Below are 144,179 nucleotides of genomic sequence, written 5' to 3' on the forward strand. Positions count from 1 at the left end.
GATGGCATGTGTATGAAGGTGCGGTGAGGGGATGGGCAAAGGTGGGTGAGGATGGGTTAGTGAATGGGCAAAGGTGGGTGAGGGGATGGGTGAAAGTGAAATGGGAAGAGGGGTGTAAAAAAGGGAAGAGGGGTTTGAAAAATGGGTGCTGACACTGGGCACGATGGGTGTACTTTTGATATACCTTAGATGAGTTCTGAGTGCTTTTTTGCTCGCATAGCTCCACACCCACACCTTTCCCATGCTTTTATGGCCTACACGCTGTCCACACACTGCCCACATGCTGTCCACACACCAAATCACGTGGCCACCCACCACTCTCATTACTGGCCATACCACTAACTGCACACTCACCCACCCAGTCAACCCCCCCCCTTCACACTGGGCCACTGACACAGTTACCATCAATCACCACCTCGTTGCTTCCAGCCTTCACCCCCCCCTAAATTGACCAGCATCCTCCACCTCCCAACACCAACCTCCAGCTCCTGCCCCCACCCCTCCACCACTGGGTCTCCATCTCTCAAAACGGCAGTTCCCCAATCCACACCCTCCCCAACAAACCTGCTCACCCTAACTGCTCTAACCCCTCCTATGAACAACCTAACCACTCTAACCCTCCTTTATAACCCCTATACAGTTGCAACAGATAGGACAACCAAACATTAAGGTAGCTATGCCTGCTAGCAAAAACATGATTACAAGAACTTTGACCAATGCACATCACTACATTGACCTTCAATTAGTCAGTCAGGCATCATTACCACAGGCCTTAGTGATCATTTCATTATTTACTGCACCAGGAAAATCACTAGGGATAGGATAGGCCTACACAGGATAATAAAAATGAGGTCAACTAGAAACTACAGTGGAAATAAATGGTATAAAATACCGACACAATGGAAATATAAACACAAATGCAGTATAATGTGATCCTTTATTGACAACGTTTCACCCACACAGTGGGCTTTTTCAAGTCCGTGTGTGACTTGAAAAAGCCCACTGTGTGGGTGAAACGTTGTCAATAAAGGATCACATTATACTGCATTTGTGTTTATATTTAGAAACTACAGTAAAGAACAACTGGTAAATAGGCTACACAATTGTGACTGGACAGAGATAACAAGTTGCATGGACATAAACGATGCCTAGGAAAAATTCAAAACACTGTTCACTACCATCCTTGATAATATTGCACCAGTTAAAGAGGTTAGGATTAAACGAAGAACTGAACCTTGGATAACTACTGAGATATTAGATAATATGAAATTCAGAGACCAGCTGCTAAAAAGATTTAAAGCAAACAGACAGGATATTGCAGCACTAAATGAATTCCAAAGGGTGAGGAACAGAGTACAGAGATTTATAATGTCGTAGGGGGTTCGGTAAGGAGATAACGAGGGTTGAAGGTAGACACACTTGTTGGATGGTAACGATATATATATTGTCAGACTGTGGTAAGGAAAGGATGAGCCCAGCCTGCCGTGTCACTGCCTGGATGTCTATACGCCGACTGAGAGCGAGGCAGCTTGTCTCACTGCCTCAAGCTGTACCCCATCACGTCATACAGTCACAGGCCTAAGGGATCATCTATATAAACACATGGATGGTACTATGATACTCAACTAATCTATGCATACAACACATGTAAAGGAGGATCAGCAACTATGCTGACAGCTCGGTCATGTTACGTATGTTGTCTCGACATACACTACTATGCTATAGGCTGAACAGGCAGGTGGTTCTGGGCTGATTCTATACAATAACAAATTCATATGTAACTTAGAACTAATGGATTACAGGCCCTCCGTTGCCACCAATTTGTCGTAGGGGGTTCAGTAAGGAGATAACGAGGGTTGAAGGTAGACACACTTGTTGGATGGTAAAGATATATATATTGTCAGACTGTGGTAAGGAAAGGATGAGCCCAGTCTGCCGTGTCACTGCCTGGATGTCTATATGCCAACTGAGAGCGAGGCAGCTCATCTCACTGCCTCAAGCTGTACCCCATGACGTTATACTGTCACAGGCCTAAGGGATCTTCTATATAAACATATGGATGGTACAGTGGACCCCCGCATAACGATTACCTCCGAATGCGACCAATTATGTAAGTGTATTTATGTAAGTGCGTTTGTACGTATATGTTTGGGGGTCTGAAATGGACTAATCTACTTCACAATATTCCTTATGGGAACAAATTCGGTCAGTACTGGCACCTGAACATACTTCTGGAGTGAAAAAATATCGTTAACCGGGGGTCCACTGTACTATGATACTCAACTGATCTATGCATACAACACATGTAAAGGAGGATCAGCAACTATGCTGACAATAAAAGGAGCAAAGGCAAAGCACTACTGCTCAAAAATTGAAGAGTATAAGCATAACCCCAGAAAGCTCTGGCAACACCTAAAACAGCTGGGGTATAGCCATAAGCCAGTAGATAGGTCTAACATAGTACTCACTATCGATAACAAAGTATGCCATGAAACATCTAAGTGGCAAATTGTTTCAATTCCTACTACAAATCTGTTGCATCAACACTAGTAAGTAAACTACTAGCTGCATCAAATACCTTTAAGACAGACTCTGATAAGTTCCAAACATACTATACCAATAAAGGGGTAACCCCAAACAGTTGTCAACTACAGTGGACCTGCACCTTACGATGGCATCGCGTTACGTTAAATCGGCCATACGATACATTTTAACGCAAAAATTTTGCCTCGCCTCACGCGATTCGTCCCAGTCTGGGACGCGTCCCACGTGTGGCCTGAGCGCGCCTCAGCTGCCCCGTGGGTGCCAGTGTTTACAAGCCAGCCAGTGCGGTCGCATCCTATCCATGCATACAATCGGTACATTTCATATTACCACAGCATTTTTAGTGATTGTACCTGCAAAATAAGTCACCATGGGCCCCAAGAAAGCTTCTAGTGCCAACCGTGTGGTAAAAAAGGTGAAAATTACTATCGAAATGAAGAAAGTGATAATTGCTAAGTACGAAAGTGGAGTGCGTGTCTCGGAGCTGGCCAGGTTGTATACCAAACCCCAATCAACCATCGCTACTATCGTGGCCAACAAAACGACAATCAAGGAAGCTGTTCTTGCAAAAGGTGCAACTTTGTTTTCAAAACAGAGATCGCAAGTACTCGAAGATGTTGAGAGACTGTTATTGGTGTGGATAAACAAAAAACAGATAGCAGGAGATAGCATCTCTCAAGCGATCATATGTGAAAAGGCTAGGAAGCTGCATGAGGATTTAATTAGAAAAATGCCTGCAACTAGTGGTGATGTGAGTGAATTTATGGCCAGCAATGGTTGGTTTTGAGAGATTTAAGAATAGTAGTGGCATACATAGTGTGATAAGGTATGGTGAGGCTGCCAGTTCCGACCAAAAAGCAGCTGAAAAATATGTGCAGGAATTCAAGGAGTACATAGACAGTGAAGGACTGAAACCTGAACAAGTGTTTAATTGTGACGAAACAGGCCAGTTTTGGAAGAAAATGCCAAACAGGACCTACATTACTCAGGAGGAAAAGGCACTCCCAGGACATAAGCCTATGAAAGACAGGCTTACTCTCTTGATGTGTGCCAATACTAGTGGTGATTGCAAAGTGAAGCCTTTATTGGTGTATCACTCTGAAACTCCTAGAGTGTTCAGGCACAACAATGTCCTCAAGGCTAATTTGTGTGTGCTGTGGAGGGCAAACACTAAGGCATGGGTCACTAGGGACTTTTTCTATGACTGGTTACACCATGCATTTGCCCCCAATGTGAAAAATTACCTAATGGAAAATAAATTGGACATTAAGTGCCTCCTGGTATTAAACAATGCTCCTGGTCATCCTTCAGACTTGGGAGAGCGACTTTCTGGGGACATGAGCTTCATTAAGGTCAAGTTTTTGCCTCCTAATCCCACTCCTCTCCTGCAGCCCATGGACCAGCAGATCATTTCAAACTTCAAAAAACTCTACACAAAAGCTATGTTTCAAAAGTGCTTTGAAGTGACCTCAGACACTCGATTGACTCTTAAGAGAGTTTTGGAAAGATCACTTTAACATCCTCAACTGTATAAACCTTATAGGTAAGGCTTGGGAGGAAGTGACTAAGAGGACCTTGAACTCTGCTTGGAAGAAACTGTGGCCAGAATGTGTAGACAAAAGGGATTTTGAAGGATTTGAGGCTAACTCTGAGAAGCGTATGCCAGTTGTGGAATCAATTGTGGCATTGGGGAAGTCCTTGGGGTTGGAGGTTAGTGGGGAGGATGTGGAAGAGTTGGTGGAGGAGGACAATGAAGAACTAACCACTGATGAGCTGCAAGATCATCTTCAACAGCAAGAGGCCAGACCTGAGGAAACTGTTTCGGAGGAGGGGATAGAGAAATTGAAGAAGTTGCCTACTTCAAAGATTAAGGAAATGTGTGCAAAGTGACTTGAAGTGCAAACCTTTATGGATGAAAATCACCCTCACACAGATATTGCAAGCTGTGCTGGTGACTATTACAATGACAATGTTGTGAACCACTTTAGACAAATCATAAAAGGAACGAGAGGTACAGAGCTCTATGGACAGATATGTTGTGTGACAGAGGTCCAGTGACTCTCAAGCTGGTCCTAGTGGCATTAAAAGAAGAAGGGAAGTAACCCTGGAAAAGATAGTGCTACCTAAAGTCCTAATGGAAGGGGATTCCCCTTCTAAACATTAACAACTTGCACACTCTCCCCTCCTCCCATCCCATCAATCATCACCAGATCTTCAATAAAGGTAAGTGTCAGTTTGTGTGTATTAAAATTAATATTTCATGTGGTAAAAAATTTTGTTTTTTCATACTTTGTGGTGTCTTGCATGGATTAATTTGATTTCCATTATTTCTTATGGGGAAAATTAATTCACCTTACGATAATTTCAGCATACAATGAGCTCTCTGGAACGGATTAATATTGTAAGGTGGGGGTCCACTGTATCTCATGACTTTATTCAAAAAGAACTAACCAGGTTAAACCCAACTAAGAGCACTGTCCTGGATAACATGCAGTCTAAGTTCCTAAAAGATGGTGCTTCTGAACTGTCAATCCCTACTGCTCACATAATAAATCTGTCAATCACCACTAATACCATACCAGAGGGATTCAAGGAGGCCAGAGTTACTCCTATTTTCAAGAAAAATAGTAGTAGGCCTGTTAGTATACTCAATATAATATCCAAAATTATAGAGAGAGCAGTGTACTGTCAAGTAGTTAAGTACCTTAATGATAACAACATTCTCCATAGCTACCAATCAGGATTTAGAAGATCTTACTCAACCGACACTTCCCTAATTAATCTGATGGATTACCTGAGAACTGAAATGTCAATGGGGAACCTCATAGGTATGGTAACCTTAGACCTGCAAAACGCCTTCGATACTGTCAACCACAACATATTATGTAAGAAACTTCAAGCTATTGGTATAGGTTCAGTAGACTGGTTTAAGTCCTACCTTAGCAACAGGAGACAAATTGTCAAAATCAACAAAACGGGATCAGAACCCCTGCCGATAGCATGTGGAGTTCCCCAAGGTAGTATTCTGGGCCCCTTATTATTCTTATGCTATGTCAATGACATGCCTATCAGTGTCAAGTGCAAACTCCTACTGCATGCAGATGACAGTGCTCTGTTAGTGTCAGGTAAAGACCGACGAGATATAGCTAATGTATTAACACTGGAACTGGAGTCCTGCAGCAAATGGTTAGTAGACAATAAACTATCATTACACCTCAGGAAAACTGAAGTCATTCTCTTTGGCATGAAACATAAACTGAGAAGGGTAAATAATTTTAATGTCCAATGTAATGGGGAGCCCATCACTTTGGTTTCATCAGTAAAATATCTGGGAATCCCCTTTGACCCATGCATGTCAGGAGAATTGATAGGGAACAGTGTAGTAAAGAAAGCGAATGACAAACTGAAGTTCCTCTATAGACAAACACAGTGTCTACCTACTGAGGCTCACAGGACCCTATGTCTAGCCCTTATACAGTGTCATATGGATTACGCTTGCTCTTCATGGTACTCTGCCTTGACAAAAAAACTGAAAGATAGACTGCAAATCACCCAGAACAAAATTGTAAGATTCATCCTGGGCCTGGGTCCAAGAGAACATGTAGGCCAGAATGAATTACAGCAGTTGGATATGCTGAATGTTGAAGACAAAGTAAAACAACTGAAGCTAAATCATGTTTATAAAATTGCTCACAAACAGTGTCCAGAAAATCTTGCTGTCAATTTTGTCAAGGTTGGGAACCAAAGCAATCATAGTACTAGGGGGAGAGAGCACAACTTTGTAGTACCCACAGTCAGTGGCCAGGCTTCAAACACCTTTTATTGTACAGCAATAAAGGAATGGAACAGAATGCCCACACATGTCAAAGCCAGTCATAGCATGAACCAGTTCAAGAAGAATGCCAAAAGGTGTCTGCTGATAAATGTAGCTACAGAAAGGGAGGGGAATGATTTTTTATTTTTTAGCTAACACACGTGTAATTTTACCTTATTCCTAGTAATGACCCTCGTATTGTAGTCTTAATGACCCTCGTGTAGTATAGTCTTTTTAGTATAATAATAATATGTTATCTTCATTATAGAATAATAAGAAAATATTATAACCTTTATATTATAATAATACCTAGGTAGTAGGTTGGTAGACAGCAACCGCCCAGGGAGGTACTACCGTCCTGCCAAGTGAGTGTAAAATGAAAGCCTGTAATTGTTTTACATGGTGGTAGGATTGCTGGTGTCCTTTTTTCTGTCTCATAAACATGCAAGATTTTAGGTACGTCTTGCTACTTCTGCTTACACTTAGGTCACACTACACATGCATGTACAAACATATATATATACACACCCCTCTGGGTTTTCTTCTATTTTCTTTCTAGTTCTTGTTCTTGTTTATTTCCTCTTACCTTCATGGGGAAGTGGAACAGAATTCTTCCTCCGTAAGCCATGCGTGTTGTAAGAGGCTACTAAAATGCCGGGAGCAAGGGGCTAGTAACCCCTTCTCCTGTATAAATAACTAAATTTAAAAAGAGAAACTTTTGTTTTTCTTTTTTTGGCCCACCCTGCCTCAGTGGGATACGGCCGGTTTGTTGAAAGATTATAATAATAAGGTAAAAGGACCCCAATGGAAATAAGTCAGTCTGTCTGACTTTTTTTGGTTATCCTAGGTTCTCTATACATATGCTGCTATGTATGATAATCTATGTAACTGTATTTGTGTATACCTGAATAAACTTACTTACTTATTACAGTACCTTATCATTGTTTTTTACCAATTTTGAGACCTATAAAACTGTTGGTTGGTGTAATGAACATAACCTTATTTTCCCCATATGTTCTTACGTTCAGCTGGCACACAGTTTTTATTACAAGCTGTTTTCAGGAACATAACTATTGTGTTATCCAACGGTCAACTGATTGTAAAAGTTCTCTTGAGTGAAACATCACAACAAATGTCCTAGTACAGTACTGCACATGGGGTCTTATGTTATATAACACTGGTACAATATAACAAACAAAAAAAAAAGTTACAAAGGTTATGATGTGTTTACATTTCATAATCTGATTGGTACAAAGAAAGCCACAATGATGCCAAGGCATTTCAGACAGACTTAACCTAATACTTAAAGACTACTTAAGTCTGGACAAGTAAAAAGTGGCAAATTTCAAATATTCAATATTTTACTCTATTATTAATATGAGGTAGTACAATTTATGATACAAATAGTATACATTTAAAAACTTGTGTTCAAAGAGATATTCTCATGGCAGTTTCTGTGACTCACCTCAGCAGATAAATAAAGAGTGCAGTATACAGTCACTTACCTAACCAGAGGTGATCGATCTTGACAGTAACTGAGGTACTGTTCATCTTTGCAGATATATCTAAGGTCATTTTTGCATCCTACGAGAAGTATTGGTGTATTAGGACAAAACCGTCGAATCTCCGGATACCACATCACCCGGCAATTCCGTAAAGACACTGGATTTGCCACTGAGAAGCAAAGCAGGACCACGTCCGACCTGTAATGAGAAACAATTTGGGATTTTTGCCACTCTTGAGAGCCTGTTATTTCAAGAAATATACATGCACTCATGAATGAAGCCTTAAATGAAACAACAGTGAAGATGAAGCAATAGTACTGAAGTTTATATTCAAGAGTAACAGTATTATCATAAGCTCAGGGAAAGAGATGCCCTTTCAGCTGAGAACTGACAGCATGAGCATACTCAATGATGAATCAGACACATGTGCAACATCTAGGTATCTTTACTTTATAGACAATTCCTGTGGCTTGATCGCTATGGTGTCCTGTAGCTCAATTGCTATTGCTAGCATACTCAGCTCACACACTGAAGTCTGGGGATTGATCCCTCGATATGACTGGAAAACATCAGGATGTGTTTCCATAAAACACCTGCTGTCCCTGTTCACCCATCAGTAAAATGGGTACCTGGTTGTTAGTTGACTGGTGTGGGTTGCATCCTGGGACAAAATTGACCTAATTTGCCTGAAATGCTCTGCATAACAAGGGGCTTTCTATTAGTAATAGGTCATTGATGTCAACTAGGCCTGTATACCTTGTACATGTACTTGTAGAAATATAATATTATTATTATAGATGGACATAATGTGAAGACTAGAAATATACACAGAAGGCAGTGGAAGGCAAGGTAATCAGTCCCTCACTAGGGACAGGTGATGAGTACTGTAATCTCGGGCCCCAAAATTTGGAAGTCATTACCAGTAAATACTAAAGTAACCCGGTCTGAACATCAATTTAAGACTCTTCTCAAAAACCACCTACTCCCCCTAAACTAAATACAGTACTCAATATTTAACTTTACCAAAAAATCTCCCAATTACCTAAATTTTAAAACTTCAAAACTAGATGCCCAAAGTTCATTCATTGATTAATACTTACTACATTGTAGTATAAATACCTACCCAAAACAATACTGCCTTACACCCAATTGTAGCATTCTATACTGTAAACTACTTTCAACAACTCACAATGTTATATTCCCATAATATAATTTCAATATTTATTTGTGAAACTACTGCAATTTGAGTAAAATTACTGTCTACATAAATAAAGAGAGACATACAACTTGAACAAACTATGATCAATTTCTTTAGTATTAAGTAGTCTGTAAGCCATTAAATTAAGTCTGCCCATAATGCCTAGGCATGATAGTGGCTCTCTTTGTACTGTAGGTGGCCCGGTGGCCTGGTGGCTAAAGCTCCCGCTTCACACATGGAGGGCCCGGGTTTGATTCCCGGCGGGGTGGAAACATTTCGACACGTTTCCTTACACCTGTTGTCCTGTTCACCTAGCAGCAAATAGGTACCTGGGTGTTAGTCGACTGGTGTGGGTCGCATCTTGGGGGACAAGATTAAGGACCCCAATGGAAATAAGTTAGACAGTCCTCGATGACGCACTGACTTTCTTGGGTTATCCTGGGTGGCTAACCCTCCGGGGTTAAAAATCCGAACGAAATCTTATCTTATCTTATCTTAACTCATTTCTATAATTTCATAATCTCAATGTAATCTTGCAAGGAAATAAAATTTGTTTATTAGTTTGAAGAATCTAAAGCACAGGCAGGAAAACTGATGTTTCAGATTCTTCAAGACTAAAGTGCTCATCACATGCTCCTGGGCTGAGGGACTGATTACCTCATCTTCTACTGTCTTCTGTATATATTTATAGTCTTCACATTATGTCCACATATTATACTGATTAAGCCTATGGATGACAAAACATCTATAAAGTAAAGATACCCAGATGTTGCACATGTGTCATCATCATGTTGGTACTGTATACCAGGCCAAACAATGAAACAATTATACCAAATGCAATTAGTGGCATAGTACAGGTCTCCCTCAACATTCACGTTTTCAACTTTCACGGGCTTCACACATTCGCGAATTCCCAACCGCCAAATCATATTTAAGTTTCCCGCCACCTGCGAGTCCCTACTACCCTCCCTCCAACCCCCGCAACTGGCAGCCAGCCCTCCCACCACTCAGTGTGGTGAGTGTTTTGTTTGTTCATTATTTGCTATTAAACTACAGTATAAATAATGTAAACCCATTCATGACTGCATATTGGAATGGCTATTCGGACAGGTATTAGACGGTGACATCATGTGTTTACTCTTGAACACTGCAAAGAATTAAACATTTCTGCTACAGCTAATAATAACAATAGTAATAATAATAATAATAATAATAATAATAATACGATATAATTGAAGAAGGAAATTGTACAAAAATATGAGGGAGTGGTTGACACATCACCAGTGTGACTTTGTTTATGCTGGAGTGAACATTAGTCTCCCTGCTCTTCCAAACATTTCACAATAATTCATTGTGTTTGGTGCTTGTAGATTGAGTGTGACTGGAGTGGTAGAGGCAGTGATTGAGGCAATGGCATTTAATAACATACATGTTAATAATAATACATGTTATTAATAATATGTACTATTATTATTTATAACAAATATGTTATTAAATACATACATGTTAATAATAATACATGTTATCAATAATAACATGTACTATTATTATTTATAACATATATGTTATTAAATACCACTGCCTCAACCGCTGAATTATTGTGAAATGTTTGGAAGAGCAGGGAGACTAATGTTCACTCCAGCATAAACAAAGTCACACTGACGATGTGTCAACCACTCCCTCGTATTTTTGTACAATTTCCTTCTTCAATTATATCGTATTTATTATTATTATTATTATTATTATTATTATTATTATTATTATTACTATTGTTATTATTAGCAATAGCAGAAATGTTCGATTCTTTGCTGTGTTCAAGAGTAAACACATGATGTCACCGTCTAATACCTTTCCTAATAGCCATTCCAATATGCAGTCATGGATGAGTTTACATTATTTATTCTGTAGTTTAATAGCAAATAATGAACAAACAAAACACTCACCACACTGAGTGGTGGGAGGGCTGGCTGCCAGTTGTGGGGGTCGGAGGGAGGGTAGTAGGGACTCGCAGTGGTGGAGGCAGTGGTGGAGTCTGTGGTATTTAATAACATACATGTTATTAACATACATGTTATTAAATAACATACGTTATTAAAGCATAACATGTATATATTTAGTACAATTTACGGCATTTTCATGTATTTTATGATTATTCATGGTTCAACAAGTTAAAGAAGCAGTATTTTTTTTTATTATCAAACTGGCCTATTCCCATCAAGGCAGGGTGGCAGTATTGTAATATATTTCCCTACAATATATTGGGGCACCAAACATTCACGGTTTTTCAACATTCGCGAGGCTCTTGATCCCCTAACCCTTGCGAATGTTGAGGGAGACCTGTATATTTAATACAGTAGTAGAAAAAAACATTTGCAGTACGCAGTAGCTTAAACAGTTTAAAAGTCTGTAAGATATGACACAGCATCCACTACATACAACCCACTACACATAACCGACTAAACAACCCGCTACATGTAACCCACTGCACACAACCCACTACACGTAACCCACTGCACACAACCCACTACACACAACCCACTACACACAACTCACTACACACAACTCACTACACATAACCCACTACACACAACCCACTACACATAATCTTCGTACATTTATAGGCTTACCTGCCATAGGCGAAGCGTCGATCTTTGTCATGGTCCCCAAAGGTGTCCCACAAACGGAGGGAGACATTCACACCGTCAACTACCACACATGATCTCTCCAGTACCTGAAATGCACACGTTTTTCTATTATAATTTGTTCTTAAAATACCGCTGATTCAAGGATCAATTCACGTAGCTCAGAATTCAGTGTTATTTTCTGCTTACAGAAGATATCTTTTGGCTATAAGATTTTGTTCGGATTTTTAATCCCGGAGGGTCAGTCACTCAGAGTAACCCAAGAAAGTCAGTGCGTCATTGAGGGACTGTCTGTCTATCTTATTTCCACTGTGGTCCTCAGTTTTGTCCCCCAAGATGCAACCCACACCAATCCACTTACACCCAGGTACATGCTTGCAAGGTGAACAGGACAACAAGTTTACGGAAACACAGCTGTTAAAAACAACAGACATAGCCCCACTCCACAAGGGGGCAGTAAAGCAATAGCAAAGAACTACAGACCAATAGCGCTAACATCCCATATAAAAATCTTTGAAAGGGTTCTAAGAAGCAAGATCACCACCCATCTAGATACTCATCAGTTACACAACCCAGGGAAGCATGGGTTTAGAGTAGGTTGCTCCTGTCTGTCCCAACTATTGGACCACTATGACAGGGTCCTGGATGCTCTAGAAGACAAACAAAACACAGATGTAGTATACACAGACTTTGCAAAAGCCTTTGACAAGTGTGACCATGGTGTAATAGCGCACAAAATGCGTGATAAAGGAATAACAGCAAAAGTTGGTAGATGGATCTATAATTTCCTAAAAAATAGAACACAAAGAGTAGTAGTAAACAGAGTAAAGGTGGCTATGGCAAAAAGCTGTTCCACAAGGCACAGTACTCACTCCCATTCTGTTCATCATCCTCATATCTGACACAGACAGGGATGTAAGCCACAGCCCCGTGTCTTCCTTTGCATGACAGTGTCCTCCACTGAAGATACTGCAAGACTCCAGGCAGACATCAACCAAATCTTTAAATGGGCCACAGAAAACACTATGAAGTTCAATGATGAGAAATTTCAATTACTCCGATATGGAAAACATGAGGAAATTAAAACTGTATCGGAGTATAAAACAAATTCCAACTACACAATGGAGCGAAAAACTAATGTAAAAGTGATAATGTCAAAGGATCTCACCTTCAAAGACCACAACATTGTATCAATCGCATCTGCTAGAAAAATGACAGGATGGATAATAAGAGCCTTCAAAACTAGGGAGGCCAAGCCCATGATGACACTCTTCAGGTCGCTTGTTCTATCTAGGCCGGAATATTGCTGCACACTAACAGCACCTTACAAGGAAGGTGAAATTGCTGACCTAGAAAATGTAGAGAACCTTCACGGCACACATAACTGTGATAAAACACCTCAATTACGGGGAATACTTAAAGTTCCTTAACCTGTACTCCCTAGAAGGCAGGAGAGATACATGATTATATACACTTGGAAAATCCTTGAAGGATTAACACTAAATCTGCACATGAAAATCACTCCCTATGAAAGCAAAAGATTCGGCAGATGATGCAACATCTCCCAATGAAAAGCAGGGGCACAACTAGCACGATAAGAGACAACACAATAAGTGTCAGGGGCCCAAGACTGTTCAACTGCCTCCCAACATACATAAGGGGGATTGCCAACAGACCCCTGGCTGTCTTCACGAAGGCACTGGACAGGCACCTAAATTCAGTACCTGACCAGCCGGGCTGTGGTTCGTATGTTGGGTTGCGTGTGGCCAACAGTAGCAGCATGGTTGATCAGGCCCTGATCCACCATGAGGCCTGGTCACAGACCGGGCCACGGGGGCATTGATTCCCAAAACCCTCTCCAGGTATACTCCAGGTAAACACGTCCAATGTTTCCACCCATGCCGGGGATCGAACACATGTGAAACGAGAGCTTTGCCTATCAGGCCACGGGCCTGGACAATTTTGTTCTAAATCAACAACTTTTTGACAAAAATGTTTTATTATAGTTGAATGACTGTGCAACCACATATTGATGAGTATATATAGGTACTGTAGGTGAGTACCCTACATACAGCTGAGTAAATATAGGTGGGTAAGTACCCTACATACAACTGATTACACATAGGTGGGGAAGTACCCTACATATAGCTGAGTAAATATAGGTGGGCGAATACTCTGCACATTGTCCCGTGGCCTGGTTGGCAACGCTCTTGCCTCACGCACTGAGTGTCCGTGGTTCGATCCTCGATACAGGTGGAAATGCCGGGCACGTTTCCTTACACCTGCTGTTCCTGTTCACCTAGCGGTAAGTACCTGGGTGTTAGTTGACTGGTGTGGGTGGCATCCTGTGGGCAAGATTAAAGGACCCCAATGGAAATAAGACAGTCATCGATCACGCACTGACTTTACAAAACAAGCTATAAATTAAGGAGCTACATAAGAGTTTGATGTATATAGAATTTGTGTAATATTTTATATGGAAGACAAAGAGAAAACTTGGCATTACTGTTGCGTGTTATCTCCTGACCTTTGCCAGATTCTCTTCTTGCCATGTGGACCCCTGAGGCTGTGCATGCAGTCACCCATCCAGTTACTGTTCAAACCATATGGTGCTCACTCGATCATTCCGACTTACCAAGTAACACACACACACATGATCTATGGTTGGCATTAATTACAGCCTTATTTAAAGTTCACTGTAATTCTTAGACATCGTATATACAAGAAATCAGTTAATTAATGCATTACAGTGGACCCCCGGTTCACGTTATTAATCCTTTCCTGAGAGCTCATCGTAAAGCAAAATTATCGGAAAGCGAATCAATTTTCTCCATAAGAAATAATGAAAATCAAATTAATCCGTGCAAGACACCCAAAAGTATGAAAAAAAAACTTTTACCACATGAAATATTAAGTTTAATGCAATAGAATAATTACAGTAACAATAATAACAATAGAATAATCACAATAGAATAATTGACACTTACCTTTAATGAAGATCTGGTGATGATTGAAAGGATGGGAGGAGGGGAGAATGTCGAAGTTTTTAATGTTTAGAAGGAGAATCCCCTTCCATTAGGACTTGAGGTAGCAAATCCTTTTCCAGGGTTACTTCCCTTCTTCTTTTAACCCTTAAACAGTCCAAACAGATCGACGTTCAAATTCGTAGTGCTACAAAAGTAGATCTACTTTTTTTTACATATTTTCAAATATAACAAAAAAAAATGTAGATAAAAGTTTTTTACACATTTTCACATGTAAAACAAAAAAAAACCCTACATTTTTTACATACTTTCAGATGTTGAAAAAACGTATATATATGTTTGGACCATTTAAGGGTTAATGCCACTAAGACCAGCTTGAGAGTCACTGGACTTCTGTTGCACAACATATCTGTCCATAGAGGCCTGTACCTCTCATTCCTTTATGACTTTCCTAAAGTGGTTCACAACATTGTCAGTGTAATAGTCACCATCACGGCTTGCAATAGCTGTGTTAGGGTGATTTTCATCCATAAAGGTTTGCAGTTCAACCCACTGTGCACACATTTCCTTAATTTTTGAAGTAGGCACAATGGATTCCACAACTGGCATAGGCTTCTCAGGGTTAGCCCCAAACCCTTCAAAATCTTTCTTAATTTCCATACTAATTCTCACCCTTTTTACCACAGGGTTGGCACTAGAAGCTTTCTTGGGGCCCATGGTGGTTTATTTTGCAGAAACAAGCACCAAAAACAGTGATAATATGGATAATATGGAATGTACCAAGTGTATTCTTATATGCGCGCACACTGGCTGGCTTGTAAACACTGGCACACACGGGGCAGTTCAGGCCACACATGGACACATCTCGTACGAATCGTATCGCATACCGGGTTTTGTAACGGGAACCGAGGCAAATTTTTTGCGATATACAATGCTTTTGATACTGGATTTATCGGATATCGATGACTTCGCGAACCGGGGGTCCACTGTATTAGTTTTAAGAAAGACTTAAGTTTGCCTTAAATGGCCTTCATACAAAGGGTCTTTCCGCATTGCTGTTGGGCCGTGCGGACGTGCTGCGCAGTAGCTCCTGATTGAGTTGGCTTTTGCGCAGTGTTGACATGTACTTAGCTCTGTGAAGACCTGTTTGCGCGCTCTCTACGAATTGAAGCAAGATGCCCTCCATCGAGCAACTTTACCAACAGCTTAAGGAAGAATTGAGGATAGCGAAGTTGGAGATTCGGCAACTGACCGAGGAAAACAAGAAGATTCGTAGTAGTCCTCCTGTTTTGAGTCCTCAGGTCAAGAAGGGAAACTGGTCAGTGACTAGACAGCAGGGAACGAAGTTGACGATCAAGAAGACGAATGGAAAGATAGAAATGATGAAGAAGAAAGAGACTGCCGTGGAAACTGTTGTGGAAACATCTAATACATTCTCAGTGCTACCCAACGAATGTGAGTCGACTACTGGGAACGTCACGACGAACGACATTAAGGAAGGTAAGAATGTTGTTGTTGGGGATAGCCAAGTTAGGTATATGGATAGGGCGTTCTGCTTGAAGGACAGGAGTAGGAGACAGAGAGTTTGCTTTCTTGGGGCTGGGATGGAGGATATTGTTAGTCGTCTGGATGACATCATGAGAGGTAATGGGAGCAATCCTATTATCTGTCTCAGTGCTGGAGGCAACGATGTTGGCAGACGTAGGAGTGAAGACCTGATTAGCAGGTATAGGTCAGCAATAGAAATAATTAGGAGTAAGGGTGGGAACCCTGTCATATGTGGTATTTTGCCAAGGAGAGGAGTTGGAAATGAATGGTTGTCCAGGGCAACTGGTGTCAATTGCTGGCTGGACAAATACTGTAAGGAAAATGAGGTAACATTCATTGACAACTGGGACCTCTTCTATGGCAGAAATGACATGTATGCCAGGGATGGGGATCACTTATCTAGGTCTGGGGTGGTAGCACTGGCAACTGCAGTGGAGGGAGCAGTTAGGACTTTAAACTAGGAATAGTTAGTGGTATGGGTTTTGGCAGGAAAACAGTGAAGTCCCAGTGTAGTAATATTACGAGTTCTAGGGGAACTAGTAATAAGCAGAACGAGGTAGATATTGAAAAGCCAGGGACTTTGGGTGATAAGGACAGTAATAGGTTTAGTAGAAAAACAGAAATGAGCAGGAAGGGTAAAGAGAAAGGAGAGTCTTTCAATGTTTATTATGCTAATTGCCGTAGTGCTAGGAATAAGATGGACGAGTTGAGATTAGTTGCTAGTGCAGGTAACATTGATGTATTTGCCTTAACTGAGACGTGGTTTAATTCAAAAAGTCGGGACATGCCTGCGGAATGTCATATTCAGGGTTTTAAATTGTTCCAAGTAGATAGAAGTATCGGGAAGGGGGGTGGGGTGGCATTGTATGTCCGAGATCGCTTGAACTTTTGCATAAAAACGGGTATTAAGTCTGAAGTAACACATACAGAGTCTGTTTGGATAGAATTTTCAGAGGGGCATGAAAAACTGATTTTAGGAGTGATATACCATCCCCCAAACTTAGATAGGGACCAAGGGAGACTACTATGGGAGGAAATTGTTAAGGCCACAAGGCACGATAATGTAGTAATTCTAGGAGACTTTAACTTTAGTCATATTGATTGGAATTTCTTGACTGGGAATTTAGAATCATACGACTTCTTAGAAGTAGTTCAGGATTGTTTTTTGAAGCAGTTTGTGACAGAACCTACAAGGGGAAATAACCTGCTTGACTTAGTTATGGCAAACAATGAATCCCTTGTTAATAATTTAGAAATTTCAGAGGAACTGGGTGCTAGCGACCACAAATCAACTACATTTAGCATTGAATGGAAGTACGATAGTAGCTATAACTCAGTAACAGTCCCAGATTTTCGCTTAGCAGATTACGATGGGCTTAGAGAACACTTATCATCTGTTGACTGGGGTAACGAAGTGAGATATCAATATGACAGTTTTCAGAACACTATACATGCTGCTCAAAGAACTTTTATCCCATATAAAGAAATTAGATCAAATAGAAATGACCCAAAATGGATGAATAATAGGCTCAAATATCTACTAGAGCATAAGAAAGGAATTTATAAGCGTATCAAAAGAGGTGAGGCTCATCTTATGAATCAGTATATTGACATTAAGAGGGACATTAAAAAGGGGATAAGAAAAGCTAAAAGGGACTATGAAATTAAAGTTGCTAGGGATTCTAAAACTAACCCAAAAAGTTTTTTCCAGGTCTATAGAACAAAAGTTAGAGATAAGATAGGTCCCCTTAAAAATAACTATGAGCACCTTACTGACAAAGAGAATGATATGTGCTCGATTTTTAATAATTATTTTCTCTCAGTTTTTACACAGGAAGACACTAACAATATTCCAGTAATTAATTTTTATAGTGGGCTAGAAGAAGATAAATTATGTAACATCACAGTCACTAGTGAAATGGTTGTGAAGCAGATAGACAGACTGAAGCAAAATAAGTCGCCGGGTCCTGATGAGGTTTTTTCAAGGGTTCTTAAGGAATGCAAAATGGAACTCTGTGAACCATTAACTAATATTTTTAATTTATCTCTTCAAACAGGTGTAGTGTCTGATATGTGGAAGATGGCTAATGTAATTCCTATTTTTACCGTCAAATTACCGCCCAATAAGCCTGACCTCAATTGTAGGCAAATTACTAGTCAATTATAGCTGAGATTATAAGAAGCCATCTCGATAAGCATAGCTTGATTAACGATACTCAGCATGGATTCACAAGAGGCCGGTCTTGTCTAACTAATTTATTAACTTTCTTCAGTAAAGCTTTTGAGGCTGTTGACCACGATAAAGAATTTGATATTATTTACTTAGATTTTAGTAAGGCTTTTGATAGAGTTCCGCACCATAGACTGTTAAAGAAAGTGGCAGCTCATGGCATTGGGGGAAAAGTGCTCTCGTGGATCGAGTCATGGCTCACTGACAGGAAGCAGAGAGTGTCCATAAATGGGGTTAAATCCGAGTGGGGATCTGTAACAAGTGGCGTTCCACAGGGATCAGTCTTGGGCCCGTTGTTGTTTATAATATATATCAATGATCTTGATGAGGGAATTACTAGTGATATGAGCAAATTCGCCGATGACACAAAGATAGGTAGGATAATTGATTCAAACGTAGATGTTATGGAACTTCAGGAGGATTTAAACAAACTCTATTCTTGGTCAGAAAAGTGGCAGATGCAGTTCAATGTAGATAAATGCAAGGTTCTGAAGCTTGGGAGTGCCCTTAACCCTAGTACTTATAAGTTAAATGATGTAGAACTTAGCCATACAGATTGCAAAAAGGACTTGGGGGTTATGGCGAGCAGCAACCTTAAACCAAGACAGCAATGCCTAAGCGTATGTAATAAGGCAAATAGATTACTGGGATTTATATCAAGAAGTGTAAGCAACAGAAGTCCAGAGGTCATACTGCAGCTTTATACATCATTAGTAAGGCCTCACCTAGATTATGCAGCTCAGTTCTGCTCTCCATATTACAGAATGGACATAAATTCGTTAGAAAACATTCAGTGTAGGATGACTAAATTAATACATAGCATTAGAAATCTTCCTTATGAAGAAAGATTGAAGACTCTTAAGTTACATTCACTTGTTAGACGAAGAATGAGGGGAGACCTGATCGAAGTGTATAAGTGGAAGATAGGTATTAATAAAGGGGATATTAATAAGGTCTTGAGGATGTCTCTCCAAGAGAGAACCTGCAGTAATGGATTTAAATTAGATAAGTTTAGATTTAGAAAGGACATAGGAAAGTATTGGTTTGGAAATAGGGTAGTTGATGAGTGGAACAGTCTACCTAGTTGGGTTATTGAGGCTGGGACTTTGGGTAGTTTCAAATTTAGGGTGGATAAGTACATGAGTGGGAGGGGTTGGATTTGAGTGGGACTTTCACATCAGAGCTTATTTCTTGGGTGGCATTGAAAATTGGGTTGGGCAAATGTTTTGTTAGTGGGATGAATTGTAAAGGACCTGCCTAGTATGGGCCAACAGGCCTGCTGCAGTGTTCCTCCTTTCATAAGAACATAAGAACATAAGAAAGGAGGAACACTGCAGGAGGCCTGTTGGCCCATACTAGGCAGGTCCTTTACAATTCATCCCACTAACAAAACATTTGCTCAACCCTCGGTCAGTCGCCGAATCTCCACCTTCGCCAACCTCAATTCGTCCTTAAGCTGTTGGAAAAGTTGCTCGATGGAGGGCATCTTGCTTCAATTCGTAGAGAGCGCGCAAACAGGTCTTCACAGAGCTAAGTACACGTTCTTATGTTCTTATGTCACTCACCTCTGTACAAACATTTTTATAATGCTGAAATAATGAATCTTTAATCTTTAAAAGGGGTGGAGGGGTAAGCCAGAGGAAGGCCTCGGTCAGATGACCAAAAGCTCCAGCTGCGGGTCATGATATGACTAAGTCTCGAGTCAGTAAACACTTGTCCTGTTTCCTGACCAGTCTTACCTAACCTAACTTACAGTTAGTTGGCACATAATAAGTTTTATTATTAAAAAGTAAAGTTAATACAAGTTCCAGAAAAAAGACATTATTGATATGGTTTACACAGAGTCCTGGTTATGTAGAGTCAAAGACCAGTCAAAGACCAGTCAGAGACCAGAGTCAAAGACCAGTTAAAGACCAGTTAAAGACCAGTCAGAGACCAGAATCAAAGACCAGAATTGGAGACCAGTCACATTGTAGATGAATGGTTCGAAGAACCGACACGTTGATAAATTAGACACATGTGTAACTCTTGGGTATCTTTATTGAGGAAACGTTTCGCTACACAGTGGCTTCATCAGTCCACATAAAGGAGAAACGTAAAGAACAGGAGGAGAATGAGGTAATCAGTCCCTCAACCTTGAGTCAATGTGGTCAGTCCATCAATCTTGAATAGAATACAGCATAAGTGCCGAGAAGTAACTTATAAACCGTAGGCAGGAGAGGTGCAGCAGTCGTAGGTGGTGTCACATTTGTTCAATGTGGAAGTAGGTCGTGCACAAGGGTTAGGCAAGCAAAGAATTCCCAAGTATTAAGATCCCAAGAAGTTGCAGTGTCTGACAGGATTGTAGATGAATGGCTCAGAGAACCGACATGTTGATAAATTAGACACATGTGAAGCTCTTGGGTATCTTTATTGAGGAAACGTTTCGCCACACAGTGGCTTCATCAGTCCATACAAAGGAGATGAAGCCACTGTGTGGCAAAACGTTTCCTCAATAAAGATACCCAAGAGTTGCACATGTGTCTAATTTATCAGACCAGTCAGAGACCAGAATCAAAGATCAGAGCTGGAGACCAGTCAGAAACCAGAGTCAAAGACCAGTCAAACACTAGATTCAAAGACCATGATAGAGACGGCATGTACCTCCTGACACTAGAGCACTAAGAGCTGTAGTAAGATAACTTGTCAGTGCTGTTGTAAGACAACTTGTCATTGTTGTTGTAAGATAACCTGTCAGTGTTGTTGTAAGATAACCTGTCAGTGTTGTTGTAAGATAACCTGTCATTGTTGTTGTAAGATAACATGTCAGTGTTGTTGTAAGATAACCTGTCATTGTTGTTGTAAGATAACATGTCAGTGTTGTTGTAAGATAACCTGTCAGTGTTGTGTAAGATAACCTGTCAGTGCTGCTGTAAGATAACCTGTCAGTACTGTTGTAAGATAACCTGCTAGTGTTGTTGTAAGATAACCTGTCAGTGCTGTTGTAAGATAACCTGTCAGTACTGCTGTAAGATAACCTGTCAGTGCTGCTGTAAGATAACCTGTCAGTACTGTTGTATGATAGCCTGCCAGTGTTGTTGTAAGATAACCTCTCAGTGTTGTTGTAAGATAACTTTTCAGGACTATTGTAAGATAACCTGTCAGTACTGTTGTAAGATAACCTGTCAGTAATGTTGTAAGACAACCTGTCAGTGTTCTTGTAAGATTACCTGTCACTACTGTTGTATGATAACCTGTCAGTGTTGTTGTAAGACAACCTGTCAGTGCTGTTGTAACATAACCTGTCAATACTGATGTAAGATAACCTGTCAGTACTGTTGTAAGATAAGCTGTCAGTGCTGCTGTAAGATAACCTGTCAGTGTTGTTGTAAGAAAGCCTGTCAGTACTGTTGTAAGATAACCTGTCAGTAATGGTGTAAGATAACCTGTCAGTACTGGTGTAAGATAACCTGTCAGTGTTGTTGTAAGATAACCTGTCAGTACTGCTGTAAGATAACCTGTCAGTGCTGTTGTAAAATGACCTGTCAGTACTGTAGTAAGATAACCTGTCAATGTTGTAAGATAACCTGCCAGTACTGTTGTAAGATAACCTGTCAGTAATGGTGTAAGATAACCTGTCAATGCTGTTGTAAGATAACCTGTCAGTGCTGTTGTAAGATAACCTGACAGTGCTGTTATAAGATAACCCGTTAGTACTGTTGTAAGATAACCCGTCAGTGCTGTTGTAAGATAACCCATCAGTACTTTTGTAAGATAACCTGCCAGTACTGCTGTAAGAAAACCTGTCAATGCTGCTGTAAGATAACCTCTCAGTACTGTTGTATGATAACCTGCCAGTGTTGTTGTAAGCTAACCTGCCAGTGTTGTTGTAAGATAACCTGTCAGTACTGTAGTAAGATAACCTGTCAGTACTGTTGTAAGATAACCTGTCAGTGCTGTTGTAAGATAACCTGTCAGTGCTGTTGTAAGATAACCTGTCAGTGCTGTTGTAAGATAACATGTCAGTGCTGTTGTAAGATAACCTGTCAGTGCTGTTGTAAGATAACCTGTCAGTGTTGTTGCAAGATAACCTGTCAGTGTTGTTGTAAGATAACCTGTCAGTACTGTTGTAAGATAACCTGTCAGTGTTGTTGCAAGATAACCTGTCAGTGCTGTTGTAAGATAACCTGTCAGTGTTGTTGTAAGATAACCTGTCAGTGCTGTTGTAAGATAACCTGTCAATACTGCTGTAAGATAAACTGTCATTGCAGTTGTAAGATAACCTGTCAGTGCTGTTGTAAGATAATTTGTATGTCGTTATCATGTCCCCCCTATCTCTCCTGTCCTCCAGTGTCGTCAGGTTGATTTCCCTTAACCTCTCCTCGTAGGACATACCCCTTAGCTCTGGGACTAGTCTTGTTGCAAACCTTTGCACTTTCTCTAGTTTCTTTACGTGCTTGGCTAGGTGTGGGTTCCAAACTGGTGCCGCATACTCCAATATGGGCCTAACGTACACGGTGTACAGGGTCCTGAACGATTCCTTATTAAGATGTCGGAATGCTGTTCTGAGGTTTGCCAGGCGCCTATATGCTGCAGCAGTTATTTGGTTGATGTGTGCTTCAGGAGATGTGCCTGGTGTTATACTCACCCCAAGATCTGTTAGTGCTGGTGTAAGATAACCTGTCAGTGCTGTTGTAAGATAACCTGTCAGTGCTGTTGTATGATAACCTGTCAGTGCTGTTGTATGATAACCTGTCAGTGTTGTTGTATGATAACCTGTCAGTGCTGTTGTATGATAACCTGTCAGTGCTGTTGTATGATAACCTGTCAGTGCTGTTGTATGATAACCTGTCAGTGCTGTTGTATGATAACCTGTCAGTGCTGTTGTATGATAACCTGTCAGTGCTGTTGTATGATAACCTGTCAGTGCTGTTGTATGATAACCTGTCAGTGCTGTTGTATGATAACCTGTCAGTGCTGTTGTAAGATAACATGTCAGTGCTGTTGTAAGATAACATGTCAGTGCTGTTGTAAGATAACATGTCAGTGCTGTTGTAAGATAACATGTCAGTGCTGTTGTAAGATAACATGTCAGTGCTGTTGTAAGATAACATGTCAGTGCTGTTGTAAGATAACATGTCAGTGCTGTTGTAAGATAACATGTCAGTGTTGCTGTTGTTGGGTGATTCTTCCTGATGGATAAGGTACAACAATGCCAATATGGTTATCAATAGTTATCATCGGTTGTCAGTGGTTACGATTGGTCGTCAAATGTTGTCAATAGTCGTCAATGGTCGTCAATGGTTATCAATGATCGTCAATGGTATGGTATTACCGAGAAACTGGACAAACTTTATGATGACTTAAGAAATCGTAATGACACGATTGCAAACAAACCATACCCCCGGCCAGGATTGAACCCGCGGTCAGAGAGTCTCAAAACTCCAGCCCGTCGCGTTAGCCACTAGACCAGCTAGCCACAATAAGATTCATCCAACTAGGTATATTTCTACACCATAGGAAGGTTAGCACAGGCACCTCTGTGACCACAAATGCAAGTTTTTACAGACGAATCTCCAGCTAGCGTGGCCGTGACGAACTCTAGCTCAAGTCCCTTCACTGCCGTCAACGGGCTGGACTTTTGAGACTCTATGACCGCGGGTTCAATCCCGGCCGGGGGTATGGTTTATTTGCAATCGTGTCATTACGATTTCTTAAGTCATGTTGACGGCAGTGAAGGGACTTGAGCTAGAGTTCGTCACGGCCACGCTAGCTGGAGATTCGTCTGTAAAAACTTGCATTTGTGGTCACAGAAGTGCCTGTGCTAACCTTCCTATGGTGTAGAAATATACCTAGTTGGATGAATCTTATTGTGGCTAGCTGGTCTAGTGGCTAACGCGACGGGCTGGAGTTTTGAGACTCTATGACCGCGGGTTCAATCCCGGCCGGGGGTATGGTTTAACTTTATGATGGTCGAAACGTTACGATAAAATACCATAAACTACCTAATGCGTCATTCTAATATATATACCAAGTACGTGTATCTCCAATAGTAACAACAGGATGGTGTCTGGGTCCTCAGTCAAACCAGGGAACGGGAGGGGTTTGAACCCACGGCTAACGAGTGATACTTAGAGGCCTTGCCTTCCGTAATTTGTTTATAGTGATGTTGTTAAGATTTAGTGAGTTAGGTAATGCTGAGGCAAGACTGTGTGTAAGTCAGCTCGTCCCTTCACTGACAGTGCCCCTGGGTCCTTGAGGACATCGTACAACACTGCTGTTCTGACATATATTTACTCCTAACTTCATCTTTGGAGCATCCTACGACACTGCTCACGCAGGTCACATGCTCCTGGTACTTGGTTACCTTCCCAGGTCACATGCTAATGGTATTGGGTTACCTTCCCAGGCCACATACTCCTAGTATTGGGTTACCTTCCCAGGGCACTCCTGGTATTGGGGTACCTTCCCAGGTCACGTATTCCTGGTATTGGGTTACCTTCCCAGGTCACATGCTCCTGGTATTGGGTTACCTTCTCAGGGCACATACTCCTGGTATTGGGTTACCTTCCCAGGGCACATACTCCTGGTATAATGTTACCTTCCCAGGACACGTACTCCTGGTATTGGGTTACCTTCCCAGGCCACATACTCCTAGTATTGGGTTACCTTCCCAGGGCACTCCTGGTATTGGGGTACCTTCCCAGGTCACGTATTCCTGGTATTGGGTTACCTTCCCAGGGCACATACTCCTGGTATTGGGTTACCTTCCCAGGTCACATACTCCTGGTATTGGGTTACCTTCCCAGGGCACATACTCCTGATATTGGGTTACCTTCCCAGGTCACATACTCCTGGTATTGGGTTATCTTCTCAAGGCACATACTCCTGGTATTGGGTTACCTCCCCAGGGCACATACTCCTGGTATTGGGTTACCTTCCCAGGGCACGTACTCCTGGTATTGGGTTACCTTCCCAGTGCACATACTCCTTCCCAGGGCACATACTCCTGGTATTGGGTTACCTTCCCACTGCACATACTCCTGGTATTGGGTTACCTTCCCAGGGCACATACTCCTGGTATTGGGTTACCTTCCCAGGTCACATACTCCTGGTATTGGGTTACCTTCCCAGGTCACATACTCCTGGTATTGGGTTACCTTCCCAGGGCACATACTCCTGGTATTGGGTTACCTTCCCAGGTCACATACTCCTAGTATTGGGTTACCTTCCCAGGACACGTACTCCTGGTATTGGGTTACCTTCCCAGGTCACATACTCCTTGTATTGGGTTACCTTCCCAGGTCACATACTCCTGGTATTGGGTTACCTTCCCAGGGCACGTACTCCTGGTATTGGGTTACCTTCCCAGCGCACATACTCCTGGTATTGGGTTACCTTCCCAGGTCACATACTCCTGGTATTGGGTTACCTTCCCAGGTAACATACTCCTGGTATTGGGTTACCTTCAAAGGGCACATACTCCTGGTATTGGGTTATCTTCCCAGGTCACATACTCCTGGTATTGTGTTACCTTCCCAGGTCACATGCTCCTGGTATTGGGTTACCTTCCCAGGTCACATGCTCCTGGTATTGGGTTACCTTCTCAGGGCACATACTCCTGGTATTGGGTTACCTTCCCAGGTCACATGCTCCTGGTATTGGGTTACCTTCCCAGGTCACATGCTCCTGGTATTGGGCTACCTTCTCAGGGCACATGCTCCTGGTATTGGGTTACCTTCCTAGGTCACATACTCCTGGCACTGGGCTACCTTCTTAGGTAACATACTCCTTGTATTGGGTTAACTTCCCAGGGCACATACTCCTGGTATTGGGTTACCTTCGCAGGGCACATACTCCTGGTATTGGGTTACTTTCCTAGGTCACATACTCCTGGTATTGGGTTACCTTCCCAGGCCACATACTCCTTGTATTGGGTTAGCTTCCCAGGTCACATACTCCTGGTATTGGGTTACCTTCCCAGGGAACGTACTCCTGGTATTGGGTTACCTTCCCAGGGCACATACTCCTGGTACTGGGCTACCTTCCCAGGGCACATACTCTTGGTATTGGGCTACCTTCCTAGGTCACATACACCTGGTATTGGGTTACCTTCCCAGGTCACATACTCCTGGTATTGGGTTACCTTCCCAGGGCACATACTCCTGGTATTGGGTTACCTTCCCATGTCACATACTCCTGGTATTGGGTTACCTTCCCAGGTCACATGCTCCTGGTATTGGATTACCTTCCCAGGTCACATACTCCTGGTATTGGGTTACCTTCCCAGGTCACATGCTCCTGGTATTGGATTACCTTCCCAGGTCACATGCTTCTGGTACTGGGTTACCTTCTCAGGGCACATACTCCTGGTATTGGGTTACCTTCCCAGGGCACATACTCCTGGTATTGGGTTACCTTTGCAGGGCACATACTCCTGGTATTAGGTTACTTTCCTAGGTCACATACTCCTGGTATTGGGTTACTTTAATAGGTCACATACTCCTGGTATTGAGTTAGCTTCCCAGGTCACATACTCCTGGTACTGGGCTACCTTCCTAGGTCACATACTCCTGGTATTGGGTTACCTTCCCAGGCCACATACTCCTGGTATTGGGTTACCTTCCCAGGCCACATACTCCTGGTATTGGGTTAGCTTCCCAGGTCACATACTCCTGGTATTGGGTTACCTTCCCAGGGCACATACTCCTGGTATTGGGTTACCTTCCCAGGGCACATACTCCTGGTATTGGGCTACCTTCCCAGGGCACATACTCTTGGTATTGGGCTACCTTCCTAGGTCACATACTCCTGGTATTGGGTTACCTTCCCAGGGCACATACTCCTGGTATTGGGTTACCTTCCCAGGGCACATACTCCTGGTATTGGGTTACCTTCCCAGGTCACATACTCCTGGTATTGGGTTACCTTCCCAGGGCACATACTCCTGGTATTGGGTTACCTTCCCAGGGCACATACTCCTGGTATTGGGTTACCTTCCCAGGTCACATGCTCCTGGTATTGGGTTACCTTCCCAGGGCACATACTCCTGGTATTGGGTTACCTTCCCAGGTCACATGCTCCTGGTATTGGATTACCTTCCCAGGTCACATGCTTCTGGTACTGGGTTACCTTCTCAGGGCACATACTCCTGGTATTGGGTTACCTTCCCAGGGCACATACTCCTGGTATTGGGTTACCTTTGCAGGGCACATACTCCTGGTATTAGGTTACTTTCCTAGGTCACATACTCCTGGTATTGGGTTACCTTCCCAGGGCACATACTCCTGGTATTGGGTTACCTTCCCAGGTCACATACTCCTGGTACTGGGCTACCTTCCTAGGTCACATACTCCTGGTATTGGGTTACCTTCCCAGGCCACATACTCCTGGTATTGGGTTACCTTCCCAGGCCACATACTCCTGGTATTGGGTTAGCTTCCCAGGTCACATACTCCTGGTATTGGGTTACCTTCCCAGGGCACATACTCCTGGTATTGGGTTACCTTCCCAGGGCACATACTCCTGGTATTGGGCTACCTTCCCAGGGCACATACTCTTGGTATTGGGCTACCTTCCTAGGTCACATACTCCTGGTATTGGGTTACCTTCCCAGGGCACATACTCCTGGTATTGGGTTACCTTCCCAGGGCACATACTCCTGGTATTGGGTTACCTTCCCAGGTCACATACTCCTGGTATTGGGTTACCTTCCCAGGGCACATACTCCTGGTATTGGGTTACCTTCCCAGGTCACATACTCCTGGTATTGGGTTACCTTCCCAGGCACATACTCTTGGTATTGGGCTACCTTCCTAGGTCACATACTCCTGGTATTGGGTTACCTTCCCAGGGCACATACTCCTGGTATTGGGTTACCTTCCCAGGGCACATACTCCTGGTATTGGGTTACCTTCCTAGGTCACATACTCCTGGTATTGGGTTACCTTCCCAGGTCACATACTCCTGGTATTGGGTTACCTTCCCAGGCACATACTCTTGGTATTGGGCTACCTTCCTAGGTCACATACTCCTGGTATTGGGTTACCTTCCCAGGGCACATACTCCTGGTATTGGGTTACCTTCCCAGGGCACATACTCCTGGTATTGGGCTACCTTCCTAGGTCACATACTCCTGGTATTGGGTTACCTTCCCAGGGCACATACTCCTGGTATTGGGTTACCTTCCCAGGCCACATACTCCTGGTATTGGGTTACCTTCCCAGGGCACATACTCCTGGTATTGGGTTACCTTCCCAGGTCACATACTCCTGGTATTGGGCTACCTTCTTAGGTCACATACTCCTGGTATTGGGTTACCTTCCCAGGGCACATATTCCTGGTATTGGGTTACCTTCCCAGGGCACATACTCCTGGTATTGGGTTACTTTCATAGGTCACATACTCCTGGTATTGGGTTACCTTCCCAGGGCACATACTCCTGGTATTGAGTTACCTTCCCAGGTCACATACTCCTGGTATTGGGCTACCTTCCTAGGTCACATGCTCCTGGTATTGGGTTACCTTCCCAGGGCACATACTCCTGGTATTGGGTTACCTTCCAAGGGCACATACTCCTGGTACTGGGTTACCTTCCCAGGTCACATACTCCTGGTATTGGGTTCCCTTCCCAGAGCACATACTCCTGGTATTGGGTTACCTTCCCAGGGCACATACTTCTTGAATTGGGCTACCTTCCCAGGTCAAATACTCCTGGTATTGGGCTACCTTACTAGGTCACATACTCCTGGTATTGGGTTACCTTCCCAGGGCACATACTCCTGGTATTGGGTTACCTTCCCAGGCCACATACTCCTGGTATTGGGTTACATTCCCAGGGCACATACTCCTGGTATTGGGTTACCTTCCCAGGGTACATACTCCTGGTATTGGGTTACCTTCCCAGGGCACATACTTCTGGTATTGGGTTACTTTTCTAGGTCACATACTCCTGGTATTTAGTTACCTTCCCAGGGCACATACTCCTGGTATTGAGTTACCTTCGCAGGTCACATACTCCTGGTATTGGGCTACCTTCCTAGGTCACATACTCCTGGTATTGGGTTACCTTCCCAGGTCACATACTCCTGGTATTGGGTTACCTTCCCAGGGCACATACTCCTGGTATTGAGCTACCTTCGCAGGTCATGTACTCCTGGTATTGGGCTACCTTCCTAGGTCACATACTCCTGGTATTGGGTTACCTTCCCAGGTCACATACTCCTGGTATTGGGTTACCTTCCCAGGGCACATACTCCTGGTATTGGGTTACCTTCCCAGGGCACATACTCCTGGTATTGGGTTACCTTCCCAGGGCACATACTCCTGGTATTGGGTTACCTTCCCAGGCCACATACTCCTGGTATTGGGTTACCTTCCCAGGCTGCATACTTCTGGTATTGGGTTACCTTCCCAGGCCACATACTCCTGGTATTGGGTTACCTTCCCAGGGCACATACTCCTGGTATTGTGTTACCTTCCCAGGCCACACACTCCTGGTATTGGGTTACCTTCCCAGGGCACATACTCCTGGTATTGGGTTACCTTCCCAGGTCACATACTCCTGGTATTGGGTTGCCTTCCCAGGGCACATACTCCTGGTATTGGGCTACCTTCCCAGGGCACATACTCCTGGTATTGGGCTGCCTTCCTATATCATGTGGGGTTCAAACACGTGGATAGGGTAAAGAAATACTCACGTAGGCTGGTAGTACGTATATTACGGATAGTGTGGGAAGCGCCAAACAGCCGTGACCTGCCTCCTTGCTCTCTCTCGTAAGACTGACTAACCCCAGTACCCATATGTGAGGGGGTGTTTGAAATACTGTACTGCTGTGGTCAGCAACAATATGAATACAGACAGTGATTCACGCAGAGACGGTTGGTAGTGAGTCATCTACTGGTACACTGGTTACTGGTAACTGGTTACTAGGAACTGGTACTACTACTGAGAGCTCGGTGACGCTAACGTATGTCGTCCCGACATACAACTAATACAAACTAGAGATGGCAGGTATACGGCTTGGGCTGATTCTATACAATGTCAAAGTACACAACAATTGAACATTATAACATACATAAGTAGAACATTGGAATGGAAGCTTACGTAACTGAAACTGTAATGCAATACAAGGTATAATATAGCACAACTCATCGAAGAAACTCAACGAATGAAACTCAACGTTGAGATAACACAATAGTGATAAAAAAAATTTTGATCGATCGATCTGTATTCATGTGATCTACGGATTCTGAGGAAGGAATATATACAAAGAAAGAAGTGTTTAACAGAAAGGCAGATTCGGTGCACTCAAATCTAGACTGTTAACTCTCAGAATTCGGAGAGAACGTGAACACACAAAAAAATTCTTGAATACTGATAAGTTGATACTGTAATTATTCATCTATACAGGTTATTTACATTTAACCCCAACTCTGCTAGGGTAAGATTGACATATGCAGAATGGGTGTCATCTCTGGGAGGATCAAACTCTGTTGCACTGGCTAACTCATGCTGTATTTGAGGCAAATCTGAATTGGTAGTTACAAATGATACTTGAGGATTTCTCAATACCTGTCGTGTACGTAGGGAATAACGACATTCAGGTTAATCGTCTGACTGAGTATCAGAGGAAGAGAGTACAGGATCAGGAGGAATATAGCAAATAATATTGTTGCAGTAATAACACCAGGAGGCAGCTCTGATGAAAACTCACACTCACGCGAGCTTTTAAATCTCTGCACAAAATTCAATTTAAACCAGCAAATAATAGAGCCTACTAGACTGGAGAATACACTAGACCTCATCTTCACTAACAATGATGATCTGATAAGAAATGTCACCATATCAAAAACAATATACTCAGATCACAACATAATTGAGGTTCAGTCATGTATGCGCGGAGCCCCAGACCGACATAATGAGATTAGTCACGAGGGAGCATTCACCAAATTCAACTTCAATAACAAAAACATAAAGTGGGACCAAGTAAACCAAGTCCTAACCGATATAAGCTGGGAAGATATACTAAGCAACACAGACCCCAACTTATGCCTAGAACAGATTAACTCGGTGGCACTCGATGTATGCACAAGGCTTATTCCTCTAAGAAAAAGGAGGAGTAGATGTAAAACAGAAAGAGACAGGCGCTCCCTTTACAGGCGACGGAAAAGAATAACAGAGCGGCTAAAAGAGGTTAATATATCTGAAATGCGTAGGGAGACACTGGTCAGAGAAATAGCAAGCATCGAACTTAAGCTAAAAGAATCCTTTAGGAGTCAGGAATCGCGGGAAGAACTAAAAGCCATAAATGAAATCGAAAGAAACCCAAAGTATTTCTTCTAATATGCCAAATCAAAATCGAGAACAACGTCCAGTATTGGGCCCCTACTTAAACAAGATGGGTCCTACACAGATGACAGCAAGGAAATGAGTGAGCTACTCAAGTCCCAATATGACTCAGTTTTTAGCAAGCCGCTAACCAGACTGAGAGTCGAAGATCAAAATGAATTTTTTATGAGAGAGCCACAAAATTTGATTAACACAAGCCTATCCGATGTTATCCTGACGCCAAATGACTTCGAACAGGCGATAAATGACATGCCCATGCACTCTGCCCCAGGGCCAGACTCATGGAACTCTGTGTTCATCAAGAACTGCAAGAAGCCCCTATCACGAGCCTTTTCCATCCTATGGAGAGGGAGTATGGACACGGGGGTCGTCCCACAGTTACTAAAAACAACAGACATAGCCCCACTCCACAAAGGGGGCAGTAAAGCAACAGCAAAGAACTACAGACCAATAGCACTAACATCCCATATCATAAAAATCTTTGAAAGGGTCCTAAGAAGCAAGATCACCACCCATCTAGAAACCCATCAGTTACACAACCCAGGGCAACATGGGTTTAGAACAGGTCGCTCCTGTCTGTCTCAACTATTGGATCACTACGACAAGGTCCTAAATGCACTAGAAGACAAAAAGAATGCAGATGTAATATATACAGACTTTACAAAAGCCTTCGACAAGTGTGACCATGGCGTAATAGCGCACAAAATGCGTGCTAAAGGAATAACAGGAAAAGTCGGTCGATGGATCTATAATTTCCTCACTAACAGAACACAGAGAGTAGTCGTCAACAGAGTAAAGTCCGAGGCAGCTACGGTGAAAAGCTCTGTTCCACAAGGCACAGTACTCGCTCCCATCTTGTTCCTCATCCTCATATCCGACATAGACAAGGATGTCAGCCACAGCACCGTGTCTTCCTTTGCAGATGACACCCGAATCTGCATGACAGTGTCTTCCATTGCAGACACTGCAAAGCTCCAGGCGGACATCAACCAAATCTTTCAGTGGGCTGCAGAAAACAATATGAAGTTCAACGATGAGAAATTTCAATTACTCAGATATGGTAAACATGAGGAAATTAAATCTTCATCAGAGTACAAAACAAATTCTGGCCACAAAATAGAGCGAAACACCAACGTCAAAGACCTGGGAGTGATCATGTCGGAGGATCTCACCTTCAAGGACCATAACATTGTATCAATCGCATCTGCTAGAAAAATGACAGGATGGATAATGAGAACCTTCAAAACTAGGGAGGCCAAGCCCATGATGACACTCTTCAGGTCACTTGTTCTATCTAGGCTGGAATATTGCTGCACACTAACAGCACCTTTCAAGGCAGGTGAAATTGCCGACCTAGAAAATGTACAGAGAACTTTCACGGCACGCATAATGGAGATAAAACACCTCAATTATTGGGAGCGCTTGAGGTTCCTAAACCTGTATTCCCTGGAACGCAGGAGGGAGAGATACATGATTATATACACCTGGAAAATCCTAGAGGGACTAGTACCGAACTTGCACACGAAAATCACTCGCTACGAAAGCAAAAGACTTGGCAGACGATGCTTCATCCCAATGAAAAGCAGGGGTGTCACTAGCACGTTAAGAGACCATACAATAAGTGTCAGGGGCCCGAGACTGTTCAACTGCCTCCCAGCACACATAAGGGGGATTACCAACAGACCCCTGGCAGTCTTCAAGCTGGCACTGGACAAGCACCTAAAGTAAGTTCCGGATCAGCCGGGCTGTGGCTCGTACGTTGGTTTGCGTGCAGCCAGCAGCAACAGCCTGGTTGATCAGGCTCTGATCCACCAGGAGGCCTGGTCACAGACCGGGCCGCGGGGGCGTTGACCCCCGGAACTCTCTCCAGGTAAACTCCAGGTCTTAGTCTGGGTTGGAACATCATTATCATCACATACTAACTTCATATGGCAAACATGGCAACTGTCATAGAGGAACCTATTTCTGCAGGTGACGGAAATGATGATAGCTTCCAGACCTTTAAAAGTAAACAAAAGAGAAAAAGTGAGAAAGGGCTAGAGCATCGACGTAGTCAGACTCACTTGACTCGTACACAATGTTATACTAAACGTCCTTGGTGCACAGAGGCTGCAAGAAGTCTTTCTTCAAAGGAAGAATGTGTTAAGCTGAACTTCCCTGACAACACCCCGCTGCCTGCTAAGTGTGCATGGCTAATGGAAGCTGTAAACAAGCATCCTAACTCAAGGATCCAATTTAGGAAAAACACACACAACTTTGTGTTTGTGGAACATAATAAAGAGCTGATCAATGATCTACTTAGTACACCTTATGGGGATATTAAGCTGCTCCGACCTCAATCAGACACTTGCCACTTTAAAAAATGGGTCAGTATCATAATCTTTGGATACCCTCTCTGCATGGACCCATCCCATCTGACTCTAAGTGAGCATATCATCAAGCCTAAAAGACTTAAAGGAAAATCCCAAATTATTGCCAGTTGGGTGGGTCCTGTGCCCCTCCCCCGGAATATCTGGGTGCATGGTTTACGTTTCCTAAACATCGAAGTGTACCTACCCCCTAAACGTAGGTGTTACAAATGCCAGCACTATGGCCATATTGCAGTAGACTGTGGAATACTACATTCTTGGTGTGGTAAGTGTGCTGGGAAACATTCCACTAGAGAATGCACAGTAGGCCCTGAGAGCCAAAAATTTAAGTGTATTAACTGTAAAGAAGTTGGGGTTACAGTTTCCCACAAGGACTGCAGTCAGAACCCAAACAACCTTCGAGGTAAACCTGATAACAGTCCTTTAATGGTAACTGAGGATGGGGCCATCCAGTCTACCACAGCCAGATCTGAGACCGAACCTCTGCAAAGTGTGCAAGAACCCCACCTCACTGCAAACAATTCTGGTGATACCAGAATGCCATCACACACACCAGCTGTGGAGGAGCTAGCCATCCCTGCTAGCACATATGGAACTACTGGTCTGCCACTACAGATACCTATGGCTACACCTGAATATGGGGATGAGTTTGTCATTTCTCCCAATACACACAACTACAACAGTCAGACGGACACCACACAGGTAACCTCCCTGGAAATTGGAGATGAGTCAGATGCACTGGATCTACCTGCAATGAATGATGAAACAGAGAACACTAATGTAACCATGGTACCTGTTAAGGTGATAGGTGTTAAAGAAAGCACTAACCCAGAAGTGCCATCCTCCGGAGAGGCATTGGATTCGCCTGACCTTCCTCATATTATAACAAATTTCCAGAAAAAAATTGAGCATCTTGAACAGATCCTGACAAGTTTAATAAATATATGTAATCAGGATGATACTCTTGAGCATGGTGATGATGTCAAAAGTGCAGCAATCTCCATTCAGCTTCCAGTAATTTGTGAGAAAGAAGCCCATAACTCTTGCCTTCAAAACTTGCCTCATAACTGGCTGCCAAAATGCCGAAAAATGCTTAAAAATAAAGGTTCTGAAGATAAAGACGTACAAACTATGCTATTTGCTCTTAAGTATCTGCACACTGCAGTCAAAGCATAATAGCTTTACCATCTTATGAGCAAGAGATTGTAATAACTCACTACAATGGATACATTACAAATCTTTTCATGGAACATTGCTTCCATCAGGAAGCGGTTGCCTGACTTACATCATATTAGTGCAACCAAGAATATTGATGTCATCTGTTTGCAGGAATGTAGATTGAAAGATGGAGCACCTCCACCAAACTTGCCTGGATATGCAGCTTATAACCTAAGGTCAACCAACTGTTGTGTGATGTATGTCAGAAAGAACTTGCCACATTCACTCCTTTTCTTGCAGAGTCGAGTTAACATGCAGTATCATGGTGTCAAAGTATATGCAGGCGATTTTTCCATAAACATTTTTAATCTCTATGCCCCAGCGAACCAGCTTCGACCTGATGCTTTACCAGATCGCATCAATAGTGAACCTACCATCATTCTTGGAGATTTTAATGCCAGACATAAGAATATTGGTGGGTCTATTACAAACACCAATGGAACTAAACTAGTGAGATTGCTGAATGAGCATGATAATGTTCGAATTGTGGGCACTACTGAGCCTACTCACATATATGGTGGCATACTAGATCTGTCTTGGATTTAATACATCATATACGATGCATGACTCTGTCATAGTTGATGATCTTCTATCTGATCACTTCCCAAGACTAACAACTGTCAATCTTGATCACATCTCCAGCAATCAAGGAGCTAAATACAGAAGGAGGAAACTTATTCTCAAACAAGAACACAGAGACAACTTTATTAACCACTTGGATCAATGGTATAAGAATTACGAGCCCACTGGCACACAAAAATTTAATGATGATTTAATTACCACTATTGAGAGTGTTCTCACAGATCAAGTGGGCAGGAATAGGAAACAAAGACCCTCCACTATAAATAACAATAAAAACCAATGTAAATACTATAATGATCCACAGCTGCGCAATCTAACACATGCAGCTAGGAGGATTGGTAAAGCATACCGTGAATGCAGAACCCCAGACCTGCTCAGAACGTTCCAAGCTGCACTAACAAATGCAAGGAATAGAAAGGAAGAACTTAGGCAACAGGAATGGGAACAGTTTGTTAGTGGATTAAATAGGTCCACCCCTTTGAGTTTGGCTTGGAAAGGTATAAATAAAATAACCAGGAAAAAGACTGGCAATGTTGCTCATCCCTTTCCTCTCGAAAAAGCAAATGACCTCATAAATGACTGGTCCAAAACATCCAGGCATGAAAGCCTTCCATCTCATATTAGAAAAAATTTAGAGAGTACTTCTGAAGAAATGTTGAAACTGATTAATTTTATGAGCCAAAATATTGATGAGAGTGATTGCCTCTTTACCGAGTATGAATTAGATAATGCATTAACCAAAGGTCGATCAACTGCTCCTGGAGAGGATGGTATAACCTATGATATTCTCAGAACTCTAAGGCACGTGCCTGATAACCCTTTGTTGGCACTGTATAATCTCAGTTACATTGAGGGCGTTCTTCCTACTTCCTGGACCAATAGTCTCATTGTGCCTATCCCTAAGCCCCAACAGCCTGATACATTTAGGCCGATCTCCTTAACTAGTTGTCTTTGCAAAACTTTTGAAAGAATGATGCTTAACAGATTGTACTACAGAATCAGACATCAACTTTCCCCCTACCTCTATGGGTTCATGAAAGGTAAAAGTGTGCAGAACTGTATTTCCACCTTTCTCACTGCACACACCTCTACTAGTTTTACCACTTTTCTTGATCTAAAATCTGCATTTGATATTGCAAACAGAACCGTTATACTACATGAACTAGCCAAAATGAATATTGGTGGTAGCTTACTCTGCTGGATAATAGGATACCTGTCAAATAGAGTATCCTCTGTCCTTTACCAAGGCTTCAGAAGTGATTCTCAAGAAATGTCTTTAGGTACACCGCAGGGAGTTCTTAGTCCCATGCTATTTAATATTCTGATTAATGCTCTCCTAAATGCTCTATCTGCCTCACCTAAACATATAGCTATAAGCTATGCTGATGATATCATGATCCATACAACAGGGCATAAGAAGATGAATACCATTCTTAATGAAGTTCAAGCAATTTGTAATCGGCTAGGCCTCATAATATCTTCCTCTAAAACAAAGATATTAACAAGCAAACGACATCCCCCACCCATCTATTTGCAGGGTGAAATCATTAGCTACGTTAAAACTTACAGATATCTTGGTGTAGATGTACCCTTTAACAAATCCACTATACCACAACTAAACAAGAAATGTAAAGCTAGGCTAAATGCTCTCAAAACTGTTGCTGGCTACAATCCCAACTATGGTGCTAATGTGAGAATCGTGAGAATGATGTACATAGCCTATGTTAGGTCCTTAATTGATTATGCTGCTCCCATGTTGATATTAGCTAGAGAAAGTTCCCTCTGACCCTTGGAGTTAATGCAAAATGAAGCTCTCAGGACTATTCTTGGCTGTCCCAGATCTACAAAAGTTCTTAACATGAGGAAGGAGCTTGGTATTTCTAGTATCAGTGATAGGATTGTTGAAATTAACACTGTACTCGGTATTAGAATGTTGAGAAACGAACCAGACACTGTCACAGTGAATCTTACCAAGTGTCTAGAGGTAAATACACACAGATCTAAATGGATTGTGAAAACGTGCAATTGCATTAAGTTTTATAACCTGCATGAACTGTATCACTGTAGGCAACAAGAGCATTTCACCCCTCCATGGAAGATGTGTTCATTTAATATCACATACCTACAAGTCCCTCCCAAGAAGCTCATTGCTAGTAATCCCTTCCTTAAATCTCTTGTTAGAGCAACTGCTCAAGAAGAAATTTTTCGCCTAGCTGGTAGTAATAAGTTATCACAAGTTATATACACTGATGGATCTAAACAGGAGTCTTCTGGCAGGGCTGCATCTGCTCTTGTTGCCACCTCCCTAGTTAAGAACGATAATAAATTTGTTGAGTTAGGCATAAGAATTAACAACTGGGCGTCTACACTGCAAACTGAATTGTTTGCAATCCTAATGGCGCTAAAGCTAACCTATGACACTGAGCTTGACTCTATCATCATTACTGATTCTATGTCATCATTGAAGGCTCTTGGCTCATATAATGACTCCAACAACATGCTCATTGGGGAAGCCAGGTATAGATACTCAAAAATTAGGGACAAAGGAATTAATGTACAATTGCTATGGATCCCATCACACATTGGATTACTCCTTCATGATAAAGTTGATATGTTAGCCAAGAAGAGTATCCAGAAGGAGAACGTAGAATATAACTTTGGTATAACTGTGTCTAGCATTAGGAATAATATTAGGAGAGAAGTAAATAATGAAGATGATTGTTATAGGAATGCAGTTAGAAGCCTGAGTAGATCTATAACCCACTATGATAACATGAACGTAGATAAGTATGTTTATGGAGCAACTTGGAATGTGAACAGACTGACTGATGTTGTAGTGGCCAGGCTTAGGCTTGGTTACAAGTACTTCTGGCAGTTTGGGAGACACACAGATGATGATCAAACTAAATGTAAATTATGTGATCAGGCATATGGTCACTCTCTTGAACACTATGTGCTTAATTGTCCACTTATTGAGGAATACAGAGACAGACAGTATAATAACCTATGTGACATGTCAAGATATCTTATTAATGAAAATAAGATACCAGATATACTAAGCAAATTTCCTAAATTTGCTTGTAACAGATAAGTGAACTATAGATATGTAGATATAAATCCATATGTATTCCTGTTAACCCTTTGGGGCCTAGTTCCTACGCCTTTTGTGTATCCACATGCTCTCGCGCTACCATCCACAGGATGGATATGGGGTGAACAATAAACTAGCCACTTCGGTGGCAAAATCTAAAAATCTAACTTCATATGATCTAAATGCGATTCTTTATACTGACCAGTACTAATTTCTCTAACCTTATACTTATTACCAGTGATATGTTCAACTACTCGATAAGGACCAACAAACTTTTGATCAAGCTTTGGCATTGCAGACGTTTTGTTAAAATTAGTCAGCATAACTCTCGAACCTACTTTGATTTTGGATGGCTTTGCTCGAGTGTTTACGACTCTTGTAAATTCTGCTGTTGATTTATGAAGTGTTTCACGGATTCTTCTAAAAACACTTTGAGCTAAGCTGGTACGAGTTGCTATGAAATCATCAGGGTTGTAATTTGGTTTCGGATTAGAATATAGCAACTCATAAGGCAAACGTTTATCTACACCGTACAATGCATAATGTGGAGTGTCACCTATAGAAACATTGTAAGCAGAATTTATAGCACACTGCACATCAGGTATAACTTCATCCCAAGTTTCACTGTTGGGATTGATAGTGGCTCTCAAGACATCAAGTACTTTTTTATTGGTTCTTTCCGCTAACCCATTGCTGGCAGGATGATGAGGAACAATGGTGGATTTAGAGATCTTGTACAAGGTACACAAATTTTCAAGAATCTCATTACAGAATTCACCTCCATTATCTGTTACTAGGGACTTAGGGGTGGTATGCCTGCAGATAATGCGTTCTTTAAACACTTTAGCTACTGTCTCGGCAGTCTTATCTGCAATAGGAACTAACTCACAATATCTGGTGAAATGGTCTACCATAACACACAGATGTTTGTTGCCCTGGAGGGAACATTGGAAATTAGTTAACAAATCTAGAGCAACTCTTTCCCATGGTTCGCTAGTAGTTGGATATACTTGGATTGGATTAGGACCATTAGCATTACCTTTATGTTGCATGCAGACACTACATTTCTTAACATACTCAGAAATATCAGTTGCCATACGAGGCCAAAAGCATTTCAATCTGGCTTGTTTTACTGAACGATCCATACCAGGGTGTGCAGCACCTGGTACATCGTGAACTAGCTGTAAGGCTACATTCACTAGTGACTGGGGAATTACTAACTGGTATACTCTTCTGCTAGGAGTACCCAACTCGGCTGTTCGATACAGTAATTCTTGGTTCATGACAAAGTCACTGATGGGTGCCGGTGGCTTCACAGTCAGAATAAGATCTTCCTGGAGCAGGAATCGAATCACACCAGAACACAAGGGATCGGTTCTTTCTTACTGGAGGAATGAACAAACTCGGTGGAGTGGATGACTCCCATACTCCTGGTATTGGGTTACCTTCCCAGGGCACATACTCCTGGTATTGGGTTACCTTCCCAGGCCACATACTCCTGGTATTGGGTTACCTTCCCAGGGCACATACTCCTGGTATTGGGTTACCTTCCCAGGTCACATACTCCTGGTATTGGGCTACCTTCTTAGGTCACATACTCCTGGTATTGGGTTACCTTCCCAGGGCACATATTCCTGGTATTGGGTTACCTTCCCAGGGCACATACTCCTGGTATTGGGTTACTTTCCAAGGTCACATACTCCTGGTATTGGGCTACCTTCCTAGGTCACATACTCCTGGTATTGGGTTACCTTCCCAGGGCACATGCTCCTGGTATTGGGTTACCTTCCCAGGGCACATACTCCTGGTATTGGGTTACCTTCCAAGGGCACATACTCCTGGTACTGGGTTACCTTCCCAGGTCACATACTCCTGGTATTGGGTTACCTTCCCAGGGCACATACTCCTTGAATTGGGTTACCTTCCCAGGTCACATACTCCTGGTATTGAGCTACCTTATTAGGTCACATACTCCTGGTATTGGGCTACCTTCCCAGGGCACATACTCCTGGTATTGGGTTACCTTCCCAGGCCACATACTCCTGGTATTGGGTTACATTCCCAGGGCACATACTCCTGGTATTGGGTTACCTTCCCAGGGCACATACTCCTGGTATTGGGCTACCTTCTTAGATCACATACTCCTGGTATTGGGCTACCTTCCTAGGTCACATACTCCTGGTATTGGGTTACTTTTCTAGGTCACATACTCCTGGTATTGGGTTACCTTCCCAGGGCACATACTCCTGGTATTGGGTTACTTTCCTAGGTCACATACTTCTGGTACTGGGTTACCTTCCCAGGACACATACTCCTGGTAATGAGTTACCTTCCCAGGTCACATACTCCTGGTATTGGGTTACCTTCCCAGGGCACATACTCCTGGTATTGAGTTACCTTCACAGGTCACATACTCCTGGTATTGGGTTACCTTCCCAGGGCACATACTCCTGGTATTGGGTTACCTTCCCAGGGCACATACTTCTGGTATTGTGTTACCTTCCCAGGGCACATACTCCTGGTATTGGGTTACTTTTCTAGGTCACATACTCCTGGTATTGGGTTACCTTCCCAGGGCACATACTCCTGGTATTGAGTTACCTTCCCAGGGCACATACTCCTGGTATTGGGTTACCTTCCCAGGGCACATACTCCTGGTATTGGGTTACCTTCCCAGGGCACATACTCCTGGTATTGGGTTACCTTCCCAGGTCATATGCTCCTGGTATTGGGTTACCTTCCCAGGGCACATACTCCTGGTATTGAGTTACCTTCCCAGGTCACATACTCCTGGTATTGGGCTACCTTCCTAGGTCACATACTCCTGGCATTGGGTTACCTTCCAGGGCACATACTACTGGTATTGGGTTACCTTCCCAGGTCACATACTCCTGGTATTGGGTTACCTTCCCAGGGCACATACTCCTGGTATTGGGTTACCTTCCCAGGGTACATACTCCTGGTATTGGGTTACCTTCCCAGGGCACATACTCCTGGTATTGGGTTACCTTCCCAGGGCACATACTCCTGGTATTGGGTTACCTTCCCAGGCTGCATACTTCTGGTATTGGGTTACCTTCCCAGGCCACATACTCCTGGTATTGGGTTACCTTCCCAGGGCACATACTCCTGGTATTGGGTTACCTTCCCAGGCCACATACTCCTGGTATTGGGTTACCTTCCCAGGGCACATACTCTTGGTATTGGGTCACCTTCCCAGGTCACATACTCCTGGTATTGGGCTACCTTCCCAGGCCACATACTCCTGGTATTGGGTTACCTTCCCAGGCCACATACTCCTGGTATTGGGTTACCTTCCCAGGTCACGTACTCCTGATATTGGGCTACCTTCCTAGGTCACATACTCCTGGTATTGGGTTACCTTCCCAGGTCACATACTCCTGGTATTGGGTTACCTTCCCAGGTCACATACTCCTGGTATTGGGTTACCTTCCCAGGTCACATACTCCTGACCTCACTGTGACTTCAGTGAGGTTGCTTGTTGTGTCCTGTTATAAGACACATGAGCAACACTTCGGTATCTTTATTCCGAAACGCTTCGCATACACTTCTTCAGTCGAATACAGAGGAGGCAGCAGAAACTGTAGAGATGTGAAGATGATGTAATTAGTTCATCACCCTTCAAGACGTAGTTCTGAGGTGGTCAGTCCCTTAACCTGGAGAAGAGTTTTGATCCACTGTATATAAATCGACATTCTAAATGGTTATAACTGACCATAATTTTTAAAGAGGTAGACCGGAAAGCCAGCAGAAGGCCTCGGTCAGATAACCAGAAGCTCCAACAGCGGGTCATCATCTAAGATCTGTGTTAGGAAACACTTGGCCGGTTTCCTGACAAACCTTACCTAACCTCCATTCTGTTGCTTCATTTTCATACTGTCCCAGACGCTGGAGCAGAACTCTTCTCCGGGCTGAGGGACTGACCACCTCAAAACTACATCTTCGAGGGTGATGGACTGATTACATCTCCACTGCTTCTGCTGCCTTCTCTGTATTCGACTGAAGCCTACTATATAGGTGAAACCTTTAGGAATAAAGATACCTGTTTGACATGTGTCCTAGTAACTTGTCGGTATTGTATACCATTATCACGTTCCCACATCCTGTTATAACCGAGTTCTTCCGTCATAGAGTCGACAATCCCTCCGTAGCCATGACTTCATGCACCCGACACCAGTTCACTCTCAGATTAAATGGAGGGGCCTCTAGCTTTCTTTTAAAGATCGGCGATTTGTTCTTTCAGTGACGCCTTCAACCACCAAAAATATGAGAACGTCTTTTACGGCAGGTCCTCCATCCGTGAGACCTTCCCCATGCCATTTCTGTGGGCTTCAGCGTGGATCTACCTGGATCAGTGCCAGAATCGTATTGCCTGCATTACATATGACTGCTTTTTACAACTGTTCACCGACAGTCGAATGGCTGGATGCAGGACACTCACATGCACCTGCAACTGCCTACAAGGCTGTTGGTTAAAACTGTCCATTTTTTCTGATCGATTTGCCTGGTTCAGGCATTATCAATGCTGAATACAACAATGGTATATAATACCGACAAGTAGATAGGTAAGACACATGTGCAACAGCTAGGAATCTTTATTCTTTCAGAATAAAGAGTCTCAACTGTTGCACAGGTATCTTACCCATTATTAATGCTCTTGTGTTATATTTAAATGGGCGCCTCTGATCCTTAATGAAATTTAGAGACATTTATGCTCTTAGTGAAGAATATGCTTTTCTTCAGGGTGTTCAAGGCAGCATAACAAAGTTTTTATTTACATTTTGCATCTGTGCAACACCGAGACCAGGAACCTGTGACTAGTTTCACGGGTATATTTACTCTCGCACCTTGGCCTAGGACCAGACATCCCTGTTAACCTGATCTACCAGGCTGTTGGTACTAACGGCCTGCAGACCCACAGACCCATCGTACCCAGTTAATCAAGCACTTACAAGAAATAGTGGTCAGTTGCCTCTCGAAAACTTTTAACTTCGTTCCGGCAATATGTCTGATGTCCGCTGGAAGAAAGTTGAAGAGTCAAGGACCACAGATGTTGACATAGTGTTCTCTAATTGTACTTAAAGCAACCCAGCTTTTCACTGGGTTTATTTTGCACTTCTATATCTTTCATTCCAGTAAGATGTTATTCTAGTGCACAGCTTGGAAACCAGACCCTCAAGTATCTTCCACACAAAGGTATATACTATCAGTATATCTTCTTCATCACAAAGGGAACAACGTAAGTGATTTGCGAAGTTTCCAATATTTGTGAAGTATGCGGCTTCTATACATCTCTGTCATCTTTCCTACCTTGAATGATGCCGTGAGTACAGATCAATAGTCACTGTCGTGAGTGCACAAGTTATTTGAATATTAGCATTATTGGTACTGTTATTATTATTTTGATAGTTCTCATAATCTGTCTTATTATTTTCCTAGTCTTTGCTGAATCTGTTATACTGTGTTCTCTCAGTAATAAACATTCCATGAGATGGTCTGCCTGTGTTCTGTATACTATGTTCTCTCGATAACAAACATTCCATAAGATGGTCTGCCTGTACTCACCTAATTGTGGTTGCAGGGGTCGAGACACAGCTCCTGGCCCCGCCTCTTCACTGATCGCTACTAGGTCCTGTGTTCTGTATACTGTGTTCGTTCTGAGTTCTTTATTCTTCCCACTGCTAAGTACCGTGTTCTCCAGTATATAAGTCTAGGAAAATCAGCCTGCGCCTTACATGCTCAAGGTCTAGGTCAAGGGTAGGCTTTATGTTACGTTTTATCAGTTGTTTACTAACGTTACTTTACAACTACTTGGAAACATCGTCTTATATACTCGTGCGCCTTATATGCTGGAAAATACAGAAGTTACAATTTATCACCACTGAACATCATGTTATTTTCACTTACCCATTGTAGAACTTTGTTGAGAACACTTCTCCCAGCACAGATTCAGTGAACCAGGTCTACGAGTCTAGGTGGGTGTTTACCCAAGACTAGGCCAGACATTCTTGGTGGTGGGTGAGTCGATGTGTCATTGCCAGCTGCTGCTGCTTGTTCTGGTGCATGATACAAGTGCATCGCTGAAGCTTTCTGACTGACAGGTCATCATTTCCAACCCCATCAACCAGATGAGGGACTGTGCTTAGTGCTAAAGATGAGAGAGACCCAGTGCATAGTGGCCCGTGGCCTGGTAGGTAAAGCTGTCGCTTCACACGCTGAGGGTACGTGGGTCGATTCCCGACAAGGGTGGAAACATTGGGTGTGTTTCCTTACCCTGCTGTCCATGTAAAATGGGAACTTGGGTGCTAGTAGATTGGTGTGGGTCGCATCCTGGGACAAAACTGACCTAATTTGCCCAAAATGCTCTGCATAACAAGCTGCTTTCTATATAGCAGTATAACATTGATGTCAGCTAGGCCTGTATACCTTGTACATGTACTTGTAGAAATAAAGATATTATTGCATCTTGGCCGGTCTGCTTATTCACCAGTCTGGTTGAAAAATGCTTGCATTCTGACTGGATTCCAGTTTGTGACCTGGAACCTGGATTCCAGTTTGTGAGCTGGAACCTGAGTTCCAGTATGTGAGCTGGAACCTGGATTCCAGTCTCTGTGAGCTGGAACCTAGATTCCAGTCAATGTGAGCTGGAACCTGGATTCTAGTCTATGTGACTTGGAACCTGGATTCCAGTCTATGTGAGCTGGAGCCTGGATTCCAGTCTATATGACCTGGAACCTGGAATCCTTCCTCTATTCAACAGCTGCCTCTTCCGTCCTTGTGTCGTGGTGTTGGTGTTGTTGTGCTTATAGTCAAATGGGTGAGTGAGTGAGTGTAAGTGTGAACCACCAGGTGGTTTTTATGTAGTTAGTTGATGGGGTGTATCAGGGAGATAATGTGTTTTCTAACAGTAGACTGTCTATTCTCCAAGGCGTTGTATGACTCCTATGGGTCTAGTGCTCTCCCCATAACTGTAATACTTATAATAACATTGATAGATACAGGAAATAAGTAAAAACTTTCAAGTGGCTGTTGTACCAAACAGAAGAAAAACAATCCAAGATACTGGAAAAAAAAAATCTGTACATTTGCAAAAGCTAAGTTAAGAATTTCCTATAGAAGTGCACCATTAATGACTGGAGGTTAATACAATGACAATGAAAAAGAAACGAATGAAATTCTGCACGACCAATATAAATCAATGTTCAGTAATCCACTATATGAAAGCAGCGTGGAGAATGTAGACTACTTTTTCATTACCCTCGAAGGCCACATAGATCAAAATGACATAAAGAAAACATGTCCACTCATGAAGCACCTAAACTGGATTTGTGGAGGTCTGTATTTATAAAGAATTGCAAAATACCACTAGCACGAACACTCTGCATACTTGGAGAAATAGCTCAAACCTATGTGAAATACCAGAGGCCATAAAGAGCGCAGACACAGCTCCTTTGTATAAAGGAGGCAGTAGAGGGCTAGCGAAAAATCAGACCAGACTCCCTAACTTCCCACAAAGTAAAAGTTTTCAAAAGAGTAACGATATGCTAAATTACAAAATTTATGGAAGAGCACAACCTGCACAGCCCAGAGCAACTTAGATTTAGAGCGGGGTGATCATGCTTGTCACAACTACTAAACCATTATGATCGAGTTATGGAAAAGAAGAAAATCACAAATCACATGTGGCATACATGGATTTCAAAGGCATCTGACAAACACAATCATAAAGTGATTGTACACAAAATGATGGCATTAGGTGTAACGGGAAAAGTAGGCAAATGGATCTTCAACTTCTTGACAAATAGATCATAAAGAGAAGTGATAAGTAAAGTAAAACAGCATTAGCAGGCCAAGGCACTGTCCTGGAGCCTTTACTGTTTCTTATCCTCAGAGCAAACAGATAAAACCGCTCACCACAGTTCCGTATCATCATTTGTGGTTGGTATATCAAAATAAGCATGAAAATCACTTAAGTAGAAGACACAGAAAAAATTGCAGGAAAATATGAGCAAAGCCTCTTAGTGGGCAGTGGAGAATAACATGAAGTTTACTGGTGAAAAGTTCCAACTGCTAATATGTGGAATGAGTGAAAAACACTCTTTAGGCATTGTTCCTTACATACATCTTAGATTCAGTGACAAATATGAAGTTGATTGGTTGAGGTTTAGCCTACAGCATTTGCGACTGAAATTTTGGAATGTCTTACTGAGTAGCGCAGCGCAGTGTTTTATGTACTGTATCTATGTACTCTGCAGTATTTATAAACATTAACTAACTTTCTTTTTAGATACTCTGATTACTTACTACTGAGATGGCTACAATGTCAACAAGGAAAGCCACAGAACATGCATTGTTTGGCCATGACAGTGTTCTTCCGGTGAACGAACTTCCATCCAAAGGTGATATGTTAAGAAACTGCTGGCGATATACATGTGTTGAAGGAAAGTTTGCTAATGTTTCAGTGATTATCAAGATAGCAGCTAAGGATTGTTCAGAACTATGGCAGAAATTAATTGGAGACAGAATGACTATTCCCATTCTTAGCCAGAAAACTACTGAGGAAAGATTGAGAAAATTGTATAGTAGAGGAATAGAACTTAATAAGAACAAAAATGTCTCCAAAAAAAGTACATTTCAGGAAGAAATGAACGAGTTGTTTGATATGTGTAGTTGTTTCTGTCCTGCTGCCGCCTGTCAAGATGTAGGCTGCAAAATAAAGGAGTGTGACGGATACCACCTGACTGTAATTGTGATGCAAAAGTTCCTAAACGTGAGGTACAGTTCCTCCTTGACCAGAGAGGCGATAGGAAGATGAAAATTGGCTGTGCTGACATGACAGTAATGAGGATGTGGGATAGAGTGACGGTAAAAGAGGAGCAGGATGCAGCCAGAGCCAGGAAGCAGCTAGAGGAAAGACAGAGTGAACCGGCAGCTGGAGAAGTTTCTGATTCTAACGATAATTCAAATGATGTTGATACTGATGCTGACTATGTCTTGAGTGGTCTGACTGCCAGTAGCTCACAGCAGAACAGAACAAGACTCCCTACACTGGCAGTCACATGTGACCGATAACTGATCAGTGATTATGCTGGAGCTGCCATTGCTACCACCACCTTAATGGACTATGGCATTATCACCAAGGACGACAAAAATTAAGTTATTAGACCACATAAGTTACGAAATGCCAGACACAAATACCGAATTTGATGATGAAGATGACAGTGAAGATGAAGAGAATGACAATGTGGCTCCTATTGTCAACTCAAGAAAAGTAGTGATTCCCAAGCTAAAGTGGTAAGCAAAGAACTATCATTCCATGACTGACAGGAAGACTGAACTCAAAACTCAGCCTCCTTCTCGTTGCTTCTCTATCAGATCAACAGGTTCTGAAAATTATTGAGACTGCTGGAGGTGCCTAAGTGGCCAAACAACACTCAAGCTGTTGAGAGAGGGATAAAATTTATGACTGAAGTTTGCACTGAAGTGACTGGACAGAAGGCAAGAGATGGTTATGACTCACGAAATCATAATGACACGATTGCAAACAAACCATATCACATGGTATGGTTTGTTTGCAATCATGTCATTATGATTTAGTGAGTCATGTTGACGGCTTTGAAGGGACTTGAGCTAGAGTTCGTCATGGCCACGCTAGCTCGGGATTCGTCTGTAAAAACTTGCATTTGTGGTCACAGTGGTGCCTATGGTAACCATCCTATGGTGCAGAAATATACCTAGTTGGATGAATCTTATTGTGGCTAGCTGGTCCAGTGGCTAACTCGTTGGTCTGGAGTTTCATGACTCTCTGATCGCGGGTTTTAACCCCGCCCGTGGTATGGTTTAAGAGATGGATATATCAGGCAAAAAATATTTTCCAGGAAAGTAATGCCCAAGTTCTGCACCAAGAAAGATTTTGCTTATACATGTAACTTGTAATAGTTTAAAATTAAATAGTTGATGATTGATATAACCCATGTACATTTGATTATACAATCTTCACAACCAAAAATGATATAAACCATGTACACTTGATTATTATCCTGGCAACCAATAAATTATAACTATTTGCTTTCAATGGTGTATAATCTGATGAAAAGTTGATCGCAATGCTGCAGGGTAAATGGGCATGAAATGGTCTGAAATTATGCACAGAAGTTTGTTGTGACCATACAAATAATGCCTGAAAAGTGCAGTTTGCATCTCTAAAATTTATATTTTTTCAGTGCTCCCTAATATACAATACATAAGAGAATCACCAGATAGAATAAAAGGAACTGGTGAAGGATCTGGGAGTAATACTGTCGACTGACATTTCTTTCAAAGAATGCAGTAAGGCAAATGTCATAACGGCCAGGAAAATGATGGAGTGGATACTGAGAGCTTTCAAAACAAGGGAAATAGTGTCAGCGATGACACTACTCAAATGACATGTGCCCCTTGCTATGAGTATTGTTCTGTGTTGATATGGCTCCATTCAGGACAGGAGAAATATCAGAGATGGAACAGATACAGAAATCATTTACAGCCCACACAGAGCCAATACAACATTTAAATTACTGGGAATGCTTTAAAGTCCTCAGTATGTACTAGCTTTAGCAGAGGAGAAAGATACATGTTTATATATACAGTAAATCGTCAATTAAAACGGTCTCCTTTGAAATGTTTTCTCCATTAAACTATTGTCAAATTGCGTTATATTTCTGTTTTACACTTCGCAAAATTCAATTTAAATGGTTCTTCTTCTGGGTAGGGAAAATATTTCAACACTGCAAGCTGGATGACTGACTTACTGACTGTTAAGTAAGACACATATGCAACAGTTAGGTAAAGATACCTAACTGTTGCATATGTTTCTTACCTAACAACCTGTCGATATTTTATACTATTTTAATATTTACTCTGTCAGACTTACTGACTGACCTGATTTAATGATTTTCTGAATAACTTGACTGACCTGATTTGACTGACTTAATGAATGACTGACATGATTTACTGTCACCATGGTGTACACTTATTATTATTCTATCTGTACATACTGTATATAGTGTACATATCTGTATATAAAGGGTGAAGGTAAAATATACATTATAGTCTACTGCTGAGTTTGTTTGCTCCAATTCCCATTACAACCAGGTCTCACCTGTCTTACTTGTGTTCATAATACTGAATGACTTTACTGATTGACTTACTAATTTACTGAATGACTTGACTGATATACTGACTGCATACTGCTTGACTGACTTGACTGATTTACTGACTGATGGCTTACTGACTTGACTGACTGACTGAACTGATTTACTGAATGACCTGACTAACTTGAATGAATGACCTACTGAATTGAATGACTGTACTGACTTGACTGAATGAGCTACTGACTCACCTGATTGGGCTGACTTACTCACTGGATTATCATCCACCTCAGCCCAGAAGGGCCTCAGCATGCCTCTCCACTTTTTCCTTCACAATCATCAACAAACACCAGCAGCCACAATTTAAAGTAAGAAATGTTATTTCTGAATTTTTAGCCTTAAGCAACAGAAAAAACATATATTGTAACAATAATAAAGAACAATTGCATTTTTATTTTAATTTATGTAAGATTTGGAGACAAAAAAAAAAAAGTTGCTTGGGCTTTTTGGGGGTCTCAGGAATGTAACCCTATTTTTCCCATAAGTTCTTCAGTTCCTTTAACACAGATTCGTCTTGCACTGCATTTTCAGGAACCTAACTACGGTCTTAATCAACGATCTACTGTATGTACATGTGTGTGTGTACTCGCCTATTTGTGGTTGCAGGGGTCGATTCATAGCTCCTGGCCCTGCCTCTTCACTGATTGCTACTAGGTCCTCTCTCTCCCTGCTCCATGAGCTTTATCATACCTCGCCTTAAAACTATGTATGGTTCCAGCCTCCACTACTTCACTTTCTAGGCTATTCCATGGCTTGACTACTCTATGACTGAAGAAATACTTCCTAACATCCCTTTGATTCATCTGAGTCTTCAACTTCCAATTGTGACCTCTTGTGTCTGTGTCCCATCTCTGGAATATCCCATCTTTGTCCACCTCGTCTATTCCGCGCAGTATTTTATATGTCGTTATCATGTCTCCCCTGACCCTCCTGGCCTCCAGTGTCGTCAGGCCGATTTCCCTCAACCTTTCTTCGTAGGACAATCTCCGTAGCTCTGGGACTAATCTTGTTGCAAACCTTTGCACTTTCTTTAATTTCTTGACGTGTTTGACTAGGTGTGGATTCCAAAATGGTGCTGCATACTCCAGTATGGGCCTGACGTAAATGGTATACAGAGTCTAGAACGAATCCTTACTGAGGTATTGGAATGCTATCTGTAGGTTTGCCAGGCGCCCGTATGCTGCAGCAGTTATCTGATTAATGTGCGCCTCGGGAGATATGCTCGGTGTTATACTCACCCCCAGATCTTTTTCCTTGAGTGAGGTTTGCAGACTTTGGTCATCTAAACTATATTGTGTCTGCGGTCTTCTTTGCCCTTCCCCAATCTTCATGACTTTGCATTTGGCAGGGTCAAACTCAAGGAGCCAGTTGCTGGACCAGGCTTGTAGCCTGTCCAGGTCTCTCTGTAGTCCTGCCTGATCCTCATCCAATTTGATTCTTCTCATTAACTTCACATCGTCCGCAAACAAGGTCACTTCTGAGTCTATCCCTTCCGTTATGTCATTCACATATACCAAGAACAGCACAGGTCCTAGGACTGACCCCTGTGGAACCCCGCTTGTCACAGGTGCCCACTCTGACACTTCGTCACGTACCATGACTCGTTGTGGCCTCCCTGTCAGGTATTCTCTGATTCATTGCAGTGCCTTTCCTGTTATGTGTGCCTGATCCTCTAGCTTTTGCAGTAACCTTTTGTGAGGAACTGTGTCGAAGGCCTTCTTGCAGTCCAAAAAAATGCAGTCGATCCACCCCTCTCTCTCTTGTCTTACTTCTGTCACCTTGTCATAAAACTCTAGTAGGTTTGTGACACAGGATTTTCCCTCCCTAAAACCATGCTGGTTGTCAATTATACACTTGTTTCTTTCCAGGTGCTCCACCACTCTCCTCCTGATGATCTCCATGACCTTGCATACTATACACGTTAGTGATACAGGTCTGTAGTTTAGTGCCTCATGTCTGTCTCTCTTTTTAAAAATTGGGACTACATTTGCTATCTTCCATACCTCGGGGAGTTGCCCAGTTTCAAATGATGTGTTGAAGATCTTTGTTAACGGTACACACAATATCTCTGCTCCCTCTTTAAGGACCCGCGGAGAGAGGCTGTCTGGTCCCACCGCCTTTGAGGTGTCAAGTTCGCATAGCAGCTTCTTCACCTCCTCCTTGGTTATATGTACCTCATCCAGCACTTGCTGGTGCACCCCCCTGCTCTGATTTCCTGGAGTCCTACTGGTTTCCACTGTAAATACTTCTTTAAATCTTGTGTTGAGCTCCTGACATACCTCCCGGTCATTTCTTGTGAATTCCCCATCACCCTTCCTCAGTCTGATTACCTGGTCCTTGACTGTTGTTTTCCTCCTGATGTGGCTGTACAACAGCTTCGGGTCAGTCTTGACTTTCGATGCTATGTAATTTTCGTATTGCCACTGAGCCTCCCTTCTTATCTGTGCATATTCGTTTCTGGCTCTTCAGCTAATCTCTTTATTTTCCTGAGTTCTCTGTCTTCTGTACCTTTTCCATTCTCTAGTACACCTAGTTTTTGCCTCCCTACACCTTTGGGTGAACCAAGGACTCGTTCTGTTCTTCCCATTATTTCTGTTTCCCTTGGGAACAAACCTCTCCTCTGCCTCCTTGCATTCTGTTGCCACATAGTCCATCATTTCTTGTACTGGTTTTCCTGTCAGTTCCCTCTCCCACTGAATGTCTTGAAAGAAGTTCCTCAAGCCTGAATAGTTCCCCCTTTTGTAGTTTGGTTTTTCCCACCCTATTCTTGCTGCTCTCTCCACTTGGAGCTCAACTATGTAGTCGAAGCACAGAACCACATGATCACTAGCTCCCAGGGGCCTTTCATACATGATATCCTCGATGTCAGAACTACTCAAGGTGAATACAAGGTCCAGTCTTGCTGGTTCATCCTCTCCTTTCTCTCTGGTAGTGTCTCTAACATGTTGATGCATGAGGTTTTCCAGTACCACATCATACATCTTGGCTCTCCATGTTTCGGGACCCCCATGGGGCTCCAGGTTTTCCCAGTCAATCTCCTTGTGATTGAAATCACCCATAACTAGTAACTTTGCTCCCCCCATGTGTGCTCTCCTGGCCACCTCGGCTAGTGTGTCGACCATTGCTCTGTTGCTCTCATCGTATTCTTCTCTTGGCCTCCTGCAGTTCTGTGGTGGGTTGTACATTACTGCAATTATCACCTTATGTCCCTCAGACTGGATTGTTCCTACTAAGTAGTCCCTTTTGCCCGTGCCATCCATTCCTTCCATTTTCTCAAACCCCCACTGGTTTTTAATGAGCAGTGCAACTCCTCCTCCCCCTCTCCTCCCTCTGTCTTTCCTGAGGATTTGATATCCGGATGGAAAGATTGAATCTGTTATTATTCTGGTGAGTTTTGTTTCTGTGAGTGCTATTATGTCTGGGAATGTCTCCTTGATTCTTTCGTGCCACTCCTCATACTTATTTGTTATTCAATCTGCATTTGTAAACCACACTTTCAACTTCTTTTCAAAGATTGTGGTCTGGGAGGTGTATTGGGGTTGGGGAAGTGGGAGACCTGATAAGGAACTATGGGTGGTTGCTGTGGGGGTGGAGTTTGTAATGCAGTGGGTGGGGGCATTGGATGTGGCATGGGTGTTTTGGTTTAGAGTGTTTGGTTGCACTGGGGTTGACCTGGTTGGGAGGCTTCTATAGGAAGTTGTGAGGGAGGCTGTATTTGATCTTCCTGTGTCTGGGATCTCCTGTCTGTCTTCTCCATCCCCTCTCTTTCCTCCTTTCGCCTTTGTACCATCTCTCTCTGTTTCTGCCTTTCTGCTTGTGTTCTGTCGCGGTCGAAATACACCTTCCTGTATGCCGGCATGTCCCTTAATCGTGCTTTCTCCTGCAGGATCCTGTTCCGAGTCGATTCTGCCTTGAAGGTCACTTTCACTGGCCGGGTTCTTTTTTTCACAAACCCCCCTATTCTCCGAAAATTTTCCAGCTGGGTCATGTCATCTTCTCCTATTGCTTTCATGATGCTTTCAATTGCTTTTTTTTCCCCTTGTTTTCTTGCTTCATATGTTTCCCCTTCAACTTCCTGGAGCCCATACACAAAGACTGACCTCACCCTTTCATTCTCCCACTGCATATCCCTGTGTATCCCCTCATTCAATTTGATTTCCTCCATTGCAGCTTTCCTTTCTTCAGTTTCACTAGCTACTGTACTTGGGCTCAGTGGCCTGTCATTTTCCCTTCTCAGCTTTCCATGGGCTCTGCTGTGGTCTGTTAGGGCCTCCACATATAGCTTAGCTCTTTCATTTACTACAGTCTCCTCTGACAGAGCTTCTCCATGCAGTTGTGCCCCTTCTTTCCCTACTGTGTGTGTGTCTGTGTGTGTGTGTGTGCACATGTGTGTGTGTGTGTGTGTGTGTGTGTGTGTGTGTGTATTCGCCTAGTTAGTTACCGTATTGTCCTAGTGCAGGTGTGTGTGTGTGTGTGTGTGTGTGTGTATATGTGTGTGTTCGTGTGTGTGAGGGAGGTGTGAGGGGGAGATACTGCTAATACATACCAGTAATTCTGGGTTATAAAAAGCGGAGCTTGCTACTAGGGCCTAAAGCTTCTATGAGTGTCTGCCCTTGTGTGTGTGTGTGCGTGTGTGTGAGGGAGGGATGATTAGGGGGGGGTAGGTGGTGTGGTTGAAAGATCCGTTATACCTCTCTGTCGTGTAGGCTCAAATTTAACTTGGCTATCTTTCCAAGTAATGCTACTCTTTTCACTTATTGCCCTTTCTGGATTAAGTATCAATTATTGCTGGTTATTATCCTATTCCTTGTTCACATTGATAGAGGACTTCCTAGCTTCCTAAGTATTCTTACTGCTAATAACTACCGGTAGAAACACTGCCTCACCCCTACGTTACCCCTCGCTAGTCTGCTCTACACCTCACCCTCTCCTCAACACTATCTTCACTTTAACTATGCTATTTCTACACTAATTATGGTAATAGCTTGCAGGAGTGAGTGACCAGTATCTAACAGTGATGCAAGGCCAGACGCCAGGATGCAACATGCAAACCACAATAGGTGAGTGAGTACTTGCTCTGCACGGTGCGGTGACAAGTTGCCAGATGCTGATGACATAGTCGTCGTACTTAGGCCTTCTTTCACTATTTTGGAGATCCTTCACCCGTGATGTTTATAACCATGTATGCTCATACATCCCGCGTTCATCACACGATATCACTTTTCACTTATTTATTTATTTATTTATTTATTTAAAAATTTGAGCACACATACAGAGGTACAACAAATACAGGTAAGAGCAGTATGCCAAAGCCACTTATACTATGCATAGCATTACGGGCTGGCTTAAAATTAACTTAAGATTAACTAAGCAATGATGAAATCAGTGATAAAACATTAATGTAAACAGGTTACTATAAAGCACAAGTGAGTATTACAAAGACAGGTCATATGGTTGTATGCATTGTTGTACATTCAGTAGAATGGAGTATTCTGTTAGGTAGTGTATTTAAAAAATAATAAAGTTAGATTGGGTTTTAGGTTTAACATTTATGTGATATAATTGTGAGAAACATTTAACCCTTTGACTGTCGCGGCCGTATATATACGTTTGCAAGGTACCGTGTTTGACGTATATATACTCATAAATTCTAGCGGCTTCAAATCAGGCAGGAGAAAGCTAGTAGGCCCACATGTGAGAGAATGGGTCTGTGTGGTCAGTGTGCACCACATAAAAAAAATCCTGGAGCACGCAGTGCATAATGAGAAAAAAAAAACTCCGACCGTTTTTTTTAATTAAAATGCCGACTTTGTGGTCTATTTTCGTATAGTATTTGTGGTTGTATTCTCGTTTTCTTGGTCTCATTTGATAGAATGGAAACTATATTATAGAAATGGAGGTGATTTTGATTAATTTTACTATAAAAAGAACCTGGAAATGGAGCACAAAGTACAGGAAATGTTTGATTTTTGCCGATGTTCAAAAGTGAACAAATGATGTCATTGTCCAATAAATGTCCAAATAGCCATTCTAATACGCAGTCATGAATGGGTTGATGTAATTTTTACAATTATTACAGTATTGCAGTAGTCTGCATAACAGTAAATCTTCTATTTTTTGTTTGAATAAAATTTCAAAATAAAAAGCAAGAGTAATATCACAGGGACCTGGAGACATGACTGATGAACAAAGAAAATGTTATTTTAGAGCCAGGAATGTCTGCATTGTTCATTCTGGACCTTATTTTGAAATTGTCGTATTTTTTAATTTTCGTGAAATTGGCCAAATTGCAAATTTCTGACCATGTTATTGGGTAGTTGAAATCGGTAAATGGGCAGTTTCTTGTACTCAATCGATAGAAAAAATAGAGTTCTGAAGAAATAGTTATGAGTTTGGTTGACTGGAATAACGGAATTAGCCGAAAATAGGGCTCAAATTGGGCGAAATTGCCGATTTTTAAATATCGCCGAAGTCGCTAACTTCGCGAGAGCGTAATTCCGTCAGTTTTCCATCAAATTTCGTTTTTTTGGTGTCTTTACAATCGGGAAAAGATTCTCTATCATTTCATAAGAAAAAATAATTTTTTTTTTTCGAATATTTTGCGACACCAGAAGCAACTTCAGGATTTGGCCCTTCGACAGTCAAAGGGTTAAGATATACAATTTATAAGGTTCAGTTATTCAGTATTTATTTGGTTTTGGGTGAGTAAGTGATCTTTGAGAAGAGACTTGAATTTATAAACAGGTAGTGTTTCTTTTATATTTACAGGTAATGAATTCCAGATTTTAGGGCCTTTTATGTGCATTGAGTTTTTACATAGTGTGAGATGGACACGAGGAACATCAAAGAGTGATCTGTGCCTTGTGTTATGGTCATGTGTTCTGTTGAGGTTGGCAAGGAGATGTTTGAGGGGAGGGTTAATATCAGAGTTAAGTGTTCTATGTATGTAATAGGTGCAGTAGTAAGTATGGATGTTTTGTATGGTGAGGAGGTTTAGTGTATTGAATATTGGTGGAGTGTGCTGCCTATAGTGAGAATTTGTTATCATTCTAACTGCAGCCTTTTGTTGGGTAATTAGTGGTCTGAGATGGTTACTTGTTGTTGAGCCCCATGCACAAATTCCATAGGTGAGATAGGGGTAAATAAGAGAGTGATATAGGGCCAGGAGGGCTGACTGTGGAGCATAGTACCGTATCTTCGATAGTATGCCTACAGTCTTGGAAATTTTCTTAGAAATTTGTTGTATATGTGTATGAAATTTGAGTCTATTATCAAGGTGGATTCCTAAGAATTTTCCCTCTGTTAGCTTTGTGATAGGTGATCCATTTATCATTATGTTAAGAGGGACATCTGTAGCTCTGTTACCAAACTGAATGAAGTAGGTTTTGTCAATGTTTAGTGTAAGTTTGTTAGTTCTCATCCAGGTAGATATTTTCTGTAATTCGGTATTTACAGTATTGGCTAGCGTGACTGGGCTCGGGTGGGAGAAGACGTATGTAGTGTCATCTGCAAATAGTGTGGGTTTGAGTAATTGCGAAGCATTTGGTAGGTCATTTATGTATAGGAGAAAGAGAAGAGGGCCAAGGACACTTCCCTGTGGGACACCAACTGTAATTGGTTGTGCAGAGGAGTTTGCCCCATTTGCATACACATATTGGCTTCTGTTGCTGAGGTAAGACTTGAGGTAGTTGAGGGAGTGCCCTCTTATACCATAGTGTGACAATTTTACGTGGAGCAAGTCATGGTCAACTGTATCAAAAGCTTTACGTAAGTCAATGAAGATCCCCAGTGGGACTTCTTTTTTCTCTATTGCAGTGTATATATGTTCTAGCATGTGTATAATAGCATCATTAGTATTTTTATTAGGCCTGAATCCAAATTGGCAGGGGTTGAGTATGTTTTGGGAGATAAGGTAGGAGTAGATTCGTTTATGAATTAATTTTTCGAAGATTTTTGAGAGAGGGTGTAAGTTGGATATTGGCCTATAGTTATTCAACTCTGTTTGGTCTCCTCCTTTGTGGATTGGGGTGACCCTTGCTATTTTGAGTACTGTAGGGAAGGTGGAGGATTCAATGGATTTGTTAAAGAGTGTTGCAATGATTGGTGATAGCACTTGTGACACTTTTTTGTATATAAAGGGTGGTAAGGTATTTAAATCTCCTGCCTTGTTTTTTAGTGTGTTGATAATAAGGGAGACTTCGTATGGGTTAGTCGGAGCTAGGAACAGTGTGTTCGGGTAGTTGCCGGTGAGGTAGTCATTTGGTGGGGTATCTGAGCTTGGGATTTTATTGGCAAGGTTTTGTCCTATAGTGGAGAAGAAATCATTGAGTCTGTTTGCTGTTTCTGTTGGTGGGAGTTGGGGTTCATCTGATTTTGCTAATTTTATTTCGCTATTTCGTGATATCTTTTTTGTTCCTAGAATTTCTGATAGGGTTTTCCAGGTCTTTTTTATATCACCTCGTAAGTTGGATAATCTGTTCTCATAATACAATTTTTTTGCCCTTCTTATCAGGCTGGTTAGGATTGACGAGTAACGTTTTGTTTGGTCTCTGGTTATGTGACCCATTCTGTACTGTTTTTCATATTGGTGTTTTGTATTTATGGATTTGAGAATGCTGGGTGTTAGCCAGGGACTGTTCAGTCTCTTAGCTGTCATCTGTTTAGTTTTTTTAGGGCAGTGCTTGTTATAGAGGTATTGGGTCTTTTTTAGAAAATTATTAATACATTCGTCAATATCTGTATAGATTTCTAGCTCAGTGTGCCAGTCAATGTTTGCTACTGCTGTTGTGAAGTTATTAATGGCTGCCTCATTGTGAAGTCTGAAGGTGACTTTAGTAGTGTCTTGGGGTAATTTACCAAGAGTTGTTATGAGGAAAGTTGGGTAGTGGTCTGTGGTATTATCTGTAATTATGCCTGATTTTAAAGGGGATATGGTGTTGGTCCAGATGTGGTCAAGTAGGGAAACACTAGTCTCTGTAACTCTTGTAGGTTTTGTTACTGTTGGTAGCAACATACAGTTACTCATTGTGTTTGTGAATTCAGTAACGTGTGGGTCCTGGTCTTGCAGGAGATTTATATTGAAGTCACCTGAGAGTAGTAAGTGATCTTTGTTCATGCGTGCATCAGTTATCATACTTCCTAGGTTTTGACTAAATTGGCTAATGTTTGACTGTGGAACTCTGTAGATGTTTATCAATGTGAGAGGTTTTTGTAGGTATTTGGATTTGAATTTGGCTATTATATATTCCCCATGTTCATCCCTTGTGCAAGTATTAGTGATACATTCTAGTTGGTCTGAGTAGTATATGGCTGTGCCACCCCCTTGTTGGTCTGGCCTACAGTTGTGTATGGCTGTGTAACCAGGAATGGCATAGACATCTGTACTATCAGGCTTTAGCCAGGTTTCAGTTAGTGTAATGATGGACATATTGGCATGTAAGGAATTTAGTAATGCTATGAGGTCATCGTAATGCTTGCTTAAAGATCTGATATTGTAGTTAAAGATAGTTATGTTGTTGTTGGCACTGAGAAGTGCCTTTGATTGTTCTGCAGTGTAGTAATTACAGTAACTGTTTGATTCATTTAAGTCATTAAATAAGAGATTGGTATCAGGATCAATGCTTGTAATCATAAGATTTGTAGTGAATCTATAGTTAGAATTAAGTATAAAACAAAGTAAATAGTCTTAAGCTAAAAAATAGCACCTGAATTATTTAACAAATGTAAAATAATGAGCTAATGTATTTTTTTTTCTTTTTTTTTTTTTTTTTTTTTTAAGCTAAAATAAAGGAGACAATATAAAAGGGACTAATACAAATATAGTGATGAACAAATAATGGAGCTTGGGAATATGATAGTAGGTAGTACTATAAAGGTAATTCTTTAAAGTTAGAATTATAGTATAAAAATTATAATATAAAAGGGACTAATATAAGTTGTGGTGAACAATAAAGTGGTAATCAAATAATGAGCTTTGGAATATAATGGCAAAATTGTGAACTTATTCTACTTTAGCACCTGAGAATAGCACCTTGATTATTTTAACAATTGTGAATATATAAACTAGGATAGTTATATAAAGCTAAAATAAAGGAGAAAATATATAAGGGACTAAAATTAAGTAATGGTAAACAAAGTTAAATGGACAGGTGGTCACTATGAAATAATATTGGTTTAGGAGTAAGATCTGATTTGTAATATTAAATAAATTGAGCAGTTTATTGCACAATAAAAAGTAAAAAAAAATGAGGTAGTTGGTACTAGCTAGCAAAAGATAGTTTTGGTACTTGCAAAAAAGTAATTGGAATATACACTAATTGCATACACAATGAAAAGTGACTAAAAAAACAAGTAGTGGTAAACAAAATTAAATGGACAGGTAAGAATAATGAATATTATTAATTTGGAGTAAGATTTGACTTGTAGTTTAAAATTATGAGCAATTAATAGCAGTAAGAAAGAAGTATAGAGTATTGGAGGTAGTTGGCATTAGCTAGTGATGAAAAATAATAAAAATAATTATGCACAATATAATAGTAACGTACACTATATGTACCACACGTATATATGTATTAAGGGCACTTATCTAATCTGTTACAGAAATGTCAGCTTTTCTAAGGAAGGTAGAGAAATCGTGTTCATTTGAGATGGTATATTGTTGTCCTGTTGATGTTTTCCTTACTAGTATTTTCCCATCTCGCGTGAAACACTGGTGTATTTTGTTTTCCTGTTTAAGTTTTCTCAGCCTGAACAGAAGGTTTTGACGTTTTTTTGTTAGACACTCATTTATGTACACTCCATTTTTCATTGTAATTGCTGATTTAATTAGGTCCTTTCTTTTATCGTATGAATGAAGTCTGATCATTATACTGTGTTTACTTCCTGGTTTTCCTAACAAACGTGTTTCTTTGATTTCATTGTTTTGCACGATGACTTGTACGTGGTTCTGTATTATCCTGATAGCAGTTTCTTTGCACTGTGCTTGTGTTATGTCACTAGGAATGTGTGGACTGTTTATTATAACTGCATCAGACAACTTATCTTGTTCAGTTTTGTCGTCTTGGAAATCAAGGTATTCATTTAGTCGAGTGTGCATGTTCTGATTCCAGTCCTTGATTGCTTCTTCAACCTTCATATTTATTGTTGTTATTTGCTCAGTGTGACTGGCTATAGCTGCTTTTAGAGTATTTTCTGTGTCAACACTTCCCGATGTAATCTTCTCTTCAAGGTTTTGGATCTTATTCTCGAGGTTGATTATCTTGGATTCTCGTCGCTCGAGTGTTGCTTTGATATCTTTGATTTCATTTTCTAGAGCAACGATGTAGTCCTTGATATTGTCAGGAATAATCATACCTGAGTTATCATGGGTGAATCCTTTGAAGGGAGTGGAGTTGGAGGGGGAGTCAGCCATGTTTGTTGTTGTTGTTGTTGTTCCTTGGGTGGCGGCGGTGAGGGGGGTTGATGATACACTGGCGTCCTGCTGGGTAGACAAGTTGAGTTCTAGGGTCCTTGCTGTTATTCTTTTATTACTGGTGTTGTTTCTTCTGCGATATCCTTTCATAGTATCACTGAAGTAGATACTGTGTAGCAATGGAGGAGAAGGCTTGTTTTCTCGGAGCTTGGGTTAAGTGATTGTCTGGCAGCGGAGGCAGTGTTTGGGTTAGCAGGGCTGTCTTCCTTAGATCTTCTAATTTTGTCAAGATTTGGGTTACATTCTTAGTATTCTTGGGTCATGTTGTGGTCTACGTGGGTTCATGTAGTTGAACTTTCACTTAGGCCATCACAAGTTTTGATGAGCGATGTTTTTTTGAGAAAGAAGAGCTGGTAGGATACCGTTGCTGCCGCTGCCGCTGCCGCTTCACTTTATGTATAATGGCACACAACTTGTTGTGACGTCACTGCCTCAGCAGGCCTACGACTGCCACCTTCCCTTGTTGTATATTTTATTTTTCCTTTCTCTTTTTTTTTTTTTTTTACCTTTTTCCCTCTCACTGTATGGTGCCCCACATTACACTTGTTAACCAAACTCTGGTAATTCTTGAACTCCCGCTTCCACACTCGCTTTGATCTTTGTATACATGTATTTGAATCTGTGTGGCAACAGCGCCTAGTAGACCCACAACGGTTTGTCACTTTGAAATATTACTGATTCCAGGCTACCTCTCGACTTGTTTTAACTAATAACTCTGGTTGTGTGTGTGTGTGTGTGTGTGTGTGTGTGTGTGTGTGTGTGTGTGGTGCCAAATACGTAAAACTTGTGCTTTTGGCTTAAATAGCAATGATCTTCTTGCCGAATAGGGCAAGTGAAAAATTTGTGTATGCAATAATTTCACAAAAATCATTTTGAACTTAACGAAAAAATATATTTCATTGTGTTTATTTATTATTAAATTATTATAAACTTATCTAAATTATATTTAGTTGGATTAGGATAAATTAAATTGCACTTTTTATAATAAGGTTAGGTAAGTTTTCTAAGGTTCCTATGGTACAAAATTATTAATTTTTACATTAACATAAATAAAAAATATATCTTTAAACATATAAGAGAAAATTTTAGAACGGACTTAATTTTAAATGAGTGCTTGCTAACTGACCAGTTTTACCTATTCTGCATGATATATATATATATATATATATATATATATATATATATATATATATATATATATATATATATATCTCGAGCCGAATAGGCAGAACTTGCGATCTTGGCTTAAATAGCAACGCTCATCTTGCCATATAGGACAAATGAAAATTTGTGTAGGCAATAATTTCGCCAAAATCATTCTGAACCTATCGAAAAAAATATATTTCACTGTGTTTGTTTAGTATTAAATTATTGTAAACAAATCTAAAATATATTTAGTTGGGTTAGGCTAAAATAAATTGTACTTGTTATAATAAGGTTAGGTAAGTTTTCTAAGATTCTTTTGGAGCAAAATTAAAAAATTTTCCATTAACACTAATGAAAAAAATATATCTTTAAACGTATAAGATAAAATTTTAGAAAGGACTTAATTTTAAATGAGTTCTTGCTAACTGACCAGTTTTACATATTCGGCACGATATATATACATGTATATATATATATATATATATATATATATATATATATATATATATATATATATATATATATATATATATATATATATATATATATAGTCAAACTGTCAAGCTGTAGTCAAACTTGATTTTAGAAATGCCTTTAATATGGTAAAGAGAGATGCTGTCTTACCAGCTGTTCGGGATCGCTTCCCCAGGCTTTTTCCCTTCATCTCAGCTGGCTACAGCAAGCCCTCAATTCTTTTGTTTGGAGAACATGAAATTCAATCATCAGAAGGTGTTCAGCAGGGTGACCCACTAGCTCCGTTTCTCTTCTGCTTGGCAGTAAGAGAACTAACTTCCAGCCTATGCAGTGAGCTCAACATCTGGTACCTGGATGATGGCACTCTGGCAGGTACTGAAGAGTCCCTGGTAGGGGACCTACAACTGGTGAAAACACAGGGAGAAGACTTGGGACTCATCCTCAATCCCTCCAAGTGTGAAATCATCACAGTGAACCAGGAAATAATCAATGCTGTGCGAAGAATCCTCCCAGAAGTCTCTACTACCACTCCGTCCAACAGTACCCTCCTGGGAGCACCGCTGGGTCACCAGGCCATCGACACAGTCCTCAAGGACAAATTGAATGACCTGATGAGAATGGAGGAGAGAATAAGCAATCTTGATGCCCATGATGCTCTGTATCTCCTCACAAGGTGCCTTACTATTCCAAGACTCACTTACTTCCTGAGGTGTGCACCCTCTTTTGACAATCCAACACTCGACGAATATGACGCACACCTGAGGTCAACCCTTAAGAAGGCACTGAACCTGTCACTAGAGGATCAGCAATGGGATCAGGCAACCCTCCCAGTGCAACTGGGAGGTATAGGGGTGCGCAAAGCAACGCATGTTGCTTTACCTGCTTTTCTGTCTTCGTGTTTGGCTTCCAGTGCATTAGTCAAGAAGATTGTTCCCGAACGCTTGAGAGACGTGGTAGGAGCTCAAGACCCCAGGTTTACTGAAGCAGCGATTCGGTGGGACACCCTTACAGATTCCTCCAGTAGACCAGCTCCTCCCAAAGAACACAAACAGTCCCACTGGGACAAACTGATCATGGAAAAAATCGCCAACACAATGCTCTCCAATGCCTCAGGAAAGGACAAAGCTCGTCTCCTGGCAGTGAAGGCACCACACTCAGGAGATTTCCTGTTAGCTGTTCCCAATTCCTCCTTGGGCACTCGACTAGACCCACAGGCCATTCGGATTGGTGTTACTCTTCGCCTAGCTGCCCCCATCCTCACCGAACATAGGTGTATTTGCGGCAGGGCGACAGCTGATCAATTCGGACTTCATGGTCTCGTGTGTCACACAGCAGAAGGGAAGTATGCCAGGCATGAGGAGGTCAATGACATCATAAAGAGAAGCCTCGCCACAGCCCATTGCCCAGCTCAACGGGAACCCCAAGTGCAGAGGTCGGATGGAAGTCAAAATCGTCCTGATGGAGCCACTATGCTACCTTGGAAGGATGGAAAGCAGATTGCCTGGGACTACACCTGTGCCGCCACATTGGCAGACACCTACTTGCCATACTCCGTAGTGGAAGGGGGTGGAGCTGCCAGCCACAGGATTTTTAGATTTTGCCACCGAAGTGGCTAGTTTATTGTGCACCCCATATCCATCCTGTGGATGGTAGCGCGAGAGCATATGGATACACAAAAGGCCTAGGAACTAGGCCCCAAAGGGTTAACAGGAATACATATGGATTTATATCTACATATCTATAGTTCACTTATCTGTTACAAGCAAATTTAGGAAATTTGCTTAGTATATCTGGTATCTTATTTTCATTAATAAGATATCTTGACATGTCACATAGGTTATTATACTGTCTGTCTCTGTATTCCTCAATAGGTGGACAATTAAGCACATAGTGTTCAAGAGAGTGACCATATGCCTGATCACATAATTTACATTTAGTTTGATCATCATCTGTGTGTCTCCCAAACTGCCAGAAGTACTTGTAACCAAGCCTAAGCCTGGCCACTACAACATCAGTCAGTCTGTTCACATTGCAAGTTGCTCCATAAACATACTTATCTACGTTCATGTTATCATAGTGGGTTATAGATCTACTCAGGCTTCTAACTGCATTCCTATAACAATCATTTTCATTATTTACTTCTCTCCTAATATTATTCCTAATGCTAGACACAGTTATACCAAAGTTATATTCTACATTCTCCTTCTCGATACTCTTCTTGGCTAACATATCAACTTTATCATGAAGGAGTAATCCAATGTGTGATGGGATCCATAGCAATTGTACATTAATTCCTTTGTCCCTAATTTTTGAGTATCTATACCTGGCTTCCCCAATGAGCATGTTGTTGGAGTCATTATATGAGCCAAGAGCCTTCAATGATGACATATAATCAGTAATGATGATAGAGTCAAGCTCAGTGTCATAGGTTAGCTTTAGCGCCATTAGGATTGCAAACAATTCAGTTTGCAGTGTAGACGCCCAGTTGTTAATTCTTATGCCTAACTCAACAAATTTATTATCGTTCTTAACTAGGGAGGTGGCAACAAGAGCAGATGCAGCCCTGCCAGAAGACTCCTGTTTAGATCCATCAGTGTATATAACTTGTGATAACTTGTTACTACCAGCTAGGTGAGAAATTTCTTCTTGAGCAGTTGCTCTAACAAGAGATTTAAGGAAGGGATTACTAGCAATGAGCTTCTTGGGAGGGACTTGTAGGTATGTGATATTAAATGAACACATCTTCCATGGAGGGGTGAAATGCTCTTGTTGCCTACAGTGATACAGTTCATGCAGGTTATAAAACTTAATGCAATTGCACGTTTTCACAATCCATTTAGATCTGTGTGTATTTACCTCTAGACACTTGGTAAGATTCACTGTGACAGTGTCTGGTTCGTTTCTCAACATTCTAATACCGAGTACAATGTTAATTTCAACAATCCTATAACTGATACTAGAAATACCAAGCTCCTTCCTCATGTTAAGAACTTTTGTAGATCTGGGACAGCCAAGAATAATCCTGAGAGCTTCATTTTGCATTAACTCCAAGGGTCGGAGAGAACTTTCTCTAGCTAATATCAACATGGGAGCAGCATAATCAATTAAGGACCTAACATAGGCTATGTACATCATTCTCACGATTCTCACATTTGCACCATAGTTGGGATTGTAGCCAGCAACAGCTTTGAGAGCATTTAGCCTAGCTTTACATTTCTTGTTTAGTTGTGGTATAGTGGATTTGTTAAAGGGTACATCTACACCAAGATATCTGTAAGTTTTAACGTAGCTAATGATTTCACCCTGCAAATAGATGGGTGGGGGATGTCGTTTGCTTGTTAATATCTTAGTTTTAGAGGAAGATATTATGAGGCCTAGTCGATTACAAATTGCTTGAACTTCATTAAGAATGGTATTCATCTTCTTATGCCCTGTTGTATGGATCATGATATCATCAGCATAGCTTATAGCTATATGTTTAGGTGAGGCAGGTAGAGCATTTAGGAGAGCATTAATCAGACCCAGAAGATACGCAAATATGAAGACCTTCCCCCTTGCTATAACTTCATCCCAATAGGGTCGGAGACCCTTGGAGCATGGGGCAAGTGTGCTCTAAAGTTCCTAATAGAGCTGGGTGAAAAGCTCATCATAGAAACCAAGGACCACAGGGCGACCAGCTTCCTTTTTCAGAGACTCAGTGTTGCAATCCAGAGAGGAAATGCCTGCAGCATTCTGGGCACGCGGCCCACCGCCAAGGAGCCGGACAAAGTATTCGATATGTAGCTCTGAGTTACCTATGTTGTTTTACTTTCTATCGTGTTTTTGTGAATGTTTTGTCAATGTATTTTGTCTTTAAATAAAATATACATAAAATATAGGGAGTGGTAGGAGAAAATTCTCAAACAGCTTCAGGAAGAACCTTGAGTTTTCCCTGAAGCAAGTTTATTCTTTTCTCTGAGGATGAGGGTCCCTATAACAGTTCTAGAGGTGGTACCTCCTTATATATATATATATATATATATATATATATATATATATATATATATATATATATATATATATATATATATATATATACATATTTTTTTTTATTATCACACTGGCCGATTCCCACCAAGGCAAGGTGGCCCGAAAAAGAAAAACTTTCACCATCATTCACTCCATCACCGTCTTGCCAGAAGGGTGCTTTACACTACAATTTTTAAAGTGCAACATTAACACCCCTCCTTCAGAGTGCAGGCACTGTACTTCCCATCTCCAGGACTCAAGTCCGGCCTGCCGGTTTCCCTGAATCCCTTCATAAATGTTACTTTGCTCACACTCCAACAGCACGTCAAGTATTAAAAACCATTTGTCTCCATTCACTCCTATCAAACACGCTCACGCATGCCTGCTGGAAGTCCAAGCCCCTCGCACACAAAACCTCCTTTACCCCCTCCCTCCAACCTTTCCTAGGCCGACCCCTACCCCGCCTTCCTTCCACTACAGACTGATACACTCTTGAAGTCATTCTGTTTCGCTCCATTCTCTCTACATGTCCGAACCACCTCAACAACCCTTCCTCAGCCCTCTGGACAACAGTTTTGGTAATCCCGCACCTCCTCCTAACTTCCAAACTACGAATTCTCTGCATTATATTCACACCACACATTGCCCTCAGACATGACATCTCCACTGCCTCCAGCCTTCTCCTCGCTGCAACATTCATCACCCACGCTTCACACCCATATAAGAGCGTTGGTAAAACTATACTCTCATACATTCCCCTCTTTGCCTCCAAGGACAAAGTTCTTTGTCTTCACAGACTCCTAAGTGCACCACTCACTCTTTTTCCCTCATCAATTCTATGATTCACCTCATCTTTCATAGACCCATCCGCTGACACGTCCACTCCCAAATATCTGAATACGTTCACCTCCTCCATACTCTCTCCCTCCAATCTGATATTCAATCTTTCATCACCTAATCTTTTTGTTATCCTCATAACCTTACTCTTTCCTGTATTCACCTTTAATTTTCTTCTTTTGCACACCCTACCAAATTCATCCACCAATCTCTGCAACTTCTCTTCAGAATCTCCCAAGAGCACAGTGTCATCAGCAAAGAGCAGCTGTGACAACTCCCACTTTGTGTGTGATTCTTTATCTTTTAACTCCACGCCTCTTGCCAAGACCCTCGCATTTACTTCTCTTACAACCCCATCTATAAATATATTAAACAACCACGGTGACATCACACATCCTTGTCTAAGGCCTACTTTTACTGGGAAAAAATTTCCCTCTTTCCTACATACTCTAACTTGAGCCTCACTATCCTCCTATCCTCGTAAAAACTCTTCACTGCTTTCAGTAACCTACCTCCTACACCATACACTTGCAACATCTGCCACATTGCCCCCCTATCCACCCTGTCATACGCCTTTTCCAAATCCATAAATGCCACAAAGACCTCTTTAGCCTTATCTAAATACTGTTCACTTATATGTTTCACTGTAAACACCTGGTCCATACACCCCCTACCTTTCCTAAAGCCTCCTTGTTCATCTGCTATCCTATTCTCCGTCTTACTCTTAATTCTTTCAATTATAACTCTACCATACACTTTACCAGGTATACTCAACAGACTTATCCCCCTATAATTTTTGCACTCTCTTTTATCCCCTTTCCCTTTATACAAAGGAACTATGCATGCTCTCTGCCAATCCCTAGGTACCTTACCCTCTTCTATACATTTATTAAATAATTGCACCAACCACTCCAAAACTATATCCCCACCTGCTTTTAACATTTCTATCTTTATCCCATCAATCCCGGCTGCCTTACCCCCTTTCATTTTACCTACTGCCTCACGAACTTCCCCCACACTCACAACTGGCTCTTCCTCACTCCTACAAGATGTTATTCCTCCTTTCCCTATACACGAAATCACAGCTTCCCTATCTTCATCAACATTTAACAATTCCTCAAAATATTCCCTCCATCTTCCCAATACCTCTAACTCTCCATTTAATAACTCTCCTCTCGTATTTTTAACTGACAAATCCATTTGTTCTCTAGGCTTTCTTAACTTGTTAATCTCACTCCAAAACTTTTTCTTATTTTCAACAAAATTTGTTGATAACATCTCACCCACTCTCTCATTTGCTCTCTTTTTACATTGCTTCACCACTCTCTTAACCTCTCTCTTTTTCTCCATATACTCTTCCCTCCTTGCATCACTTCTACTTTGTAAAAACTTATCATATGCTAACTTTTTCTCCCTTACTACTCTCTTTACATCATCATTCCACCAATCGCTCCTCTTCCCTCCTGCACCCACTTTCCTGTAACCACAAACTTCTGCTGAACACTCTAACACTACATTTTTAAACCTACCCTATACTTCTTCGACCCCATTGCCTATGCTCTCATTAGCCCATCTATCCTCCAATAGCTGTTTATATCTTACCCTAACTGCCTCCTCTTTTAGTTTATAAACCTTCACCTCTCTCTTCCCTGATGCTTCTATTCTCCTTGTATCCCATCTACCTTTTACTCTCAGTGTAGCTATAACTAGAAAGTGATCTGATATATCTGTGGCCCCTCTATAAACATGTACATCCTGAAGTCTACTCAACAGTCTTTTATCTACCAATACATAATCCAACAAACTACTGTCATTTCACCCTACATCATATCTTGTATACTTATTTATCCTCTTTTTCTTAAAATATGTATTACCTATAACTAAACCCCTTTCTATACAAAGTTCAATCAAAGGGCTCCCATTATCATTTACACCTGGCACCCCAAACTTACCTACCACACCCTCTCTAAAAGTTTCTCCTACTTTAGCATTCAGGTCCCCTACCACAATTACTCTCTCACTTGGTTCAAAGGCTCCTATACATTCACTTAACATCTCCCAAAATCTCTCTCTCTCCTCTGCATTCCTCTCTTCTCCAGGTGCATACACGCTTATTATGACCCACTTCTCGCATCCAACCTTTACTTTAATCCACATAATTCTTGAATTTACACATTCATATTCTCTTTTCTCCTTCCATAACTGATCATTTAACATTACTGCTACCCCTTCCTTTGCTCTAACTCTCTCAGATACTCCAGATTTAATCCCATTTATTTCCCCCCACTGAAACTCTCCTACCCCCTTCAGCTTTGTTTCGCTTAGGGCCAGGACATCCAACTTCTTTTCATTCATAACATCAGCAATCATCTGTTTCTTGTCATCCGCACTACATCCACGCACATTTAAGCACCCCAGTTTTATAAAGTTTTTCTTCTTCTCTTTTTTAGTAAATGTCTACAGGAGAAGGGGTTACTAGCCCATTGCTCCCGGCATTTTAGTCGCCTCATACGACACGCATGGCTTACGGAGGAAAGATTCTTTTCCACTTCCCCATGGACAACAGAAGAAATAAAGAAGAACAAGAGCTATTTAGAAAAAGGAGAAAAACCTAGATGTATGTATATATATATGCATGTGCGTGTCTGTGAAGTGTGACCAAAGTGTAAGTAGGAGTAGCAAGATATCCCTGTTATCTAGCGTGTTTATGAGACAGAAAAAGAAACCAGCAATCCTACCATCATGCAAAACAGTTACAGGTTTTTGTTTCACAGTCATCTGGCAGGACGGTAGTACTTCCCTGGGTGGTTGCTGTCTACCAACCTACTACCTACTACCTACGACATATATATATATATATATATATATATATACATATATATATATATACATATATATATATATATGTATATGTATATATGTATATATGTCGTGCCTAATATGTAAAACTGGTCAATTAGCAAGAACTCATTTAAAATTAAGTCCTTTCTAAAATTTTCTCTTATACGTTTAACGATATATTTTTTCCATTAATGTAAATGTAAAATTTTTTAATTTTGCACCAAAAGACTCTTAGAAATCTTACCTAACCTTATTATAACAAGAACAATTTATTTTAGCCTAACCCAACTAAATATATTTTAGATTTGTTTACAATAATTTAATACTAAACAAACACAATGAAATATATTTTTTTCGTTAGGTTCAGAATGATTTTGGCGAAATTATTGCATACACAAATTTTCACTTGTCCTATATGGCAAGATGAGTGTTGTGATAGAAACACAGGCCTTATCTCTAGGCTTTATTGAACATAGAATCTTCATAGTACTTCTGCAACAACAAAATATAATGACTAGTACATCTAATAATGGCTTCTACAGGGATGGTGATGTCTTGCATATGTCAAGAGAAAAGTTATAACTACAGGCCACATATTTAAACTCACCATGTAATCTGCATCGCTTATAAATGGATAAAGTAGGAGAGAATCACACACCATGTGTTGGTGCCCATGACACACACCAAACTGTTGTTGTTGTTAAGGGCCCCTAGAGGTGGTGCAGTATTATCCTGCTGCTGCTCCCCACAGGACCAGTATCACTACAATCTCCCCCTTCTAAAATATCAGAGACAGTAATCTCCCAAACTGTTAGGTGGGCGACGTACACGTCCCGACCTTCGTAGCCCTTGAGCCTCTTCACCAGGTTCGATATTTTCCAGCGGGGTTTGATTAACTGCTGGAGCAGAATCCTCTATTTCCATAGGGGTAGTCTCAAGGGGCTTTCCAGGAGAAAACGAAGCATCTTTCACATCTATTGGTGTATCTTGAGATTCCACACTAATAGGGATTTCAACTGGGGCTAAATGTCTTGTAGATACTGTAGTCTCTTCACCATTTTGGTAGCGAATGTGGGCGTAATGTGGATTAGCTTGCAGGAGCTCTACCTCTTCCACTAAAGGATCCGTCTTGTTCATCCTACGGTGACTCTTCAGGAGAACGGGTCCAGGATGACATAACCAAGTGGGCACGGAGGCTCCCGTAGAGGAACGACGTGAATAGTTGAGGAGTCTTTCATGAGAGGTTGCATTAGTAGCTGTGCACAGCAGTGATCTAATAGAGTGAAGAGCATCAGGTAGGACAGTTTGCCAGTGTTGAACAGGTAGATTGCGCGACTTTAATGTCATTGTAACTGCCTTCCATATACATGTAGTACCATTGAACCGCTCCACTTGACCATTGCCTTGAGGGTTGTAGCTTGTTGTTCTGCTGCAGGCAATACCTTTGCTAGCCAAAAACTCCTGAAGTTCGTTACTCATGAACGAGGATCCCCTGTCTGAATGGATATAAGCTGGCATACCAAAAATAGAGAACAACTGTGAAAGACAACTAATAACAGTTGAAGCAGCCATATTTGCACAGGGGAATACAAAGGGAAACCTTGAATATTCATCTACTATGTTAAGGAAATACCTATTCTGATTTGTGCTTGGTAGAGATCCTTTGAAATCTATATTCAATCTTTCGAAAGGCTGGGTGGATTTTATGAGATGAGTCTTCTCTGGCTGATGAAAGTTTGGCTTGCACTCTGCACATACTCTGCATGCTCTGATCACTTGTCGCACATCTTCCACTGAGTAGGGCATGTTCTTTGATTTGACAAAATGGTACAGGCGTGTAACTCCTGGGTGACACAAAGCCTTGTGGAGAGCTGAGAGTGATTGCAAATCATGACATGCTGCTCCACAGTGGGACCTAGAGAATGCATCAGGTGAGATGTTCTCTTGACCCGGTCGGTACAGAATATCAAAGTCATAACACGATAGTTCCATCCTCCAGCGTAATATCTTGTCATTCTTTATCCTACTTTTGTGCCTCTTGTCGAACATATACATCACGGACCGTTGGTCAGTCCTTATGGTGAAATGTCTACCAGTTAAATAATGCCTCCAGTGGCGAACTGCTTCTATGATGGCCTGGGCTTCCTTTTCTACAGCAGCATAACATTTCTCTGATCCTTGAAAAGTTCTTGAAAAGAAGGCTACTGGTCGTCCTGCCTGAGATAAGACTGCAGCAATGGCAATGTCAGATGCATCCGTTTCCACTTCGAATGGTAGGGACTCATCAATGGCTTGAACTACTGAGTTTTCAATGTCCTGTTTGAGAGTATGGAAAGCGGCTTCTGCTTCCTTTGTCACAGGAAATGTGGTAGCACTCAATGGGCGGACTTTACTTGAATAGTTGTAGATCCATTGTGAGTAATAAGCAAAGAGACCAAGAGTTCTTCAGAGTGACTTTTTGTCTTGAGGCATTGGAAGTTCCCATAGAGGTCGTAGTCGTTCAGGGTCTGGGAATATTGAACCTCCTTCCACTACATAACCAAGGATGCTAAGCCTTTTAGTTGAAAAAGTGCACTTTTCCTCATTGTAACTGATATTTTTCTTCTTGGCGGCTTCCAAAAACTTATCAAGGTTTGCATCATGTTCCTCCTGGGTCTTGCCACAAATGGTAACATTATCTAAATACGCGTAGGTTCCCATGAGTTGCTCTTCCTGAATGAGTGAATCCATAATTCGTTGGAAGCAGGCTACCCCATTGGTGACTCCAAAAGGGACTCTGGTAAACTGATACAGGCCATCACTAGCCTGAAACGCTGTGTATGGTTTATCTTCATTCCTTATAGGGACTTGATGATAGGCACTCTGCAGATCAATTGTACTAAACACGTAGTACTGAGCAATTTTGTTCACTGTATCGTCAATTCGAGGTAGAGGGTACCCATAAAGAAGTGTAAATTTGTTGATTGTCTCAGAGTAATCGATAGCCAGTCTCCGTTTCCTATAACCATCTTTAACAACAACAACCTGTGCACGCCAAGGGGAATCACTCGGTTCTATAATACCCTCCTTCAGCAGCCTCTGAGTTTCTTTCTCAATGAACATCCGATCCTCATAAGAACAGCGGCGTGACTTAGCTGATATAGGATGGCAATCCGCGGTAAGATTTGCAAACAGCTTTGGTGGGTCTACCCTTAAAGTGCTAAGTCCACAGACAACAAGAGGAGGCAGTTCACCTCCATATGTTAAGGTGACACTACCATGCAGCTTCTGAAAGTCCTGACCAAGGATAACATCAGAGCACAGTTGTGGCAGAATAGCTAAATGTACATCTTGATAATCCTTTCCATTAACTCTGAGATTTACCTTACAAAACCCTAAGGTCTGAATAGAGAGAGATGTTGATGCCATGGAAACGGTACCTGATGAGTGATGTAGAGTCAAGGAGAGCCGTTTAACTAAGTCAAGGTTGATGAAACTCTCTGAGCTGCCACTATCAATAAGACCATCTACTTCTGTTCCTTTGATGAATACTTTCACAACTGCCTTTGACAGTGAATTTGGAGTAGCCGCAGAAGTCACTGTTGCTAGAGTCGCATGATCACTGGAATGTGTGGAGGCACTAGCTCTTGTTGATGCATTAGCACAACATACTTTAGCAAAGTGACCTTTCTTGTGGCATTTATGGCACATTGCTTCACGAGCAGGACACTTTGGACGTGGATGTCTTGAAAAACCACAAAAGAAACACACCGTACCTGCTGCTGCTGTCACTGAGGCAGGTTCCACAGTAACTTCATTGCTAGAGTCTTGGTCAGGAATTGCAGCACTTACCACTCGAGAAGGCTGAGTGGTACTGTATACTTCAGAATTCTTCTGGGCTGAATCTAGAGCTCTTGCCTGGTCAAAGGCAGCGGCTAAGTCGAGAGTTTTATTCTCCAATAAACGCTGCCTTATTATTGGTGATTGCAGGCCACTGATAAAAGCATCCCTGATGGACTCTTCACAATACTGAGCAGCTGTCACTGCTTGGAAGTGACAGTCCTTACCTAAAATTTTCAGTGCTTGAAAGTATTCCTCTAAGGACTCATCAATCTGCTGGCGGCGAGTTGCAAGGCGATAGCGTGCAAAGATTTCATTTGTAGGTTTAATATACTGAGACTTGAGGGTTTTGATAGCATCTTCGTAGGTATTACACTCAGAAATAGCCTCATATATCTTAGGTGACACAAAATTGATGAGCAGACTTAGTTTATCTAGATCTTCTTTAGGAAGGGCTCCCAAGAAGTTTTCGAAAGTCTTAAACCAGTGCTTCCATTCCTGAGCAGCCGTTGATAAGCTGGGGTCACAGTCTAGCCTCTCAGGTTTCAGTAAACGCTCCATGTTGTGATGTAGTCTAGCGCAGGATCACCACCAGGTAGCCCAAGATTCTATGTTCAATAAATTGTTGTGATAGAAACACAGGCCTTATCTCTAGGCTTTATTGAACATAGAATCTTCATAGTACTTCCGCAACAACAAAATATAATGACTAGTACATCTAATAATGGCTTCTACAGGGATGGTGATGTCTTGCATATGTCAAGAGAAAAGTTATAACTACAGGCCACATATTTAAACTCACCATGTAATCTGCATCGCTTATAAATGGATAAAGTAGGAGAGAATCACACACCATGTGTTGGTGCCCATGACACACACCAAACTGTTGTTGTTGTTAAGGGCCCCTAGAGGTGGTGCAGTATTATCCTGCTGCTGCTCCCCACAGGACCAGTATCACTACAATGAGCGTTGCTATTTAAGCCAAGATCACAAGTTCTGCCTATTCGGCACGACATATATATATATATATATATATATATATATATATATATATATATATATATATATATATATATATATATATATATATATATATATATATATATGCAATAAGATCACAGTAAACAGGTGATTTCAGAATATGCAAAACAACCACTCTGAAAGAATAAGAAATTCCAAGCGCTTTCGTGACTATTCACATTATCAAGGAACTATGAGTAGTCACGAAAGCGCTTGGAATTTCTTATTCTTTCAGAGTGGTTGTTTTGCATATATATATATATATATATATATATATATATATATATATATATATATATATATATATATATATATATATATATATATATATATATATATGTATATATATATATATATATATATATATATATATATATATATATATATATATATATATATATATATATATATATATATATATATATATATATATATATATATATATATATATATATATATATATATATATATATATATATATATATATATATATATATATATATATATATATACACAGTGGACCCCCGCATAACGATCACCTCCGAATGCGACCAATTATGTAAGTGTATTTATGTAAGTGCGTTTGTACGTGTATGTTTGGGGGTCTGAAATGGACTAATCTACTTCACAATATTCCTTATGGGAACAAATTCGGTCAGTACTGGCACCTGAATATACTTTTGGAGCGAAAAAATATCGTTAACCGGGGGTCCACTGTACAGTGGACCCCCGGTTAACGATATTTTTTCACTCCAGAAGTATGTTCAGGTGCCAGTACTGACCGAATTTGTTATAAGAAATATTGTGAAGTAGATTAGTCCATTTCAGACCCCCAAACATACGTACAAACGTGGGTCGGAGGTAATCCTCAATATATACAGTGGTCCCTCAATAATTGTCCGGCCTGAAAGTCGTCCATTTCGGAAATAGTCGTGTTATTTTGTCTAAACATTGGCTCGCAAATGGTCTGTAAACTCGCTAATCGTTTTTCGTCCTGGACGCATACTCACGGCTCTGAGCCGCGTTGTCCTCCCCAGCCAGTGTGCCATTGTTTACCGGTGAGCAATGGTCCCCTCACATGTTCATACAAAATATTTCATAATCCATTCATTTTAGTGCTTGCAAGTACTAAATAAGCTACCATGGCTCCAAAGAAAGCTCCTAGTGCCAAGCCTTTGGTAAAGAAGGTGAAAAATACGATTGAATTTAAGAAAAACATCATTGAACAATATGAAAGTGGCATACATGTGGGCGAACTGGCCAGGATGCATAACAAATCCCGTACAACCATATCTTCCATCATAGCCAAGAAAAAGGAAATCAACATCTCTGGTCCCAGAATTTTTAATATCTTATCTGAAGATATCAGAAATAATGCTGGAACATGTGTAGAAGTCTTCAAGAGGAAACTCTACAAATATCTCTGCCAGCTGGTTGCTGGCAGGAACAGCCTGGTTGAGCAAGCCTGACCCAGGGCCAAGCTGTAGAGTAGAAAAACTCTCGAAAGTCATCAAAGGTATGTGAATACGGGTGGATGGAGACTTTGCATTTAATGTAAAAGTGCATGATAAGCAGGGCCGCCAAGAGAAATTTTTCAAGTTGGAACATGACTCTTTTGGGGCCCCTGGGGGCAGACTGAGGGGCCTCAATCTAAGTGAATTTTATGTAATTATTTTTGCAAATTAACTAAAAATATTTGAAATTACCCAAAAAAAAAATCAAATGAAAAATGAAAATAAAATGTCTATGGTTATGGAGCTTCTTCAGAGATTAACAGCTGGGCCCCGAACCAATGTACCGACTGAACCCCCATCCCCTCTCATAGGCCATGATGATAGGCCTTATTGAGGCCTAGAGTAATAAGTGTTGGTGTGAGATATTTAATGTTTGTCACCACGACCCTCTCACAGAAATTAATTGTCCAGTTTTCAAACCATTTACCTCAAATTTTCTGCAGCTCAATTTCTACAGGAAATTTTCATTTTTGTATCTTATTTTAACACAGCAAATGTTTTATAGACAATTTATATTATGTAGAATTAAGAGACATGTAAACTTGCATTAAATTATATAAACTGACTGATACCAATATAAAATGAACTGCCTTTACAAAATATTAACTCCTCTGAGGCCTAGTTACTAGGTCTTTTGTGTATCCATATGATCATGTGCCAGCCTGAGCAGGATAGACATGCGATACACAACAAACTAGCCACTTTGACAGTAAAATCTATTTGAGAAGAAACTCAACAGTTATTACAAGATATGTAATAGGGCCTAATTTTATAAATTTGTATATGCACACAAACATGCCATATTACTCTAAATATTACACTAAATATTGTTCTAAATATTGTTCTAAATATTGCTCTAAATACAGTGGACCCCCGGTTAATGATATTTTTTCACTCCAGAAGTATGTTCAGGTGCCAGTACTGACCGAATTTGTTCCCATAAGGAATATTGTGAAGTAGATTAGTCCATTTCACACCCCCAAACATACACGTACAAACACACTTACATAAATACACTTACATAATTGGTCGCATTCGGAGGTAATCGTTATGCGGGGGTCCACTGTATTGCTCTAAATATTGCTCTAATACAGAGCAGTCAAGGTCATCCGACATGAGTAATTTTGTGTAACATTCTGAACACTGATATAAGACAGGATTCACATACTGGTATTGTGGTAATCTTTTGGATTATCACAGGTAAACAATAGAAACCATACGACAGGTGGGGTTAGAACCCGCAATCAGAGAGTCACAAAGCTCCAGACCGACGCATTAGCCACTGGGCCAGCGTTGGTCTAGTTTTGTGACTTTCTGATCACGGGTTCTAATCCCACCGATGGTATGGTTTGTTTGCAATCATGTCATTATGATTTCGTGAGTCAAGTAAACAATAGGCCTTACCACTGGACCAACATAAGCTACAGGACTGCAACTCACAAATAATAGGGATGAGGATGGGGGTAGCCAGGAATCACCAGTTTGTTCTGTACTAACCTCCTTGTATATCCTGTATTGGTCTATGGCAAAAACTGTTGGCACATGTGTGTTGAGCAGCTGAGAGAGAGAGAATTTCTTGTTGCAGGCACGAGCACAGATGAGTCGGGTCTTGCCCACAGCTGTGTCGCCCACAACCACACATTTCACCAACTCCTGATGCGGCTGTTCACTATCCATGATCGATACCCATTATCCTTGGCATGCCTGCAAAAGTAACAATGGTGTTAAGTACATCATATTTAACCTTTATGGCAATATAATGTAATTCAAATTTCTTGCAAATAACTCAAGAAATCGTAACGAAACGACTGTAAACAAATCACGGAACGGGTGTGGTTTGAACCTGTGGTGAGTACTAGAACTCACAGGCCAGTGTGCTAACCACTGGGCAAGCTAGCTCTAATAAGATTTATCAAACTAGGTATATTTCTATACACCATAGTGAGGTTAACATAGGCCACCACTCTGACCACAAATGATGGGTTTTACAGATGAGTCTCAGAGCAGAGGCTGTGGCGTATGCCACAGCCTCCGTGATTCATCTGCTCTGAGATAGGTCTACTTACATATGGGCGTATCTTTTTCCCAACGTTATTCCCACACACCTCCAACTATTGGAGGATAGATGGGCTAATGAGAGCATAGGCAATGGGGTCGAAGATGTATGGGGTAGGTTTAAAAATGTAGTTTTAGAATGTTCAACAGAAGTTTGTGGTTACAGGAAAGTGGGTGCAGGAGGGAAGAGGAGCGATTGGTGGAATGATGATGTAAAGAGAGTAGTAAGGGAGAAAAAGTTAGCATATGAGAAGTTTTTACAAAGTAGAAGTGATGCAAGGAAGAAAGAGTATATAGAGAAAGAGAGAGAGGTGAAGAGAGTGGTGAAGCAATGTAAAACGAGAGCAAATGAGAGAGTGGGAGATGTTGTCAACAAATTTTATTGAAAATAAGAAAAAGTTTTGCAGTGAGATTAACAAGTTAAGGAAGCCTAGAGAACAGATGGATTTGTCAGTTAAAAATAGGAGAGGAGAGATGCTAAATGGAGAGTTAGAGGTATTGGGAAGATGGAGGGAATATTTTGAGGAATTGTTAAATGTTGATGAAGATAGGGAAGCTGTGATTTCGTGTATAGGGCAAGGAGGAATAACATCTTGTAGGAGTGAGGAAGAGCCAGTTGTGAGTGTGGGGGAAGTTCGTGAGGCAGTAGATAAAATGAAAGGGGGTAAGGCAGCTGGGATTGATGGGATAAAGATAGAAATGTTAAAAGCAGGTGGGTATATAGTTTTGGAGTAGTTGGTGCTATTATTTAATAAATGTATGGAACAGGGTAAGGTACCTAGGGATTGGCAGAGAGCATGCATAGTTCCTTTGTATAAAGGCAAAGGGGACAAAAGAGAGTGCAAAAATTATAGGGGGATAAGTCTGTTGAGTATACCTGGTAAAGTGCATGGCAGAGTTATTATTGAAAGAATTAAGAGTAAGACGGAGAATAGGATAGCAGATGAACAAGGAGGCTTTAGGAAAGGTAGGGGGTGTGTAGACCAAGTGTTTACAGTGAGACATATAAGTGAACAGTATTTAGATAAGGCTAAAGAGGTTTTTGTGGCATTTATGGATTTGGAAAAGGAGTATGCCAGGGTGGATAGAGGGGCAATGTGGCAGATGTTGCAGGTGTATGGTATAGGAGGTAGGTTACTGAAAGCAGTGAAGAGTTTTTACGAGGATAGTGAGGCTCAAGTTAGAGTATGTAGGAAAGAGGGAGATTATTTCCCAGTAAAAGCAGGCCTTAGACAAGGATGTGTGATGTCACCGTGGTTGTTCAATATATTTATAGATGGGGTTGTAAGAGAAGTAAATGCAAGGGTCTTGGCAAGAGGCGTGGAGGTAAAAGATAAAAAATCACACATAAAGTGGGAGTTGTCACAGTTGCTTTTTGCTGATGACACTGTGCTCTTGGGAGATTCTGAAGAGAAGTTGCAGAGGTTGGTGGATGAATTTGGTAGGGTGTGTAAAAGAAGAAAATTAGAAGTGAATGCAGGAAAGAGTAAGGTTATGAGGATAACAAAATGATTAGGTGATGAAAGATTGGATATCAGATTCGAGGGAGAGAGTATGGAGGAGGTGAACGTATTCAGATATTTGGGAGTGGACGTGTCAGCGGATGGGTCTATGAAAGATGAGGTGAATCATAGAATTGATGAGGGGAAAAGGGTGAGCAGTGCACTTAGGAGTCTGTGGAGACAGAGAACTTTGTCCTTGGAGGCAAAGAGGGGAATGTATGAGAGTATAGTTTTACCAACGCTCTTATATGGGTGTGAAGTATGGGTGATGAATGTTGCAGCGAGGAGGAGGCTGGAGGCAGTGGAGATGTCATGTCTGAGGGCCATGTGTGGTGTAAATATAATGCAGAGAATTCGTAGTTTGGAAGTTATGAGGAGGTGCGGGATTGCCAAAACTGTTGTCCAGAGGGCTGAGGAAGGGTTGTTGAAGTGGTTCGGACATATAGAGAGAATGGAACGAAATAGAAGGACTTCAAGAGTGTATCAATCTGTAGTGGAAGGAAGGCAGGGTAGGGGTAGGCCTAGGAAAGGTTGGAGGGAGGGGGTAAAGGAAGTTTTGTGTGCGAGGGGCTTGGATTTCCAGCAGGCATGCGTGAGCGTGTTTGATAGGAGTGAATGGAGACAAATGGTTTTTAATACTTGACGTGCTGTTGGAGTGTGAGCAAAGTAACATTTATGAAGGGATTCAGGGAAACCGGCAGGCCGGACTTGAGTCCTGGAGATGGGAAGTACAGTGTCTGCACTCTGAAGGAGGGGTGTTAATGTTGCAGTTTTATAAACTGTAGTGTAAAGCACCCCTCTGGCAAGACAGTGATGGAATGAACGATGGTGAAAGTTTTCCTTTTTCGGGCCACCCTGCCTTGGTGGGAATTGGCCAGTGTGTTAATAATAAAAAAAAATAAAAAACTGAAAGAAACCTCTGATATTGGTCTTTGGCTCCATCACAACTTTAATTTCATATTTTCTTTTAGCTTTCCTTATTCCTTTAATTACTTTTCTCATAAAGTGAATATTTGTTCAATAAAGTGACTCCTCACCTCTTTTTTTTATTCGCTTGTAAGATAAGATTTTGTTCGGATTTTTAACCCCGGAGGGTTAGCCACCCAGGATAACCCAAGATAATCAGTGCATCATCGAGGACTGTCTAACTTAATTTCCATTGGGGTCCTCAATCTTGTCCCCCAGGATGCGGCCCACACCAGTCGACTAACACCCAGGTACCTATTTGCTGCTAGGTGAACAGGACAATAGTGTAAGGAAACGTGTCGAAATGTTTCCACCCGCCGGGAATCGAACCCGCGCCCTCCATGTGTGAAGCGGGAGCTTTAGCCACCAGGCCACCGGGCCACTGTAAATGCCTTTTTCACCCAAAAGATGTTTGAATATATTGCTTATACATTTAGGGTCATTTATGTTTGATCTTATTTCTCTATTAGGAATATATACAGCTTGACCAACTGGTACATTGCTTTGGAAAATGTTATATTGGCAATGATTACCACAAGGCTCCTTCATGACAAGTCCCTAGTCAGGTTACCTCAGTCTACACTCCTCAAGTAATTACTTAGCCTCACATAGTCTGCAGAGCTTCGTCAGGCTTAACAAAGCTCCTGGAGAGCGAAATGTTGCCACAATAAAATGTTGCATTAGTTGCACTTGTGTTCTTTTACTTAACATATTGTCGGTAATTCTACTAACATAAATACTGAGAGAAAATTGAGACCTTAACTTGGAGATATTAAAACTAAGTAATTTGTGATTGCTTCTTCCAAGCTCTTCATTAACCTCAAGATCTCTCAGCCCATCAAGACTGATGGAGTGAACACATGGACTCCAGACTCAGGGATCGATTATCTCAAACTCCTCCTCATCTTCCACTGTAATGGACCGAAGAAGACGCTGGCTGGCAAAACGTTTCCACAATAATGATTCCAAAATGCTGCACAAGTGTCTCATTATGAAGTGGTAATGGTTGAGGCTGGGATGAAACATCATCTAACACTTTCTCCCCACTTGTGGGTTTGCTGGGAAGTGACTGAGGGTTGAAACAATAATGACATTTGCTCTGGCAGCATATAATGTGTAAAGTAAAAGGACACAAGTGCAACTAATGTGACATTTTATTGTGGCAAAGTTTCGCTCTCCAGGAGCTTTGTCAAGCCGTTACAAGCAGTACATGGACACAGAGGGTATATATAGGCTCAGAGTGAGGTGCAATACTAGTGGTACAAGTAGTAGTAGTAGTGACATAAGTTGTAGTAGTAGTAGTAATACAATAGGGTAGAGCAATTAACTCGTACATGAGTAAAAGGATATACAAGCTATTACTTGGGTAACATAAAAATAGGTTAGACAAATATACTGGATAGAGAAGGCCTGTTTCAGTGTTCAGTCTCTGTAATGTGCTTTGTGTAGTATTAATGGGAGAGACTATGTGATGGCAGGGTTTACTGTTTTCAGGAGGATTCTTGCTAAGACTTCAGAGATGGTGAAGCTGCCGTTGTTTTGTTTAATTGTATTCAAAACAGCGATTAGTGCTGACTCGAGGCACTTGTGTCTGCAGAAATTAGTTTCTTTGATCACTAATTGGGCATCCCTGAATTTCATGAGATGATTGGAGGAATTTCGGTGTTGTACACAGGCATTGTTCAAGTTATCATTCCTACATGCGTAAATGTGTTCATTGAGGCGGGTGTCGAGGTTTCTTGCTGTTTCACCTACATAAATCTTGTCGCAGCCTCCACAGGGTATAGTGTAAACTCCTGCATTGACTGGTTCGTGGTGCTTTGATTTTGTCCTGGTCAAACTGGTCAACTAGCCGGAGTTCTTGCCAAACATCTTTCCTGCCTTCTGGGGACCATCAGCCCTGCTCATCTTAAACACTCAGGTGACCTTCTCAACCGCATCTGAAACCTCTCCATCCGTAACAAAAAACTAAGTACAGTGGACCCCCGGTTAACGATATTTTTTCATTCCAGAAGTATGTTCAGGTGCCAGTACTGACCGAATTTGTTCCCATAAGGAATATTGTGAAGTAGATTAGTCCATTTCAGACCCCCGAACATACACATACAAACGTTCTTACATAAATACACTTACATAATTGGTCGCATTGGGAGGTGATCGTTAAGCGGGGGTCCACTGTAGTTTGGACATGACTTCCCTCTTCACAAAAGTACCTACCACTAAAGCCATCGAGGTTCTATGACGCAAAGTCAATCAGGACCTTAATCTTCCTCTACCTCCCGGAGATTTTGTTGACTTGATTGAACTCTGTGTTAATTTCAACTGTTTTTCTTTCAATAATAGGCTCTACAAACAAACCTACGGCATGGGAATGGGGTCCCCCATCAATGCCGTCCTAGCCAACTTATTCATGGAACACCTAGAGTCCGAACACTTCACCAACATCATCCCTTCAAGCGTCACTTGGTTACATTATGTGGACGACGTCCTCGTAATAACTCCCAGACGTTTTGATGTACGGAATCTTCAGGCAAGGCTCAACGCAGTTGAACCGACGATCCAGTTTACACTAGAAGAAGAGTCCAATGACAAGCTACCTTTCCTCAACATCCTCATTCACAAAGTAGACAGCAACCTAAGATTTCAAGTTTATCGGAAACATACCAATAAAAATGATCTCACACACTTCTATTCCAGTCAAGATACTAAGACCAAAAGAGGCATCATCATTGTGTTTTTCCTAAGAGCGTACCGAATTTGTAGTCCTGAGTTTCTTGATGAGGAATGTACATACATTCACCAAACCTTCACTGAGTTACATTTTCCTTCCTTTTTCATCAAAGACTGCAAGAAAAGAGCTCTTCAGATCATTAATTCTCCACGCACCAACACCACTCCTAACAAAGTTATAATTCTTCCCAACAGCCAGGTTGTACTGAACGTTTCTTAAGTACTTTCACAAGCTAACACCAGAGTTGCCATCGCTTCCAGCACTTCAATAAAGGATCTGACCAGGACAAAATCAAAGCACCACGAACCAGTCAATGCAGGAATTTACACTATACCCTGTGGAGACTGCGACAAGATTTATGTAGGTGAAACAGCAAGAAACCTCGACACCCACCTCAATGAACACATTTACGCATGTAGGAACGATAACTTGAACAACGCCTGTGTACAACACTGAAATTCCTCCAATCATCTCATGAAATTCAGGGACGCCCAATTAGTGATCAAAGAAACTAATTTCCGCAGATGCAAGTGCCTCGAGTCAGCACTAATCGCTGTTTCAAATACAATTAAACAAAACAAAGGCAGCTTCATCATCTCTGAAGTCTTAGCAAGAATCCTCCTGAAAACAGTAAACCCTGCCATCACATAGTCTCTCCTGTTAATACTACACAAAGCACATTACAGAGAGTGAACACTGAAATAGGCCTTCTCTATCCAGTCTACATTTGTCTAACCTATTTTTATGTTACCCAAGTAATAGCTTTTATATCCTTTTACTCATGTACGAGTTAACTGCTCTACCCTATTGTATTACTACTACTACTACAACTTATGTCACTACTACTACTACTACTACTACCACTAGTATTGCACCTCACTCTGAGCCTATATATACCCTCTGTGTCCATGTACTGCTTGTAACGGCTAGATAAAGCTCCTGGAGAGCGAAACTTTGCCACCCTATTGTATTACTACTACTACTACAACTTATGTCACTACTACTACTACTACTACTACCACTAGTATTGCACCTCACTCTGAGCCTATATATACCCTCTGTGTCCATGTACTGCTTGTAACGGCTTGATAAAGCTCCTGGAGAGCGAAACTTTGCCACAATAAAATGTCACATTAGTTGCACTTGTGTCCTTTTACTTTACATATTGTCAGTAATTCTACCAACATTATTACAGCATATAATGGGAAGATAAATAAGGATCTGCCAAGCCGAGGAATCTTGCAAAGGAATCTTGCTTCCAGCTGAGCTACCACTGACACACACGTGTGAGGATATGAATCCGAAGAGGTCATAGGGGACACAGCTCACCATCATAACTGACTAATGACAATAATGATAGTATAATGACAGTATATTAACAGTATTGACAAGTTAACTGTAAACAACGTAGGCCCAGGGCCGGGCTGTGGGAGTAGGAAACCTCTTGGAACCCATCTAAGTCATATCAAAGGTAGGTTCCCTGCACTGCTACCCCGAGTAGCAATAGGCAACCCATACACTTAGCTACTATAAGCATCTATTGGATTTCTCGCATACAGTTTTGCAGCAAGTTTCTCGGTCAGGACCACTGTTCGAGTCCCAGCAACACAGTCGGGCTCACACACTTGCGCCTCCCTTGTCGGAGTTGATAGATTTGATTCCATGACCTTCAGTCCACCACTAGCACCCGCAATGTCGCACCATCAGTAGTCAACAACGGTGTAGCGGCGTGGAAGAGGCACCACACTTGGGTTTACCAGCGCTGTGTTGAGTGGTCGTCTTGGTTTGGTTCTTGGAACTTCTGTTTTGGGGATAACACCAAGCCAGTTAAGCACACACACTACTTGTGGCCCTTCAGCAGGTATTAAAATGAATGCTACTTAATAATTGACCCTTCTGTATTTATCAGCGCCCTGTCTGGAGTTTATGACATTGTTGATGTCACTGTCAAATTAGTAGTATATCGTAAAAGAATCGCAGCATTGCTGGTGGAATCTTTGCCCACGTTAACAGCCGCTCAAGGCCTTCCTACAACTGATAAATGATTGACGTTGTCAAGATAAGAATAAGAGAAACTTGCATGCAATCCTTAAGATGATCTTGTGTCCACTGTTACTACCTTCAGGGGGAAAACTTGATTTCTCTCGGACCAAAAAAAAAAAAAAACTGACGTCGTTGTGAATGTAGCAGAAAAGTGTTAGGTGTGCGTCAATGCAAGTAAATACAGTGGACCCCCGCATAACGATGGCATCACATAGCGATTTTTCCGCATACCGATTACTTTTATCGCAAAATTTTTGCCGCGCATACCGATTAAAAACCCGCTTACCGATTTTCGTCCGAGACGCGTCCAATGTGCCCTCAGCCAGCCTCACATGTGCCGGCCGTCCCATTGTTTACCAGCCAGCCTCCGCGGTAACATCCAAGCATACACTCGGAATATTTCGTATTATTACAGTATTTTCGGTGCTGTTTCTGGAAAATAAGTGACCATGGGCCCCAAGAAAGCTTCTAGTGCCAACCCTACACCTCAAAGGGTAAGAATTACTATAGAAATGAAGAAAGAGATAATTGATAAGTATGAAAGTGGAGTGCGTATAGCCGACCTAGTCAAGCTGTACAAGAAACCCCAATCAACCATCGCTACTATTCTGGGCACCAGAAAGACAATCAAGGAAGCTGTTCTTGCCAAAGGTTCAACTGTGTTTTCGAAACAAAGATCGCAAGTGATGGAAGATGTTGAGAGACTCTTATTGGTGTGGATAAATGAAAAACAGCTAGCAGGAGATAGCATCTCTCAAGCGATCATATGTGAAAAGGCTAGGAAGTTGCATGAGGATTTAATTAAAAAAATGCCTGCAACTAGTGATGATGTGAGTGAATTTAAGGCCAGCAAAGGTTGGTTTGAGAGATTTAAGAAGCGTAGTGGCATCCATAGTGTGATAAGGCATGGTGAGGCTGCCAGTTCGGACCACAAAGCGGCTGAAAAATATGTGCAGGAATTCAAGGAGTACATAGAAACTGAAGGACTGAAACCTGAACAAGTGTTTAATTGTGATGAAACAGGCCTGTTCTGGAAGAAAATGCCAAGCAGGACCTACATTACTCAGGAGGAAAAGGCACTCCCAGGACATAAGCCTATGAAAGACAGGCTTACTTTGTTGATGTGTGCCAATGCTACTGGTGATTGCAAAGTGAAGCCTTTATTAGTGTATCACTCTGAAACTCCCAGAGCGTTCAGGCAAAAGAATGTCCTCAAGGATAATTTGTGTGTGCTGTGGAGGGCAAACAGTAAGGCATGGGTCACTAGGGAATTTTTCTATAACTGGTTACACCATGCATTTGCCCCCAATGTGAAAAATTACCTAACTGAAAAGAAATTAGAACTTAAGTGCCTCCTGGTGTTAGACAATGCCCCTGGTCATCCTACAGACGTGGCAGAGCGACTTTATGGGGACATGAGCTTCATTAAGGTGAAGTTTTTGCCTCCTAATACCACGCCTCTCCTGCAGCCCATGGACCAGCAGGTTATTTCCAACTTCAAGAAACTGTACACAAAAGCTCTGTTTGAAAGGTGCTTTGTAATGACCTCAGAAACTCAACTGACTCTAAGAGAGTTTTGGAGAGATCACTTTAATATCCTCAATTGTGTAAACCTTATAGGTAAGGCTTGGGAGGAAGTGACTAAGAGGACCTTGAACTCTGCTTGGAAGAAACTGTGGCCAGAATGTGTAGACAAAAGGGATTTTGAAGGGTTTGAGGCTAACCCTGAGAATCCTGTGCCAGTTGAGGAATCCATTGTGGCATTGGGAAAGTCCTTGGGGTTGGAGGTTAGTGGGGAGGATGTGGAAGAGTTGGTGGAGGAGGACAATGAAGAACTAACCACTGATGAGCTGATAGATCAACTTCAAGAGCAAGAGGCCAGACCTGGGGAAACTGGTTCAGAGGAGGGGAGAGAGAAATTGAAGAAGTTGCCTACTACAAAGATAAAGGAAATCTGTGCTAAGTGGCTTGAAGTGCAAACCTTCATGGATGAAAATCACCCTCACACAGCTATTGCAAGCCGTGCTGGTGATTATTACACTGACAATGTTGTGAAACACTTTAGGCAAGTCATAAAGGAACGAGAGGTACAGGCCACTATGGACAGATATCTTGTGCGAAAGAAGTCCAGTGACTCTGAAGCTGGCCCTAGTGGCATTAAAAAAATAAGGGAAGTAACCCCAGAAAAGGACTTACTACCTCAAGTCCTAATGGAAGGGGATTCCCCTTCTAAACAGTAAGAAGATAATGCTCTCCCCTCCTCCCATCCCATCAATCATCACCAGATCTTCAATAAAAGTAAGTGTCATTTAATTGTGCATGCCTTTTTCAGTTTGTGTGTATTAAAATTAACATTTCATGTGGTAAAAAAAATTTTTTTTCATACTTTTGGGCGTCTTGCACGGATTAATTTTATTTCCATTATTTCTTATGGGGAAAATTCATTCGCATAACGATTATTTCGCATAACAATTATCCCTCTTGCACGGATTAAAATCGTTAACCGGGGGTCCACTGTATTACAATAGACCCCTGGCTGCCGCCACGTGGGAACTGGACAGATACCTAAAAATCAGTGCCCGCTTATCCAGGATGTGGTTCGTATGTTGGATGGTGTGTAACAAGCAGTAACAGCCTGGTTAATCAGGCCCTGATCCACCGGGAGGCCTAGTCAAGAATTGGGCGGCGGGGGCGTTGACCTCCCGAATGATCTCCAGGTACACCTCGTCTTTCTAGTAATTCTTTCAGGACGAGTTGGTATCCTCGCCTTTCCCAGGTTCACGAGTCCAGGAGTCCAAAGAGTCAAAAGAGGTGAGCTTCATCTTATGAATCAGTATATTGACATTAAGAGGGACATTAAAAAGGGGATAAGAAAAGCTAAAAGGGAATATGAAATTAAAGTTGCTAGGGATTCTAAAACTAACCCAAAAAGACTCAAGAAATCGCAATGACACGATTGCAAACAAACCATACCCCCGGCCGGGATTGAACCCGCGGTCATAGAATCTCAAAACTCCAGCCCGTCACGTTAGCCACTAGACCAGCTAGCCACAATAAGATTCATCCAACTAGGTATATTTCTACACCATAGGAAGGTTAGCACAGGCACCACTGTGACCACAAATGCAAGTTTTTACAGACGAATCTCCAGCTAGCGTGGCCGTGCATTTGTGGTCACAGTGGTGCCTGTGCTAACCTTCCTATGGTGTAGAAATATACCTAGTTGGATGAATCTTATTGTGGCTAGCTGGTCTAGTGGCTAACGTGACGGGCTGGAGTTTTGAGATTCTATGACCACGGGTTCAATCCCGGCCAGGGGTATGGTTTAACCCAAAAAGTTTTTTTCCAGGTCTATAGAACAAAAGTTAGAGATAAGATAGGTCCCCTTAAAAATAACTATGGACATCTTATTGACAAAGAGAATGAAATATGTTCGATTTTAAATAATTATTTTCTCTCGGTTTTTACACAGGAAGACACTAACAATATTCCAGTAATTAATTTTTATAGTGGGCTAGAAGAAGATAAATTATGTAACATCAGTCACTAGTAAAATGGTTGTGAAGCAGATAGACTGAAGCAAAATAAGTCGCCGGGTCCTGATGAGGTTTTTTCAAGGGTTCTTAAGGAATGCAAAATGGAACTCTGTGAACCATTAACTAATATTTTTAATTTATCTCTTGAAACAGGTGTAGTGTCTGATATGTGGAAGATGGCTAATGTAATTCCTATTTTTAAAACAGGGGACAAGTCGTTACCATCAAATTACCGCCCAATAAGCCTGACCTCAACTGTAGGCAAATTACTAGAGTCAATTATAGCTGAGATTATAAGAAGCCATCTCGATAAGCATAGCTTGATTAATGATACTCAGCATGGATTCACAAGAGGCCGGTCTTGTCTAACTAATTTATTAACTTTCTTCAGTAAAGCTTTTGAGGCTGTTGACCACGATAAAGAATTTGATATTGTTTACTTAGATTTTAGTAAGGCTTTTGATAGAGTTCCGCACCAAAGACTGTTAAAGAAAGTGACAGCTCATGGCATTGGGGGAAGAGTGCTCTCGTGGATCGAATCATGGCTCACAGACAGGAAGCAGAGTGTCCATAAATGGGGTTAAATCCGAGTGGGGATCAGTAACAAGTGGCATTCCACAGGGATCAGTCTTGGGCCCGTTGTTGTTTATAATATATATCAATGATCTTGATTAGGGAATTACTAGTGATATGCGCAAATTCGCCGATGACACAAAGATAGGTAGGATAATTGATTCAAACGTAGATGTTATGGAACTTCAGGAGGATTTAAACAAACTCTATTCTTGGTCAGAAAAGTGGCAGATGCAGTTCAATGTAGATAAATGCAAGGTTCTGAAGCTCGGGAGTGTCCATAACCCTAGTACTTATAAGTTAAATAATGTAGAACTTAGCCATACAGATTGCGAAAAGGACTTGGGGGTTATGGTGAGCAGCAACCTTAAACCAAGACAGCAATGCCTAAGCGTACGTAATAAGGCAAATAGATTACTGGGATTTATATCAAGAAGTGTAAGCAACAGAAGTCCAGAGGTCATACTGCAGCTTTATACATCATTAGTAAGGCCTCACCTAGATTATGCAGCTCAGTTCTGGTCTCCATATTACAGAATGGACATAAATTCGTTAGAAAACATTCAGCATAGGATGACTAAATTAATACATAGCATTAGAAATCTTCCTTATGAAGAAAGATTGAAGACTCTTAAGTTACATTCACTTGTTAGACGAAGAATGAGGGGAGACCTGATCGAAGTGTATAAGTGGAAGATATGTATTAATAAAGCGGATATTAATAAGGTCTTGAGGATGTCTCTCCAAGAGAGAACCCGCAGTAATGGATTTAAATTAGATAAGTTTAGATTTAGAAAGGACATAGGAAAGTATTGGTTTGGAAATAGGGTAGTTGATGAGTGGAACAGTCTACCTAGTTGGGTTATTAAGGCTAGGACTTTGGGTAGTTTCAAATTTAGGTTGGATAAGTACATGAGTGAGAGGGGTTGGATTTGAGTGGGACTTTCACATCAGAGCTTATTTCTTGGGTGGCATTGAAAATTGGGTTGGGCAAATGTTTTGTTAGTGGGATGAATTGTAAAGGACCTGCCTAGTATGGGCCAACAGGCCTCCTGCAGTGTTCCTCCTTTCTTATGTTCTTACGTACTTCGAATGGGCCTTGAATATCGACCAGGAGATTGGCGGCTGTTTATAGACAACTCCATTACAAGCTTGAAATGTATCTTACAGCACAATGGTGACCAATATGCATCTCTTCCAATTGCTCACTCAACAAAACTGTTCTGATGACCAAAACAGAAGAAAATCGTACAAACAACGTTTTCATATGCAGTAATTAGTGGTATCTGAATTATCTTCCTTTGTTAATCTGTTATAAAGAATGAAGTGCTGGTCTGTATTACACGGTTTGACTTCTGCATCATCTAAAAAATAATATCAATGAGATTTGTACGTTGGCTCTGCCTGATCTATATACTTTTCACATATTTTGTTTTAAAATGCGATATTAACGCCCCTGCGGCCCGGTCTACGATCAGGCCTCCCGCTGAATCAGGCCCTGATCAACCAGGCTGTTACTGCTGGCCGCATGTAGTCTAACGTATGTATGGAAAATTTTCTAGGGTGCTTACCTGTATGTACCTCAACATTATATACATACCAGTAATCTCATTGGGAGACAATCATATTGTTTACCGTAGTCACCCCGTGTAGACATGTGAGAAAACTTAACCACCCCTGGTCGCACCAAGTGGTCCCCTCGACCTCACAATCTTATCCATATCTATCCGAGACCAGTATGGATTGGGTAGCACCCACAAGTACGGTGCTACTAATTAATTGTGGACTGTATAGATTATATTAGTTTAGCTGAATGAAGGGGAGGGGGGTAGGATACACCTGGATACATCCGTCAAGGAAAACATTTGTACATAATCCCACTACTTACCAGATGTTCTCTGGTGGTCACTTGATGTAGCTGGATCACTCATAACCTATCTAATTATAACATACCACCACTGGCCAGTCTAAGGTTGCTATAACTAGAAGGGTTACTTAACTGTGGGTGATTGATATTCCTCATTTCTTGATTCACCATCTCATTTTCGATGTCCTGCTACACCGACACGATTCTCATTCCAGCAGGACGAGGTATCCGCTGGTTTGTCCTGCTTTAGACGTCGTGACTCAAGGAGTTTCCCTTTCCTCGTCTCGTTAACAACGAGGTCTAGCGTGTTCACTCGGAGCAAACGACTTATTTCACTTCACATATTCTCTTAACTTAGCGTTATTATCATTAATTACATTACAATTCACAAGCCGATTTAATGACTCAAATTATTATACACATTAGAGATCACTCCATTAAGATCTGAGACCGATGAGTGATGATTAAACCAAGGGTAATTTTCCCGGGGCTCAGTCCAGGACGACGCGTCAGTCACCCCCGGTCCTACCCGTAATCACCTTTTACCACTCTATTATCGTGGTCCCGTAAATCACGTTCCCTCACTCTCCACTAGGAACAGTCACGACACTTCCTATTACGAAATGAGGCCTATATTAATCCTTAGGCCGCCGTGAATGCCAATTTCGTGGTACCATGCCTTTTCCGCTTCCTCTCCACCTTCAAAACAAACCCGCCACTCACCCCCGCACATCCGCGCATGCGCAAAGGGAGCTCTTGGTTCTACTCTTATTTTCAAATACATTTTTGACCCATATAGACACATTAAACACCTATTAGGCACTATAGTTTCGGAAAATTAAAAAATTTTCCACACTGCGGCCGGGCGGAGGTCGTCGCTAGACGACTTACATAATGTGGAGTACAATTTTTTCCATCTTCACTGGCCACCCATATTTATTGAACTCTCAAAATGGACTAATTGGTGTTCCATTCTCTCAGGGGCATAAGCCTATGCTCCCTGGATTAAGTTATTGGGCATACTGGAATTTTGAGACTTTACCAATAACAAGTCTCTCAGTATCCCAAGTCAGCCCCAGCACATTACTGCATATAGGCACCAACTCCATGGCCATCCATATTTATTGAACCCTCAAAATGGACTAATTAGTGTTCCATTCTCTCAGGGGCATAAGCCTATGCTCCCTGGATTAATTTATTGGGCATACTGGAATTTTGAGACTTTAACAATAACAAGTCTCTCAGTATCCCAAGTCAGTCCCAGCACATTTCTTCATTATTTCATTAACCCCTTCACATATCCTCATTAGTTCCTCTTCAGTTGACGTCACACCCGGAAATTGTCCACATAAGATTATTTACCCAATTACTTCGCTCAGTGGACCGCCTGTGCACTTAAGGTGTGCATTTATCGTCGCCTGAAGTAAGAACAATTTATTATTTAACTGCTTATTAATTATATCATTATAAGCAGTCAACAATTTTGGTGTCTTGCTCAGTTCGCAGAGCTGGGTCCTTTAACTGTCCATACGCCATCCTATAATTAGTAGGTAATTCTGGACGGTCAAGCTTCCACGGAAGTCGCACCCAGTAATGTCCAGATTCACATTTAACATCCTTCAGGTATTGTTCCTGAGTAAAGGAATCATTTGGACTTTCCTCATTTACATTAATCCCTATGCTGTCCAGCTCCCACAAATTAGACTGGTTCAACATCATTCTCGATAGAAGAATACTTGTACTGGGTTGACCTTTCATGAGTAAGACACCGTGACCGTATTCACTACTTCCTCTAGTCATTATTACTAGGCGGTAGTCTGCCATATATTACATGGCCCGTACCAGTGTTGAGGAGAGTGACGCCGTATGGTTTTGGATTTATGCCCTTTATCCTGAATTTTTACATCCAACACCGGCAAGGCTACCTCAGCTAGGCCATCATTATTGCCATTAGCTGCAACCTTTACATCAGTCACTGTAGTGTCAGGGTTATTAACATTATCATTATTGTCACCATTATTATAAGAATCACATACAACCCTGCACATAACTGTATGGTGCTTTCCCTTGTTGCATTGATAGCAACTGTTCAATTTGGTATGACAATCCTTTACATTATGATTGTCTAGACATCTGATAAATCTGTCAAGTTCTTTCATTCTTTCCACTTTAATATCCCATGAATTACAGGCATTACAATTTTTAGTGAAATGAGTACCCTGGCAGAAGAGGCAGTCTCTCTTTTCCTTGCCTGACCTCTTATTAACTGGGTTACACTTACTGAAGTACTTATTCCTCTTACCTTGATGTGAGGAACCACTATTACTGATTCCTGACTTGATATGTGCCTATTTAACTCTTAACTATGATTATTACCACTGGGATTATTTTTCCCTTTTGAGACTTGACAGATACTTCAGAGTCATTATGTGTTATATCCTTAGAACTGTTTGGCTGACTGGTCTGCAATTGAACAATTAATTCCTGCCGACTTAGTCTGATTTCCTCCAGACCGTACTATGGAGGTTTTGGCAAACACACCCTTTGCATTAATAGGTTGATCAACTGCCTGGCTTACACCCTTTAATTTATTCAAAGCCTTACTTTTACAAGACAGTTTTTCTTCCAATTCGTAATGTTGATTAATTAAAACATTCATTTCCATTCCATCTGTACAATTCTCTAGCAGATCTCTTTCACAGTCTTTAAACCACAATTTGTACCAATCAAATCTACTCTCTAAAGCATCTAAATATAACTTTAATTCATTAGGGTTCACGGTTCTTTGATTCACTAAATCAAATGCCTTCGTCACATGGCTTTTAATAGCCTGTAATGATGCTTTCATTACTCTAAAATTCACGGACTTGTCAGCCACATTAACTCCATTAGATCCAGTCATGGTTAGAGAATTATTAATCACTGATTATACAACTTAAGTAGGCGCCTTATAAGAGTAATTCTTGCACTTTACTCTTGTATATCCTAGCCACACATGTGCTAGCAATTAATTGGGCTAATTGTCATCCATCACACGATCGATTAAACTTGTGCACCCTACACCCACTTCCTTCAATCAGTCACTTAATTATTAAGTAATTAATTCAATTAATTTTTTCACTGATTGCACCCGGTTCTCGAAGGACCAACGGGCAGATATGGAAAATTTTCTAGGGTGCTTACCTGTATGTACCTCAACATTATATACATACCAGTAATCTCATTGGGAGACAATCATATTGTTTACCGTAGTCACCCCGTGTAGACATGTGAGAAAACTTAACCACCCCTGGTCGCACCAAGTGGTCCCCTCGACCTCACAATCTTATCCATATCTATCCGAGACCAGTATGGATTGGGTAGCACCCACAAGTACGGTGCTACTAATTAATTGTGGACTGTATAGATTATATTAGTTTAGCTGAATGAAGGGGAGGGGGGTAGGATACACCTGGATACATCCGTCAAGGAAAACATTTGTACATAATCCCACTACTTACCAGATGTTCTCTGGTGGTCACTTGATGTAGCTGGATCACTCATAACCTATCTAATTATAACATACCACCACTGGCCAGTCTAAGGTTGCTATAACTAGAAGGGTTACTTAACTGTGGGTGATTGATATTCCTCATTTCTTGATTCACCATCTCATTTTCGATGTCCTGCTACACCGACACGATTCTCATTCCAGCAGGACGAGGTATCCGCTGGTTTGTCCTGCTTTAGACGTCGTGACTCAAGGAGTTTCCCTTTCCTCGTCTCGTTAACAACGAGGTCTAGCGTGTTCACTCGGAGCAAACGACTTATTTCACTTCACATATTCTCTTAACTTAGCGTTATTATCATTAATTACATTACAATTCACAAGCCGATTTAATGACTCAAATTATTATACACATTAGAGATCACTCCATTAAGATCTGAGACCAATGAGTGATGATTAAACCAAGGGTAATTTTCCCGGGGCTCAGTCCAGGACGACGCGTCAGTCACCCCCGGTCCTACCCGTAATCACCTTTTACCACTCTATTATCGTGGTCCCGTAAATCACGTTCCCTCACTCTCCACTAGGAACAGTCACGACACTTCCTATTACGAAATGAGGCCTATATTAATCCTTAGGCCGCCGTGAATGCCAATTTCGTGGTACCATGCCTTTTCCGCTTCCTCTCCACCTTCAAAACAAACCCGCCACTCACCCCCGCACATCCGCGCATGCGCAAAGGGAGCTCTTGGTTCTACTCTTATTTTCAAATACATTTTTGACCCATATAGACACATTAAACACCTATTAGGCACTATAGTTTCGGAAAATTAAAAAATTTTCCACAGTATGGTTTAGAAAGACACGTGAGCAAACACTAACATATTTATTAGGAAACGTTTCGGTCCTGGGACCTTGATCACTTCTAACAAGGTTTATACCAGTCTAACGTATAAACCACAGCCTGGATGATCCAACACTGACTAAGTATTTATCCAGCTTCCGCATCTTTATTGCTGAAATGTTTCGCCTGCGTAGTAGGCTTCATCAGTCAGATACAGAGGCAGCAGGTGTAGCAGTGATATGATATAATCAGTCCATCAACCTTGGAGCAACATTGGAGAAATAGTATTTGAGGTGGTCAGTCCCTTAGTTTCCAACTTGCTGGAACTCCTATCGAAGGTTCCAGGGCAGCACTCTGAACCACAGTAATTGACGAAATATGAATCACTATCATATTTGACACGACGTTAAACCGCAAGTAGTACGTGACCGCTGTCACCAGAATTTAATCAGTAGGTGACCAGTGTCACCTACTGATGAAATTTTGTCGCCTTAGCGGGTTGTTTATAGTGCCTCCTCCCTTATATCCATCCTATGAACGGTAGTGCAGGCGAAAATGAGTGCAGAAAAGCCGTAGGTAATGTCTTAAAAGGTTTGACGAGAGAACATTTTCCAAGTAATTTGAGGATATCTGTTCAAAATGTCTGATGACATATTTTCACTAATAATAATAATAACAGTAGTAGTAGTAGTAATAATAATCTTTATTTCTACAATTACGTGATACAACTTAGTTGACATAAATAAGATATTATATAGAAAGCCACCTTGTTATTCAGAGAATTTCCGGGCAAATTAAGTTAGTTTTGTCCCCAGGATGCGACCCACACCAGTCGACTAACACCCAGGTACCTACTTACTGCTAGATGCAAAAAGACAGCAGGTGTCTTAAAGAAACATGTCCCAATGTTTCCACCCGTACCGGGGATCGAACCTTGGTATAGTGGTTATTGTACTATCTATTCCGATATAAGAAGACTATAAAAAGGGTAGGACTGGCAAGACTGGTCAGGAAGCAGGACAAGTGTTTCCAGACGCGGGTCTTAGTCACATGATGACCCGCAGCTAAAGCTTTTGGCCATCTGACCGACACCTTCCTCTGGCTCACCCCTCCACCCATACAAAATTATACTTATGATTATAACCATCAGATAGCAACTAGAAGTGAGCACTGAGTGTGACTATTGTCTGAGTATATTCCCAGCTGTCACTACCTCACTGCTGACAGTAGAATGCTGAGATTTTACCTCACTGAAAGTACCTCATATCAGTTTCTCAATTATAACTGAGCATCTGGCATAATAATTATCACTGGTCACAGTGACAGCCCAGGTCACTGATACAACACTGCCTGACACGACCCGGGGTCAGGTCGGGAAGGCCAGGTCTTGAGTTAACTCTGTATCGATTAGTCATCAACACAGCTGGTTACCGGCAAACAGCTGTGTCAGCCAAGCCTGTTAAAGTGCATAATCGCTGCACTAGCTGGAAGTTGAGTAGCAAGCTGTGGTGGCACAGTGCTTTGGTGGCACACTGCTGTGGTAATACACTGCTGTGGTAAAACACTGCTGTGGTAAAACACTGCTGTGGTAGAACACTGTTGTTCTAGCACACTGCAGTGGTGGCACACTGCTGCAGTAGCACACTGCTGTGGTACCACACTGCTGTGGTGGCACACTGCTGTGGTGGCACACTGCTTTGGTGGCACACTGCTGTGGTAATACACTGCTGTGGTAAAATACTGCTATGTTAGAACACTGTTGTTCTAGAACACTGCAGTGGTGGCACACTGCTGTTGTGGCACACTGCTGTGGTGTACACTGCTGTGGTGGTACACTGCTGTGGTGGCACACTGCTGTGGTGGTACACTGCTTTGGTGGCACACTGCTGTGGTGGCACACTGCTGTGGTAGCACACTGCTGTGGTGGTAGCACACTTCTGTAGTGGCACACTGCTGTGGTGGTACACTGCTGTAGTAGCACACTGCTGTGGTAGCACACTGCTGTGGTAGCACACTGCTATGGTGGCACGCTGCTTTGGTGGCACACTGCTGTGGTGGCACACTGCCGTGGTGGCACACTTCTGTGGTAGAACACTGCTGTGGTGGCACACCGCTGTGGTGGTACACTGCTTTGGTGGCACACTGTGGTGACGCAATGCTTTGGTGGCACACTGCTGTGGTAGCACACTGCTGTGGTGGCACACCTGTGGTAGCACACTGTAGTGGTGGCACACTACTGTGGGGTCACACTGCTGTGGTGGCACACTGGTGTTTTAGCACACTGCTGTGGTGGCACACTGATTGGTGACCCACTGCTGTGGTGGCACACTGCTGTGATGGCACAATGTAATGGTGACCCACTGCTGTGGTGGCACACTGCTGCGGTGGCACACTGCTGTGGTAGCACACTGCTGTGGTGGTAGCACACTGCTGTAGTGGCACACTGCTGTGGTGGTACACTGCTGTGGTAGCACACTGCTATGGTGGCACACTGCTGTGGTGTCACACTGCTGTGTTGGCACACTGGTGTTTTAGCACACTGCTGTGGTGGCACACTGCTATGGTGGCACACTGCTATGGTGGCACACTGCTGTGGAGGCACACTGCTGTGGAGGCACACTGCTATGGTGGCACACTGCTGTGGTGGCACACTGCTGTGGTGGCACACTGACTGGTGACCCACTGCTGTGGTGGCACACTGCTGTGGTGGCACACTGTAGTGGTGGCACACTGATTGGTGACCCACTGCTGTGGTGGCACACTGCTGTGGTGGCACACTGGTGTTGTAGCACACTGCTGTGGTGGCACACTGGTGTTGTAGCACACTGTTGTGGTGGCACACTGGTTGTAGCACACTGCTGTGGCACACTGCTATGGTGGCACACTGCTGTGGTGGCACGCTGCTTTGGTGGCACACTGCTGTGGTGGCACACTTCTGTGGTAGAACACTGCTGTGGTGGCACACTGCTGTGGTGGCACACTGCTGTGATGGTACACTGCTTTGGTGGCACTGCTGTGGCACACTGCTGTGGTGGCACACTGCTGTGGTGGCACACTGCTGTGGTAGCACACTGCTGTGGTGGCACACTGCTGTGGTGGCACACTGCTGTGGTAGCACACTGCTGTGGTGGCACACTGCTGTGGTGGCACACTGCTGTGATGGTACACTGCTTTGGTGGCACTGCTGTGGCACACTGCTGTGGTAGCACACTGCTGTGGTAGCACACTGCTGTGGTAGCACACTGCTGTGGTAGCACACTGCTGTGGTAGCACACTGCTGTGGTAGCACACTGCTGTGGTGACACACTGCTGTGGTAGCACACTGCTGTGGTGACACACTGCTGTGGTGACACACTGCTGTGGTGACACACTGCTGTGGTGACACACTGCTGTGGTGACACACTGCTGTGGTGACACGCTGCTGTGGTGGCACACTGCTGTGGTGGTAAACACGGGATGGATATGTTAATGGTATACAATACCGACAAGTTGATAAGACACATGTGTAACAGTAAGACACATGTGCAACAGTAAGACACATGTGTAACAGTAAGACACATGTGCAACAGTAAGACACATGTGCAACAGTAAGACACATGCAGAACCGTAAGACATGTGTAACAGTAAGACACATGTGCAACAGTAAGACACATGCAGAACCGTAAGACATGTGTAACAGTAAGACACATGTGCAACAGTAAGACACATGCAGAACCGTAAGACATGTGTAACAGTAAAACACATGTGCAACAGTAAGACACATGCAGAACCGTAAGACATGTGTAACAGTAAAACACATGTGCAACAGTAAGACACATGCAGAACCGTAAGACATGTGTAACAGTAAAACACATGTGCAACAGTAAGACACATGCAGAACCGTAAGACATGTGTAACAGTAAAACACATGTGCAACAGTAAGACACATGCAGAACCGTAAGACATGTGTAACAGTAAAACACATGTGCAACAGTAAGACACATGCAGAACCGTAAGACATGTGTAACAATAAGACACATGTGTAACAGTAAGACACATGTGCAACAGTAAGACACATGCAGAACCGTAAGACATGTGTAACAGTAAAACACATGTGCAACAGTAAGACACATGCAGAACCGTAAGACATGTGTAACAATAAGACACATGTGTAACAGTAAGACACATGTGCAACAGTAAGACACATGCAGAACCGTAAGACATGTGTAACAGTAAGACACATGTGTAACAGTAAGACACATGTGTTACAGTAAGACACATGTGTAACACTAAGACACATGTGTAACACTAAGACACATGTGTAACAGTAAGACACATGCAGAACCGTAAGACATGTGTAACAATAAGACACATGTGTAACAGTAAGACACATGCAGAACCGTAAGACATGTGTAACAATAAGACACATGTGTAACAGTAAGACACATGCAGAACCGTAAGACATGTGTAACAATAAGACACATGTGTAACAGTAAGACACATGCAGAACCGTAAGACATGTGTAACAATAAGACACATGTGTAACAGTAAGACACATGCAGAACCGTAAGACATGTGTAACAATAAGACACATGTGTAACAGTAAGACACATGCAGAACCGTAAGACATGTGTAACAATAAGACACATGTGTAACAGTAAGACACATGCAGAACCGTAAGACATGTGTAACAATAAGACACATGTGTAACAGTAAGACACATGCAGAACCGTAAGACATGTGTAACAATAAGACACATGTGTAACAGTAAGACACATGCAGAACCGTAAGACATGTGTAACAATAAGACACATGTGTAACAGTAAGACACATGCAGAACCGTAAGACATGTGTAACAATAAGACACATGTGTAACAGTAAGACACATGCAGAACCGTAAGACATGTGTAACAATAAGACACATGTGTAACAGTAAGACACATGCAGAACCGTAAGACATGTGTAACAATAAGACACATGTGTAACAGTAAGACACATGCAGAACCGTAAGACATGTGTAACAATAAGACACATGTGTAACAGTAAGACACATGCAGAACCGTAAGACATGTGTAACAATAAGACACATGTGTAACAGTAAGACACATGCAGAACCGTAAGACATGTGTAACAATAAGACACATGTGTAACAGTAAGACACATGCAGAACCGTAAGACATGTGTAACAATAAGACACATGTGTAACAGTAAGACACATGCAGAACCGTAAGACATGTGTAACAATAAGACACATGTGTAACAGTAAGACACATGCAGAACCGTAAGACATGTGTAACAATAAGACACATGTGTAACAGTAAGACACATGCAGAACCGTAAGACATGTGTAACAATAAGACACATGTGTAACAGTAAGACACATGCAGAACCGTAAGACATGTGTAACAATAAGACACATGTGTAACAGTAAGACATGTGTTACAGTAAGACACATGTGTAACACTAAGACACATGTGTAACACTAAGACACATGTGTAACACTAAGACACATGTGTAACAGTAAGACATGTGTAACAGTAAGACACATCTGTAACAGTAAGACACATGTGCAACAGTACGACACATGTGTAACAGTAAAACACATGTGTAACAGTAAGACATGTGTAACAGTAAGACACATGCAGAACAGTAAGACACATGTGCAACAGTAAGACACATGTACGACAATAAGACAAATATATAATAAAGACACATGTGTAACAGTAAGATACATGTGCAGCAATAAGGCACATATACAATAGTAAGACATGTGCAACAGTAATGCATATGTGTAACAGTCAGACATGTACAACAGTAAGACACATGTGCAACAGTAAGACACATGTGCAACAGTAAGACACATATACAACAGTATGACACATGTGTATCAGTAAGGCACATGTGCGACAGAAAGACACATGTGCAACAATAAGACGCATTTACAACAGTAAGACATGTGTAACAGTAAGGTCTTTGTGCAACAGTAAGACACATGTGCCACATGTGTCTTATGCTGTATTTTATTCAAAATTGATGGACTGACCACATCGACTCAAGGTTGAGGGACTGATTACCTCATTCTCCTCCTGTTCTTCACGATTCTCCTTTGTATGGACTGATGAAGCCACTGTGTGGCGAAAAGTTTCCTCAATAAAGATACCCAAGAGTTCACATGTGTCTAATTCATCCTAAATGCTCTGGAAAACGTGCAAAGGAGGATGACAAAGTTGATCCCATGTATCAAAAATCTTCCCTATGGGGATAGACTGAGGACCCTGAATCTGCACTCTCTAGAAAGGCGTAGAATTAGGGGGATATGATTGAGGTGTATAAATGGAAGACAGGAATAAACAAAGGGAATGTAAATAGGGTACTGAAAATATCTAGCCAAGACAGGACTCGCAGCATTGGTTTTAAGTTGGATGTGACCTGACCTGACTAGGTGGGTCATTACTGGAGAAATCGTAATGACACGATTGCAAACAAACCATGCCACAGGAATGGTTGTTTTTTTAGGTGGGCCATTGGTTTAAGCCTGGAGGTGACTTGGACCTGCCTCGCATGGGCCAGTAGGCCTGCTGCAGTGTTCCTTCTTTGTTATGTTCTAAAACCTTCCTAAAAACAAGTGGTAAAGACTACTAGGTTAACAGGGCTTAAAACCTATTTACTACACGAGGGTTATTAAGACAACATGTCACCTGTTTACCACCACTCAAGAATACTTTAATACCTACAGTAGGGATTAAACTCAGCATACAGTCTCACTGACAGTGACTGACAGTGGCTGACAGTGACTGACAGTGGCTGACAGTGGCTGACAGTGGCTGACAGTGGCTGACAGTGGCTGACAGTGACTGACAGTGGCTGACAGTTCCTTGATAATGTGAGTAGTCACGAAAGCGCTTGGAATTTCTCTATTCTTTCAGAGTGGTTGTTTTGCATATATATATATATATATATATATATATATATATATATATATATATATATATATATATATATATATATATATATATGTCGTGCCGAATATGTAAAACAGGTAAATTAGCAAGAACTCAATTAGAATTAAGTCCTTTCTGAAATTTTCTCTTATACGTTTAAAGATATATTTTTTTCATTAATGTTAATGTAAAAATTTTTAATTTTGCACCAAAAGAATCTTAGAAAACTTACCTAACCTTATTATAACAAGCGCAATTTATTTTAGCCTAACCCAACTAAATATATTTTAAATACGTTTACAATAATTTAGTACTAAACAAACACAATCAAATATATTTTTTTCGTTAGGTTCAGAATGATTTTGGCGAAATTATTGCATCCACAAATTTTCACTTGTCCTATATAGCAAGATGAGCGTTGCTATTTAAGCCAAGATCGCAAGTTCTGCCTATTCGGCACGACATATATATATATATATATATATATATATATATATATATATATATATATATATATATATATATATATATATATATATATATATATATATATATATATATATATATTATTGTGACCACGAACGAGTTGTATTGATCAATAACAACACTGCACTAGCCAAGGACCACCATGAGGTAGTCCAAAGCAGCACGAGTTCGAGTCCTTGGCTAGTGCAGTGTTGTTATTGATTATATATATATATATATATATATATATATATATATATATATATATATATATATATATATATATATATATATATATATATATTGAACCTGTCACTAAAGGATCAGCAATGGGATCAGGCAACCCTCCCAGTGCGACTGGGAGGTATAAGGGTTCGCAAAGCAACGCATGTTGCTTTACCTGCTTTTCTGTCTTCGTGTTTGGCTTCCAGTGCATTAGTCAAGAAGATTGTTCCCGAACGCTTGAGAGACGTGGTAGGAGCTCAAGATCCCAAGTTTACTAAAGCAGCGATTCGGTGGGACACCCTTAAAGATTCCTCCAGTAGACCAGCCCCTCCCAAAGAACAAACAGTCCCACTGGGACAAACGGATCATGGAAAAAATCGCTAACACAATGCACTCCAACGCCTCAGGAAAGGACAAAGCTCGTCTCCTGGCAGTGAAGGCACCACACTCAGGAGATTTCCTGTTAGCTGTTTCCAATTCCTCCTTGGGAACTCGCCTAGACCCACAGGCCATTCGGATTGGTGTTGCTCTTCGCCTAGCCGCCCCCATCCTCACCGAACATAGGTGTATTTGCGGCAGGGTGACAGCTGATCAATTCGGACTTCATGGTCTCGTGTGTCACACAGCAGAAGGGAAGTATGCCAGGCATGAGGAGGTCAATGACATCATAAAGAGAAGCCTCGCCACAACCCGTTGACCAGCTCAACGGGAACCTCAAGTGCAGAGGTCTGACGGAAGTCAAAAGCATCCTGATGGAGCCACTATGCTACCTTGGAAGGATGGAAAGCAGATTGCCTGGGACTACACCTGTGCCGCCACATTGGCAGACACCTACTTGCCATACTCCGTAGTGGAAGGGGGTGGAGCTGCCTGCCACAGGGAGACCCAGAAGATCCGCAAATATGAAGACCTTCCCCCTTGCTATAACTTCATCCCAATAGGGTCGGAGACCCTTGGAGCATGCGGCAAGTGTGCTCTAAAGTTCCTCAAAGAGCTGGGTGAAAAGCTCATCATAGAAACCAAAGACCACAGGGCGACCAGCTTCCTTTTTCAGAGACTCAGTGTTGCGATCCAGAGAGGAAATGCCTGCAGCATTCTGGGCATGCGGCCCACTGCCGGGGAGCTGGACGAAGTATTCGAGACGTAGCTCTGAGTTATCTATGTTGTTTTACTTTCTATTGTATTTTTGTGAATGTTTTGTCAATGTATTTTGTCTTTAAATAAAATATATATTAAATATAGGGGGTGGTAGGGGAAAATTATCAAACAACTTCAGGCAGAACCTTGAGTTTTTCCTGAAGCAAGTTTATTCTTTTCTCTGAGGATGAGGGTTCCCAGAACAGTTCTAGAGGTGGTACCTCCCTATATATATATATATATATATATATATATATATATATATATAGGTAGTATATATATATAGGTAGTAGGTTGGTAGACAGCAACCACCCAGGGAGGTACTACCGTCCTGCCAAGTGAGTGTAAAACGTAAGCCTGTAATTGTTTTACACGATGGTAGGATTGCTGGTGTTTTTTCTGTCTCATAATCATGCAAGGTTTCAGGTACGTCTTGCTACTTCTGCTTACACTTAGGTCACACTACACATACATGTACAAGCATATGTATACACACCCCTCTGGGTTTTCTTCTATTTTCTTACTAGCTCTTGTTCTTGTTTATTTCCTCTTATCTCCATGGGGAAGTGGAACAGAATTCTTCCTCCGTAAGCTATGCGTGTTGTAAGAGGCGACTAAAATGCCAGGAGCAAGGGGCTAGTAACCCCTTCTGTATATATTACTAAATGTGAAAGGAGAAACTTTTGTTTTTCCTTTTGGGCCACCCCACCTCGGTGGGATACGGCTGGTGTGTTGAAAGAAAGAATATATATATATATATATATATATATATATATATATATATATATATATATATGTCGTGCCGAATAGGCAGAACTTGCCATCTTGGCTTAAATAGCAACGCTCGTCTTGCCATATAGGACAAGCGAAAATTTGTGTATGCAATAATTTCGCCAAAATCATTCTGAACCTAATGAAAAAAATATATTTCACTGTGTTTGTTTAGTATTAAATTATTGTAAACAAATTTAAAACATATTTAGTTGGGTTAGGCTAAAATAAATTGCGCTTGTTATAATAAGGTTAGGTAAGTTTTCTAATATTCTTTTGGTGCAAAATTATAATTTTTTACATCAACATTAATGAAAAAAATATATCTTTAAACGTATAAGAGAAAATTTTAGAAGGGACTTAATTTTAAATGAGTTCTTGCTAATTGACCAGTTTTACATATTCGGCACGACACATATATATATATATATATATATATTTATTTATATATATATATTCTGTGTGTTCATGTATTGTTTGTAATGGCTTGACAAAGCTCCTGGAGAGTGAAACGTTGCCAGAATTAAATGTCACATTAGTTGTATCTGCGTCCATTTACCTAACAGTAAGTAGGTAAACCCAATAAAGACCACTCTGACCCTAGAAACTATCGCCCTATCAGCCTCCTCGAAACTTTAGGAAAACTCTTTGAAAAACTCATCAACCATCGCCTTCGCAGATACCTGGAACACAACTCTCTACTTTCTGATGGTCAGTTTGGCTTCAGAACACACAGATCCACACAGGATGCCATTAACATCATTCTCAACTACATCCACATAAACACAAAACAAAGAAACAGGACAGCCCTGGTTGCAAAAGACGTTGAAAAAGCCTTAGACACTGTCTGGCACGAAGGGCTCAAGTACAAACTCTACACTAACTTCAACCTGCCTCTCACTACTCGTAAACTCCTCTGCAACTTCCTAGACGGCCGTACCATGAGAATCAAATTCCAAGGCTGTTACTCTGACTACACACTAAATGCCGGAGTACCCCAGGGATCTGTCCTCTCCCCTACCCTCTACATTTTATACACTAACGACATTCCAACACCTGTATACCACAACTCCATCACACTAGCCTATGCAGACGACATTACACAACTTATCACTCATGCCAATATAGATACACTCACACACAAAACACAAAATGAGGTCGACAGGATAGCCATCTGGGAACAAAAATGGAGGATCAAAACCAATGCAGCTAAATCCAGCATTACATCTTTTAACTACAGGAAACATGATCCTCCATTACCTGTCAAGCTCAGAACAGCTGACACCCGCACTTACATCCCCATCACACAATCTGTCACTGTCCTTGGCGTTAATCTTGACTACCTTCTTCGTTTACATGGACACATTCACTCAAGGAATGCAATAGCTAGTAAGGCCCTTGCGGGCCTCTACAAACTGAAACATGCCTCTCAACGCACCAAGCTACACCTCTACAAATCCCTAATACGTCCTCTGATAACTTACTCTCCTCTTGCCCTCTCTCTCTTGCAGCAAAAACAAACTTACTTAAACTGCAGCGTGTCCAGAACAAGGCGCTGCGCTGGGTGCTTGATGTCAGATGGGAGGACTTCGCCACAAGCGAGTCTCTCCATGCCCAATTAAACATCCCTGCGCTGAATCTGTACTGGAAGACGCTCAGTGACAGACAGATAGACAAACTTGAGACACGACATGACTACTGGACCTCTCTCCTTGACGAAGATATTCGCAGACCCACAAACCAACACAACCTTTTCTACTCCTTGCATTATCCTGCTCTTAACCTTATTTACAAATAACCTTGGATTCGCTGACAGGTACCTTCTATGACAGGTACCATTCTCTGACCCACATTCGCCTTAGCTTTTGGGTTAAGACATGGCCCAGTTCTACACTCCTCTCTAGCGCTAAACGTCGCATGTCCCTTCCTCCCCGCTCACCCCACCGGAGTCCCAACAGAAGAGCCTGAATTTCTCTTCTCAATATCTGTCCCACGATCGCCTCGCTGCTGGGTTAAGCCCTGGCTCTATTTCTACGACTAAGAACACTCCTCTCCAGCACTATTCTTCGTCTGTCCCGTCTTCCCCGCTCATCCCATTTGGGATCTTACCTTAACTTTCGTTCGTTCGTTCGTACCTGTGCTTCAGAATCTCTACAGCCATGGTGCTGTAAACACCACCTCCAAGGCTGAGGGACTGATTACCTCATCTTTTGTATAAAGTTCTTCTGTTTTCTAATTACGTCCAAGAATCTGTATTGATAAAGATAACCAGATGTTGCACAAGTGTCTTAACTTTCGACTTGGCTACTGTTGACACGATCACCGAAATATCCACCGCCTCCTCGATGCTTAAAATCATCTTGACTGAGATCTCCATGGCCTCTCAAGCACTCCACGATTGTCTCCGAAACTCCTATTACTAATGTTAATCCCAGGAACACCGAACCAGAGGGCTACCACCAGATGAGCCCGTGCTAGAACTACTGCTCTCATACTCACCTCGCTAAGCACTGCCAGCCGAAGAAGTACTGTTCTAACTGCTGCAACGAAGGACACACTCACAAAAGCTGTACATCAACCACCCATCGCACTCTTGCAGCTAAGTGCCCTCTCAGGAAAGAAATCGTAAAGAATCTTAGCCTCACCAAGACACAGACCTACGCTGCCATTACATGCCTCCAGTGTGACACCCAAAAATTACTATAAGCAGCCTAACATCCAGCTCTTTCCGCCTTCACGACCATGAACCTATCATCACTCTTCCAAGATAGATAATGCAAAAAAAAAAAAAAAAAAAAATCCTCACCTGCCTAGTCTATGCCCACCTTTCAAGAACGTCTACAACCTGGTGCCTTCAACGATGCTGCCAACTCGATCTTCAAAGTCAACAACCTTCCTGAGATGAAATTTCCTGAGGTCAGCTTTACTCAAACACTCAAAATTGTCAACACTTACACCCCCAGTGTTCACATCCCAAATGCAGCAACGCCCTCTACCAACTCTAGCGTACTCATCCCTATGCAGCCATGCCCACTGACACTACTAAGCCCACCACACTTAGTAGTCACGTAAGAAGAAAATGAAAGTGACGCCCACCCCTCTGGCCTCACTTGGAAAAATGTATGATGTCGCAATGCACCTACAAACACAAGCACCATGTTCACCAAAGAAATCCACCTCGACTTTGCAACAAAACCGTCAGAAGTAGCCTGGTACTACTTCGCACCACGACAAATCCAAGGTTTTGTGAAACAGCTGATGGAAGACTTCGACAACAATGCACAACTCACGTACACACCAAAAGAAATCTTTAAGAGATTCAAGAATGGGCCATGCAAATAATACAGTAAACTGAACCCCACATAAACTCCTGTGCCTGCTTACTGTCCCCAGCCTGGTTGTTGTTGTTGTTGTTGTTGTTGTTGTTGTTGTTGTTGTTGTTGTTGTTGTTGTTGTTGTTGTTGTTGTTGTTGTTGTTGTTGCTGCTGCTGCTGTTGCTGTTGCTGTTGCTGCTGCTGCTGCTCTCAGTAGTACTAGTTGCCAGTAACCAGTTACCAGTAGATGACTCACTACCAACCGTCTGTGTGAATCACTGACAGTTATTCACGTTGCTGCTGACCATAACATGTTTTTGAATGCCGCTCACCCTCTAGGCTTCACTGGTGGGTCAGTCTTAAGATAGAGAGCAGAGAGGCAGGGTGGCACGGCTTCTTCCCATACTTTCTGTTATAATTATACGTACTAACCAGCCTACGTGAGTGTTCTTACCCAATCCACGTTATCGAACCCCCACATGACACTGCTGCTGCCTTCATCCTCACCATTACGCGCTCCGATGCTGGGTTGAGCCCCTGGCTCTATTTCTAAAACTGAAGATTATCCTCTCCAGTGCTACCCTTTGTCTGTCCTCACTTCCCCGCTCTGCCCTTCACTGTCGCTTGATCACACAGTCCGATCATACAGTTGCTCTACACCGCAAGAAGCCTCTCTTCGACCCCTTCGGGGTGTAGAATTTATATTCTACAAACGTGATATCCTTTTCACAATGCTGTCGAATCGTGTGAAAATCAAGCCTGTGAATGGTGCAATAAATGACTCCTCGAAGTTAGCTTTAGCTACCGTCGTTAGGACCTGCCTGCAGGTCAAATTTACGGCAATCCACTCTCTGAAAGACTCCTTCATTGTCGTCTGCACAGACGACACGGAAGCACTAAAACTAATGGACGACTCTTCAATCAGGACCCTACAAACACAACAATTCACTCTATCCCCGTCTCCATTCTTGAAGTCGAAACGTTCGGTCTTTGTGAAAAGACTGGACAGTATCGTCACCTCTCTCTCTACTGAAGCACTGAAGACATCTATTGAGGAACAAAACACCTGGGCCTCGGTAGACAGCATCTCAAAGATCCCCAACGCCACATCAATGCTAAAGATTACATTCTCAGACATCTCCATGGCTGCCCAAGCTCTCTCTGACGGTCTGGCCATCTCATATTACCACATTCACCCAAGTCATATAGAACAAGAACGTTTCACATACATCTCCCACTGCTGGACCTGCTACTCCTATAATCACACCTCCAAGGACTGCCCCATCAAGAATAAGAAGTTTTGTTCAAAATGTGGGAATGATGGACACGATTTCAGATCCTGCACCATTACTACAGCACCAACATGTCTTAACTGCAAGGGTAATCATCATACCCTTGCAGCTAAGTGCCCACTCAGGAAAGAAATCATATTGAAGAAAACTAAAGTTCTGAAGAAGACCTCCAATTCACCGACATATGCTGCAATAACCAAACCACAAACCGACACCATCAAGACTCTACAGCCACCATCGCCCTGCAACTCCCTCTCTCCACTCCCCGACGGTGCTCCCTCCAAGGTGCTGTACTGCATGGTGTATGCACACCTTGCAAACGCAGCAAACCCCGGCACTTTCAACACCACTATTAACGAACTATTCCGTCTGAACAACATGCCTGTCTTCAATTTTCCGGACTCCACACCTTCAGAAGACATCCTCAAGATCCTTCCCAACGTCATGAACTTTACTGCACCTGCAGACCTGTCTCCTGCCCAAGCAACTGCTCCTGTAACTTCTATAACCACTTCCACCGCTGACAACGTTGATCAAGTTGCCTCAGCCACCGTCTCCCACCTCTCCCAGCCTGCTGTTACACAACCATTACACCTCACAGCTGCTCCTGTCGAACCTCAGTCACCTGCTACCACCATTGTAGATTCTCCCAGTGAATTCACTCCAGAAGAGGAAGATAACGACGACTCCAGTAAACCCTCATGGGAAAACCTTACCCTTTACACTTCTCCTTCAAATGCTGACACCATGACCTGTACTGAACTCTACAAAAGCCTCGGTGCTGGAACAGTCAAGTATGCATGTGAATCACCGCTTCACTTCACACTCACCCAAGTTCTTGAGTTCATCAAGCCTCTACGTTTCACCTTCAGCAACAAGGCTAAATTATACCACCTATCTAGAAGCAGCTTCAAAAAGTTCGAAAATGGCTCCATTGCTAACCTGCCTCCTCAGTTACTCTTATAACTCCCATATGTGTTCTACCCTCTGATGTGACCTAGCCTGCTGCCAGCTACTCAAGATTCAAGACTTCAACTACCACAAGTTCAATGCAACAGTCCCTGCTATTCCTGTTCTCAAGTCTGCCCCACGATCGCCTTAGCTGCTGGGTTAAGCCCTGGCTCTATTTCTCTTACTAAGAACACTCCTCTCCAGAGCTATTCTTCATCTGTCCCGTCTTCCCCGCTCATCCCATTGGGATCTTACCTAAACTTGTTTGCTTTGCTTTGCTCTGTCCTTACCTGAGAGTCAGTCTTAATTTGGACAGTCAGTTTGTATATAGTGACGGAAGCCAGGTGCGTTGAGAGGGGGGGAGGGGTGATCAGTGATGGCCGTTTTTTCCTTGGGTAATATGCGTTGTACTAATATTTTAGAAATAATGGAACTCCCTGTGTTCTGAGCTGTGGTGTTGCTAGTAGTGATGAGTGATGACTCTTAAAAACGCCGTGTATTGCGACGATAGGACTCCCTGGTGATTAGTGTGCCACTAAGTCCATCAGATGTGCGCAAATGTTGCCATGTATGACAATCATTCTTCAAGTATCCTCGCATACCACATCTTTCTCACACAATACTTGCCGGGGGTAATTACCAAGCTTGAAGGAATAACATGTATAAGTGTCCTGTGGCCTGGTGGCTAAAGCTCTCCCTTCACACCGCAAGGGTCTGGGTTCGATTCCCAGCGAGGGTAGAAACATTGGGCGTGTTTCTTTACACCGGTTGTCTATGTTCACCCATCAGTAAAATGGGTACCTGGGTGTTAGTCGACTGGTGTGGGTCGCATCCTGGGACAAAACTGACCTAATTTGCCAGAAATGCTCAGCATAACAAGCGGCTTTCTATATAGTAGTATGTCACTGATGTCAGCTAGGCCTGTATACCTTGTACATGTACTGGTAGTAATAAAGATATTACATTATATTACATTATATTACTGAAGATCAACATTCACCTCGTGGCCAACACACCTGAAAACTAACCACCAGTTGATAAATTAGACACATGTGCAACTCTTGGGTATCTTTATTGAGGAAACGTTTCGCCACACAGTGGCTTCATCAGTCCATACAAAGGAGAATCTTGAAGAACAGGAGAAGAATGAGGTAATCAGTCCCTCAACCTTGAGTCGATGTGGTCAGTCCATCAATCTTGAATAGAATACGGCATACGTGCTGAGAAGGAGCTTATAAACCGTTGGTAGGAGAGGTGCAGAAGTCATAGGTCGTGTAACATTTGTTCAGTGTTGAAGTAGGTCGTGCCCAAGAATTAGGTTCTCTAAACCATTCATCTACTAACCACCAGTTGTCTAGTTTGAACGTGATGCACCGGGTTACAAAAGATCACTGGAGATATCAATGCTTTCTACAACGGGATCCAAACCTTACATAGACGCATCAACCAGACACACACCAACTACCTGAGGAGGATTGTTAGGTAAGACACATATGCAACAGTTAGGTATCTTTTTGGGTAGTTTCAAATTTAGGTTGGATAAGTACATGAGTGGGAGGGGTTGGATTTGAGAGGGGCTTGCACATCGGAGCATGTTTCTTGGGTGGCATTGAAAATTGGGTTGGTCAAATGTTTGTTAGTGGGATGAATTGTAAAGGACCTGCCTAGTATGGGCCAACAGGCTTGCTGCAGTGTTCCTCTTTTCTTATGTTCTTATGTTCTTAACAAGGTCTTGAGGATATCTCTCCAAGAGAGAACCCGCAGTAATGGATTTAAATTAGATAAGTTTAGATTTAGAAAGGACATAGGAAAGTATTGGTTTGGAAATAGGGTAGTTGATGAGTGGAACAGTCTACCTAGTTGGTTTATTGAGGCTAGGACTTTGGGTAGTTTCAAATTTAGGTTGGATAAGTACATGAGTGGGAGGGGTTGGATTTGAGTGGGACTTGCACATCAGAGCTTATTTCTTGGGTAGCATTGAAAATTGGGTTGGTCAAATGTTTGTTAGTGGGATGAATTGTAAAGGACCTGCCTAGTATGGGCCAACAGGCCTGCTGCAGTGTTCCTCCTTTCTTATGTTCTTATGTTCTTTATTTCGAAACGTTTCGCCTACACAGTAGGCTTCTTCAGTCGAGTACAGAAAAGTTGATAGAAGCAGAAGATACTTGAAGACGATGTAATCAGTCCATCACCCTTAAAGTTTTGAGGTGGTCAGTCCCTCAGTCTGGAGAAGAGCTTTGTTCCATAGTATGAAACTTCTATAGTCACTTAACTGTGACTATAGAAGTTCAAGTTTCTCATAAGTGTATGTGACGTAAATAGTTTAGAAAACCGACAAGTTGAAACATTTGGGAATTTTTATTGTGGGAAAGTTATGCCAACAAATATACGACTCTTCTCCGAGCATATGCTGTACTTTTCTCAAGACTGAACACATCTACTCCAGGCGGCTGAGGGACTGATTACCTCAAACTCCTCAACTTCCACCATTCATCAATGTACCGGACTGTGATGAATGGTTTGAAAAACCGACAAGTTGAAGATTGAGACACTTATGCAGCATATGGGAATCTTTATTCAGGAAACGTTTCGCCACACAGTGGCTTCATCAGTCCAATACAAAGAGGAAGGCGTAAGGAGAGGAGGAGTATGAGGTAATCAGTCCCTCAACCTGGAGTCGATGTGTTCAGTCCATCAATCATCATTCCATCAGTCCATCATTCTACAAGATTGATGGACTGAACACATCGACTCCAGGTTGAGGGACTGATTACCTCATACTCCTCCTCTCCTTACGCCTTCCTCTTTGTATTGGACTGATGAAGCCACTGTGTGGCGAAACGTTTCCTGAATAAAGATTCCCATATGCTGCATAAGTGTCTCAATCTTCAATGTACCGGACTGAGGAAACCAATTGTTGGCGAAACGTTTCCACAATAAAGACTCCCAAATGTTGGAAAAGTGTGTAATTCTTCAAGTGTATGTGACACAACATAGACCATCCTCACACACGTCATAATTAAATATCATAAGTATAGTCAAAAATTGACTATAAGATGCAAGAATCTCAGTTATACGCATTTGTACCTGGAGGATGTACCGGGGGTCAACGCCCCCCGCGGCCCGGTCCATGACCAGGCCTCGTACCCATGATTTAAACCTTAATAAGCACCTCTGATTATGATGAACAAGTGTTTTTATATATTCTTTGGAAATACCGAGCAATGTGTGCACGTGAGGGAAGTCCAAAGACACCACAGCACCCCTGGCACAGTCCTCGGTGGGTGCCAGTCATGGTCCAGTGAGCATTTATGGCACTAACTCAAAAACAAATTGACCCGGATTTTTGAGTCAAATTCAGGAAGGATATAGGAAAGCACTGGTTTGGTAATAGAGTTGTGGATGAGTGGAACAAACTCCCAAGTACCGTCATAGAAGCTAAGACGCTGTGTAGCTTTAAAAATAGGTTAGATAAATACATGAGTGGGTGTGGGTGGGTGTGAGTTAGACCTGACTAGCTTGTACTTCTAAGTCAGATGCCATGCTTCTTTCTTAAGTGAATGTGACCGACCTGACTAGGTTAAGGCATTGGTTTAAGCCGGTGGGAGAATTGAACCTGCCTCACATGGGCCAGTAGGCCTGCTGCAGTGCTCCCTCTTTCTTATGTTCTTATTGTCTAAATTTCTGGGTCATCTTGAAATCAAGATGACCCAGATTTTTGTGTCTTTAAATCATTTGTAAAAAAAACACTGCGCCTAAATGGTAGATTGTTTGGCTCGCAACCGAAGTAGCCCCGACTCGATTCTCAGGTGGGATAAGTATGGGCGAGTATCTTTACACCTGCTACCCTTATTCTAAGACCAACAGAAAATAGGTACCTTGGTGTTAGTAGATATTGCTGAGTTAGATTACCCAGAAGCAATCACCTAATGTGACTCCCTATTTATCATAAATAATACAAAATACTGACAAGTTGATGAGCAAGACTGTGCAACATCAGGTACCTCAAGTGTTGTGTACGAATGGTATATAATACCGACAAGATGAGAGTAAGACACATGTGCAACATCTGGGTATCTTTATTGTAGACGTTTCGCCATCCAGTGGCTTTATCAATACAAATTCTAGGACATAATCAGAATCTCCACGACTATGGTGCTGTTCGCACCTACTCCTAGGTTGAGGGACTGATTACCTCATCTTCTGTACATAGTTCTACTGTCTTCAAGTTATGTCCTAAAATTTGTATTGATAAAGCCACTGGATGGCGAAACGTCTACAATAAAGATACCCAGATGTTGCACATGTGTCTTACTCTCACCTCAAGTGTTGCATCTGTGTTTTACTCACTTTCTCTTGCAAGCTGAGTGTTGCTGATGTCACAAGAACAACAACTTGGTAAAAGTGAAACAGAAAAAACTAGTCAAGAAGTGGACAGAAATAATGGTCATGTTGTTTGGATTAGAGGAGAAATTGGATTCACAAAATGAGAAACATGAATCTACCTGGAGGGTGTTTTGGGGGTCAACGCTCCCGCGACCCAGTCCTTGACCAGGCCTCCTGGTGGATCAGGGTCTGATTAACCAGGCTGTTACTGAACATCAAAATGGTATACAATACCGACAGGTTGGTAGGTAAGACACATAGGCAACAGTTAGGCAACTTTATTCCGAAACGTTTCGCCTACACAGTAGGCTTCTTCAGTCGAATACAGAAAGTAGGCAGGAACAGTAGAGAAGACGATGTAATCAGTCCATCACCCTTAAAGTCGTAGAATTTGAGGTTGTCAGTCCCTCGGCCTGGAGAAGTTCAGTTCCATAGTCAGGAACTATCTGAAGATCAAGCGACAGTGCGGAGACTTAAATACTGTCGGAAGGAGAGGTGCAGAGTAGTAGTAGTAGTAGTGAGAATGTAACCACTGAAAGGTCAGGTCCCTCTCAGATCCAACAATTCTCACTTGAAAAGTTTGTCCAAGGAGTTTTCTGTATCAAGATGCTATGTGTTGCAGTGTCTGACAAGATGAACATCAAAATGGTATACAATACCGACAGGTTGGTAGGTAAGACACATAGGCAACAGTTAGGCAACTTTATTCCGAAACGTTTCGCCTACACAGTAGGCTTCTTCAGTCGAATACAGAAAGTAGGCAGGAACAGTAGAGAAGACGATGTAATCAGTCCATCACCCTTAAAGTCGTAGAATTTGAGGTTGTCAGTCCCTCGGCCTGGAGAAGTTCAGTTCCATAGTCAGGAACTATCTGAAGATCAAGCGACAGTGCGGAGACTTAAATACTGTCGGAAGGAGAGGTGCAGAGTAGTAGTAGTAGTAGTGAGAATGTAACCACTGAAAGGTCAGGTCCCTCTCAGATCCAACAATTCTCACTTGAAAAGTTTGTCCAAGGAGTTTTCTGTATCAAGATGCTATGTGTTGCAGTGTCTGACAAGATGAACATCAAAATGGTATACAATACCGACAGGTTGGTAGGTAAGACACATAGGCAACAGTTAGGCAACTTTATTCCGAAACGTTTCGCCTACACAGTAGGCTTCTTCAGTCGAATACAGAAAGTAGGCAGGAACAGTAGAGAAGACGATGTAATCAGTCCATCACCCTTAAAGTCGTGAGAATTGTTGGATCTGAGAGGGACCTGACCTTTCAGTGGTTACATTCTCACTACTACTACTACTACTCTGCACCTCTCCTTCCGACAGTATTTAAGTCTCCGCACTGTCGCTTGATCTTCAGATAGTTCCTGACTATGGAACTGAACTTCTCCAGGCCGAGGGACTGACAACCTCAAATTCTACGACTTTAAGGGTGATGGACTGATTACATCGTCTTCTCTACTGTTCCTGCCTACTTTCTGTATTCGACTGAAGAAGCCTACTGTGTAGGCGAAACGTTTCGGAATAAAGTTGCCTAACTGTTGCCTATGTGTCTTACCTACCAACCTGTCGGTATTGTATACCATTTTGATGTTCATCTTGTCAGACACTGCAACACATAGCATCTTGATACAGAAAACTCCTTGGACAAACTTTTCAAGTGAGAATTGTTGGATCTGAGAGGGACCTGACCTTTCAGTGGTTACATTCTCACTACTACTACTACTACTCTGCACCTCTCCTTCCGACAGTATTTAAGTCTCCGCACTGTCGCTTGATCTTCAGATAGTTCCTGACTATGGAACTGAACTTCTCCAGGCCGAGGGACTGACAACCTCAAATTCTACGACTTTAAGGGTGATGGACTGATTACATCGTCTTCTCTACTGTTCCTGCCTACTTTCTGTATTCGACTGAAGAAGCCTACTGTGTAGGCGAAACGTTTCGGAATAAAGTTGCCTAACTGTTGCCTATGTGTCTTACCTACCAACCTGTCGGTATTGTATACCATTTTGATGTTCATCTTGTCAGACACTGCAACACATAGCATCTTGATACAGAAAACTCCTTGGACAAACTTTTCAAGTGAGAATTGTTGGATCTGAGAGGGACCTGACCTTTCAGTGGTTACATTCTCACTACTACTACTACTACTCTGCACCTCTCCTTCCGACAGTATTTAAGTCTCCGCACTGTCGCTTGATCTTCAGATAGTTCCTGACTATGGAACTGAACTTCTCCAGGCCGAGGGACTGACAACCTCAAATTCTACGACTTTAAGGGTGATGGACTGATTACATCGTCTTCTCTACTGTTCCTGCCTACTTTCTGTATTCGACTGAAGAAGCCTACTGTGTAGGCGAAACGTTTCGGAATAAAGTTGCCTAACTGTTGCCTATGTGTCTTACCTACCAGGCTGTTACTGCTGAACGCACATACTCCAACGTACGAACCACAGTCCGGCTGATCAGGTACTGACTTTAGGCATCTGCCCATTATTATTATTATTATTATAATTAAGGGGGAAGCGCTAAACCCGGAGGATTATACAGCGCCTGGGGGGGGGGGATATGTGGAAGGCATTCAGGCTTAATTCGGGGAACTGGAGCACAGATCCAATTCCCTAAATAGGCATCTGCCCAGTTCCTTCTTGAAGGCAGCCAGGGGCCTATTGATAATTTCCCTTATGCGTTGGAAATAAATGGTATAAAATACCAACACAAAGGAAATCTAAACACTTCAGCAGTGTAATGTGATCCTTTATATTAGAGACTGCAGATGACGGGCATTAAACATCTTCAACACACCCAGAGAAGACACTGCCGAGAAGAGATAAGAACATAAGAACATAAGAACGAAGGAACACTGCAGAAGGCCTACTGGCCCATGCGAGGCAGGTCCAAGTCCCTACCGGCTTAAGCCAATGCACCCAACCTAGTCAGGTCAGGTCACATTGACTCAAGGGAGGAACACGGCAACCGACCCGTTAGCACAAGCTATCAGGTCTAACTCACACCCACCCACATCTACTCATGTATTTATCCAACCTATTTTTAAAGCTACACAACGTTCTGGCCTCTATAACGGTACTTGGGAGTTTGTTCCACTCATCCACAACTCTATTACCAAACCAGTACTTTCCTATATCCCTCCTGAATCTGAATTTTTCCAACTTAAAACCATTGCTGCGAGTCCTGTCTAGGCTAGATATTATCAGCACACTATTTACATCCCCTTTATTTATTCCTGTCTTCCACTTATAAACCTCAATCATATCCCCCCTAATTCTACGTCTTTCTAGAGAGTGCAGTTTCAGGGCCCTTAGTCTATCCTCATAGGGAAGGTTTCTGATACATGGGATCATCTTTGTCATCCTCCTTTGTACATTTTCCAGAGAATTTATATCCATTCTGTAATACGGTGACCAAAACTGTGCAGCATAATCTAAATGAGGCCTAACCAAGGATGTATAGAGTTGAAGAACAACCTGAGGACTCCTATTATTTATGCTTCTTGATATGAAGCCAAGGATTCTATTAGCTTTATTGCGAACACTTATGCACTGTTGTCTTGGTTTCAGATTACTGCTAACCAGAACTCCTAAATCTTTTTCGCAATCCGTAATATTAAGATCTACATTATTTAGTTTATATGTGGCATGGTTATTGTCCTGTCCAACATTTAGAACTTTGCATTTGTCTATATTAAACTGCATCTGCCACTTCTCCGACCACTGCATCAGTCTATTCAAATCTTCCTGGAGTGCTCGAATGTCCTCGTCAGAATGAATTCGACGGCCTATTTTGGTGTCATCGGCAAACTTGCCGATGTCGCTCTTTATGCCCTCATCTATGTCGTTTATGTAGATTGTGAACAGCAGGGGGCCCAACACTGACCCCTGTGGAACACCGCTCGTGACGCTTCCCCACTCTGATTTCTCCCCATTTATGCAAACTCTCTGCTGCCTATTTGTCAACCATGCCTCTATCCAGGAAAAAATTTCTCCTCCTATTCCATGTGCTTTAATTTTCCTCAATAGTCTCTGATGTGGGACCCTGTCAAAAGCCTTACTGAAGTCCATATACACAATATCATATTCGTTACCATGATCTACCTCCTCAAATACCTTAGTGAAAAAAGTTAATAAATTCGTAAGGCAGGAACGTCCCTTTGTAAAACCATGCTGAGATTCGTTGATTAATTTATGCTTTTCAAGGTGGCTACGAACTGCCTCGGCAATTATTGATTCCATAAATTTTCCCACTATGGAGGTTAGGCTTATTGGTCTATAGTTCGAAGCTAAGGACCTGTCACCTGTTTTGAAAATAGGTATCACATTTGCCATTTTCCACTTATCTGGCACCATGCCAGTTTGTAGTGATATGTTGAAAAGATTAGCCAAAGGTGTGCTAAGCTCCTCTTTACATTCCTTTAGAACCCTTGCATACAGTTCATCAGGGCCTGGGGATTTGTTAGGTTTTAATTTATCTATTTGCCTAAGGACCATGTCACTTGTGACCCTAATAGTGCACAGTTTATTATCGTCCTGTTCTACATAATTTATCATTACTGGAATATCACTGGTATCCTCCTGTGTAAAAACTGAGAGGAAGTATGTGTTAAAAATTCTACACATTTCCTTATCACTGTCAGTGAGCTGACCCGAGGAACTTTTGAGTGGGCCTATCTTGTCCCTGATCTTACTTCTGTATACCTGAAAGAATCCTTTTGGGTTAGTCTTCGATTCTCTTGCAACTTTAACCTCATAATCTCTTTTTGCTTTTCTAATTCCCTTTTTTATTTCTCTCTTTAACTGAATATATCGATTTCTTAATTGCCCCTCTCCTCTTTTGATTTGCCTATATATGCCTCTCTTTTGACCAATCAGATATTTTAATCTATTGTTCATCCATTTAGGATCATTTTTGTTTGATCTGATTTCCCTATTTGGAACATAATTTGACTGAGCAGCTAGAACTATGCCCTGGAAAGCATCATATCGGCAACCATCACCACCTACCTGACCCCTAGTCAGGTCATTCCAGTTCAGCCCACCTAAGTAATTTTTCAGTCCTATGAAATCAGCCAAGCGAAAGTCAGGGACGGAGACTTGATTGCCATTATTAGGGGAATTCCATGATATGTTAAAACTGAGTGATTTGTGATCACTCTCCCCAAGCTCATCATTAACCTCAAGATTATTAATTAGTGTTTCCCTACTGGCAAGAACCAAGTCAAGGAGGTTATTTCCCCTAGTTGGCTCTGTCACAAACTGTTTTAAAAAACAATCCTGGATCGTATCAAGAAAGTCACCCGACTCTAAATTTCCTGTCAAATTGCTCCAGTCAATCTGTCTATAGTTGAAATCTCCCATTAGCACAACATTTTCGTATGTAGATGCCTTACGAATTTCGTCCCATAGAAGTTTACTGCACTCCCTATCAAGATTTGGGGCCCTGTAAATCACACCCAAAATTAGTTTTTCTCGGCCCTCGAGAAGCTGTAACCAAACAGATTCAGTGGCTGACGCTTCTAATTTAATATCTTGTCTAACACAACAATTTAAATTGTCTCTGACATACATCGCTACTCCACCACCTTTCCTGTTGACCCTGTCAGTGTGGAATAATTTATAGCCTTGTATGTGACATTCAGATGGCATCTCTCTATCTTTCAGATTGAGCCAGGTCTCTGTTATAGCAATAATATCTATGTTTCCTGCACTTGCAATTAATCTTAGCTCATCTATCTTATTTCTAACACTCCTGCTATTAGTATAGTAAACCTTAAGGGAGCTAGTCCCTTGCTGCCCTCTGCTGTCCCCCTTTGTTTTCTGACCTGTTCTATTGTCTTTATTTATAACTTCATGCTGAATGCCTTTTATACATTTACTGTTTCCAACCCTAGTGTTGCAACCTGCTTGTTTCCCACACACACCCATACCTCTATCTTCCATCAGTTTAAAATCATAGGCATTTCACCAATGGCCTTCTCAATCGAGTCTGCAAGTGCTACCACCCCTGCCCCAGAGAGATGAACCCCATCCCTTGCATACATATCATGTTTGCCATAAAAGTTGTTCCAGTTGTCAATACATAGTCCTCCCCACCAACTCCATTGCCAAACACGTTTCCAACATCTTCTCCAAAACGTCATTCCAAGTATCTGCTTCTACATCCACCACCATCAAGGACATTACCAGTCCATCAATCTATTCAAGATTGATGGACTGACCACATCGACTCAAGGTTGAGGGACTGATTACGTCATTCTACTCCTGTTCTTCAAGCTTCTCCTGTGTATGGACTGATGAAGCCACTTTGTGGCGAAACGTTTCCTTAATAAAGATACCCAAGAGTTGCACATGTGTCTTAATTCATCAACGTGTCGGTTCTGTGAACCATTCATCTACAGACCTCTTTGTGACTTGATAAACCCCACTACGTGGGCGAAACGTTGTCAGTAAAGGATCACATTATACTGCTTAACTTTCCTATGGTGTAGAAATATACCTAGTTGGATGAATCTTATTGTGGCTAGCTGGTCTAGTGGCTAACGCGACGGGCTGGAGTTTTGAGACTCTATGACCGCGGGTTCAATCCCGGCCAGGGGTATAGTTTGTTTATATTTCCCTTATGCGTGGTGGGAGGCTGTTGAACAGTCTTGGACCCCGGACACTTACTGTGTTTTAGTGTACTTATGGCCTCCCTTCTGCTTAGTCTTTTGCTTTAGCAGGGAGAAGAAGTGACATAGAGAACACTTAAAGACTAAATAAACACTGTGACATTGTTTACATTATATAATTAATATTGCGCATTGTGGAAACAAGGAAAACTTAACGTAGTCAAGTTTGTTGAGATTATTAATGCAAATAGTAGAGGAATGGGTAAACGTGTCTGGACTTAGAACTTAACCTAAGAAAGTGGAACAAACTCCCAAGTACCGTTATAGAGGCCAGAACGTTGTGTAGCTTTAAAAATAGGTTGGATAAATACATGAGTAGATGTGGGTGGGTGTGAGTTAGACCTGATAGCTTGTGCTACCAGGTCGGTTGCCGTGTTCCTCCCTTAAGTCAATGTGACCTGACCTGACTAGGTTGGGTGCATTGGCTTAAGCCGGTAGGAGACTTGGACCTGCCTCGCATGGGCCAGTAGGCCTTCTGCAGTGTTCCTTCGTTCTTATGTTCTTATGTTCTTAAAAGAAAATATTTATACAAAGATAAATACTACGAAGGAAGGAAGTTAACGAAGCTGAGGTTTGAAGATAAGGCGAAAATGGCGAGAGGTTGTTAGTGAGGAACCGGGAAGAATGTAACAATGGCAGCAATGGTGAAAAAAGCCATTAAAATGTTGAGTAGTGTTCCGTGTTCCTTATCCCACACATACAATGTTGAGTAGTGTTCCGTGTTCCTTATCCCACACATACAATGTTGAGTAGTGTTCCGTGTTCCTTATCCCACACATACAATGTTGAGCAGTGTTCCGTGTTCCTTATCCCACACATACAATGTTGAGTAGCGTTCCGTGTTCCTTATCCCACACATACAATGTTGAGTAGTGTTCCGTGTTCCTTATCCCACACATACAATGTTGAGTAGTGTTCCGTGTTCCTTATCCCACACATACAATGTTGAGTAGTGTTCCGTGTTCCTTATCCCACACATACAATGTTGAGTAGCGTTCCGTGTTCCTTATCCTACACATACAATGTTGAGTAGCGTTCCGTGTTCCTTACTCCACACATACAATGTTGAGTAGTGTTCCGTGTTCCTTATCCCATACATACAATGTTGAGTAGCGTTCCGTGTTCCTTATCCCACACATACAATGTTGAGTAGCGTTCCGTGTTCCTTACCCCACACATACAATGTTGAGTAGTGTTCCGTGTTCCTTATCCCATACATACAATGTTGAGTAGCGTTCCGTGTTCCTTATCCCACACATACAATGTTGAGCAGTGTTCCGTGTTCTTTATCCCACACATACAATGTTGAGTAGTGTTCCGTGTTCCTTATCCCACACATACAATGTTGAGTAGTGTTCCGTGTTCCTTATCCCACACATACAATGTTGAGTAGCGTTCCGTGTTCCTTACCCCACACATACAATGTTGAGTAGTGTTCCGTGTTCCTTATCCCATACATACAATGTTGAGTAGTGTTCCGTGTTCCTTATCCCACACTTACAATGTTGAGTAGTGTTCCGTGTTCCTTATCCCACACATACAATGTTGAGCAGTGTTCCGTGTTCCTTATCCCACACATACAATGTTGAGTAGTGTTCCGTGTTCCTTATCCCACACATACAATGTTGAGCAGTGTTCCGTGTTCCTTATCCCACACATACAATGTTGAGTAGTGTTCCGTGTTCCTTATCCCACACATACAATGTTGAGTAGTGTTCCGTGTTCCTTATCCCACACATACAATGTTGAGTAGTGTTCCATGTTCCTTATCCCACACATACAATGTTGAGTAGTGTTCCGTGTTCCTTATCCCACACATACAATGTTGAGCAGTGTTCCGTGTTCCTTATCCAACACATACAATGTTGAGTAGCGTTCCGTGTTCCTTATCCCACACATACAATGTTGAGTAGCGTTCCGTGTTCCTTATCCCACACATACAATGTTGAGCAGTGTTCCGTGTTCCTTATCCCACACATACAATGTTGAGTAGCGTTCCGTGTTCCTTATCCCACACATACAATGTTGAGTAGTGTTCCGTGTTCCTTATCCCACACATACAATGTTGAGTAGTGTTCCGTGTTCCTTATCCCACACATACAATGTTGAGTAGTGTTCCGTGTTCCTTATCCCACACATACAATGTTGAGTAATGTTCCGTGTTCCTTATCCCACACATACAATGTTGAGTATTGTTCCGTGTTCCTTATCCCACACATACAATGTTGAGCAGTGTTCCGTGTTCCTTATCCCACACATACAATGTTGAGTAGCGTTCCGTGTTCCTTATCCCACACATACAATGTTGAGTAGCGTTCCGTGTTCCTTATCCCACACATACAATGTTGAGTAGTGTTCCGTGTTCCTTATCCCACACATACAATGTTGAGTAGCGTACCGTGTTCCTTATCCCACACATACAATGTTGAGTAGCGTTCCGTGTTACTTATCCCACACATACAATGTTGAGCAGTGTTCCGTGTTCCTTATCCCACACATACAATGTTGAGTAGCGTTCCGTGTTCCTTATCCCACACATACAATGTTGAGTAGTGTTCCGTGTTCCTTATCCCACACATACAATGTTGAGTAGCGTTCCGTGTTCCTTATCCCACACATACAATGTTGAGTAGTGTTCCGTGTTCCTTATCCCACACATACAATGTTGAGCAGTGTTCCGTGTTCCTTATCCAACACATACAATGTTGAGTAGCGTTCCGTGTTCCTTATCCCACACATACAATGTTGAGTAGCGTTCCGTGTTCCTTATCCCACACATACAATGTTGAGTAGTGTTCCGTGTTCCTTATCCAACACATACAATGTTGAGTAGCGTTCCGTGTTCCTTATCCCACACATACAATGTTGAGTAGTGTTCCGTGTTCCTTATCCCACACATACAATGTTGAGTAGTGTTCCGTGTTCCTTATCCCACACATACAATGTTGAGTAGTGTTCCGTGTTCCTTATCCCACACATACAATGTTGAGTAATGTTCCGTGTTCCTTATCCCACACATACAATGTTGAGTATTGTTCCGTGTTCCTTATCCCACACATACAATGTTGAGCAGTGTTCCGTGTTCCTTATCCCACACATACAATGTTGAGTAGCGTTCCGTGTTCCTTATCCCACACATACAATGTTGAGTAGCGTTCCGTGTTCCTTATCCCACACATACAATGTTGAGTAGTGTTCCGTGTTCCTTATCCCACACATACAATGTTGAGTAGCGTTCCGTGTTCCTTATCCCACACATACAATGTTGAGTAGCGTTCCGTGTTACTTATCCCACACATACAATGTTGAGCAGTGTTCCGTGTTCCTTATCCCACACATACAATGTTGAGTAGCGTTCCGTGTTCCTTATCCCACACATACAATGTTGAGTAGTGTTCCGTGTTCCTTATCCCACACATACAATGTTGAGTAGCGTTCCGTGTTCCTTATCCCACACATACAATGTTGAGTAGCGTTCCGTGTTCCTTATCCCACACATACAATGTTGAGTAGCGTTCCGTGTTCCTTATCCCACACATACAATGTTGAGTAGTGTTCCGTGTTCCTTATCCCACACATACAATGTTGAGTAGCGTTCCGTGTTCCTTATCCCACACATACAATGTTGAGTAGTGTTCCGTGTTCCTTATCCCACACATACAATGTTGAGCAGTGTTCCGTGTTCCTTATCCCACACATACAATGTTGAGCAGTGTTCCGTGTTCCTTATCCCACACATACAATGTTGAGCAGTGTTCCGTGTTCCTTATCCCACACATACAATGTTGAGTAATGTTCCGTGTTCCTTATCCCACACATACAATGTTGAGTAGTGTTCCATGTTCCTTATCCCACACATACAATGTTGAGCAGTGTTCCGTGTTCCTTATCCCACACATACAATGTTGAGTAGCGTTCCGTGTTCCTTATCCCACACATACAATGTTGAGTAGCGTTCCGTGTTCCTTATCCCACACATACAATGTTGAGTAGCGTTCCGTGTTCCTTATCCCACACATACAATGTTGCGCAGTGTTCCGTGTTCCTTATCCCACACATACAATGTTGAGCAGTGTTCCGTGTTCCTTATCCCACACATACAATGTTGAGCAGTGTTCCGTGTTCCTTATCCCACACATACAATGTTGAGCAGTGTTATGTGTTCCTTATCCCACACATACAATGTTGCGCAGTGTTCCGTGTTCCTTATCCCACACATACAATGTTGAGCAGTGTTCCGTGTTCCTTATCCCACACATACAATGTTGCGCAGTGTTCCGTGTTCCTTATCCCACACATACAATGTTGAGCAGTGTTCCGTGTTCCTTATCCCACACATACAATGTTGAGCAGTGTTCCGTGTTCCTTATCCCACACATACAATGTTGAGTAGCGTTCCGTGTTCCTTATCCCACACATACAATGTTGAATAGCGTTCCGTGTTCCTTATCCCACACATACAATGTTGAGTAGTGTTCCGTGTTCCTTATCCCACACATACAATGTTGAGTAGCGTTCCGTGTTCCTTATCCCACACATACAATGTTGAGTAGCGTTCCGTGTTCCTTATCCCACACATACAATGTTGAGTAGCGTTCCGTGTTCCTTATCCCACACATACAATGTTGAGTAGCGTTCCGTGTTCCTTATCCCACACATACAATGTTGAGTAGTGTTCCGTGTTCCTTATCCCACACATACAATGTTGAGTAGCGTTCCGTGTTCCTTATCCCACACATACAATGTTGAGCAGTGTTCCGTGTTCCTTATCCCACACATACAATGTTGAGCAGTGTTCCGTGTTCCTTATCCCACACATACAATGTTGAGCAGTGTTCCGTGTTCCTTATCCCACACATACAATGTTGAGCAGTGTTACGTGTTCCTTATCCCACACATACAATGTTGCGCAGTGTTCCGTGTTCCTTATCCCACACATACAATGTTGAGCAGTGTTCCGTGTTCCTTATCCCACACATACAATGTTGCGCAGTGTTCCGTGTTCCTTATCCCACACATACAATGTTGAGCAGTGTTCCGTGTTCCTTATCCCACACATACAATGTTGAGCAGTGTTCCGTGTTCCTTATCCCACACATACAATGTTGAGTAGCGTTCCGTGTTCCTTATCCCACACATACAATGTTGAGTAGCGTTCCGTGTTCCTTATCCCACACATACAATGTTGAGTAGTGTTCCGTGTTCCTTATCCCACACATACAATGTTGAGTAGCGTTCCGTGTTCCTTATCCCACACATACAATGTTGAGTAGCGTTCCGTGTTCCTTATCCCACACATACAATGTTGAGTAGCGTTCCGTGTTCCTTATCCCACACATACAATGTTGAGTAGCGTTCCGTGTTCCTTATCCCACACATACAATGTTGAGTAGTGTTCCGTGTTCCTTATCCCACACATACAATGTTGAGTAGCGTTCCGTGTTCCTTATCCCACACATACAATGTTGAGCAGTGTTCCGTGTTCCTTATCCCACACATACAATGTTGAGCAGTGTTCCGTGTTCCTTATCCCACACATACAATGTTGAGCAGTGTTCCGTGTTCCTTATCCCACACATACAATGTTGAGTAGTGTTCCGTGTTCCTTATCCCACACATACAATGTTGGGGAGCAGAAAGGCACAATACCCTGACTGGAACAACACACACAACCCGCACGTAGGAGACTGAAATTTATGACGACATTTCAGTTCAACTTGGACCATTAACTAATCACACTGAGAAGTGCGATGATGATGATTGATGATGATGATAATTGATACTGATGATGATAAACTCTTAGGCAAAGAAAGAATGAGGCAGCGAGACAGGCGAAGAATAGCACCTGAGAGGAGTGTCTTCCGTCGTATAAACAAAGCCAGGGCTTAACCCAGCAGCTGAGTACTGTATGGTGAAGGGTAACAGTCATCAGGCTGGGGACGGCTGGCGGGCGCCGAACTTCTGGGGCTCAGTTTACTGTCTTATTTGGAACGACCCATTCTTAAAATTGTTAAACACTTCTTTAGGAAAGTGCATGAGTTGTGTACAATTGTCGAAGTCTTCAATAAATTATTTCACAAAATATTGGACTTGTCGTGTTGGAGATGTTTTGGACTGGTCACAGACCGGGCCGCGGGAGCGTTGATCCCCGGAACTCTCTCCAGGTAAACTCCAGGTAAACAGCTCCATTAAAGAGTCGAGAGTGGAGTTGGTGAACATCATGTTCTTGTTCGAAGGTGTAGTGAGGAATTGCTGTTTTTTTCCAGGTTCTATAAATACATGAGTAGGTGTGGGTGGGTGTGAGTTGGACCTGACTAGCTTGGGCTATCAGGCCTGGTGCCGTGCTCCTTCCTGAAGTGGAAGTGACCTGACTAGGTGGTCATTGTTCTAGGCCCAGGGGGTGGCATGGACCTGCTTCGCATGGGTCAGTAGGCCTGTTGCAGTGTTCCTTTCCTGAGAGAGAGCAATTGGCTGCAAGAGTGTGATCACTCTTATAGTTGAAACATTTCGGTTGAGAGGGAAAAGTGCAGTCCTTATGAGCGTGTCTTTCAGTGCTGCAGTTGCAGTAATATTTATTTTTCTTCAAAGAGCAGTCCATGCCTGAGATGCCATGGAGATTCAGCAAAGGTGACCTTGAACACAGAGCTGACAGGTGGAATTTTTGTGGAGTCGACGGTGGTTCAGTAATTTTGATCTTCAATGAGTTGTTTTATGTCGCCTGATGCTTGGTTAGTGACTTCGCGACGTTTCTTTATGAATACCGATTTTTCGGCCCTCAACGCAGAGGAAGAAGCCACTTCGAACTCACGGTCCTTGAGAACGTTCACAGGTGAGGTGATGATCTTGTCAGCTTCGTCATCGTTGAAGTAGACGGCGATGAAAAGTCCTTAGTGCTGAGAAGGATGGATTGTTTCACTGTAGGACGGTCGTCAGGATTGTTATCAGTCTTTTTCGTCGTGTCCAAGATGGTCCCACGAAGTGGGTTAATGCCTGGTGGCTAAAGCTCCCGCTTCACACACGGAGGGCCCGGGTTCGATTCCCGGCGGGTGGAAACATTCCGACACGTTTCCTTACACCTGTTGTCCTGTTCACCTAGCAGCAAATAGGTACCTGGGTGTTAGTCGACTGGTGTGGGTCGCATCCTGGGGGACAAGATTAAGGACCCCAATGGAAATAAGTTAGACAGTCCTCGATGACGCACTGACTTTCTTGGGTTATCCTGGGTGGCTAACCCTCCGGGGTTAAAAATCCGAACGAAATCTTATCTTATCTTATCTCTAACCATGTTGCTAACAACCTTGGAGAGAGCTGACTCAATGAGGTGAGCAAAGTGTTACAGTGAATAAGAGAAGCGTGAAGGGAAGGCATCCAGAAGAATTCGGAGTGTGGAAATTAGGAGAAGGTGTGGAGTTACTAAAAGTATTAGTCAGAGGGCTGAAGATGGGCTGTTGAGGTGGTTTGGTCATTTAGAGAGAATGGATCAAAGTAGAATGGCTTGGAGAGCGTATAAATCTGTAGGGGGAGGAAGGAGGGGTAGGGGTAGTCCTCGAAAAGGTTGGGGGGAGGGAGTAAAGGAGGTTTTGTGGGCGAGGGGCATGGACTTCCAGCAAGCGTGTGTGAGCGTGTTAGGAGTAAATAGAGACGAGTGGTTTTTGGGACTTGATGAGCTGTTGGAGTGTGAGCAGGGTAATATTTAGTGAAGGGATTCAGGGAAACCGGTTATTACAGATTTAGCCGGACTTGAGTCCTGGAAATGGGACGTACAATGCCTACACTTTAAAGGATGGGTCTGGGATATTGACAGTTTGGAGGAACTTCTTAACTGTCGTATCTGGGCGCCTCTGCAAAGACAGTGATTATGTATGAGTGAGGTGAAAGTGTTGATGATAAAAGTATTTTCTTTTCGGGAATTTTCTTTCTTTTTGGGTCACCCTGCCTCGGTGAGAGACGACCGACGCGCGCGCGCGAGTGTGTGTGTGTGTGTGTGTGTGTTTACCTGGAGAGTTTCGGGGGTCAACGCCCCCGCGGCCCGGTCTGTGACCAGGCCTCCTGGTGGATCAGAGCCTGATCAACCAGGCTGTTGCTGCTGGCTGCACGCAAACCAACGTACGAGCCACAGCCCGGCTGGTCAGGAACCGACTTTAGGTGCTAGTGCTAGTGTGTGTGTGTGTGTGTTTGTGTGTGTGTGGGAGAGACGGTAATGGTAGAACAGGAGGGAGTAGCAGTATTGTAGCAGCAGCAGCAGTGTACTAGTGGTAGAGGTGGCAATAAGAAGGTAGTAGTGGTAATGAAAGAAGGAGCAAACAGCGGAGTGGTTGCAAAGAAACTGTTGCAGCAGTAGTAGTGACGGTAGTGTATAAGAAGAGAAGACAGGAGCACTGCACAAGAGCTGAGGTAAGACAAAACCGCGCCAGACAAAACCCACCTTCCTATTTCCACTTGTGTTACTACTACAATACTACTACTACCACCACCACTACCACCATTACAATACTACTACTCCCATCCCCTGGCTCCCTTCACTTGGCACTTATGTGTGGCTAGTTAATGGTCGAAGTCGTACCGAAACATTATGTTTCATTCTTATATTCGCAGGTTATTTATATACAATGTTGAGCAGTGCGCCATGTTACCTATCCCACACCTACAATCATACCTCCCACTCACCCCACCTATCATCCACATAATTATACCTCGTGCGTATCGTTCTGCAACCCTCCCAGAGGGAGCAATCTCTTCCCTCTCATCCCGCCCACATTTCTCACTCCCAACCCTCCTTCTTCCCACCTTTCACTCATTATCTCATCTTTCTCGTTATACTTTTCAGTCACATATTACACCCCTACCCACCTGACACACTCATCGCACTCCCCTCCTCCCTATTCCTGCATACCTGTGACTAGTTTCGACAGTTATTATACCCTCTCAGCCCGACGTACAGCCAGACTGTGATGATAGAGTATATACTTTGTAAAGTTATTCAGGAGAACTGATGATACCACAGAAGAGGAGATCAGTCTCTCATCTCCAGGATGAGGGACTGATCCCCTCAAATACTTTTTCTCCTAAGTTGATGTACTGATTACATCATTTCACTACACCTGCTGCCTCTGTATTTGACAGAAGAAGGTTACTGTGTAGGCGAAACGTTTCAACAATATAGATACCCAACTATCTCACATGTGTCTTAACCATGAACCTGTCGGTATTTTATATTATCAAGCGAACTATTGTTACTCGCAGCCGCATACCAGAGATCACCGTTAAGAACGTAATGATAAAACAAAAGGAAGAACTCAGAGTAAAATAAGATCTTCACATAACAACTTAATGTACCTGAAGAAGCTGTTGTCAGAACAGATCAACAGGTGCCAGAAAATAGTTAATTTGGCATAAAATTAATGGGCCCAGACATCATCTGTGTGTGGGTATCGAGAGGAGATGAACCAATGTATGACCCAAAAGGAAAGATTTTCCACCAGTCTTTCCAGTAAGAGCAAATACCAGAAAACAGGAAGATAAGACCAATGTGGTCCCAATATATGTAAAAAATGGGACCAGACAAGAGGCACCGAATTATAGACCAATATATTTAACATATATATTTCTAAAACTTTTATAAGATTGAAAGGAGAAGAATATCTGAAGAGAAGATCTCTCAGAGTTAAGGATCATTGATTTAAGGAAGGAAAATCCTGTTTCAAGTACTTGCTGCAGTTCCTGACACTCACAAAGACGAAACAAGAACGACATTAATGGATGAACTGCATTTTCTTGGAGTGCAAGAAAACATTTGTCAAATCAGGGAACGGGTGGGGTTTGAACCATGGCAAGTGAGTCATAGAACTCACAGGTCAGTGCGTTAACCACTGGGCCACTTGGCTCTAATAATATTCATCCAACTAGGTATATTTCTATACACCATATGGAGGTTAGCATAGAAAAAAAAACCATACTACGGGTGGGGTTAGAACCAGCGATCAGAGAATCACAAAACTCCAGACCGTTGCATTAGCCACCGTCGCTAACGCGACAGTCTGGAGTTTACCTGGAGAGAGTTCCGGGGGTCAACGCCCCCGCGGCCCGGTCTGTGACCAGGCCTCCTGGTGGATCAGAGCCTGATCAACCAGGCTGTTGCTGCTGGCTGCACGCAAACCAACGTACGAGCCACAGCCCGGCTGATCAGGAACCGACTTTAGGTGCTTGTCCAGTGCCAGCTTGAAGACTGCCAGGGGTCTGTTGGTAATCCCCCTTATGTATGCTGGGAGGCAGTTGAACAGTCTCGGGCCCCTGACACTTATTGTATGGTCTCTTAACGTGCTAGTGACACCTCTGCTTTTCATTGGGGGGATGTTGCATCGTCTGCCAAGTCTTTTGCTTTCGTAGTGAGTGATTTTCGTGTGCAAGTTTTGTAACTAATCGCGGGTTCTAACCCCACCCGAAGTATGGTTTGTTTGCAATCGTGTCATTACGATTTCGTGAGTCACGTTGAGTGAGGTTAGCATAAGCCCGTGCTAGAGATTATTCCAAAGCGTAGAAAAATGGGTAGGAGTAAATAGAGAGTGCTCGAATGTATCAGCGACTACCTAAAAACAAAAGGAAGAGAGTAAGTACAGGAGTAGATATAATGGAAGAAAATAATGTATGGGGCCTGGCAAGGACGGGTGTCAAGGCTACAACTGGACGTGGAGAAGCTGAAGAATTGTCCAGACAAGTTGCTACAGGAAGTCAACACCTACAAGTGTAGGGTTACGAAAACTGGGGAAATATGACCATAAACTGATTACAGGGGTAGGGAACAGTAGATATAAGTATACATAAAGGAGGACCAAGGACTGGGGATAGTATATACAGAGCATATATATTTCCAGAGCTGAGCATAGTACATACTGATTATATCGTCAGATAAGTTGTCGGTCACATACTAATACGTCACAGGGGTGTATGTCGGGTGTATGCCAATATAGCGGCTTCAAATTTGCCACAAGGAGCAAATTTAGACCTAGATATGGGGTGCACCCTAACTAAATAACCCCTACAGTGACTGTGGGTCTGCCACAGCCTATGATCAGCCTTCAGGAATCTCAACAGTTAAACATACTGACGTATGCAGCACAAACATCGAACCCACACATGAAAAAGCGTGTCAGAAAACTGGATCAAGTGTTCCAAGACTGAACTTGGAGCTAAGGAAACTGAACTTTGAGAAGCTACGTAAGCTGAACTTGACGACATTATAGCACAGGTGCAGGTGACACAGTCACGTACTTAGGAACTGTACGAGCTTGAAGGTGATACAGTCACGTACTTAGGAACTGTACGAGCTTGAAGGTGACACAGTCACGTACTTAGGAACTGTACGAGCTTGAAGGTGACACAGTCACGTACTTAGGAACTGTACGAGCTTGAAGGTGACACAGTCACGTACTTAGGAACTGTACGAGCTTGAAGGATAGACTGTACCAGAGATAGGAAATGGTTACACAAGGACACGTTTAAAGGATAAGAATATAAGATCATAAGAAAGAAAGAACACTGCAGCAGGCCTACTAGCCCATGAGAGGCAGGTCCAATTCTCCTACCTGTTTAAACCAATGCCTTGACCTAGATAGGTCAGTCACATTCACTTAAGGGAGGAGCACGACATCCGACCTAGTAGCACAAGCTACTAGGTCGTATGCTGCAGGGAAGATAGGAATTATTTCTTCAGCCTTAAGGTGGTCAACCAGTGGAATGACCTGGAAGGAATTGTACGAGAAATACATCAAACACAGCTTGAAGAATCCGTAGGGAAAGAGACAGTGAGCCAGATAACGGTCTATAGAAAGGTCTGTTAAAAGGCAAGACCAAAAGCTGAGATTTGGCCCTTACAACCAAAAATAGGTGATGAATAAGACACATGTGCTGCAGTGGATATCCTCAGTGACTCATGTGTAGGAGACACGTGTCTGCAATAACGATGCCCAAGTGTTGAATAGGTGTTTTATTCATCATTTTGTAAGTATTGTATAACATTAATATAATGATAAAATAGATGAGTACACATACTGTAGTTGAGTACACATAGTGTAGGTGAGTACACATAGTGTAGGTGAGTACACATACTGTAGGTGAGTACACATACTGTAGGTGAGTACACATACTGCAGGTGAGTACACATAGTGTAGGCGAGTACACATACTGTAGGTGAGTACACATACTGTAGGTGAGTACACATACTGTAGGTGAGTACACATAGTGTAGGTGAGTACACATACTGTAGGTGAGTACACATACTGTAGGTGAGTACACATACTGCAGGTGAGTACACATAGTGTAGGCGAGTACACATACTGTAGGTGAGTACACATACTGTAGGTGAGTACACATAGTGTAGGTGAGTACACATACTGTAGGTGAGTACACATAGTGTAGGTGAGTACACATAGTGTAGGTGAGTACACATACTGTAGGTGAGTACACATACTGTAGGTGAGTACACATACTGTAGGTGAGTACACATACTGTAGGTGAGTACACATAGTGTAGGTGAGTACACATACTGCAGGTAAGTACAAATACTTTAGGTGAGCACATATACACACAGTATATGGTAACTTGGTGCTGTAACTCAGACGTGTGAAGGATGGGCAGAGTTTCTCATGATCGTAAACACTTCACAGCTTTCCACATTCATTCTTGAAAGTGTGCAATAAGTGAGGAGCAGGAAGCCATAAACAGCGAACAATGTGCTTGTTGGTGCTACTGTATGAGGCACTAGTCCGAGACTATATCACCAGCACTACCTCACTTGTTGGTGCTACTGTATGAGGCACTAGTCCGAGACTATATCACCAGCACTACCTCACTTGTTGGTGCTACTGTATGAGGCACTAGTCCGAGACTATATCACCAGCACTACCTTACTTGTTGGTGCTACTGTATGAGGCACTAGTCCGAGACTATATCACCAGCACTACCTCACTTGTTGATGTTACTGTATCACCAGTACTACCTTACTTGTTGATGCTACTGTATCACCAGTACTACCTTACTTGTTGGTGCTACTGTATGAGGCACTAGTCCGAGACTATATCACCAGCACTACCTCACTTGTTGATGCTACTGTATCACCAGTACTACCTTACTTGTTGATGCTACTGTATGAGGCACGAGTCCGAGACTATATCACCAGCACTACCTCACTTGTTGGTGCTACTGTATGAGGCACTAGTCCGAGACTATATCACCAGCACTACCTCACTTGTTGGTGCTACTGTATGAGGCACTAGTCCGAGACTATATCACCAGCACTACCTCACTTGTTGATGCTACTGTATGAGGCACTAGTCCGAGACTATATCACCAGTACTACCTCACTTGTTGATGCTACTGTATCACCAGTACTACCTTACTTGTTGGTGCTACTGTATGAGGCACTAGTCCGAGACTATATCACCAGTACTACCTCACTTGTTGATGCTACTGTATCACCAGTACTACCTTACTTGTTGGTGCTACTGTATGAGGCACGAGTCCGAGACTATATCACCAGTACTACCTTACTTGTTGATGCTACTGTATCACCAGTACTACCTTACTTGTTGATGCTACTGTATCACCAGTACTACCTTACTTGTTGATGCTACTGTATCACCAGTACTACCTTACTTGTTGGTGCTACTGTATGAGGCACTAGTCCGAGACTATATCACCAGTACTACCTCACTTGTTGATGCTACTGTATCACCAGTACTACCTTACTTGTTGGTGCTACTGTATGAGGCACTAGTCCGAGACTATATCACCAGCACTACCTCACTTGTTGATGTTACTGTATGAGGCACTAGACCGAGACTATATCACCAGCACTACCTCATTTGTTGGTGCTACTGTATGAGGCACTAGTCCGAGACTATATCACCAGCACTACCTCACTTGTTGATGCTACTGTATGAGGCACTAGTCCGAGACTATATCACCAGCACTACCTCACTTGTTGATGCTACTGTATGAGGCACGAGTCCGAGACTATATCACCAGCACTACCTCACTTGTTGGTGCTACTGTATGAGGCACTAGTCCGAGACTATATCACCAGCACTACCTCACTTGTTGATGCTACTGTATGAGGCACGAGTCCGAGACTATATCACCAGCACTACCTCACTTGTTGATGCTACTGTATCACCAGTACTACCTTACTTGTTGATGCTACTGTATGAGGCACTAGTCCGAGACTATATCACCAGCACTACCTCACTTGTTGGTGCTACTGTATGAGGCACTAGTCCGAGACTATATCACCAGCACTACCTCACTTGTTGATGCTACTGTATCACCAGTACTACCTTACTTGTTGGTGCTACTGTATGAGGCACTAGTCCGAGACTATATCACCAGCACTACCTCACTTGTTGATGCTACTGTATCACCAGTACTACCTTACTTGTTGGTGCTACTGTATGAGGCACTAGTCCGAGACTATATCACCAGCACTACCTCACTTGTTGGTGCTACTGTATCACCAGTACTACCTTACTTGTTGGTGCTACTGTATGAGGCACTAGTCCGAGACTATATCACCAGCACTACCTCACTTGTTGATGCTACTGTATCACCAGTACTACCTTACTTGTTGGTGCTACTGTATGAGGCACTAGTCCGAGACTATATCACCAGCACTACCTCACTTGTTGATGCTACTGTATCACCAGTAATACCTTACTTGTTGATGCTACTGTATGAGGCACTAGTCCGAGACTATATCACCAGCACTACCTCACTTGTTGGTGCTACTGTATCACCAGTACTACCTTACTTGTTGGTGCTACTGTATGAGGCACTAGTCCGAGACTATATCACCAGCACTACCTCACTTGTTGGTGCTACTGTATCACCAGTACTACCTTACTTGTTGATGCTACTGTATGAGGCACTAGTCCGAGACTATATCACCAGCACTACCTCACTTGTTGATGCTACTGTATCACCAGTACTACCTTACTTGTTGATGCTACTGTATCACCAGTACTACCTCACTTGTTGATGCTACTGTATCACCAGTACTACCTTACTTGTTGATGCTACTGTATCACCAGTACTACCTTACTTGTTGATGCTACTGTATCACCAGCACTACCTCACTTGTTGATGTTACTGTATCACCAGTACTACCTTACTTGTTGATGCTACTGTATCACCAGTACTACCTTACTTGTTGATGCTACTGTATCACCAGTACTACCTTACTTGTTGATGCTACTGTATCACCAGTACTACCTTACTTGTTGATGCTACTGTATCACCAGTACTACCTTACTTGTTGATGCTACTGTATCACCAGTACTACCTTACTTGTTGATGCTACTGTATCACCAGTACTACCTTACTTGTTGATGCTACTGTATCACCAGTACTACCTTACTTGTTGGTGCTACTGTATGAGGCACTAGTCCGAGACTATATCACCAGCACTACCTCACTTGTTGATGCTACTGTATCACCAGTACTACCTTACTTGTTGATGCTACTGTATCACCAGTACTACCTTACTTGTTGATGCTACTGTATGAGGCACTAGTCCGAGACTATATCACCAGCACTACCTCACTTGTTGATGCTACTGTATCACCAGTACTACCTTACTTGTTGATGCTACTGTATCACCAGTACTACCTTACTTGTTGGTGCTACTGTATGAGGCACTAGTCCGAGACTATATCACCAGCACTACCTCACTTGTTGATGCTACTGTATCACCAGTACTACCTTACTTGTTGATGCTACTGTATGAGGCACTAGTCCGAGACTATATCACCAGCACTACCTTACTTGTTGATGCTACTGTATCACCAGTACTACCTTACTTGTTGATGCTACTGTATGAGGCACTAGTCCGAGACTATATCACCAGCACTACCTTACTTGTTGATGCTACTGTATCACCAGTACTACCTTACTTGTTGATGCTACTGTATGAGGCACTAGTCCGAGACTATATCACCAGCACTACCTCACTTGTTGATGCTACTGTATCACCAGTACTACCTTACTTGTTGATGCTACTGTATGAGGCACTAGTCCGAGACTATATCACCAGCACTACCTCACTTGTTGATGCTACTGTATCACCAGCACTACCTTACTTGTTGATGCTACTGTATGAGGCACGAGTCCGAGACTATATCACCAGTACTACCTTACTTGTTGATGCTACTGTATCACCAGTACTACCTTACTTGTTGATGCTACTGTATGAGGCACGAGTCCGAGACTATATCACCAGTACTACCTTACTTGTTGATGCTACTGTATCACCAGTACTACCTTACTTGTTGATGCTACTGTATCACCAGTACTACCTTACTTGTTGATGCTACTGTATCACCAGTACTACCTTACTTGTTGATGCTACTGTATGAGGCACGAGTCCGAGACTATATCACCAGTACTACCTTACTTGTTGATGCTACTGTATTACCAGTACTACCTTACTTGTTGATGCTACTGTATGAGGCACGAGTCCGAGACTATATCACCAGTACTACCTTACTTGTTGATGCTACTGTATCACCAGTACTACCTTACTTGTTGATGCTACTGTATGAGGCACGAGTCCGAGACTATATCACCAGTACTACCTTACTTGTTGATGCTACTGTATCACCAGTACTACCTTACTTGTTGATGCTACTGTATCACCAGTACTACCTTGTTGATGCTACTGTATCACCAGTACTACTTTACTTGAAGATTGAGACACTTATGCAGCATATGGGAATCTTTATTCAGGAAACGTTTCGCCACACAGTGGCTTCATCAGTCCAATACAAAGAGGAAGGCGTAAGGAGAGGAGGAGTATGAGGTAATCAGTCCCTCAGCCTGGAGTCGATGTGTTCAGTCCATCAATCTTGTAGAATGTACAGCATAGGGCCGTAGACGTGGCTTATATACTTTAGTGAGGTGACTTGAAGCAGACGGAGGCGGTTTTTCAAACCATTCATCACAACTGTCAGACACTGCAGCATCATGGGATCTTCTTACAAAGAATTCTTCAACGCTTGTTCAACCTTTGGACAAAGACCTACTTCGACTAGTGGATGGTACCACTATGATCCCGCCTCCGTCTGCTTCAAGTCACCTCACTACAGTATATAAGCCACGTCTACGGCCCTATGCTGTACATTCTACAAGATTGATGGACTGAACACATCGACTCCAGGCTGAGGGACTGATTACCTCATACTCCTCCTCTCCTTACGCCTTCCTCTTTGTATTGGACTGATGAAGCCACTGTGTGGCGAAACGTTTCCTGAATAAAGATTCCCATATGCTGCATAAGTGTCTCAATCTTCAACTTGTCGGTTTTGAAACCATTCATCACTACCTTACTTGTTGATGCTACTGTATGAGGCACTAGTCCGAGACTATATCACCAGCACTACCTCACTTGTTGATGCTACTGTATCACCAGTACTACCTTACTTGTTGATGCTACTGTATCACCAGTACTACCTTACTTGTTGATGCTACTGTATGAGGCACGAGTCCGAGACTATATCACCAGCACTACCTCACTTGTTGATGCTACTGTATCACCAGTACTACCTTACTTGTTGATGCTACTGTATCACCAGTACTACCTTACTTGTTGATGCTACTGTATGAGGCACGAGTCCGAGACTATATCACCAGCACTACCTCACTTGTTGATGCTACTGTATCACCAGTACTACCTCACTTGTTGATGCTACTGTATAACCAGCACTACCTCACTTGTTGATGCTACTGTATAACCAGCACTACCTCACTTGTTGATGCTACTGTATAACCAGCACTACCTCACTTGTTGATGCTACTGTATAACCAGCACTACCTCACTTGTTGATGCTACTGTATAACCAGCACTACCTCACTTGTTGATGCAACTGTATCACTAGGTCCCCACGGACCTCAATGTGCCAGCCGAGTGAGCTACCAACTGAGCTATGGGACACCTGTTGTCTTCTGTTATCTCCTTCCATAAAGAGACTTTCTCTCTCTCTCTCACTCACTTTTTCTGAGATAAGCCGCTGCTGACTCAATATATCACACTTTCACAAGCACTGACTGAAAACAACAGAGTTGCAACTTGCTAAATCAAAACAACAGGGAAAACAAAATTTGGAGCAGTTAGTCTGCTTACAACTTGGCAGTGTGATGCCGCTGTCATGTGCCAGTCTTTGGACGGTGTAAAAGATCTAACTGCAATTCTTGTGAAATATGTTACCAGCGAAGTTAAGAGAGCATCGAGGTGGAAGTTATCATAAGATCGTTACCCGGAGTACACTATCAGGAGCTCTGGGTGAGATCGTTACCCGGAGTACACTATCAGGAGCTCTGGGTGAGATCGTTACCCGGAGTACACTATCAGGAGCTCTGGGTGAGATCGTTACCCGGAGTACACTATCAGGAGCTCTGGGTGAGATCGTTACCCGGAGTACACTATCAGGAGCTCCGGGTGAGAGCGTTACCCGGAGTACACTATCAGGAGCTCTGGGTGAGATCGTTACCCGGAGTACACTATCAGGAGCTCTGGGTGAGATCGTTACCCGGAGTACACTATCAGGAGCTCTGGGTGAGAGCGATACCCGGAGTACACTATCAGGAGCTCTGGGTGAGATTGCTACCCAGAGTACACTATCAGGAGCTCTGGGTGAGAGCGTTACCCGGAGTACACTATCAGGAGCTCTGGGTGAGATCGTTACCCGGAGTACACTATCAGGAGCTCTGGGTGAGAGCGTTACCCGGAGTACACTATCAGGAGCTCTGGGTGAGATCGTTACCCGGAGTACACTATCAGGAGCTCTGGGTGAGATCGTTGCCCGGAGTACACTATCAGGAGCTCTGGGTGAGAGCGTTACCCGGAGTACACTATCAGGAGCTCTGGGTGAGATTGTTACCCGAGTACACTATCAGGAGCTCTGGGTGAGAGCGTTACCCGGAGTACACTATCAGGAGCTCTGGGTGAGATCGTTACCCGGAGTACACTATCAGGAGCTCTGGGTGAGATCGTTGCCCGGAGTACACTATCAGGAGCTCTGGGTGAGAGCGTTACCCAGAGTACACTATCAGGAGCTCTGGGTGAGATCGTTACCCGAGTACACTATCAGGAGCTCTGGGTGAGAGCGTTACCCGGAGTACACTATCAGGAGCTCTGGGTGAGAGCGTTACCTGGAGTACACTATCAGGAGCTCTGGGTGAGATCGTTACCCGGAGTACACTATCAGGAGCTCTGGGTGAGATCGTTACCCGGAGTACACTATCAGGAGCTCTGGGTGAGATTGCTACCCGGAGTACACTATCAGGAGCTCTGGGTGAGATCGTTACCCGGAGTACACTATCAGGAGCTCTGGGTGAGAGCGTTACCTGGAGTACACTATCAGGAGCTCTGGGTGAGATCGTTACCCGGAGTACACTATCAGGAGCTCTGGGTGAGAGCGTTACCCGGAGTACACTATCAGGAGCTCTGGGTGAGATCGTTACCCGGAGTACACTATCAGGAGCTCTGGGTGAGATTGTTACCCGGAGTACACTATCAGGAGCTCTGGGTGAGATCGTTACCCAGAGTACACTATCAGGAGCTCTGGGTGAGATCGTTACCCAGAGTACACTATCAGGAGCTCTGGGTGAGATCGTTACCCGGAGTACACTATCAGGAGCTCTGGGTGAGATCGTTACCCGAGTACACTATCAGGAGCTCTGGGTGAGATCGTTACCCGGAGTACACTATCAGGAGCTCTGGGTGAGATCGTTACCCGGAGTACACTATCAGGAGCTCTGGGTGAGAGTGTTACCCGGAGTACACTATCAAGAGCTCTGGGTGAGATCGTTACCCGAGTACACTATCAGGAGCTCTGGGTGAGAGCGTTACCCGGAGTACACTATCAGGAGCTCTGGGTGAGAGCATTACCCGGAGTACACTATCAGGAGCTCTGGGTGAGAGCGTTACCCGAGTACACTATCAGGAGCTCTGGGTGAGAGCGTTACCCGGAGTACACTATCAGGAGCTCTGGGTGAGATCGTTACCCGAGTACACTATCAGGAGCTCTGGGTGAGAGCGTTACCCGGAGTACACTATCAGGAGCTCTGGGTGAGATCGTTACCCGAGTACACTATCAGGAGCTCTGGGTGAGAGCGTTACCCGGAGTACACTATCAGGAGCTCTGGGTGAGATCGCTACCCAGAGTACAGTATCAGGAGCTCTGGGTGAGATTGCTACCCGGAGTACACTATCAGGAGCTCTGGGTGAGAGCGTTACCCGGAGTACACTATCAGGAGCTCTGGGTGAGATCGTTACCCGGAGTACACTATCAGGAGCTCTGGGTGAGATCGTTACCCGAGTACACTATCAGGAGCTCTGGGTGAGATCGTTACCCGGAGTACACTATCAGGAGCTCTGGGTGAGATCGTTACCCGAGTACACTATCAGGAGCTCTGCGTGAGATCGTTACCCGGAGTACACTATCAGGAGCTCTGGGTGAGATCGTTACCCGGAGTACACTATCAGGAGCTCTGGTGAGATCGTGCAGCTCAGAGCTCTAAATTTATTATCAAGGGGAGCACTAAACCCACAGGGATTATACAGTACCTGTCGGGGGGGGGAGGTATGGTAGGTATTCAGGCTCAATTCAGGGAACTGGAGCACAGATCCAATTCCCTAGATCAAGAACCCCTCACCAGCATCAAGGAACCTTCCTTGAGGGGTACGGTATGTGATGTCTGACTACAGTGAAGCAGTCCCATCAGGCTAGTGACTACCCTGAGTTCATCTATACCTGCTGAGATATTCAGTGGCTTACTTATGCAAAGACTTGAAAGACCATATCCCTCAAGGGAGGTTCCTTGACGCTGGTGAGGAGCTCTTGATCTAGGGAATTAGATCTGTCCTCCCTGATTTGAGCCTGAATACCTTCCATCCCCACAGGCGCTGTATAATCCCTACGGGTTTAGCGTTCTCCCATAATAATAACCTATGACCATATATGACTGAGGTTTTTTCTTCTTGTTCGTATAT

The 144,179-nt window shown here is 42.4% G+C and overlaps 1 protein-coding gene across 1 annotated transcript; it reads right to left on the reverse strand.

Annotated features, from left to right (window-relative positions):
* Positions 1–7,668: 7,668 nt before the first annotated feature.
* On the reverse strand, positions 7,669–79,103 carry LOC128697924 (rho-related BTB domain-containing protein 1-like). The gene is made up of 4 exons (XM_070099532.1): positions 78,892–79,103; positions 11,689–11,792; positions 7,864–8,061; positions 7,669–7,678 (listed from the first exon to the last, which is right to left on the reverse strand). The coding sequence occupies exons 1-4, from the start codon at positions 79,069–79,071 to the stop codon at positions 7,669–7,671; spliced, it is 492 nt and encodes a 163-aa protein (XP_069955633.1). The 5' UTR covers positions 79,072–79,103.
* Between the last annotated feature and the right edge of the window lie 65,076 nt (positions 79,104–144,179).

Source organism: Cherax quadricarinatus, chromosome 68 (genome assembly GCF_038502225.1).
Source record: "Cherax quadricarinatus isolate ZL_2023a chromosome 68, ASM3850222v1, whole genome shotgun sequence".
Taxonomy (NCBI): domain Eukaryota; kingdom Metazoa; phylum Arthropoda; class Malacostraca; order Decapoda; family Parastacidae; genus Cherax; species Cherax quadricarinatus.

Excerpts from the sequence above, each read along its gene's own strand:
- LOC128697924 (XM_070099532.1), bottom strand. The coding sequence starts at position 79,071 with ATGGATAGTGAACAGCCGCATCAGGAGTTGGTGAAATGTGTGGTTGTG. Across the intron at positions 11,793-78,891 it reads AATACAGGATATACAAGGAG|GTACTGGAGAGATCATGTGT; the intron begins GTTAGTACAGAA and ends TGTGCATTTCAG. Across the intron at positions 8,062-11,688 it reads CGACGCTTCGCCTATGGCAG|GTCGGACGTGGTCCTGCTTT; the intron begins GTAAGCCTATAA and ends TTCTCATTACAG.